Raw genomic sequence first — 122,004 nt, forward strand, 5'->3', positions numbered from 1 at the left:
TGTTAAATCTAAATGTTAAAGTTAAATCTAAATGTTAAATCAAAATGTTAAACATAAATGTAAATGTTTGATATAAATGTAAATATTAAATCTAAATGTAAATGTTAAATCTAAATGTTAAATCTAAATGTTAAATGTAGCGCTTGGCAAAACTAAATGTTTAGTTAATATGCTGCCGTTCAGTGGAAGTACCAAAATAAATGCTTCATTCTGATCAGTGTTGTGATGGGACTGTGCCTCTGTCATAGGTACAACAACTAATTTGGCCTCTGGACCTTGTTTGCTTAATTAGGCCGAATGTACTGTTGTGATTTATTTATTTTTTTAATAATAATTCACACGTTTAAATTGTTAAAGGTTTAATATGCATCACATTTTGTGACATGCTTTTTTCTTAACAGGCTGCTATGAGGACAACGGGTCTAAATGAAGCAGAATAAGAAGCCACCACAAACCTAAAAACCCGTCCCCATATGAGGACACAGGGTCTCAAGAGGTTAAACTAATTTTAAATGTCGTCTATGTAGAGTGTGTTCACATTGGTTTGCTTTAACAATAAAACAGCACTGGTCTGTGGTTACTTAGCTTTCCGAGAAACAATATCCTTTTTTACTTGTTCAGAGCTATCTGGACCTGCCTGGCCAAATAACATTATTTCTGTGAAAGGAACGCATTGTCCACGTACAAAAACTGGATGAACTGTCTGAAATTCAGGGAGATCAGGGCTCCGTAGAGGAGCAAATTGGTTTCACTCCCAGAGTGTCAGATCAAATCTGGGCGTAGAATGTGAAAAGACAGACCCTGCCCTCGTTACCGTCGCCAGGAAAGATTGTGAGCAAGTACTTGGGACCAGACTGTTGTTGTGCTTGGCCTCGTCCGCATGTGAGTATGTGGAATGAATTATACCTCGGCCCAAAAATGTTCTACGGGACTTGTGATAAGTCATACAGATAATTTAGTTTTGGATCTAGAATATGACTTTTTCCATCCTTAAATAGAGACAGCAACGGCGTTCCATGCACGCATGCTGAACTCAGTAAAGAATACAACATGTTTCAGTTTGTCTTTATTTAAAAAATACAGGCGTCGAGATGGAATTCACCCAGTGTGAGGCAGAGGTAGTAGATCCAGTCAGTCTGTCTTCTGGTTTCTTCATCAGTGCTTTTAGATGGAACGAGTAAAAAGCACAATCAACGTCCTGACTGAACCCAGAGTTTGTGTTGTCAGTCCTGTTTTATGTTGCTCACCACCAGACCTGACCTGCTAAATTGAAGAAAATGAAACAAATTTGTAGCATTTATTGTCCTAAATTGTTTGATTATTGACGCATAGACCGATCAGGCATTATATTATGACCACTAACAGGAGAAGTAACACTGTTAGTCACATCTACTGGACCTTAGGACGTGTGGATGTTAGACCAATGACAAATTCCCCTTAGAAAGCCCATGTCCATTCCCTGATGAGTCACAACTATTTTGAAGGTACAAGGGAGACCTATACAACATCAGGATGGTGGTCATAATGTTATGCCTGATCGGTGTATCGTAATAGCTGAGCTGAGTACCTCATTTGTTGTGCTTCTTGTAGATGGAAATATACTCCTGCACATCGTCAGGGGAGCCCAGGACCACAGGGACTCTCTGGTGGATGGAGGTTGGCTGGATGTCCAAAACGTTCATAGCTCCGGTGGTGGCCAGTCCTCCAGCCTGCTCCATGATGAAGGCCATGGGGTTGCATTCGTAAAGCAGCCTCAGCTAAAAAGCAAAGGGAAAGGAGAACACATGTCGTGAGTGTTTGAGGGTTTTTTCTTTCTTTTTTTTTTTTTAAATAAAATATCCATTTGTGGTAGCTCCATCAGCTCACCTTTCCCTTAGGACTCTTGACATTAGCAGGATATAAAAAGATTCCTCCGTACACCAAAGTACGATGAACATCTGCTACCATTGAACCGACATATCGACTCCCATATGGAGCGGAACCATCCTAGAAACAAGATATTATTAGATCCAGTTTCACAGAATATAACTCTCAGAAGAATAAAGATGAGGCAACTACAATTCACCTCTGGGTATTTCTTCTTTTGTAGGTACTCTGTCACATCTGGATAAAAATGCTGTGCGTATCCCTCATTCAAACTGTAGATTTTTCCCTTTTTCTTAATCTTCACGTCTTTGTCCACCAGGATGAACTCTCCGATTGACTTAAGAAAAACACACGGGGAAATGTCATTAAATTCACATTAAAAAAAATAAAAAAAAGCGCTGCAGCAAAAAAGCAACTCTTCACAATCAGTTTTTTTTTGGTGGTGAATCTCACAGGGTCGAGCATGAAGCAGTTGACTCCCTGACCAGTGGACAGGACGATCATGGTGGCGCTGCCGTACAGGGCATAACCTGCTGCCACGATGTTTCTTCCAGGCTGCAGAGCGTCCTTCTCGCATGGTTCCCCATTTGTGGTCTGTGGAGTACATGGAGAAACACATTTGGAAATTGAGGTAAATGGGGACAAGTGCAACGGTGCAAGTCTGATTAAATGTGTGTGAGGAAAAAATCCCCGCTTTAATCATTGGAAATCTTTGGAAATCTCTTAACAACAACGAACGTGTTTATCTTGGATACTTTCGGCTTGTGTCTTGAATGCCATTTCACCCAAAGAAGACATGCTATCACCAAACTAATTATGTTTCATCCTCTGAGGACCAACAACTTCAGAACGCAAACAAAAAACAGCTCTTATCTCATCCTGGACCGACTGACAGACCACGTATCAGTCCCTAAAGGTATGCTGATAAAATGACGTTATTGTAAACATCCATTGGGAAAGTTGCTCACTGGAAACTGTGCAAAAGTTCAGACGCTTTGAAAAGCAGCATTAGCATGTGATTGTCCAGTCTGATGTATAGTAGCAAGGGAGGGAGGACACAAAAGGTGTGACACTAACGGCAACAGAATGACTTTAATGAAAACTCAAAAACCAGATCTTAAGGGGTCTTTGCCCAAACACACATATCTTAAATCTAAACCATCCCTGATTATGGGTATGCACCTTTGTGGGCTAGCAGTTAAAAAAATAGTAATAGGAGCCCCCATATGGCTGAATTTTGAAATATGTTATCAACCATAAGCTTCTTAAATCAATCAGTAAGTTTACTTGCACGTGAAAAAAACTAATTATTGCCTTAATCCGACTTTAACTGGACAGCTTAAGTGCATGTAAACACTCCTAAGACACCCAGATAACGCAATTGGCAAACGATTTTCCCCGGCATGTATACCCCTTAATCAGAGTTTAACCAGACGTGCACATGCTCCACAACCACTGCACTGGCATGTGACCCCGGAACAAAAACATCCAAGAAAGCCAGAAGAAGAAGGTGAACAGAGCTGGTAGAGGAATTACCTGAGGGATGGCGCCAACTTATCTGCACCATAAGTAACATGCACATTACGTACGAGATTAAAAAAGCTGAACTATTATCCATCTGGTTGTTGTTTGAAATGCTGGTCTGACACATGAACGACTCCGTCTGTTTATTATGTAACGCAATAGGTCAACCATATTAACCCGTATTAACCCGCTGACAAGACACATATCGCCACATAGTGTGAAGGAGGAGGACATGTTCCCTTCAGTTATTTGATTTTCTCCATTGCATGAAAAACTGCAACAAGGACCACATTCAGACAGCTGAATTTTGAGCATAGCTCCATTAAGCTGTGCGTGTAAATGCACTGAACAAAGGCCCTACAATGCATCGACAATCCTCCACAACCCTGCCTAAAGGCTCATTTGAAGAACTGCGGAATGTACGTAACAGATGCGTGCATTTGACGCCAGTATGAGTAAATTTCTACTTGTGTGCTTGTCAATCTGTCTCCTCTTTCCTCTGTGTGTCAGAATTGTAGAATCAGTTTGAAAATAGCAGAAATGGAGAAAAAGTCGGAAGTAGTGAAGTGGAAATACGCTACCACCAAGCGGACCAATCACAGTTCTGTGTGGGGTCTAGGATCTGGACTAATTGACAAAGAGGTCTAAACTGAGCATTAGGGTCCCCCAGGACAGATTTTCCTAGCCTGGATCTCCCATACCCCAGAACATTGCTACTGCTAGCCACAAGCGCACACTTGAAGCCTGGAAACATGGACTCTCGTGTGAGCTTGTGATCTCACACACCCCAGAGAGACAAGGCCAGACAAAGCTGTCAGCAAGACTGGATATATGGCAAGAGGAAAATTAAAAAAAAAACGCAGCTCAAAGCGATGCGGAACAATAGGCTGATGTAACGACTTCATTGTATTTGAAATCCACACGCAATATTGGAGTCCCTGACCTTTTTGTAGATGGCGAAGATTGTTCCAATGGAGACAAGACAGTCGATGTTGGAGGAGCCGTCCAGTGGATCGAAGCACACGATGTACTTTCCCTGTGGAGGAGGAAAAACACATTTTTTTAATATATAAAATAAATAAATAAATAAACCAGACAAACGTGAACATACGCTCTTGTCTGGTTCCACAATGAGGGCGTTGTCATCTTCCTCTGAGACCAGCACGCAGGAGGTGAAGGAGGACTTGATCATGTTGATGACCAGGTCGTTGGAGAGGACGTCCAGCTTCTTCACCTGGTCCCCGGTCACGTTGGTGCTCCCAGCGATGCCATAGCTTCCCAGAGAGGAAACGGGAGGTGCATTTTAAACAAGGAAACTTGACAATACACAACAAAGACTCTCATACTTCAGTGAGAAAGTTATGAAAACCTTTTATCTTGTTGACCTCTGACCTGCCGGGATTGTGCACTACATGCATGGTTTACCTTTGGTCGAGGTGGGGGGGCTTAAGTTAAAATTGTTCACTGATTCTCTTGCAGCTACAGCAAAACACTGAACTCAAATAACTGAATCAGAATGGAAGCTAATACGTGCTAAAGAAAAATGACGCTGATATTAAACTTTATATTCAGAAATGCTATGTGCAGGATTTTGCTGCTGCTGCTGCTGCTGCTGCTGCTGCTATAATACAAAATAATAATAAAACATGCTACTCACAGGTTAGCAATCCCAGCCTTCCTGACAGCGGTGGAAATGGCTTTGACAGCGGTGCAGATGGAGTTGAGCAGGTTTGTCAGCTCCCCGGTTCCTTGGGCCTTCCTGCCCTCCTCCAGGACGAACCTGGTGAGGGTCAGCACGTTGGTATCGAAGGCTCCTCTCTCAGACATTTCGCTGTCAGGCGTGGGACTGGGACTGGGGCTGGGACCTGACGACCGTGACTGAAATACGTAAGCGTTTTCTTCTGCACAAGTTAAACGGTGGACTCTAGAACAGAGATAGGGGAAAAGAACAGGGGTGTGCAACTCTTCCGACCAATCACGGGTGTCCTTGCTAACAGCGAGGGGTTGGTTTGATCACTTCTCTGACCGCGGGTTTGAAAGAGCAAAGTTCAAAGATAGGTAGACAGCATTTTTTTTTGTTTTAAAGTAACAATAGCCTTGGCCTGATTGAATCTCGGACACAGTGACGTCTCTCGGTCTGTTTTTAAGTTGAGTTCTGGACTGAATGATCCTTTAGTCTGAGAGTACAAACAGCGTCGCATTAATAATTAATCCTGTTTCCTTAGTGCACTGTCTAAGGGCTTTGCTTTTTTTTTTTTTTTTCAGATCATATCTTAAATAGTTAACTCGACAAGCGGTTAACAAATTTTTACTGTTTAGTTTCACAACATCACACTATTTTTGGTTTTTGCCAAAGTAAAAGACTCCAGGCCAAAACATGCAGTCGCTAACATTAATACAGACTCCCATTACTCAGAAAATAAAAAACTCTGCTTGTACTGGAAATGACCACCTCAGCTCCACTCAGACTGCTGCTGCATGCCTCCCCTGCATGATCCTGAAGAAAAGCAAAGCTCAAATCATATAGATTTTATACAGTGTCACGTCGTGAGCTAGAAGTTAACCAGGTGTGATGATATCCACCACTATGAGGTCATGCATGATGGTCAGTTTTTATGTTTTCAGGTTAATTATAAATATAAAATAGAAGTTATTACGTGATTCTAAATTAACTGTAGCTGAGGATGTGAGTACCAGTTTTAAGAGTTTCATGCATGACAGAACTTATTTTATAGTCGCAAAATATTGTAAACATTCACAAAACTTTAAAATGTTTGTCTGTAGATAGTATTTTGTGAATGCCACTCGGTGTAGTTCTACACTGTGTCCACATGATGTCGCTGTGCACCTTAAAAGTGTTGAATATTAATGAAGTCTGTGACTGGATGCAATTCTAAAACGCCATAAAATGTCCCGCTCTTCACTTTCCTCAATCTGTTTGAGTGATGTAGTTTTATGCAAATTAAATCAGTCCCTTTATTTGCTCCTTAAAAATTCCGGAAGCAGCTTTGACATCTTACAACATAGTCTACACCCACCGCAGGAGCAGGACGACCAGTTATGTAGCTTTTTGGTTTATCTTTTCTGTGAAATCGAGTCAACAGAAGAAAAGACTTCATCAATATTTTACTGAAAGCCTCTTCATCACCTGACTGACTCCCAGGAGCACCTGTTGCGCACATTGACAGCTCCCCGCGCATGCGCAGCTCCTGCTCTCCTACTCTTGACGGGAAAACTTTACAGAAGCAGCGTTTATAGGTCAAAAAACAAAACAGGAAACAGGAGAAAGATAAACCTACGGTAGAAAGAAAAAAAAACATGTGCAAACTAAACTGTTTTACGTTTCTTAACTGCGTGACATTATTTTGAACGTCTACTTTCTCCTGGTGCACAGGTGAGTCCTCATCACGCTACATAGCCGCTGCTAAAGTAGGCTAACAGGTGCTTTTATTTCCGGTTTTAAAACAGAAAATTAATTAAATGCCAATTTTGTCACACGATTTTTAAAGAATGAGTTGCAAACCAGCATCATGTTCAGCTTTGTCCTGCAGCATATTTTCCTATCACGACCACAAGGCGTCAGGGTTTAGCAACATTCAGTATCATATCGCCTTTCAGCACAACAGAATGTCTTAGTTTTAAGGAATATCTGAAAATATATTGGTACAGTAAAACGAATACTATTTTCTGGAGTGTCTCAGCAGAAAATACAGCAGTCTATCGGCCCCCCAACAAAATGACTTACCTTCTAGATAAAAGCATCCCTTTCTCATTTTGCAAGATTGTAGGTGTGCTACGATTGGCCATAAGAAATACTCGCCTGTAGTAAATCCTGAAAAAAAATCTACAGTTATATTCATCTTCAGTTCATTTCAGTTCAAGTGTAAAGAAGACATTTCAAAGTTGCAGAAAACAGCATTAAAAAATTAGCCTGCTCTCCAATTTTAATGCGCTGTTGCTTTTTTAGTGTGTCTCTCCGACTTGGGGCAGTTGTTGCTGGAGGCGTAATGTTTGAAGGTAGCCTGTCCTTCAAGCACAGTCCTGTGAAAACGATACGCCAAGCAAGACTTGAGGCAATTTCTTTAGATTGAAGTCTGAATCCTTTTGCATGCAGGGATGAGCTAATTAAATAGACTTTAGGGGATCAAAGTGACTGTGACCTACCAAAATTCATATTCTAATTGTGCAGTTTCACTCAGATATCTAGTAGAATAAAAATGGTGGCATTTTATAGCCTAAAGGTCTAAATCCTTTCAAATTCTTTACTTCTTTGCCATAGACGAAGGCACATTTACTTATATTAGTGATGGGTTTTTGCTCGGCTGAGTATTTCTATAGGTGCTTCACACATGCAGAGGAATTTGCAGGCTACACTGGGCAATAATTGTTTGGCATCTTCAGCAAATAGCAGTAGTTGGCTCTATTGTATCACCGAGTCAGTACCTCCGTCTGTCCCGATAACTTCAGCATAAAATAGAGTCAGAACTGCTTTGTTCTTAAAGCATACTAATCAGATGATGTGTGCATTGAATGAGGATATCTGAGTTACATTGATGTAAGCAGTACAATGTTTTGATGTCGAACAGAAAAAGCATAAATATATAATAAAATCTTGCGTTTAAAATATTCTGCTGACCCATTCATAGTTTATAAGTTAGTCCCAGATTCGTTTTTTTTTTTTTTTTTTTTTTTTTTTCGTTTTCAACTCTGCATTCTTCAAATGAGTTTTCCCGAATCGCTCTGGAACATTCATCTGAGAGCTGGAGAAGCAGTCCTCCCGGGGTCACTGCGGCTAACGCTAAAGAGCCGTTGCTGAGCTTATTGGATTTATTGCATGAGGCCTGATGTCATGTCTGCTTGTTCAGAAGGAAAAGAAAGTGCCTCGAGGCAGCAGTGTAGAGAATTTTTGATGCAGAGTTATTCTGCGTCTCACATTTTCTGACCTGCTGGCAATTTTGCGACTAATCTTTAAATCTATGAAGAAATGAAACACAGTGATAAAAAAATCACATAGCATTTTGATAGTGTGCCGATGTCTTGACTGGTTAATTTTGGTCAGTGGCCTTTCTTCTTGGTGACATAACTCCACAAGTTTTTGGTATATTTTTCCCTTCGAGCCACTTACAAACAGTTGGTGCCGTGCGTCTAAATAAGACGATGATAGGAGCAGAGGAAGAAGCCTCCTTGAAACCTGCACATGCTGAAAACAGAAGGTGCTTACTGATGAGAAACTGATACGATGCAGCAGCGTCGCAGCGAGTCACTGTTGTGCGCTGAGGCTCTGGCTGTAGTTTTGCAGAATTATCTATAATGTGTCATGATCCGGTATTGCATTTCCTTTATGCAAGCGTTCCAAGGTTAGCTGTTCCTGACCGCCAGACCTGAGCTGAGAGGGAGTAACGGATTATACAAGGGAGGCACTAGGAATTTATATTAAAAAAAAGATAATAATCAAGATATGAAGTAAAGAAGTAAATTTGATATGTTTTTCTTTTATTTCCAGTCTTATACAAAGCTCTTACTGGATGATACTCTGAAACATATTCATGGCTCAAGGCAGTTACATCCTGAGAAATGTGTCAGGTAACTTTACTTTTCCACTAAATTAAATGTTTTAATAGTTGATACAGATTCTTTTACATTGGTGGTGCACAATATGTACCGAGCATTTTTTTTGTTAGTAGGCGTCATATTTTAGCATTTTAGCTTAACTTTGCAAAGAAGGGAAGCTCGGTGACAACTGTAATCTTTTAAAACTGAGAGATATAATGAATTCTTATTGTATTGTTTTGAGTATTTGGTTAGATTTTCTTTTGTTTATTCGCTGACTGAAGTACTTGGAGGATGTCTGCGCTTAAGATAACTTGCCAAGGGAATGGTCAGGGATTTAGAGGGAGAGTTGCAGAGTAATTATAGAGTGGGTTCAGTCTATGTAGAGACACATACCATTTGAGAGAGAAGTGGCTTCTGAAAACAGTGTCTACACGATCGGTAAGTCCTCCTCCGTCCCTCCTCCTCTGGTGGGACAAGCTCAGGGAGATTATAGACAGAAACATTTTGAGGTGAAGACTCTAGACTCGCACCACACTGAGGTAAGGAAAATAAAATTAAATTTAAAGATAGGAAGCCTTAAGAATAAAGAATTTTATTTTGTCTACAACATGGTGTTTTCTCTGTGATATATATATATATTTTAATATTTGTTGACAGCACCATGCATACAAGACTTTCTTAGCTTTTCTTTGCAAATAGTTTCTATTTTCATCTTTTTAATACTATTTTTTTTTTAGTTATAAGGAGTTATAAAATAAGACTGTTTTGCCGTTGGTCTAACAGATCAAAGCTCTGAAGAGTGTGTTCCTAACTACCTGGAGATTGACTGCAGTTTTCAGTCGGGTGTTGATCGCCTGGAGTCCGTGGACAGTTTCCAGAACGGCATCACCATTAAGCGTCTAAGCCTTAAAAGAAGGCCCAGAGTGGCCGTCGGTAATGTGGAAAAAACGCAGAGTGGCATTTCATCCGGACTGTGGCATTCTGCAGAATCCCTGTCATCGTCTGGCGGTGATGATGCAAGACTACTGGGCATGTCATCTACAGCTAGAGGTAGACCCCCTCTTCCTCCACCGCATGGTTCTTCATCGGACAACAAACCCTCCAGGATTGAAAGTCCAACAACCTCCCAGGTGCTCACAGAGTCAAAGCCTCAGCCAGCTGCAAGATCTCTTGCTGTGCAAAGACAAAACTCTGTGATGGAAAAGTCCGTTGCGGAGACCCACAAGCACTTGACTCAGGAGGTGATGAACCAGACTCCACCTCAACCCTTTCCCCGTCGACGACTTGCAAGCTTTGGAGGTGTAAGCTCCCCTGGGTCACTCTCACCCTTTACTGGCCTGGGTGCATATAATCAGAACAACAATGGAAACAAGCCTTCTGACACAGGAGCTGATATGTCTGCACACCTTGGCTCATCCCTGGGCACTAGAGGCAGCACGGGTAGCCTGAGGCTAAGCCCACAGAGCTCTGGTAGAACTACCCCGGTTTCAAGTCTTGGTCCCATGCATCTGCAGCACGTCCGTGACCAGATGGTGGTAGCTCTGCAAAGGTTGAAAGAGCTGGAGGAGCAGGTGAAAATCATCCCTATCCTCCAGGTAAAAATCTCTGTTCTTCAGGAGGAAAAGAGGCAACTGGTCTCTCAGGTCAAGAACCAGAACGACAACGAGACCGTGAATGACGTGCTGTGGAAAAGATCACATAGCTTGGAAGGGTCTGATCTTGATAGCAAGGTGAACGCTGCAGAAGAACTGAAACGCATTGGGAAAAATGATCTTGGTGAGTTCAAGCAACTCACAGAAGAGATGCAGGCATTCGAAAGAGCCTTCAAAGGTGGACAGTTTCAAACACGGCGTGGAAAATGTGAAAGCCCTCTGCACGAGAAGAGTGTCAGGTCAGTTGCAGTTGGAACTGACGAAGAAATTATCACGTCGTGTAAACCATCAAAAGAAAGCAAATACGCCTACACCGATCAAGTAAAGACAAGGTCTGTAGCAACAGAAGTGTCTGAAGTTAATCTTGGAATTTACACAGAACAGGAGGCAGAGCTTGACGCCCAACAGCTAATAAATGCGGCCTTGAAGGAGCGAATTTGTCAGTTAGAAGCCGACCTGAAAGAATCGGCCCTCCAGACGGAGTTGACCCGGCTAAAATTGGAGCTTCAGGCTGCAGGAGCAAGGAACCGAGTCGACAAGGCCTGTTTAACCAGACCATCCACTGCCAGCGCAGGCACAGAGGCGAAGCCAGACACCAAAAGCCAGGGAGTGGGTAATCACACAGAGCTCAAAGATGCCAGCACAGGGGAGCCAATAGAGGTGAAGACTGTGGGAGTATCTTGTGAGCCTAAGATGGAGGATATTTGCGCAGGGCCAGATGAACCCATGAGCCACTGGGAGGTCAGGGAGCGAGTGGCCACCAGGGAAATGGGCGTGGGGATCCAGGTTTTTACAAGAACGCAAGGGGTTGGGACAGAGGTGAAGGTATGCGATGCAGAAAGCAACACAGAGAGGCCAGTTGAGAATCTTAGGTCTAAGAAAGAAATGATTAAGAGCCATTCGGTGCCTTGTGGGAATTACTGTGTTGATGTGATCGGTTGTGAGGCAAAGGAAGTTGTTTCTCGAGGTGTGGCCACAGATCCGGTCAGAGGCGTTGATTCGGGTGTCATGGCTTCCCCTCAGACAGCTTGCCAGCGCACCAACACCATTTCCAGTTCAGTGTCTCGCTTTACCAACACCAGAAAAGCCTTCAGCTCAGACTCCAGCACAAACACCCTCCTCAGCACCCAGGACAAGCACACCAACACCGCTCACACTTCCACTCGGACGGTGTCTGTAGGGAACAGGGACAACAGATGCACCACAGACACCCGCACAATTGGCGTAGGCACTGCAAAGCTAGCAGAGAGCATCTCGAAACAAACGCAAGAGACGGTGATCAAGGTAACTCGAGACACCGGCGTCGGGTTTACAAACATTAACGAAAACTTTCTGGTTGGACTGAAAACTCGGAATATGGCCTCTGGACCGTCTCATCTGCCCGACCCCATCAAGACAAAAAGCATCGGTGTAGGGGAAGGGAGAATACGGGATTTGTCAGCTTCGCCCAGCACACCTGGGCCGAATGTCCAGCAAACCACACAGTTCCAGTGGGACCAGGAGTTAAACCATTACATAGAGAAGATGCATTTGATATTCAGGGAGCATGGGGACCTACTCACGGACGGCTGCACTGACCATAACAGCAGCCCCAAGCTGCTCCGCAGTAACAAAGCTGTGACACAAGGAGAGACGGAAGTTCATCTCTTCAATTCTCAGCCAAAAGGTAAAACCGTAGCGGCGCAGAGTTTCGTAGTTGGGTCATAGTTTGAGTGTAGTTTCACCACAAAGTATTATGTGCATCCTTTGGGACATTTACAAAGATAGATGATGCATATAACATTGATACAGCTTACATTGGCCAGATTCTTTCCATTCATTTTGCTAATGCTATGCTATATCTCCTGGTTTATCATCATCCATTTATAAAAAAAAAAAAAAGGACTTTCCAGGATACACCATAAGAACATTTAAATTATTCTTTGCTGCAATGAGTAGGAACATGTATCACACCACCTGTGCAGTTGCAAAACCTATTCATCCAAACATTCCTCCAGATTTCCACTGTCTAACACTCCATATGGTGTCACAAATGTGCTAAAAAAAGTTTACTATGTTCATTTAAAATGTTCATGTTACTATGTTCATTTAAATCTGCAGTATCGTGTTATTTTTCTGCAGCCAACTGAGACTTTCTCTCCTCATTTTCAAATTTCAGTCGATTCTTCCAAGAACAACAAAGCCAATCCGGGAATCTGTCAACGAGGCGACACCGATTCAGACGTGAAGAGAATGATCAAGATGTTAGAACAGCAGGCGTCCTCGGCTCAGGAAGGTAATCACGGCCTGTTTGTGCACAACTTTAACAGCACCTCAGTAAACAGTAGGTGGATAAGAATGTTTCTCTGCAAAAAAAAAAAAAAAAAACTTTAAAAATATTTTACTTTGAAACCGCTCCCGAGGGCCCCGGTTAAAACTTCCACTAGGTTCCAGAGGAAGTGGTTGTCTCTGTCTTTGCAAATTAACTTTCTGAGTTATACACTTGCAATGTTTGGAATGTTGACTGGTTTTGGAAGGCGCCTCGCACCACATAGTAGTTTGTGGCCGCAGGGTCTAAAATTGAACGGCTTCGTAGGAGGAACTGGTGTCAGAGGATACTGGTCTTTGCAAATGAGGCTTTCGGTTTTGTACGAATATCCTCACCATAGGCTGTATAAATATGGACAACACTACGCTACTACGTTCTGCTCTAACACCACCAGTTACACAGAAATGTTGGATTATGCACTGCACTTGTTTTTAATGTTTTTTTATGTATTTATTTTATTTTTACAACTCTCATGGTCCCACAGGCCACTTCACAACGCAGTTGGCATGGCAACTGTAACTGGTAGTCGCCATTATGTCACATCCTGTTGCTATAATGTCAAATAACTAACTAAAACTACACATTATTGAACACGCATCAGTATTATATTAAATACCATAAATGACAGAAACCATCCTTGAAAAAATAATTATTTGACATGTACTGTAGTGTTTTACTACTGTCCCATTCACTAACATGGACAAGGTGGAGCTTATGTCCTATACTGCGGCTGGCCACTAGGGGGAGCTCTACTCGCATTATACAGTCTATAATCCTCAGCTCCTGCCCAAATTGACCAGGTTGGTAGCTAGGTCTATTATCCTACATGTGTTGTGTAAGTGCTGCATAATTTTTTTCTAGAGAGGTCAGCTAACGCCGGGAAGCCACTTTCTGAAGTGAAGAAACAAAACCGGGATCAGTGCTGCAGCAGCAGGAGGAGGAGTATGAAGTTCATGAGGGTGACTACAGGGTAAGTGTCTAATGTTTAACATTTTACAGCTGGGTTTTTATATATTTAGTGTATTAAACTTGTGTGCTTTGTCCTCAGATTGGACCCTGCGTCAGATTATGAGGACACTGCAGTAGAAAGAATAGGAAATAAAACATTAAGGGAAGCGCCTCCAGATGGAGTCCAAGCAAGAAAGGGACAAGACGCCTCCAACAAAGGGTTGAAAGGGTCTGCAAGATTATATACACAACAGAGGTAAAGTAAATCCAAAACTTTGACAAGTTCACCCAAGTCTGAGTCTAGTAACCTATAATTTTTATTTTATTGTGTTTTTTGTTTTTTTTTTAAGGTGCAAGTTAAGTGAAAGGATGTTTTCTGCCTGTCAAGCCTTAAAGATGCACCTGAGTGATGAGGCTGCTTTACCCAGCAGAGAATTGGTATGTTTTGCTCCCTATCATCAGTGAGAGAGCCACTCAGGGTCGACATGTGTGTGGGCCTGTGCATGTATGTCCCGTGATCGGTGTGGAGGGATGCTTGGGCTGGAGAATTGGAGGCAAAAAGCGTACGACTGTGTTGATGGAGTAATTTTCTGCCGTTGTATTTTCTTGAACTCGAGAATAATGACTTTTCCAAGTGGAGGAGACTCCTCACTCCCGTGGTAATTTGGTAAATAGATGGAAGTACATTCAAAAGGGAAATCAAGGCAGACTTCATTATAAAACTTGAAATACTAACAAAACTATCAACACTATTGTGTTTTAAATTATTCCTCTTGCTTCATACCTTTATTTGTGAGATGTTTATAGTCAGTTGTTGCTGTCTTGCTCCGCGTTCTTTTAGTCTCATTCCTGTGAGATTATTCTAAATTGCTCTATTACTGAAAACAGCAAAGCATTTATGGCAATGCAAACATTATCTCGTCTCATATATGTTCCATTCTTTTGCCCCTTTACAGCAGGATTGTCTACACACACTAGAGCAAGAGTGGTTCTCCGTGTCCAGCCACAGGTCGGCTTCTCCTGACACCCTGAGGGACTTCATCTCTGCGTTTCGGGTCATTTCCCCCTCGGTTTTGCGACACATAGTTAATATGGCTGACGGCAATGGAAACACGGCTCTACACTACAGCGTGTCTCACTCCAACTTCGGAGTTGTCAAAACACTGCTTGATGCAGGTACATTAACACTCGAAAGAGCACGTACACTTAACTCAAATATTTAAAGGTTTACAGAAAAATGATCCTGCTCCTGCTTAAACCCTCTGCAGTTCCAAAAGGACTTCAATTGTTGCAGGTTTTCTGCAGGAATGCACAGCCAGTCAACACTCTGCTGCACACATTAATATGGATCCCATGTGGCCACTAGGGGGCAAAAGTGTTAACACAGAGTAAGACTCTCTGTGCATCGTGAGATAAAATAGAAAATATAGATGAAAAGAAATGGTTTCTTCAACGAGGGACGAACATAGGACGTCCAAAGAAGTCGAGTCTGGATGTGAAGATGTTTAAATAAAAAGGAAAAATCTGCTTGAAGCATAAATAGTGGAGAAGGACCAATTATTCTAGTATGTATATGGGGGTGCATAGAATAAAATAAAAAAAATATCACAGAAGAAAAATGCATGCACAATGTGTCTACTATACAATAATATATATATATATATATATATATATATATATACATACATACATACACACACATATATATACACATATGGGAAATAAAGATGTACTTGAGAAATCCCCCTTTAAATGCTACATAACTATGACAACCCTCTCCCATCTGTTAATTGGTTTACAAGGACCCAAATGTAATTCAGGGCCCGTCTATTCAGAGGCTTTTGTCAATATATATTGAACAGGCAAAAACAGAACTGGTGTCCCGTTTCCTTACTTTTATCTAAAATCTCTACTTCAACTTTCAGAGGTTAGACCCAGTTCTGTCTGCGGCTGGTGCAGGCTGAACAGAAATATAGATAATTGGCAAAGAGGCGTTCGCACCATGACACGTGTTTACGGTGGCGATGTTTATAGTGTGCCTGATTGCTTTAAATGGACAGTTAAATAATAACCAGACCTTAAAAGTAAAGTTTGACTACATCCTAAACGTCTGCAAAACCTGAGAAGTTTGGTTAAGGCAGTTTGATGCTTCACATTGTGCACTTAGTGTTCGTTCAGCCCTCAAATTGCATGAGTTTGAGAACTTTAAATGGCATCGCTGCAGTAAAACGTCAGATAATTAAAGTGTTGACTTTTATTTTCTGTGAATCTACACATTTACAAGAGATCGCTGGTGTTGTTATCCTTAAGTGTTGTTTTATTTCTTTATTTTTTTTGCAAAAAAAAGTTCAAAAAAATTCAACATAAAATGGAGAGAATATGAGATTAAATAATTATTATATATGATCACTTAAATATGATAATAAATCTGTCTATTTCCATTTCTATTCATAACACAAGGTAGAGCCAGCCCCTTATTCAATCCATTCCACTCATTAATATTAATTTAATTCAAGTAATTAAGTAATATCTTTCAAAACTGCAACCATTTTGGTCGCAAATGTAATCTGTGCGACTTCAAAACATTTGAGAGCAAACAGTTATTGTGTTGTGAGCAAAAGCCACATCTCTATGTTGATCAGTTACTGTTGGAATTTGTGTTTGTTGTTGCAGTTTAAAAACAGACTGAAATAATAACAATAAATACATTCTTAGTATTTGTTAACGGTGCATCTCCTGGGGGCTGAGCCTCCCCTGCCCTTAAAACCTAGTGACGCCCCTGCACGAGACTCATCATTTCTGTTTTTTAATTGCTACTACAAAGGCGCATTTTTTGGCAGATATTTTTTAAATCTATTTTGTCTTTCTACTTCCACCAACTGGCCACTGTCGCTGCAGATGTTTGCAACGTGAATCAACAGAACACGGCGGGTTACACGCCCATCATGCTGGCCGCTCTGGCCGCTGTGGAAAACCCGGAGAACGTGAGAGTGCTGGAGCGGCTCTTTGCGAAAGGAGACGTCAACGCCAAGGCCAGCCAGGTCAGTCTGCTCCCACGTAATGGGCGGGGTAACGTCCTCCAAACACATTTTTTCTTTGTTTTATTTTCAAAAATTGTGTGTCGTTTGCCGCTGTGGGTATTACAAAACAGGCTCGTGCAAATAGAAGCAGATTTTCTGTGTTGTTTTGGCTACTTCTGCAGCTGTTCGCTTATCTTACCCACTAACTGGGGGCCAGTTTGCTCATGTGTGCAGTTTAATGACAAACTAACATGCTGCAACTCACACTGTGAGTTTTAACGATTTAATACCAAAACTTCCAACTGCAGTTTATAGGTTGTGTTTTTATTCTTTTTATCATTTATGTTCAAATATTGGCAGATTTTCATGTTTTGCTGACCTGTGCACTGATAAAAAGAGAAGTCATGCAAAAAATAATAACTTGAACTGCTAAATAAATCTATTCCATAATTCAAATTAGTGTGAAATATTTTTTTGATGACTGTGATATACATCAGGGGTCTTCAACATTTTTCAGGGTTAGGACCCTCAAACTGATGGAGAGATTAAGTAGGGACCCCCTAAATATACATTATTATCATTTTGCATTATATATGAAACTATTCCTCATCCCATGTTAAGGAGTAGTTAAAGAAATTTAAATTTGTGTGGAGTGAAATAAAAGAAATATATAAAAAATGTCTAATCAACCAAAGATTTTGCGAGCCCATTGCAGTTTGAAGCCTTATGATACACATGACTCAGAATGCAGAAAGTGTTTGACTGATAGACGAGCTATAAATATATGTCTATGTCTGACTAATCGACCCCCTGCCTCCTGCTGCTCAGGCTGGTCAGACGGCCCTGATGCTCGCCGTGAGCCACGGCAGGATGGACATGGTGCAGGCGCTCCTGGCTCAGGGGGCCGAGGTCAACATCCAGGACGACGAGGGCTCCACCGCGCTGATGTGCGCCAGCGAGCACGGCCACGCCGACATCGTCAAACTTCTGCTGGCGCAACCTGAGTGCGACACCGCCCTGACTGACAGTGTATGTGAGTCATTGACTCTCCTCTGCGCCTACAACAGGCCGACAACTTGTTCAGGAGAATACTAACAAACTTCCATTTCTGTTAATTAGAAAAATAAATAAATATGTGGAAGTTGTTTTTCAGAATGAAGGGAAATTACTTTTCATTCGTTGCAGCAGCTCATACTCAAAGTGTTCCAATGTTCAGAACAAAGAGCAATGTAGGCAATAAGAATATATCAGAACAAGTAGGCAATGCACACGTCAATGTAAAAAAAAAAAAAAAGTATAAGTGCACATGTTCTAAGAGCTGTTGCTCTATAATAACATTGAATGTGGCGCATAGCACAGTGGGAAATTACTGCACATGGCGAGTCCAGTAAATATAAAGAAACATGTTCAAGTACACGAGAAGAAAGAGAACATGAGTTATTGCGTAATATCAGTGTAAATATAGGAATTTATCCAACCGGAGCGGGACACACATTTACTGTGGCGCTCCGTAGTGCCTCTCCATGTAATCATTTCTGATATTGTGTGTTACCAGGATGACAGCACGGCCCTGTCCATCGCACTGGAGGCGGGACACCACGACATCGCTGTGCTCCTCTATGCTCACGCCAACTTCTCCAAAGGACACGCGGGGGTACGTGCCGCGAACGTCTCGCGCTAAAACTCGATTCGCTGTTTAGTTTTACTAATATTAATATTTGAACATGTGTATTATTTGAGTAGCTTAATATTGAATGATGATAATAATGAATATTTATGAATAGCACTAGTTTAATATAGGACCCATATAGTAGGTAGGGGGGCTCTACTTAATCGTTGAAGACCATCTTGAAAAAGTAAAAACACAAATCACAGGACGTCTGTGTTATAAGAAATAGTAATTTTTGGTGTAAGTTTGACTAAAAGAACTACTGTCTTGGTCGATTCGCACGGGATTACGATCACAGACGACCTCCACTCTTATTACAAATTACCAGAGGTCCCCTGATAAAACTAGTCCCGTGAGAAGAGGGCTTAACACATAATTAACACTATTTTTTTTTATGTCAACAGGCTGCTGCTCGTCACAGTGGAAAGTCACTCCCTTCCTCTGGTGGAAGAAATGTCTTTTGAATGAAGGGTGGCGTCTTGTGTCTTATCTCCGAGGTGATTCCATGTGACAGTAGTGCTATTCATTCTCCAACGGCATGCATACCAGTCTGACATTATACCATAACTCAGCGAGAAATGTACTGTTTTATATTAATTTTTGCCTTTAAACGTAAAGTTTTAAAGTTTCAAAGCAGGAACTGAACCCATATTTATTTTAAACACTTTACGATTACATCAACCACAATCTCTGAGGTTACTGAGATGTGTATCTGTTGCTAAGAGTCACAGGAAATTGTTCTTGCTGAGCGTTAGATGACTATCAGCGTTATTCTTATATCTGTTTGTTTGGAGCCAGTAGAGTGTAAGTGCTTTCTCGCTACGCTGTCAAGCATGTTCACACTTTGGTCTGTGTACTGAGGAAACAAACAAGATGTAATTGGTGATGAGCTTTAGAGGAGCTGGCAGTCAGACTTTCATTTGGACCCTGCCAGGCTAGTTGCTTCCACCTGGTTTTCCAATCCATTCTAATCAGCTAACAGAAGAATATGGACCGAGTGGTTTAGTTCTCGTCTTCTCACAGCGACAACCGGAATAAGTTTATTTCCCGCAACGCTGACTGACCCCTTTAAGGCGGCCTGTGTGTTATAGTAGACGGGTTTCACTGTTTTAAAGGCTGAATGTTTTCTCTTCTGTGTCTAAAGTGACTTCTCATCATTAGTTATTGAAGGTAATTGACTGTTTAATATTCCTCTCCGTTTTCGTGTGAGTTTCACTTCCTCTTTCATATATTGCTAATTAAACAGGTTTCAGTATCAGCCCGTTTCTTGAATTTTCTCTTGTGAAGCGACTTGGCTTTGTGAAGGCTTTTTCCCGGGCCGTCTTTCTTTCACAGGGATCGTCCACTTTACATTTTGAGCACCTGCTCGGAATACAGCTTCGGCTCCACTTTCAGATCCCAGCAAATCAAAGGCAATCTTGGCTCCGCTCCTGTTTGCACTGCAGCAAATTAAAACTGGATTTCAGCTCTGAACGCTCAGTCGAACATCCACAATAACCTGTGCCATTAATATGAAGAGGGAAGAAAAAATTAGAAACACAAACCAGGCATAACATTATGACCACTGACTGGAGAATTAACCCCCTATTTGAATTACCGTAACTCACCGACGGACAAAATTCAAAGTGTTGCTGCACAGCAGGAAGTTGTGCTTTTGTCTAGAAAGACCTTCGTGACATCTCAAGGGTATAACTAACTTTGTTTTTACCAACACATTCCTCCAAACAACTCTCTCTTCCTGGGGCTCCATTGCTCTCCAACCTGCAGCCGACAGCAGCGGTGCATCATCATTACCGTAATGCACAAAATCTTTGGTTGATTAGACATTTTTTAGTATTTTTTTTAAGTTTTACCCACAGTTTTCCCCCACAAATTTAAATTTCTGCAAATACAAATGAACATGACTCCAAGACGTTGTCTTTCAGTCAGCACTTCACTCATTCAGAGATACAGGAGCTGTCTGAACAGCGCACTTTCACACAGAGCGCCACACTAGACCTGTCAATCTAAGCTTCCTGCACACAGTAGGCCCCGCCCCTATTGCTGCTGAGCCAATCACGAGGCCGCATATTTACACGCTGACTCTGTCAAGTTCCTCACAATTGGCCGAGAGCCTGTTCAGAAGTGAAAGGTGAAATCCAGAAGCACGGTACAATATTAGCAGAAGAGAAGCTAACAGCGCATCAGCTGAGGCCAAAATGTTACTGTCCCTACTTCATTTAGCTATGTTTAAAGGTAAAGATATGTATGTTTATGGTAGTTGCATGGCCACCATCCTGCTGTTGCACATGTTTGCCTGAAAAATGTTGAAGACCACTGGTTTAGAAGCAAAAAAAAAAAAACGTAAAGAACAGCACAAGGTGTTGACCTGACCTCCAAATTCACTAGATCCCAAACTGATCGAGTATCTGTGGGATGATCCATGGATACAGGGCCCCTCCCCTCAACCCAAAGATGCCGCCCAGGTGTAGCCCATAGGAAGCTTAAGACCCCCCCCCCCCCCCCCCCCCCCCCCCCATCGTCCCCCAGCGCGTCCCATTCTTTTCTGGGAGCTTGTGTGCGTGTGAGTCTCTCTGACTCTGAGTCATTTCCCAGCAACAGCGGTAAAATACAATGATGCACAGGGTCCAACACCACCATAAAAAAAAATAAAAAAATAATAAAAATAAATAAATAAATTGCTGTTGCCATGGTAACAGTCAGCAGTTTTGAGCAAGTGGTTCCTGGCGGCATATCTCTGTTTGAGGTCTGAGGTTAATTCTGTCACTTAATATAGCCCATTATTTGAGCAGAAAACCTTATTCTCCATCAGGACAGATGCGGATAAAGTCCAGATATGTTCTGTTTCTTCATTAAGCGCGATACAATGCCGAAATGAAAGGCTGTGATTTCATGCTAAATTAATACTTTTACTTACAGAGCCTGTACATCAGTGTGGCATAACATTATGACCACGTTATCTGTGTGCTGATCCACGGAGGCCCCTCCCCCCAGTTGTGTTTCCAGACACCACAGCGCACCCCCACAAGGCCCATGTCCACCCTCCCCGTGACCCACAGCCTCACAGTCGTGGGGATTTTGTAAATTTTTAACCACCTCCCTTGAGCTCGCAAGATGTTTCCGCTGCGAACTAGAAGAAGAGGAGAAAAGAAAAATGTATCCTTGAAGGTTTGGTTTGAAAAGACAGTTATGAGCTCCGTTGGTAAAACCATCGGGAGTAAAGCACACACAAAGTCTGAAGCAGATTCTAGTGTTTTGTGCGTCAGTCATAAATTAATATCCAACATTTTTTCTTTCTTTTTTCCCTCTGATTGTTGAAATTGACTTTTAGTGAGCTCCACTAAAACAAAAAGTGTGTTTGATCCAGTTTGCTGACTGCGAGATAGTCACAACTAGCTTATAGAAGTAAGAAATAGACTGTGTACGTGTTTTAGGGGTGACAAACGGCCTTGGCCGGCTCTCGAGAAGATTGACTGAACTGCGTGACTCGAGGGCGGCGCTGGAGGCCCGTTTAACTCGCGGGCTTCTTGATTTTCTCTGTTTCCACTGAATTCCATTTGCAGCAGCTCAGGTCCTGCGGCTGCCAACTTTCTACCGAACACAAAAGGACGATGCCTATCTTTACGGCCTTGTTCAAGAAGAACACGCAGGACACTTTGCTTCAGTCAGGTTTTTGTCCATTTTGTGTGTGCCTTCCTGTGGTGTGACTTCTAACATGTGTTTTTTTTTTTTTTTTTTTTTTTTTGTTCCAGCAGCGTTTTGCACAACAAGTTGGGGAAAAGAAAACCAGATGTGTTTGAACATCAGCTCCCAAAAAAACAAATATATATATATATATATAAATATATAAAATAAAATAAAAAACTCCCCTGTGTTCCTGCAATTGTTTCCAGCTCGACAGCCCAGTGTTGCAGATATGTTTGTTCCTTGCTGTCTCGGAACGGAACGGAATTAAATGTAATCCGAGTCAACATTTATGCATTAATCACCCTGCAGGAATCCCGAGGCTGCACCATGCAAACGTGCTCTCTCGCTGTGGGGCCGTGAATGTTGCTGCGACTCATGTTTCTAACGTCCCTGCTGCACATTAGGGAAAGAAAGAAAAAATAAATAATAAAATAAAAGAAAAAGGGGGGGCCCGCTCTCTCCAAAATGCAACGCAACATTTAGAGGAATAAAAATGGACCCGATAACTTTAACAGCGGGGTAGGAAGAGAAAGAGAGAGAGGAGGAGGAAAAAAAAAAAAAAAGCCTGTCTGGCAACAGTCGATATTAAAAACATGCAGAGGGAGAGAAGCTCGGGGCCTTCCAGAGTCAGGAAAAAGACTTCGGAGAGCTGCAGACAGGAGATGGGTATGGCATTTGTATTTTCCCCCAGCCCATTGATTTGTATATGAAAACATAGCGCTTTTATTCTCCCCCCTTCTGGGCTCTGCTTCTGAGTGATCAGCTGATGAAGAGACTAGCAGCTCGCCGCTATGCTGGCTTGCTAATTCTCTCCCCCACAGCTGCAGCCGATCCCGATAGCCAGCCTGCAGATTGCACTCAGGTAAATATCCTCCTCCATGTCTTTCTTCTCGGGCTCAAGGATTCAGCCGGGGGGACATCGCATGGGAAGAGAGGAAGAGATGGATGAAATGTGTGCGTGTGCGCGCCAGGGGAAGGAGACCGAGTGTGTGTGTGTGTGTGTGTGTGTGTGTGCGCGCGCGTATTATCCGTGTCTGCCTGTGCACAAGCGTGTGTGTGCGCGCGCGCGTGTGTGTGTGTGTGTGTGTGCAGAGTGTGAGCGAGAGCAAGGAGAGAGGGGGGGTGTGTAGGTGTGTGTTGTAACAGATGAGAGGGAATCTTTGCCAGATTAGTCAGGGAAGAGGCAGGCTTGTTAGGAGATAGCACGGGCATGGAGCAGCATCACATGCACACGCTGACACCCTTCCACTCGCACATGCACAGTCAATCAGGCGGCTCTCAGCTGTGTTGTACATCTTTGAGGATTACCCTCTATCCCTCCAGTATTCCGCTGGAACGATTGCAGCCCCTTAGAGAGTGGGGGGAGAGCAGCGGGGCTTTCAAAGCCTGCGTTTGAGCCGAACGATGATGAGCAGGATTTCTATTGTTGCCTCTCCAGTGTCTCCTCTTATTCAGCCCTCTGCCATGTCTTTCGGATGGAAGTGCATCACCAGTCCCATTCTGGAGCGCCTCTTATTATTTCTCTGTAATCATTCGGGTACAGTCTCTGCCCTTGAGGAACACACTGCCCGCTTACAAGTGCATGCTTTTATTCTAACATGATGTGAAATGCGACGTGTGCACTGTATGATCCTGCTGCGATTGATGCATCTGTGTTCTGTGCCGGATTGGACGGCATGTCTCCCCTATTTCCTCCCTCATCTCATCTCTCCTCCAGCTGCTGCTGCTGCTGCTGCAAGAGCCGCTCTTGCTGCATGCATACTCATGTTTCTGGCCTCTAATTGCCTTTGTGGAAAATACAGTGGTCGCTGCAGATGCTTTGAAAAGCAGCGATGAAATGGTTGCAGCAGGGACCCCTCTCCGTCAAAGCAGCGCGCACCTAAAATAATGCTCCCGCCCCAGCAGAACGCGGGATCGACGATAATCACGGCACTGTAGCGTTTTTCCACTTTCGCCTTCATCAGTTTTTATTTGCATTATTCATTTGACGTCCGCTGACATCAGAGCCTCCAGGTGAAATTATTTGCAGAGGCAGCACAGCAGCCGAGGCGCTGTCGTCCATGCAAATTCAGATGCCATTGTAACGCACAAATAAATAAATAACTCCCGTTTCATCAGCCATACTAATTCCAAATGCTTGGATTACAGCCAGCGCTGCTAATTACATGGGGAACAGGAAGTGCTTTAATTTGAGAGCTTAAGGCTGATAATCTATAGTTTGCTGTCTGGAGTGCTTCAGGTTTCTGTCTTTTAAAAAACACACCGTGCGCAGCAGCCGTAGAGAGCTGTCAGTCAAAGGAAGTGTTTTGAATGGGACTCTTCCTCCCATTCACTAGTTTTACTGTCAGCAAGTGGTACGACAACTAAAGAAAAAGGACGGCGCAGGCTTTGCGGTTTATCCAGTGTGTGAGTGTTTTTTTTCTCTCAATCATCCGCCCTTTTCCGTAGCCTTGTAAGTTTGTTTGAGACTGCTCCCCGCTCCTCCCGACAGCCTGAAGCAGGAGAGAACGGTTCCCTGGAGGACATGGAAGACGACATCAGTCTGAAGAAGCGCAAAGGTGATCACCATGGAGAGAAGGAGCTGCAGGGCACGCAAGAAACTGGCGAAAAGGTCAAGAGGAAGCGGGGACGCCCACCGGCTGAGAAACTCCCCCCGAACCCGCCTGAACTCACGAGAACGCTGAACACGCTGGTGGACATGGTCATCAACTACAAGGATGGGTGAGGGCCGTCACGTGCTGGATTAAGCTGTAGGACTGAGACGCATGCACCTAAATTTCTTCCACCAAAATCCTCAAGAAGTTAACGAAATCACAACTTATTTGCCTTTTGGGAAAAGCTCACAGTTATTTTGTGTTTACTGCGTAGCTAAAATTGAACATATACATCAAATTGTACTACGCTCCTGATTACGAATGAAAGCTGACGTCCATCATGTTATTTTTTCCAAATAAATTTAGCTAATACCAGCATTTCTCTTACAGTTCAGTAGAATTTTAAGCAAACATTTGTAACAGAGTTGGTATTTTGGCATAAAACACATCTATATCTATATAAATGTCATTAACAACCCATTCAGTGCCAACATAATCACCCTTTTACCGGATAAACTGAGATGATGTGGACCTAACGTTGTGCCTCCAGGTTGGGACGACAGATCAGTAAAGGCTTTGTACAGCTTCCCTCTAAGAAAGAGGTACCCGAGTACTACGAGCTGATCCGAAAGCCCGTGGATTTCAGGAGGATCAGGGTACGTGTCGGCCTCAGAACTCACGCGTTCACACCTTTCGTTGTTATCCTGCCTCAAATCAAGTGGAGGGAGAGGAAACTTCAGCGCGTAACATAACGTGCATGGGTGCAGACAGGGGCATTTAACATGCAGATAAATACTGTGTGCATTCTCGGGAGTTTTATGGTATCCAGAATAAAATGTTACATTTTAAACGTACAGAATGCTATTTTCTGCATGTACTGTCGGTCCAGAGGTGAGGAAAACTTGGCTTGAACTTGAGAGCTTAAAGAAGGAGATTTTATGCAAAATAATCTAAATTAAATGAGTTCCTGATTGGAAAAATTCACATTAACTGACCCTGTATAACCACACATCCCCACCCCTGCCCACCTAGTTTAGACAACCACTCTGCAAGACGCCAAACGTTTTGGATCCCAAATTATCAAGTTATTGACGTCTTGCATAAATGTGGCAGGTGCAGGTAAACCCATATAGACCCCTTCATGGCCAACGTCACTGTGACGTCACAATGTTAGCTGGAGGCAAAACAGAGGCGAACACTGTCACTTTCAACCACGAAAATCTTGTCCTGGTGTATTATTTGGTGCCGAAACCGAGTTTTATCACATACCAGCTACTGCCGGTCGTAGACAACTTTGGTTTGGCTTTGGCGATTAAAATAAAGGACTAGAGTTAGACAATCAACAACGCGCACACTTCATATCAAGTTAGATTAATATGTAAAACATCATCAGTTTCAGCCCTGATAACGTTATGGGTTAGAATAAATTGTGACTGAAATTACGTGAAGTTAATCATTATTTGTGGGATTCTTGTTACACGTTAACGCTAATGCTAACCGCTAGATAATGCAACATTAGTTACATGTTTCAGGCGCGTCCCAGCAGAAGCTGCATTTACTACGTTACCCTCCACAGTGGTTCCTCCCTTGGTCAAATCGTCCATCCAGTGAGTGAGAGTGTAGGGGTCAGTGAATATAGTCAGAGTCAGAGTCAACTTTTTAAAATAACACTCATGGTCTCAGGGAGTGAGCGTATTAGTATATTCTCTAAAATATGCGTTTCCCTTGTCCATTCTTGCCAAAACAAGAATGAAATATGCTAACCGCTGTTTACAGGGTATAGTGTTTGAGATCTTTTGCTTCCAGTTAAGCCCCGCCCCTCAAATTACATCACATCGTTTACATACCGATGCAACAGTTGGTCACCTGCAAGCAGCACGTCCAACTTTCACAAGTGCATAAAGCTTGGTTTGTTAGCTAGAGATGCTAAGCTAAGCTAAGCAGGGCCCGCCTGCATTGTGGCCGATGCAGGAGGATTATTCGCAGCTAATTTCTAGTCGCCATCCAGTCACTCAGTCTACGACTAAATGTACAAACATGCAGACACCATGCCTACTTCGTTTTTGTTCTTTTGCTCTTGGTTGTCATAAATACTGGAAACATGAAAAGCATGAACATGCCAAAGTTGGAAAAAACACTTGTGCACCGTTAGCTTAGCATAAGGACAGAGTGAAACGGCTACCCTACTTGGGAGTCCAGTTCTCACCATGAGGCTGCCAAGCTGCTAGACATGCCTCCAGGGAGTATTTGTGCCCAGCCAAGAAATAGTTCTAGCATATACTGACAAGATAATCTACAAAGAAGAACATATGGATTTGATCAAATGAGCTGTAGAGAGGATTTTGATACTTCAGCCCAGAGTCAAGCAAGATTTTCCCCCTATTTTTTCTCCAGTCTTTATCCTAAGCTAACCGGATGCTAGCTCCAGCTTTAAGCGCATTTCCCTAAACTACTCTTTAAAATTCTCTTTCTTTCGGGACCAGAATGTATTAAACGGTTTATTCTGCTTCACAGGAACGTGTGCGTAATCACAAGTACAGAAGCGTGGGGGATTTGGAAAAGGATATTTTCCTCCTGTGTCACAATGCTCAGACTTATAACCTGGAGGGATCTCAGGTGAACCCCGAGGAATTCTTTCACTTGCAAGCAACAACACTTATTTTTCACAGTTTCCATTCTGTCGTCCTGCTCGTAAATGGGTTTGGATTTTTGATGTGGTGAACAACACCCCATGCTCTGATTATCTGTGTGGGTGTGTGTGTGTGTGTGTGTGGTGTGTGTGTGTGTGTGGGCGTGTGTGTTTTTGTTAACCGCTGCAGATCTATGAGGATTCGATTGTCATTAAGTCTGTTTTTGAGAGCGCCAGACAGAGAATTGTCACAGACGAGGAACAGAAAGAGGCGGTTAGCGCCAGCCACAGCGATAATGGCGGTGGGGCTGAAGACCAATTTGTTCCATCTGCAGGTGAGGGCTGTGTTTTTACATGAGAACACGAGCGAAAGCAATAAAAAATAAAAAAAAAATTAGACAAGGAATACGCAGAACGGTCTAATTAAATCTGATTGTTCTTGCAATAACATCCTGAAAAGTTGCACGTGCCGTGTTCTGCATCACACTCATTGTGTCTTCTCTTTGTGTTACCAGTGAAACCATTACCAGTGCAGATAAAGAAGGGGGCTAAGGAGGAGCAAAGCAGAAATACCATGGCTAAGAGGCTTCACAGTGATTTAGACAGTGAAGAGGATCTAGAGGATAACACCACAAAAGATGAGGGTTGAACTGAATCTCCCTCTGTTTTATTATTATTTTTTTTTGTATTCCTGTCCACGTCTTTTCTCTGCTACATTCCTCTTCATTGATTTCTTTATTTTATAATCAAAAGAAAGGTCTTTGACCACACAGAGAGAAGCATCTATGTATAAATGCTTTTTTCTTTTTTTTCTTTTTTTTTACATAACTCAGTCTGAAACACATCTTGCTGCACATAGCGCTGTTCTTTTCACGTCGCTGGTCTTTTGCAATAATTATAATTTACGTTTTATCTGCTTTGGTCCCTGTGATTGCTTCTGCAGATACTATGTAAAATACCAGTTTTACTGACTGTTTTTAATCAGTATATTTGATTGTATGAAATGCCTTCATATGTCTTTGGAGCATGTATGTATCTCCCTCTTGAAAGCTCCAGAGGAGCACCTGCTGATGACAAAAGGCGGATGCGTTCAATCAGATCAAGAGAACTGAGGGACTTTTTAAAGAAAAACAAACCCTGTAAATGTGTTTAAAATCTCTGAATGTGACTTTTAGGGAGGTGCATTTCATAAAAGCCACAGTGGAAGAGCTTGTCTGTTTCCGATTCTTGATGGGATACGTTTGAGTCTAGCCAAGAGTACTCAAGGTGTACATTTGTATCCCTTGTTCTACAGTATATTCACATGTTGTACAGTTTGTGTGACAAGTAACAGCGTTTTCTTTTCATTTACTCTCCTAATTGCTGGGGAGGATGGAAGACTTCATTGTTAAGACAATCCCTAAAAACCTGTATCACTTAAACCCTTGCAAAATAAATTTTACCAAAAACTCCACTGGTTTATTATTATTATTATTACTATTATTGTTGTGGATGGGAACATGTGTTGTAACATTTAGTATATTGTTAAATCATAAACAGCTTTTCAAATGGTAAATTCACATTCCTCCATATTGGGCAGGGTGTGGCCATTAGAGAAAACCCCCCTTTAAATAATAACTGATAAATGTGAACTGTATTTTTATAAGTCTGCCAGTAGGTGGTGCTAGAGAGCTTTTTGTTCATGGCTATAATTGTGGCTGCGGTTTAAATGTTGGTTTAAACATGAACAGTGTCCCTCATTATTTCTGTTGCAAGTCCCAAGTCTTTTTTTCTTTTTCCTTTTTTGGACATGTCAAGTCACATTACTGCCATCTTTCCTGCAGAATTTGGTCTTAATAAAGAGAAAATATAAGATAATAGTAACTGTCAAATAATATTATTGTATCCAACCTGATTAATTACTGATATATTCAGTAAAATACATGGAATCAAATAAAATCTAAAACTATTTATTATCTGTAGATGAAAAAACAACTCCTTCCATGCTTGGTTGAATATGCTGTGAAACAGATGTGGAAAAACAAGGACCAAAAAAATAGGACCAAAACATGTTGTTTTTTTGTGGTTTAACTGTGTTTTTATCCATCAACTTACTCCTTATTAAACTACATCTACTTAATTCATCTGCTTTATAACCATATTTATTGTTTTATAATTATATTTACCTAAACTCTTGATCCATGGCACATATAAAATTCACCTTTTAAAACCATATTTAAGTTCTGAAAATGTTGCGTCCATGCTCATGTCAAGCTTCTATGTTTAAGTCATTCCAGTATTTATATTCTGTGAATATGTGTATTTTAGACAAATTATGTGTCTACTCCACCGTGAGCCAAGGTAACGAAATGTATCTTAATATCTACACCGATGGTGTGTTTCTTGAAGGACAATAAAGGAAATATAAACTAAAGTTAGCTAATTAAATTAGCTACTACTCTAACTAATAGGCTAATTTTAGCTAATTCACAAGCACTTACTCGGCAGAATGGCTCTTCAAATCCCAGACAAAGTTTGACGTTGCAGACATGCTGTCTGAAATCTTTGTTTTGCACGTTGTCCGTTCTGCAGTTTGCCGTTTCCCTTCACATGTGTAGTTTTTAAAACCAAAGGCAAAGACATTTGGCACCTTTCCGGCTCCCACCAACATAATGATGACGATGATCACCTGAAGTCTCAAGTCAAGTCCCAAGTCTTAACCTTCCAAGTCCAAGTTGAGTCTCAAGTCATCAAAATAGCGACTGGAGTCGCCATCTCTGATACACAGAAACTTTACCAATAAGACATGCTATTTAATTTATATATGCTGTTGACCGCCATTGTTTAATCACAATCACTGCTACTGAAAACAATAGCTAGTTGCTAGAGCCCGTGCCACGTCCACTTACACGCCCAAACACAGGTAAGTGGTGTTTAGAATCTTGACTTATCATCTCTCTTATAAAATCCAACCTCATTTATCCTCTAATCACATGTCGCCACCACTCTGTGCCCACCCGGCCGCCCATCACTTGACGGTTTTTCAGTTTGCGTCAATTACAAACGGTACCGCTCCCGCGTCACATATGGGAACCATAGGAGGCTTTGCCCATTCACCTGCTCTAACTTGTAAGTTAGTTAGTAAGTATGTTGGTTTCTTTACATGTTGAGTTTTCAGATGAGAAAATGAAAGGAAGAGCAAGAGAGATCCCTGCACAAAAATAAAGGAAGAAATGCAGGTGAAGGTTTAGATTTACTGATCTAAAAAAACAGAACCTAGCTGGCCGGCTCTCTCATCCACTCTTCAAAGGCCGGAGCTACCTTTGAAGAACTTCAGTCAGTTGCGTTGCATTTAATGTTTTATCCACTTACTACCTGTCCTTCAACGTAATTGACAAGAGATTGGAACTACAGACTTTATAACGGAAAAATACACTCTCTGGGGAGCGCTTCGACTTCGTCCTCTCTCGTTGGACTCTGAAGATGCTACACCCGCGTAAATGTGTTGAACTTTCACCTTTGAAGTAACTTTCTGCCAAGTGCTTTTTTTCACCACAAGGGGACAGAAAGTCTCCACAAGTAAATTTATGTAATCAATTTAAAATGACTAGTCTGCAAAACAACTAGCAGACAACACACGTGACTGAACACTTTGGTGAATAAGCCTTAAGACATAGGTCTTCAACAGGAGGTCCACGACCCGCAGGGGATCCACAGAGGTACTGGAGGAGGATTGCAAAATCTTTGATTGAATAGATGTTTCTTTATACAAATTTAAATTTCTTTACACATTAACATGAATACAACATATGTTAGTTAAGGGATAAATGGAAGCAGAACACATTATCTGTATGTTTATGTCAGGTTTGTTTATCTTAATATTTTAATGCAAATTGATAATAATAATGTATATTTATGAGGAGAAGCATATAGGGGGAAAAAAAAGACAAATTGCTGCACAGAGCAGAGCCAATTCTCTATGACGCTGTCAGTGATTCAAGTCACTGTTCATATTAAATCACTCAAAGCACTGGTTGTTTTTGTAGGGACTGAACGTACAGTGAAGTTCAGTATTAGCATGCAGAGACATCATCCCAATTAATCTGTCAATGGACAGTTGGTTTGCATTAAAATTCATGTCATGCATACGACAGATTTGTGAGTGCATGTGTCATAGCTGCAGACAAGAGCAGGCAGTTATTTACAACTAGTTACTTGAGACTAGTCTTTAGTTAAAAAAAGATTTAAAAAAAATAAAATAATAGTTTTATATTTGTGGAGATGTGTCCCGTACTAGAAACTAAACACTTCCTGTTCTGCAATTCACCCAATACGGATGCAATGACTGTATAACCTATGTCACGTTGACACAAACACACCCAATGCAGCGTTTTAGTCACCAGCTCCTGGGCTTTATAGACAAGGATGAAATGATGTCTGAGATTTCAGACAAAGTTTCTGACAACATGCCACAGCTCATTACTGCTTCTCTGCCCGACAGCCAACTCTCAAGTCTGAAGGACAAGGAGAAGGCGTGCCTGAACCGCCAGTGTCTTTCCTTCAGCTTGCAACAGCGAAACTATGTGAGAAGATTTTTAAAGCACGCTGAATTGAATTAAACTTAATGGCTGCCTCAAAGACAGGACCTAAGACAGATGGTCAGCTGTTTTCGATTGTATAAATGGGACGGATTAACATGAAAATCATCTCGGTCTAACAGATGGTCACAATTGTCATTTACAGTGGTTCACAATCAAGTAGTTTGGCTGAAACTTTGGTGCTGCCATCGAGCACAGTCGTCAGGTTATAAGTTTTATTTGACACTTATTTTTGGAGGAATGATATTTCTGTTAGCGTAATAATTAATCGGTTAGCATGCTAAGAAGCTAAGAAGTAAATGCAGCATTCATTCATATATGTACATTCATATGTACACATATATATATATGTTCTGTTGTTGCCTGTAAATGGAAATTGAAGCATGTGGTTCAATATGGGAAGTGGTTATGTAGTCATTATATGAGCCATAAGTCCTATGATGAGGCTACGTAGAATAACACAACAACTGTGTAAGTTAATGTAGGAAATGCAAAGGCATAACGAAAGGATGCAACTACTGGGAAAATCAACATTTACCTCAGACATTACCATCCACTTTGTCGTCTCTTCATGTCTGAAAACACAATCAAACACGTCAGCGGTCAACAACTCATGGACCTTTCAAAGGTTGTGAATTTACGGTGAAAAAAAGCAAATTAAGAAAACGTTTGAAACAGGTGCACTGTAAATACTCACAACACAACTTGACAACAATGGACGACTGCCTGGGACTAAGCTACCTACTTGTTGGTTAAAGCTTTATGATTTTTGGAGTTGTTCAAGTTTGCTACTGGTGACTACATTATTTCTGCTTTCTGTTAGTATTATTTTTATTTATTTATTTATATTTTCTCAATACTCACTAGAATGTCCTCTGCCTATGGTCTTGTCTTGTGAACACCTTTGAAGGCAGCAGAAATGCCCGTTGCTCAAGAGGTAACATCAGTTTTAAGTTGTGACACCCGTTCTAGCCAACAGTTAGCTAGCAGTTTGTTAAGCTAACGGGCTAACGTAATGCTAACGCAGAACGAAAGTATGAGGCCATTGGCATGTGTTCATGTCTGAAAACACCATCAAACACGTCAACGGTCAACAACTCACAGACCCGAACCTTTTTAAGGTACTGGTGAGTGGAATAACATGTTTTTTTTCTGCTTTTTATTATTATTATTTTAACAATCCAGCTGCTGACTTCCAGCTAATTAAGACAAAAAAAAGTATTTTTTCTGTGATGTTAGACTCAGTTAGCTAGCAAGTTGTTAAGCTAACGGGCTAACGTAATGCTAATGCTAAAGAAAGTATGAGGCCATTGGAAACATCAGTATTTTTCATTGTTTATTTGTTGTTGTTGTTTGTTCGTTTTACAAAACTATATTGCGGAAGGCTATATCCACGTGCAAATTAACAACACAACTCATAAATAATACCACAACAATACACATTTTAATACCAGACGGTATTTTTAGGCACCAAAACAAAGCCGGTTCCCTAATGCAAAAATGAAAATTATTTAACAGTAAAACAAAACACCTACATTAGCATGTTGACAAAGTGTTAGTTAAAAACACTACTGTGCCTATAGGCTGACAAAGCTGCTAGCATGACTGAACGCTAAATACGGTTGACTGTTATCCTCAAACGATATGTATTTTTTCATTTTAATTAATACTGTAATGGTCTATATAACAAACTAAATTGAAATCCCACGACAACAATCAGAAACGCACAGGGCAATACAGATTGTCTATCATCCTGTTCAGTCAAATCTGCTGTGTTCCCCAGGTGAAATAAGATAATAAAAAACTAAATAAATCCATTGACAGTATGGAGATGCACTGCTTAACATTTAATGAATTGCAAATTGTCCAAAGTGAAAAGCTTCTCACAGATGTTTAGAGATTAACAATGTTCTTAGCGCGGAGCAGCTAAAAGGCGTTGGCTCTTAGTAAATAGCTCTGGGAAACAAAGCGGCACGTACGTCTTCCTGATGAAAACATCACATCAAATGACACGTAGACCTAATGGAAGAGCATGGACGGAGATATTGCTGAAGCTAGAGCGTACTAATGGCTTTTGGAGATTAGTGTGTCCAGAAGGTGACTTTAATCTGTTGAGATGACAATCCATTTTCTCTTTACCCACAGGACACAGATTTAATATATAGTTAGCGTGGTGCACATTTATTATGACATTCACTAATCACTTGTAATATCAGTTCATTACTTCTGATACCATTGCGGAGTGAGTAAAAAAGAAAATATAAGAATCAATATTTATCTTATTTCTGTGCTTTAAAATTGATTATTTGGGGATAGTTTTGAATTTTTCCTAATCAGTATGTTGCATTTATATTGGAGTGACGGCAATATGTTCTGTTTTAGCAGCTTTTTCTGAAAATCACATCACCGAATTGGTCACATATTTATCTTCCCAAGCTACAGCTCAACTCTGCCAGCCTGTCTACTCCAGGTCTGTACCCCCAGACTGTCAGAAGGCTGACAAGCTGATTTATACCTGATGATTTGGGTTGAAAAAAAGTAAAATAAAATGATCCACTGTCGTGTGTCAGACAGAAACATATAGAATTTATTTGACAGACCTACTGCATCCAGAAAAAAAATTCAACATTAATGATTTCAGAAAAGGAAAACTGCCCTGAAGGTAAAAGTCGACAATTCAACTTTCCTTTAATGAAGATGACTGAATTTTTTTATGTATCAGATTGTGAAATGATTGATATTAATGTTACTTGGAATCAGCTGTAATTGGCAAAGTTTTTTTGCCATTCACCACCTTGATGTTTGATGCAGCTTATTGTGTCAAATAATGCGACAAATGAAAATGGAATGGAGAAAAACACTTCACCTAATACTCTGTTGCACAGCTTTCCGAGGAAAGCCGCTGGCTCCGCAGTCAAGTGCTTTTCTTTGAGTTCTTTGGGTGAGATTTCTACTCAGCTGGTCGTTTGCAGCCTCTTCTTCTCGGCCAAACTGCTTTAGCTTTCCCCAGATCTGACTGATGCTCGTTTCAGCTGTGATTGAATAGCGGACCAGGGCTCATCGCACCACACTTCAGAGTGGTCTTTCTTCTCTAGGGTCTTTCAGACGTTGGTTTTGAATTATCCTGCTGGCAGTGATGTGCAGATCAATACTGAAATATCGATACTTCAGATACCAGGTCTTTGCGCTCTAAAATCGATTCTCAAATCAAAATGTCGATACGTTTGTAGGAACACAGAGGTATCTAAACTATTGAGTTGTGGCAACATGCTTGTGTCCCTCTTTGGTCTTTCTGTTGTTTTATAAGCTCGACTATATAGTTTAAAATAAATAAATAAATTACTCTGTGTATTCTTTATGAAGCTGTGATTTGAAATACACTAGTTTTTTTGTTTAGTTTTTTTAGGTTTACCAGACACATTAGGGTGTATTTACACAAAGTGTCGATATCTGACCGGTATCACTCATACCAGCCTGACTTTTACTCAGGATCGGATCGGAAAGGAAATCGGTGGTATCGAACGTCACCACCCGCTGGTGAAAAACTGTGTAGGATGTTGTCCTACCCACCTAAAAAGGTGATAATATTTAGATCAGATTCTACCACGGTTCAGTTATAAATGTGAACTTTTACAAGAAATTTACTAAAAAAGTATATGGATGCAGTGTTATGTTATTCAGGTCGTGGCATTCAAGCGGCAGAGCAGATATCTCTTTGTCACAATGGTCACCTTCAACTTCTGTGACAGCACTGTGGCTGCACTACTAAGATAATGGGCTCGCTAAACAATGTTTTTCTTTCAGTCCTGCTTCAAACTGCGAGTGTTCCTGAATGCAGTTTGTTTTTATATATATATATCAGAATCATTAGAAGTTTACTTTCCTTTTAGAGTTTTCTATCACAGGCAGAATATAGTGTCTTTCTAGGGCATTTTAGAAGATATTGCATATCAGTTGCAGTTTTTTATGTAACATCAACCACGATTCTTTAAAGATGCTTTACAGAACCCATAGCCTGAACTAGTGCAGAAAATAAGTAAATTCACATCACTAGCCTACATGGTTTATAGAATTAATTACAGTGTGTATATAAGGCTAAATATAGCTATGCAATCCAGAAGAAGCTTCTAGACAGCGTCACCTGCACTGACTTAGACACGCACTTACATTTATAGTGATCAGCTCATTAATGCCATCATGCAGTAAGTCTCTTTTTGTTGGAGCCGTGGGAGGTTTTTGTGGTTTTTCACTCTGGCTAATTATCCTGGTCTCGCAGCTGAAAGGAATTAATGTTGTGTTGGATACTCGCTCGCCGTGAAAATACTAAATGTAAATCTTGAAGCGAATCCTGTGTGAGTGCACGGTGGCGGCATAATGCAAAGCACAGACGGAAGAGCGGCGTTCGTTTATTTCAGAGCCGCCGTCGCTCGTCACTCAATATATGCTGTCCACCATGGCCGGTGTGTTAATGAGATGCTGGCTGTGAAAACCTCGGCTTGTTTCTGAGATGATCACTTCTTGTTGTGATTCGTGCTTCTCAAAAGAGTTTGAAACACAACCCATCACAACTAGTTCTGCATATTACATCAGTGATTTTTCTGAAGGGTAGTCAAAGGGTGCGGATTTCCACTTGCAAAGTGTACAACAGCTAAAAGCCATTTATTTCTTATTTACCTTAAAATAAAGCGTCACGGGACAAGATGAGCATTTCAGCAAAAAACAGCAATTATGCCAGTGATGTTTGGGCAGTGCTGCCTTTCTGAACGCACAAATAAATAGCTAAAAAGTTGCAGCATACAAATAACAGTCTATATTTTTCTATATGGCTTTACTTAGCTCACAGTATACTATGCGCTAGCTGGGGAGCATGCTAGAGGTAGAGCTAGCTGGGTGGTTTTAGTAGTTAGTTGTAGGGCTAAGCTAATCTCTCGGTTGTGTGGTGGCAGCATTGAGGGACGCTGGAACTCACTGTTCAGCCTTCTTGAGGTGACGTGAGCCTAACTTAACGAAGTATCAGTGAAGGAAGGTGTCCACTTGGAAACCGCATACTGGCTAGTTAGCTGGTGTCTTCTTGTTGGTTGCTAGTTGCTAGCTGACGGTTAGCCTGCTGGTTGTTTTTCCAGTTGGACTGGGCTTTTCAATGTGTTTTGCCTGTTGGTTGTTGGTTGAAATGTAGTTATGTATCCCATACGTGGCCCTACTGCTGTTGGCTAGGCTAGTTAGCTGGTGACTTCCTGTTGGTTGCTAGTTGGTAGCCAACTGCTAGCCTGCTGGTCGTGATTTTCCTCGCGTCTTGGCACAAGGGATTTTGACATCTGATCCTGTGTAATAATAATGAATGTGTTTATGTATTGTGTGTGTGGAATAATAATACAGACTGGCTTTTTGAAATTTATTTTTTAATACCAAAGTCTGTTTGCTTTTTTGCAAGGACAACATACGAACCGGCCAGAACAACATCTATATTACATATTAACAATATAAATTCATGCGTATGAAGGCTAATCACAGGAAATGCGTGTGTGTTGTTTTACATCCTTCTTTGTGATGAGAATGTGAAATCTTCCGTGTCTAAGCTAACAACATTGACAACATAATCAAAAATTATTTAAAAATTAAAAACCAAAAAGACAAAGGATGCAAGGTTAGGGTGACCAGATCAGAGTTTGTGAAAAAGAGGACCCACAGAAAATGGAATGTAAATTCAATGTGAACATGTTTGCAGCTCTAGTACGAACAAAGTGCAATGAAATTGTTAGGTTGGAGACATTTTTAGGTCTCAAAAAGATGACGTCTGTTCACCCTGTGCAACATCCACTACTGCATACACTCCACCTGTCAATGAGGTATTTATTCTCCTTCAGTCCCTGAGGCTTTTTATTTGCCTGATCTATGGAGCGCCCATTATAGTAAAATATGCAACTGTTTAAAAATGCATTGGTGGGAGGAGAGGAGGGGGGAGAGTCATCCCCTAGACACCAGTCAGAGAAAGCATGCACAAGTACCACTGTAGCAGTCAAGACACTACCTATAACATGGCTCACACGTTAGCTATGGCACGTTTTATTTTCAACACAATACCTATTTAGTAGCACGTTGTTAAGGAGAGAACATATAACATGATGTGTCTAATTATTTAAATGCCTCGAAGCCATGCATCTCCACCTAAAGACAATCCTATATTTTAAAATACTTTAAACCATGATGATTATTATTTGACATCAATGTGTAAACAATAAAGCGTGTTCTTGTGCATGACACAAACCAAACATATATTCACTCTTAATATGCTGCTCAACAGGCTCAACCTTTAATACTCTGCATCTTACGTCAGTGAAAATTAATATCTATTAGCACTAGTATGTTGTCAACATGCAGTGTAATCTCAAGACGTAAGTTTTAGATGGAGATGTGGCCATAACCTAGAAATTAGAGAAGCACTTAAAATCCCTGGAGTGACATGCAGAAACATGTGAGGATTGAATATTTAACACTGAAGTGCCCTTTAGAAAGCAAACCGCCCAAATGTCAAAGTGCTTCCCAAACTCTGCAGGTGGCTGCCCCCTGCTCCCTGCTCCTAGCATGTGTGGATGCCTGAGCTGTGAATGGGTTAAATGCAAAAATAATTAAAGGTGATCTGTGGCAGAGAACAGGAGGCACATGGACGCTTTCCAAATGAGCCCTCGATCCGTCTCTCCAGCCACCGAGCGTCTCCGCTACCAGTCCAGCGCCAACTGCCTCGGGGCAACGGAGCGCGCACTTTGACTGGAGGTAGCTGGCAACTTCCCATCACCCTGCCCTTACACTTCAACCTTGAATAAAAGTCTATTCTAATGTCTCTTTCTAAATGTCACTTCAAGTGCCGAGGGTACGTAACAAAAAAAAAAAAAAAAAAAAAGTTCCAGGAGTGAGAGGAGAGTTTAGTGCACTTCTGAATAAAAGCCTGATAGAGCTGCACCACTGTACCATTCACTGAATCTCATAGGTGTTGCAACACTTGCAAAGAGAATTTCTAATAGGAATTCATTCAACTGGTGTTTACGGTATAATAACGAGAACAGTTGGGGCATTTTACGCAAAAATGTCGGACGATGCATTTTTTCTGCAGTGCAAAAAAGAAATCTGAATATCTTTCTTACATTAAAGGCCTTTTTAGTATTTGCATGCTACATACAGCTTTTTGGAAAAAAAAAAGGTAATTTAACACCGTCCACCTACCAAGATCTGAGCACCATAAGTTTGAACTGAATATATACATACACATACATCTACATCATATCTTCTCATCTCCTAATACCACTTATCCTGTGTCTATTTATATATATCAATATATTAATTACAAAATCTTTATCTGCCATTGATCATTTCTCAAAAATTCATCAATAAAATAACACAATTAGTTTTTTTCTTTTTAGTCAACATTTTATTACTATTTTTTGAGGAAGTAACAAAACAGTGATGAGCAGCAACACCACAGTGACCTACTGTCGTTTGTCAGCTTGCATCGCTTTTCGCTGATTATTCAGTTAAAACAGAATGATTTCTATTTTTGTTTTGGCCGTGCAGTAAACACTCTCGCCGTTCGTTCTGCTTTCATATTGTTCAGCTCAGGGAGCGTGTGCAAGGAGAGCCTGCTGTTACTATGGTTACAGATGTCACCAAATCGACCACTGTGTGATTTTAAGGACAACGACATTAACACCCAAAACTCTGCTTATTTACTCATGACTATTTAAAATTAAGACTTTAACCAAGTGTTTAAACTTTGTTTATATAATTTTTTTTTTTTTTTTTTTTTGCTATTTACACCATGAAAAAACATTCACTTTCTGTGCTCTGCTGTTGCTTTTTAAAAAATAATTGTTATAGTTTTCTTTCCCCTTTTAACCAATGTTGATAATATCTCGTATTGTTTTTATTTTATGATGCCCTTTATCACCTGGCCGGGGACTGCAGCTGGAAATTAGCTTAAGTACCTAACGCTGCGCTATTTACTGGCACTTTACTACAGTTCATAAACAAGGACCGTCCACGTCACAATAAATTAATAAAGTACATTCCTCTGCAACAAATGCACATGGATTTCAGTCTTGTGTTTTATGTTTTTCGTAGTCCAATGAATGCAACACACCATTCTCCAGAAGCCTCTGTGTTGGTGAAAGTGTCTTTAAGCACATTCTTAGTCAGTCTAAATGTGGGACACTTTCTCCAAGTCCTCCATGATCAGGTCCTGCTCTTTAACGTCGCTTTTACCGGCCGTGCAGTCTCCCTGGTGACACGAGCACCTTCCGTTTCCCACTGGCACCGACGCGACCCTGGAGGCCGACCCGTCGTGGGCGGCCGGCTGCACCGGGAGCACGGCGTTCCCCCTGATCCGGTGCGAGTAGGTCCTCTGCCGCACGATGTCGGCGGAGCACAGCTGGAATTTGAAGGCCGCCTGGAAGCCTCTGCGGAAGTTCTCGTTGAAGAACCCGTAGATGATGGGGTTGACGCTGCTGTTGAAGAAGGCCAGCCAGTGAGCCAAAGGATAGACGTAGATATTAATGACGCGGTACTGGTGCTCCGTCAGGCTGGCGTAGTCGCTCAGCATCATCAGAGCCCACAGAGGCAGCCAGGACAAGATGAAGAGCAGGGCCACGATGAGCAGCATCATGATCACGCGCTTCTTCTTCCGTGAGATCGTGTGACGGCCTTCCATGCTCAGCTTGTTGTTGCCGCTGCCTTCTCCGGGCGCACCCCCCACTGGAGGAATACTGGTCTTAAAGAGGGTGAAACCGATGCGGGCGTACATGACGACGATGAGGCTGAGAGGGGCGAGGTAGATGTTAGCGAAGAGGACGGTGGTGTAGATTTTCCTCATCTCCTGAGTGGGCCAATTTTCCCGGCACCAGTAGAAGGGCCGGGTGTCGTTGTCGCGGCCGAGCACTATCCGCACGCTCTGCTCCTTCGTGACCTGGAGCATAACCCCCGAAGGACACATGATGGATACCGCCAGCACCCATATGATGACGATAATTAGCTTTGAAGTGGTGATGGTCAGCTTCTGCTTGAAAGGGTAGACGATGCAGCGGAACCTGGCGCGAAGAAACGAAGGAGCCCTTTAGAATGAAAACCACACATCTCAACACGCACACGACAACGGGTGATTGCGTAATGACCCTTACCGGTCAACAGCTATAGCCACTAGAGTGAACACGGAGGCCGATACAGATATCCCTTGCACCATCCCGCTCAGCTTACACACCACACTACCGAATGGCCAACCTGCGCAAAAGAGAAAACACTGAAACACCCGGACCGCCTCGAGGAAATCCTATAATTCCATACGCTAACGAGAGAGCCCGCTCTACCTGTTATGATGTTGTCCACCAGCGTCGTCGGCATGCAAAAGATGCCGACCAGCAGGTCGCTGATGGCGAGGTTGAGGATGAACAGGTTGGTGACGGAGCGCATGTTCTTGCTGCGCAGCACGATGAAACACACCACCCCGTTGCCCACCATGCACACCAGGAAGATGAGCAGGTAGGAGACGGTGAAGACGGCGGCCACGGAGGGCTTGTGCAGGTAGAAGTCGACGTAGGTGATGTTCGGATGGCTCGCAGGGTTTTCCCGCGGTCTTGAGGAATTTGGAGGGTTCCCGTCCTCCCAGGTGCTGTTCACGTCTAGATTCTGGGTCATGTTGAAACCTGGGTGAGAAAGACGGGGTTAGCTGTGATGGCTGATATGTCAGTGCATGTGTTAAACGTCCTGTATCTTCAGTTAAAATAATTATGAGGCCATTGTCTTTGCACAATCTTCCCAGTGGGGAGTGCAGCCCTGCAGATCAGAAGAAGGACTTCATTGGTGATTACATAAAACAATACAGCCTCTCCAGGGATTCTCCTTGTGTCTTTTCGTCTTTGCAGGGGGCTTGATCCCGTTAAGTGCACGCTCTCACACACTCGCTGATGAAATTAAGTGGAACGAATTGGGTTCGCCTGAAAATGCAGCATTCTGGGAATGAATGATGTTACAGCTGATGGTTTTTTGAAACTCACCATCTTTTTTTTTTTCAATCTCTGCAGTTTTGGTTGATTCATTGCAATTCATGCAATGAATGGTTTCCAGACTTTTTTTTTTTTTTTTTTTTAGATACATTGCAAATACCCTTTGGTAGTTTAATTGTTGTCTAATAATTTTTTAATATTATTTTTTGTTTTTTTGTGCATTTTATCGTATTTTTATTTATTTATTTTTTTGTCTCGGTGATGCAATGTTGACTTGTGTCGACCCCCAGGAAAAGTAGTTGTTACCTTTGGTAGTGACTAATGGGGATCCGAATAAATAAAATAAGTGTGTTGTGCAGCTGTTTTTCTTGTGCAATAACAGAAAGCATTCCAAAGTAGGCCACTTTTAGTGATGAATATTTTACCATTCTTATGGCACAAATCAATAGTTGCCATCTTAATAAGTAATTACATATGAAATAATGCATATTTTACAAAAACAATAAGCACCAAGCAAACTGAACTTAAAATGAGCTGCTGGGATGTGACAGCTTGAAATGAAAGATTGATTAGACAGATTTAAACTCTTTGTTCTACTGTTATTGTGACAATAACACGGGCGTCCAAGAAGGAGCTGAAGCCCATTTCATGAATGAGACAAACTGGAAAATTGGACAAAAATCAAGTCCCTGCAGTCGCACTAAGGTTTAGTCTTTGTTATCACTCTGGGGTTTAAGAAATTAAGCCTTTGTGCCAATTATTCTTTCGAAAACTCTGCTGACATAAAAAAAAAGGACAAATTCCTTCTCCATTTAAAGATTCATTTTGCAGTAGAAAAATATCAGTGTGCAGATCAGATGTTAGTATTTCTTTCTTTTAAGTTGAGTTTTCCAAATATTTCTAATCTAGTCACTTGTTTTCTTACCTTAGTTTAGTTCCTTTCTTCTGTCCTGTTCAGTTGATATATATATATAAATATATCTAAATATATCCAGGTGACAGAAATCTGTCTCATTCACAGGAAAAAGCCAGCTGCTCTCCTCATCCTGACTTGAGATCCCGTGCGTCCGCTTGGAGTGACAGACGGAGGCTGCTGTAGCCCTTATACATGGGAGAGGGAGGAGAGGAGAGGAGATTCACTTGTTGGAGACGTGCTGGGCGGCGCAGCGGCTGTGAGCGATGCGCGTTTCAGAGGGCGTCGTGTGAACTGGATGCCTTATGTGTAGCTGACACAACATGCATGAACTGACACCTGTTTTCTTTGGCATCTTTCTTTTCCCGTTTTCTTTGGCATCAGTCCGCTGATGAATGGCATCAACCTCTCAGTCCTCCTCCTCCTCAGTGCCCTCTGTACTTCTCAGGCCTCACCTTTTGCTACCCCCTCGTCACGCCGTCAAATGAATGAAAGTGTGATCTGCGGGAGCCTGTGCAAACTCAAGTGGCATTTAAAATGGGTCTATTGCACACGTGTGAATTGCAGCAATCCCCAACAAAGTACACCCAGACTGCAAAACGTCCTTGTGAGGCAACAGCTGAGAGATGGCAGACCGAGGTGTGGCAAGTAGGACGACGCAAGGTGCAAAGTGAGATGTCACCAGAGTGAGGCGAATTGAGGAGAACATTGGAAAAACCCTTCAACCTGCTTTGGTCACGCTTAATTAACACATAGAGTGAAATGCCGTTAGCACCAATCCTGTCAAGACTGAGGCTATTCTCAGGTTAGAGAGGTGAGAGGCACAAAGCATGTGGTCAATTTTAAAGGAGTCACTTACGGCACTTTCAAGGTGGTTTGATATTAAGATGGAGTGAATGGTTTCAAATTATTGAAATTTAAGTACAAATTATCCCTTGAGGGATTCAATAATGGCTTTGCGCCGGTGACCTGTGCTCCTTTTTCTTCCACGGCCGCCCTCAGCTACACATCTGCTTCATTTACTACACTAACAGCTCCTTCGGTTAAAGCTAGCGCTAACAAAATCAGAAATCCCATGAGTCGTCAATTACCTTTCAAACTGACCGACCTCTGCAGGAGCGGTGATCGATGCCGGACCTCCTAATTTTTAAGTAAATAAATGAAGTGATTTACTGCTTTAATTGTACTGTGTTGTCGTTTGACAATGTGGATTTATTTGTGTTTGCATTTGCACTTCACTTTATGTCTGTGTTTATGAGTGTGTCATCTTTCGCATGTACCTTGTCTTTCGCTGGACTTATTTAGTTTACGCAATAGTTGAACTTCTACTCTGTTGAGTCATCTCCTGTCTGACTTCCTGCTTTGAGTCCTGCATTTAGATCCCACCGTCCTGCTACACATAACACATCATGAGTCTGAATACTACAAAAAGAGACTAAAATAGACAATTAAAAACTTGCATTTAGGATCTTATCCAAAGAAAATAATAAGTAAGCTAAGGTTTGGGTGCAGGGCCCACTAATTGGTGTCCCTTTTATTGGGCTAACAATCACCCGCAAGCCTCTGTTCACTAGAACTCCTGGATTCCTCTCATCCATTTATTTATTTATCCTCCTACTCTACTTTTATCCAGTCTCTTCCCACACCTATTGATCTTATTTTTCCTCTTTCCCCTTTCTTCTCCAGCTACACACCATCTGGCCACCTGAGACAGAACCCCCACACTGAACCTGGCCACTAACCCTAATGGTCCGTGTCATTGGATTTTCCATTCTGAAAAGGACATTAAAAAAAAATAAAGAAAAAGAAAAAAAAATTAGTGGTTATGTGATTTTCATTTTAAAACTCAAAATTTCAAGGCATTTTCTGTTTCTACAGACAAAAAACAAAATCGTTAGAAAACAGAAACAAAAAGTGCCCGTTTTTTCATATTTTGCAACCGGAAGTTGCCATTTTCAAAGTAAGAGCACGCATGGGAACGGTCCTGTTGGATGAGGATGTTAGCTAGTGGCTAACTGTCCCCTGGTTATATGTGGCTATTTTTTAAATTCTTACCTGAAATATGCGGCTTAATTTTTCTGTAGTTATGTCCTCTTCACTGAGACTCTTTCGTTGTTTGGAAAAACAACGTACTGATCAACTTATGTTACACAGCGCCTCGTATGTGCTCTTACTTTGAAAACAACAACTTCCGGTCGCACAATATGTTTCTGTCCTGTATTTTCTGTTTTTAGAAACAGAAGTTTTGTTCATCCATTCTCTACAACGATAAAGAAAAATGCCTTGAATTACAATTTTAATTTTTGAATTTTGAATTTTAAAATGCAAATCAGATAAACACCAATTTTTTGTTTTTGTTTTTAATGTTCATTTCAGGACGGAAAATCCAATGACCAAAACATACACAGACTCCTAACGCTTCTGACATTGCTAACTGTTATTGCTGCGTTGCAGTCATTTCATTGTTTTCACAGCAACATATGGGTGAATCCAGAGTTCTCCAGTCCTCTGTCGATGAAATAAAAACGGCTGCATTATCCTGTCAAAATTTCTGAGGTGAACTGTTTTACTTGTGCTTCTAAAATTCAAATTTAACATCAGACAAAACCCTGAAGCGAAACCCACAGTCATTATCTGCCCATTTAAAACCTGCACCTCTTAAAAGCCGTAGCTGTATCACAACTAAAACTAGTCTAGAACAAATGAATACTGTGCTTGTATTTTGTTTGAGTCTGTTGGATGCATACAATATTTCCATCTAGTACATGCAGATATATACAGCACAACCTATGTAACTATAGCGTCTCAGAGCATGAGAGTCGACTAGAAGCAGTCATTAAGTGTTCATATATTACCTCTGTTGGAGGTTGAAGCGCAATTCTAATTATGCCTTCATACCTACCATACTTTATTTTCTATTTTTAGTGAAATGTTCCTCACTGCCTTTTCCCCCCAGATATTACAGACAGCAACAAAAAGAGGGTAAATGAACATACTGTGAGGCAGGCCAACAAGTTTAAACTAAACTATGTGGTATCTAAAAAAAAATCACCATCATTAAATAAAGCGTAACAATAGAGAAAATACTGTGATGATCCCTTAACTTATGCCTCTACGAAACCTGCGTATGTAGTCTATGCTGGTGCGAGCCATTTATACTTCTGCACTCATCAGTCTGGTTCACTCTGTAACAACACCACCCAAACATTAGTTGGCGCTGTGTCGAGTAAATTTTTGTTTCTACTTCCTGCTTCACTTTCAACAACTAGCTAAGGCATAAGTCACGCTTTAGCTCTTAATACTGTGTGTTCCCTCCTTTAGCATCAGCTGCCACGTTTCCATTACCCCTAGAAATGCGCAAAACTGGTAACGTAAACGACTACATTTTGAAAAACCTCTCAGATATCTAAAGCTAAAACACTTTTACGCTCTCATGAGGTGGAAACACTTTTAACCCCGTCACGTGGTCACGTGACCAGTTTATTTGAAGTCCATCTTCCTTGAAGTGAAGTCTTGTGTGACGAGAAATAAGAGAGTTGTGGGATATTTCGAGACAAGACTTTACGAGTTACGTAAAAAGAACAATTGCGCTTGATCAAAATTTCAGATATATGGTTTTCATTCTGAGAAAAAGTGTAATGGAAGTGCAGCAGTGACAGCTTGTAGACTTTTATGATAGTTGTGGATGAGGCACTGTATTTTCCCAGATGGTAAAGCTGCCTGTTTTTCATGGCAAAAAGCTTCCAGGAGAGGTCAGGAGACTGCTTACCTTTTTTTCCTGCTGAAAAGACAAAGACAGGTCGCCTGGGCCTTGTGATTTGGATCACTATCATCGTGGAAAGTCCAAGTGCGTTCCAGTTTGCAGCTTCTGGGCTGACAAGTATAAATTGTCTTCCAGTATTTTCTTAAAACGTGCAACATATCATCAATTTTGACCAAATTCCCTATGCCACTGTATCTCACAAACCCTCCTGATTACTGACTCCTCTCCATCCTAACATTTATGGTTGCGACCATAAAGTTTAAACTTAGTCTCAACACTCCAGATGATTTAGTTCCAGGAGCTTTGAGGCTTGTCTGGTTTAGCATATTGCGGGCAGGCTGTTTTTGTGGCACTGCCGTGGTTATGGCTTTCTTCTAGCAAGTGTTTTTCTGTAGAGAACCCTACTTTGTGTGTATTTCTCCTGATAGTTGTGCTTCAATGTTTTATTGGTCTACCTGACTGTGGCTTGGTATCAAAAGAATCCCTTATTTTCTTCATCAGAGTGCACTACTGACTGGCCTTCTCAAATGTTTGGCTATCTTTTGAGATCCTTTGTGTGGACAGTTCTCAGACCAAAAGGGCTCAAGAAAACTTCCAATGAACGCTGACCCTGAATGAAAGAAAAGTTTTCAACATATTCACATATGGACAATATTTCACAAATTTTGCCCGGGTCGTTATGTAAGCTCATGTGCACGTAGACATGTGTCTTTGACATATTTAGATTTTTGTTTGACATTGAAAAGAAGGATTGAGGAAGGATCTGTGGATCATCCTGCAGATATTTGATCAGTTTGAGACCTAGGGAATTTGGAGGACAGGTCAGCACCTTGTGCTGCATCCTGCTGCCATCAAGGAGTGTCATTCCTATGGGGTGGGGGTGTCTGGTCTGATCTAGGTGAGTGCTACACGTCTAAGTCACATCCACACGAATGAACGTCAGGTCCAAAAGTTTACCAGTAGATACTGAATTGTCACAAGCTGTTATTTGCTTGTCCTGTCCGTGGTCGTAATGCTGTGGCTGATCGGTGTATAATGACCTCAGTTTGTTTTCTAGAGATACTACAACTGGAAAGTACTATCAACATCTGGGTGAACGACTTGCTCCATTCAGAGTTTAAATAGAACAACAATTACCGGTTTCATGTGTCAAAAAAAAAGAAAAGAAAAAGAAAATCTGTTTAAGTGATGTTTCCTGCTCCGTTTACCGTATTATTAAACTGTCGTCCAGAACTCCCACTCCACGTTTTATGAGAACTAATTGTAACATGCTTCGTTCACACGTTAGATTCCTTTACACATCGCAACCGTGACATAATTGCATGGCACTTTTGTTGTCATCAGATTAAACAACTTGAGGCCGAGCTGCAGCCGTCTGCTGCTGCAACACTTCCCCTGCTTCAGAGTTAGAAACAGAAGAATATTAATTAGCGGACACAACGTGACGTGAATAAATCCATCAATAAAATAAAAATAATTCCTGATTGTCCCTAGTGCACAAAATACATTTTGTTCAGGTGGGGGGTCCTGACAGCGCGGTCCAGCCGAACTGTGTGATGCCCGGAGGGAAAACACACTAATGGCTCCTTCTCGGCTGAGAAATGACACGGTGAGCAAAGTCTGGACAAGCAATCACAGGACATTGTCAGGAAGCTCAGAGACCGTGTCGTGGGGCGGGAGGGGGGGTGGGGGGGGGGGATGTACAGTGTGTGCCGAGAGCCAGCGGGTGTTCTGTCAGTTCACTCAGAGTGTTAAAACTGTCAGCGTGAGAAACCAGACACAGAGTCTCTGTTTGAATTCTCGTCTGAACTCCAGGTTTTAACATTTTCAAATTAAAACTTTATCAATGACTAAATAGATGAATTACGAGCAATTAATCAGAAAAAACCCTCGGATTGTAAACTCATACCCTCTATTAGCGACTAATTAGCATTTTAAACTGCAGACCTGCTTAATTAAAAATGATATATCTTTTAAAAAATACATTCCCAGCATGTATAACTTTAGATTGAGGGCCTTATTAGAACGTTGCAAGTCAATTAGTATGCAAAGAAGGCAGCACATTTTCAGTTACTTGCATGTTTCAATTTCATTTATGCATTAATGATGTGTAGATTGATACTGAAATGTCGATACTTCTGATACCAGGTCTTTATGATCTAAATCCATTCTCAAATCAAAATATCGATACTTTGGTCATTGGAGGTAATGTAGGAACACAGTGGAAAGTAACTAAACTATTGAGTTGTGGCAACGCAACAAACCTTGTGAAACACCTCAGGTTAAACCACAACACAGAATATGAGGCATTTATGATGAGGAGGACAAAAAATAAGATGCAAGTTTAAATTTTTTATAGTAGTTCTTAACAGCTAAACAATAATTTATTTTAATGGCCTTATTATTTTACTTTTTTAGTATTTGAAACATTATTTTCACATATTTTGTATGATTGTGTAGCTACTCTGTTTGTTTTTGTTTTTTCTGTTGTATGTTGTATTAGCTCGACTATACAGTAAATGATGCCACTACCTCAATATACTCCCGACTTTAAAATAAATAAATAAATTACTCTGATGTCCTATATTCTTTATGAAGCTATGATTTTAAACACACTACTTTTTTTAAGGTTTACCAGACACATTATGGTTTATTTACACAAAGTATTAGATCGGTATCGCTGATACCAGCCTGAATTTTAGTCAGTATCGGATCGGACAGGAAAATGGTGGTATCGAACATCACTATCATACATATGGCATTAATAATAAAATTAAACACAGTCAGGGATGAGAGAATAAGAAGTAAATTAATTATGCAAACAAACGTGAGGACATGACTGACTCTATATACGTACATTTAACCACAAAACAGTAATAGATATTATAGATCCTCTTAGGATCATTTCAGGTGCAGATGCACACATAGATTGTTTTTAGAAAAATGCTTAACTTAAATATGAATCATAAATGCACCAATATAAACCTAATTTAATTGTGTAATTGACTCATTGTGGAGTTGGTCTTCATCATGTTTTCCTGTTTGGGTTCGTCTTTTCTATCTCCAAGGCACTACTGCCCCCTTCAGCCACAGCATGACACCGATTTAAACACCAGTTCCTGTTTATAGTCTAGATACCTAATATGTTCATAGTACCTCAATCAATCATTGTGTATATTTTGCTCACTCACCTTCTACATATGTTTCATCTGTAAATATTGTCCATATCCTATAAAACCGACCATACCACTTATACACTATTTTTGCTACATGCACTTGTTTTTAACACTTCTAGTTAGATTTTCTTGCTCTGCACCCGTACGTGTGAAATGATAATAAAGTTGAATCTAATCTAGTATAAAGCTGATGAACACAATGCGGTGTAAGGTGTTATCGTAATGAGACAGTTGAAGCCAAGTTTCAGGAAGTTTTTTTTTTTCTTTCTTCCGGATACTGCGCTATGTCCATGTGATAATCCAGCTTTGATGATGATGATCACTCATGCTCAGATCCTCCAGTAACGTTAACCAGAGCAGAAGTCAGGGAAGAAGAAGAAGAAGAAGATAAAAAAAAAAAAATAAGAAGTTCTCTCCAGCACCAGAACAGGACTTAATTATTACACATCTTTCCTCTTGGCAGCGAAAAGAGCGGAGCAAGTCACAGTAATGAGCCAATTTGTTTCATTACAGTCTAACCCAGTCCTATGATCGCGGAAAATATGCAGCCCTTCCTGTTTTATCTGTGCTGTGAGACTGAGCACTGATGTGATGTGGTATCTGCAGCTTAGCTCTGACCCTAAACTCCTTTCAAAATTCTTGGTGCGATGCATTTAATTTGCTGTATAATGCCGTACACTTTGGAACGCCTTAATTGGCTTTTCTGTTGAACAATGTGCATATCCACATGGTTCTTATCATTACATTATAGTTCATGTCTTGTTGGTTTTTAGTCTGACTGGCAAATGTTATTAAAAACGACAAAAATTTAGGAAAATTTAAAGAAGTAGTTTGTCAAAAATTTTATTAACTTAATAGACTTTGTCAGGAATTGTCATAAAGAACTTTTAACTGGTGAGGGAGGATATAAATTTATCACACTGTGATAATCCTCATCCTTATTATTATAAGACTACAGAGCAGCAAACGGATAACGCACCAGAGTCATGATGAAAGTATTGTGGATGAAGAAAAAGTGGAGCTCTCTGGTTAGAAAATATATTATATCAAGGGAGAAGAATGGATTCTAGAAGTAAAACTTGGATGTTAGCATTTCAACAATTCTACAAACTTTAGACCCCTTAACGATTTTAAACAATGTGGTGTATTTTGAGGGGCGGGGCTTAACTGGAAGCAGAAGATGTCAAACACTGTAGCTTGTGAACAGGGGTTAGCATATTTCAAGAGACTGATTTGGCACGAATAGACGAGGGAAACGCATGTTTTAGAGAATATACTAATACACTCATTGTCTGAAACCGTGTTATTTTAAAAAGTTGACTATATTCACCGACCCCTACACTGTAACTCACTGGATGGACAATTTGACCAAAGGCGGACACAAAGAGGACAAAGTCTCTCCTACAAAGATATTACAAGAAGTAAGTGGAACCACTGTGGAGGGTAACGCAATAAATGCAACTTCTGCTTGGACACCCCCGAAACACGCAACTAATATTGTGTTACCTAGCGGTTAGCATTAGCATTCAACAAGAATCCCCTAGATAATTATTAACTTCACATAATTTCAGTCACAATTTATTCTAACTCACAACATTATCAAGACTGAAACTGATGATGTACATTAATCTAACTTGATATGAATTGGGCGTTACTTTCTTTTAATCACCAAAGCCAAACTAAGTTGTCTTCGACTGGCAGTGGCTGGTATGTGATAAAACTCTTTACTTTTTTTTATGGTTGGTATTGACGGTGTTAGCCTCAAACTTCCCTGTTTTGCCTCCAGTCACTTAGGCCATGAAGGGGGTCTGCAGAAATAAAGACAAACTCCACAAAAGAAATCATATTTAAAGAATCATTTTTGGTTTTATTGCTCTCATTTGAAACACTACTTCATAAAAAATAAACACTGACATTTTCTTCCTTCTGAGTAACCGACGGGTATTTGAGCACACAGGATGATTGTATAAAATTGGTGTCAGAGTTTAGTACATCAAAAATATTACAGTGATTGCGGAATCAGAAACCCCAGAGTCCAAAAAAAAAAAAAAAACAAAAAAAAAAGTCAAGATATACAGATGTCACAGAAGAGAGTGGAAGACGACGAGGCTCCCGAGTCGACCTCAACAGTCTTGTGCTTCACATTTCGATGGCGTTATCGGCTCGATTAAGAAAGCGTGAATTAAAGCCCATATTTGCTCTACAAGACGGCCCTTTTCTCAAGGAATACATAGATATTTCAAATGATCGAGATTCACTACACTCAGATATGCATAATATATTAGATTCAGTTACCAGTGTATAATTCAATCACCAAAAAACAAGATCATTCGACTACAGATTCTTGTCTCAAACTGTCTCTAAATGCAGTTTAGACTATAATGCATTGTGTCTCAAAAAGCGTCATTTTATTGTGAAAAGCAGTAGTTCTTCCCAGACAGGAAGTCACGATATCGTTTCTCTCACAGTGAATAAATCGTTGATTTGCATCGACAAAAATTACACGATTTAGAAATAAAAAATGAATTCAACGATTGATGATTTATCACATTTAACAGCTTTTTGAATATGATCACATTTTCAAACAAAATAACAAATCAGTCTTTCAAGACTGAGCCGATGGTCGACACCAAACTGCATTCGTGAGGTTAAAATACTTCTCACACGTCAGCATTTGAAATGCCTAAATGTTTTTCTTTAAAAAAAAAAAAAAATTAAAAATAAAATTCATCATCTCTTAAAAACCAATACCAAAATTATGGTTGTTGAAATAAAAAGCTTTTCGGATAGAGTTGCCCTTTAAAAACCATTGCAAATGATTTCGTAGCGACGAACAAACAGAGATAAAAGTGTCACCGAAACAAAAGGAAAGAAAGCAAGAGATCTCATGCAGTGCCAGTTGGAAAAAAAAATAAAAAATACAATCAGTGTTTGATCACGAATCATTGCACATGACAGATGTTATTCATATATGTATATAATGCCTGGCACCTACAGGAAATAAGAGGTAGAGCTACATACAGGTATAAAACATCTAGAACTCCTTAAAACAGAGAAAAGACAGCTGAGTGGAAACAGAACCACGGAAAGCATACCTCAGAATTTCCACAGACAGAAACGGGGTGACTTAAAATTCAACCAGCATGTTATTTTGCTGTGCATTTAAATATAATAAATATAGGAAAAAAAAAAAAAAAAAAAAGAGGGGGAGCGAACGAAGAAACCCAGACCATTTACTTCTACCAGAACAAACATAATCTTCTGGATGTGTTTGTAGACACGGATGCGTCATAAATAGCTAATATGCCCATAAATACAAAATTAAGGTCCGCTTGTGAGTGTGCATAGATGACCTTTTGTGTAGCACTTTATTTTCTTTTCACTACAAGTTAAAGGAGGACGCCCCTCTGTTCGCCTCCGAATGCAAGTACCTCCACTACGTCTGAATGTCAAGATTGCAGTAGTTAAACCTTAGAAATAAAAACTGTACTGTAGGAAATCTATGAAAACAGTGGGGAAGTCCTCCTAGTATGTGTTTAGTATAAAGCTGTATGTAAATTATTGGTGTACACACATTAACAGGATGTTGACGTCCCATAAAAACTGCATTCTGATGAGCTCGAGTAGTTTTCTGCTAGGAAATCCTGCAGGTGAACATTCACTCTGTTGTTAAAAGTCAGTACCATCCAAAAGGTTTCACTGTTAAGTACTTCCAGCAATTGGGATTTAAATCCTCACATGAGGAGCATTTATATATAATATATATATATATATATAATATAATATAATATATTACATATATATATATATATAGATATATATATATATATATATAAAAAAAAAATACCATTGTTGTGAAGTGGCGCTATAGCACAAAAGAGGATGGCTATGTTTGCATGTGTCGTGCTGCATCTTTGGACAAGTCTCTCACAGATCAGTTTCAGAGCCCTTCTTCCAGAAGAAACCGTTATCCTCAGAGCCCAGGCCTATTCGAATCTGAGGCAACCCTTTAAAGTAGGAGCCTTTGTCAAGACTGAATGGGTAAGAGACACACACACACAAAAAAAATAAAAATAAATAAAAGATCACACGGCATTAATTTCTTTTTTAGAAGAAGAAGCAGTGGTAGATGGTGAGAATGCCATGGCAACGCGTGCTACTTACTCGGCCACAGTGGGCGGCTCAAAGTAGTGCTCAGCACGGTGAATGCGGGTCAAGGAAAGTTTGCGACTGATGTCCTGGAAGAAAAGGGAAAACACTTTAAAAACTATACTTCAAAACTTTAATCATACATTTTAAAAAGGAGCAGCAAGAAAGAAAAAAAAGGTAAAAGACAGCAAGCACTTCAGACTGCGCTTTAGTGCCAAGAAATGGTCAGATGCAGATATTTTGAGGTGCATATGTTCTAAAAGGTGCATGCAAGAGGGATAGTTTAGGAGGAGAAATGTAAATGTAGAGTCTCGAAGGAAGCAGCCCTTGCAGCTACAGCAAAGCAAACCCTGGCTAGTACTCACTATCCAAAGACTTATCCCCCAACATGGGCTCCTGCTCCATCATATCCATAGAGATTTTTATAGTGGGGACATTTTCATGGTAGGGGTAGTCGGACTGTGGGAGGAGGGAGGGAGAACATTAACACGGAGAGTCTTTTTTTAGTTTATTTTGTTGAGGTGAGGACCTACTCGAGGAACAGTGGACACGTGAGAAGTTACCACGTCAAGAGTTGTCTACTTACAAAGTCGATTTCACTGTCGATGCTTCCCTTCTTCTTGTTCTTCTTCTTCTTCTCGTCCTCTTTCTTCTTCTTGTCCTTCTCTGGGATGACGTCGTCCAGGTAGCCGAGGTCGTGCTGGGAGAACACGTAGTCCATGGCCTTACGGACGGCGACCAAAGCCAAAATCTATAAAAAAAAAAAAAACGAAAAAAAAAACAAAAAAAACAGAAAAACTATTAATTTAATTTATTTATTTTAAAATAAATACCGAGTTCTGTGCTTTTTTGCGTTAAGAAACGTCAGCCATTTGTCTCACCATGACGGGGAAGATGATGGCAGCCACGGTGGACTTGAGGATCCAGAGCAGAGCCAAGCACAGGACCTGGATGAAGGTGAAGAGGTGGATGCGTCTCTGGGGGACGTGTCGCAGGTAGATCAGGTCGGGCTGGTGCTTGGCGGGCATCAGGAGCAGCTGTAGGCGGTCCATGAACTGACAAAAAAAAACAAAAAGAAACATCAAGACACTGCTGCGGCACATGCAAGATGATGCCGACATCACTTTGTGAAAGGCATGCACAGATCAGTTATGAATCACAGCAGTGTGGTTACTTTTCTCGTCAATTCACTAATTTGCAACTAATTACGTAAAAACCCAGATCTGCTCGTTTGCGGTCTCAGCATCCTATTGGAGGGTTCATTTTAGTTCAGTCTGTGCTTTCAAGGGATACAAGTTCACACAACACACCAGGCTACAAGTGTTAGCTCTACTCATGTTGTGGGGGATGTGTCACTAAAGCTAGCATCACGTACATGTATTATCTTAACTGCGAGTTATCTACTGCCAGGTTTGCTCAAATACTTTGTCATGGTCGCTGGTTAGCCACCAGTAACTTTGTGACTATGCATTTTGTACAAGCTGCTCGCTAGTTTTGATCAAATAGTCATTAGACACCGTTAGCTTTAAATGCATTTAGTGCCTTAGCTGCTAGCTACTCACCATTAGCTTTTTACATGTTGTAAAAGGTCACCAGACACGGTTGAGCTAACATTATCGATGTGTGGATTGATACTGAAATATCGATACTTCTGATACCAGATCTTTGTGCTCTAAAAGCGATTCTCAAATCAAAATATTGAATCATTCGAGGGGATGTCGGAACACAATGGAAAGTAGCTACTACCAAGAGGACAAGAGGAGAGCACAGTGTCAGAATTAAGATGCAAGTTTTCATTTTATAATAGCTCTTAATGGTTAAACAATTATTTATTTTAATGGTCTTATTTATTTCTTTTTGTGCCCTAGCTGCTAGCTAGCCACCAGTAGCTTTGTCTACATGACCAGACATAACTAGCAACATTAGCATCACACTTTCTGGCTTGTTCCAACTTAAAAACTTTAGATGAGATCCAAACAATTATAACGAGCAAAAATAAAACCTAAAATCTGTTAAAAGGCAATATGTTATTTACATTAAAGTATAAAGGATAAAATGTCTGAGATAAAATTTCCTCTTGACAAGTGTTTGCAATGTTAATCTAAATTGCATTTAATTTGTTGAAAGGTCTTACATAAATAAAGTTTAATGCATGCTAAAAAATATATATTTATATATTTCTACACATAGTTATTAGTTGTCCAGCTCTGCACTGCTCTGATAATTAGCAGAGAGGCTACACCGACTCACCTGGACACCATTCAGTGATGCTACACCCATGTAGAGGAATACACCATAGAGCACTGGCATGGGAATGAACTGGAAAATAAAGAGTACAATAAAAAAGGTGTTAATACATCATGACATTGTTATTTCCTAAATTAAAAATAAAAATTATAATGAGGACAATTAGAGACACTTAGGGAGAATTGATGTCTATGAGATCACTGCTTGGTTAAAAACAGTCCATAAGCAGCTTTTCTGAGAAGGTGTTTTTTAAGTGGACACAACTCTGCTGTTGATGCAGGTTATGCGTTTAGTTTTAGCTCCATCAGCTTTAACGTAGTGGAGAACTACTTGTGAAATACGAGAAGGCAAAGGAGGCAGGATCAGTGTTTATTCATGTTGTAGTGTAAATGTGTGGGAAATATATGGAATCCCAGATGAGCAGTATAGAAAGTGTCCACAAGAGGGAGCACCAGCTCCAACTATTTCCACTCATCCACTGGTGACTTCACGTTTTTTTTTTTTTTTTTTGGTTAGGAGCTTAATGAGGGAATGGAAACTGAAGAAGGGGCTTCGCCGCAATCAGAGCTTAAGCCCCCGATGCTTATTTCACATCGTATTACTTCGGCTAAGGGAGTTCCTAATCGGATGAATAAAAAGATTTGAAACCATTTTAAATTTTAAGAGGGCTGACAGGAGTTTGTCCTAAAAGAGGCGGACAGTAATCCACATTTCCACGGAAAAATGAATAAGTCGGAGCGCTACCTTGAGGATAGGGGCCATGAAGACGGAGAGTCCCGTGAGGAGGAACACAAAGATACCAGTGACCCTTTGTTCCCTGGATTGGCGGAGAAAAAGAAGAGATTAATTATCCATTCGACGTCGTGGCATCTGCAACCAAAATTTCTTAAAACAAGAAAGTCCCACAATCATCTATATGATGCGTGAAATAGGGCGTGAGAGGTGCAAAGGTTTATGAAAACAATGAATGTAGAACCGTGAAATGATTCACAACCGAAACATCGAGGAAGTCATTGTCACCACTTATACAAATCCACGATTCACAAGCATTTTTCCTCCACAGCGCCGACACATCCGTTTCCTTTTCATTCTCGGTTCAGTAAAGTTATCCTCTGATGCGACTGTTTTCTCTTTTTTTCCGTTCTTTCCTTCCTGATTGCCTAATTGTGGATTATCCAAGTGAGACTTCTTGTTGGAGAATAACCGTGTCAAACACTCGCTGCTTTGCCCACTGATTGTTAATCAGGGTGGAAATTAGGCTTGTCCACTCGCACATATTTTCAAACCTACTTATAATAGGGGAAAGTGCACATGGGTGCAGGTAATCTTATGGTTTTTTGGCATGTGTGACTTTGCCTTTTGTTTGCGTATAAACTTTTGGCATGCCTTCCACGCACAGGATCACGCCTGCTGGGAGATTTATTTGTAACACAAATACTAAACTTAACGCTAAAAATGGTTTAATATTCAACCGACGTGTCGCGTCAACTCACCGGACACCCAGGAATTTGGGCTGCTCCCCGGGGGCCGACGTCTTGGTCTCCATTTTCAGAGAGTCAATGTGGGCGATGGAGATGACGGTGGCCGCCACGTACCACGGCAGCCCCATGAAAGAGCAGATTATCATCAGGACGGCCACCCAGAACAGGTCCAAGTGGTAGCCTGCCCCTTTCTGCAGAAGAGCAGGGAAGTTAGTTTAAAACACGAGAGAAGAGGTATCGACACGGTAAATGCAGCTGACGAACGCATCAAAGAGATCGAAGATGATTTTTCCAGGCGTGGAAGCGATTTAAAGATGTCATCAGTTGTTGATACCACAGAGATCAGTGCAGTTATATCCTCAATATCCTTTCTAGAAATTAATTGATAACTTGAGCACAGTTGCACAAATATAAAGCAGCGTAAAGTAGTCAATTCCTCTATTTTGGACCATTGCGAATCAAGATTTAGGTTTACAATTGCAGATTTCCAGCCTTTCCTGGAAATTAAGACTTTTTTTGGGTGACTTACCAATTATTTTTCTGTCTTATTTCTAAGTTTTATCATATCCTAGAGGTTCGATAGGGACCCCCTACCTACTATGTGTTCTATATTAAACTCAGCCTAGTGCTAGTTATAAATATACATTATTATCATAATTTTGCATTCAATATTAAGCAATTAGAATTATACACAGGTCCAAACATTCATTTTTTTTACTTCGAACATGTGAAAAAGCTGCAATTTAAATGTGTGGCTGAAAAATATGTAAAAAAATGTCCAATCAACCAAAGATATTGCGACCCCCTCCCCGTTGAAGACCAACGCTATAGGAACCATGAGGTGGAGCACCAACCTTGAGTTTGTGTTCTTTCCTGTTGACGATCACCGCAGTGATCTGTTGGTCCATAAATATCAGAATGGTGACCAGCAGAGCAGGAAGTGCAGCCGCCAGGTACACCCACCAAGGGTTTCCTCCAAAAGGAGCAATAAACCAGCCCCTCAGTGGACTTGTGGGCTAGAAAGAAAATTAAAATTAGGATGAAGAAGACTGTTAAATACACACAGATGCACCATATCTGAATGCACACAGTCCAGATTTATACACAACATCTTAAATATAGAACAGAAAAAAAGAAGAAGCTAAAATAGGCCTCAATTTGAAGTGGTTACTTCAGTGCACAAGAGTCTCAAGCAGAGATGACTGGTGCACTATTACACGACCGAATCCTATGAATTCAGACTTTGTGGTCAGACAATGCTAGCTCTGTGCTTGAAAACCATAAGACCGTGCTCCCACATCACCTATAATCAAGTTGCACCAGCTCCTGCTCCACTGCCGAGGGTTGGATGTCGGGGAGCTGCCAGCTGAGGAACACTTAAGCCCAGCAATCTCCGAGAATGACTGCATCTAAGTTTCAACTAATATGTATCTCAGTGGGGCGAGTGACAAAGGAAGCATTATGCTGGGATTTTAAAGAATTACAGAGGCTTTCTAGCAGATACATGCATCATTATCGGTGTAATCGGAGGAATCCGCACCTGGCTGACCAGTGCCACCAATGAACAGAGAGGTTTTTCTTTTGTTTAGTTTCTTTTAAAAAAAACAAAAAAACAAACGTGTACCTTGAATTCACTTGGCACTATGAGCTTTGGAGTGTCCACACCGACAAAGGCGTCCACGCCGCAGAACAAAAAGATGGTCAAGATGATGGCGAAGTCGCTGATGAGCTTCCTCACCTACAAGGAAGACGCAGACGGAGCAGGTTTGACAAAAAGAACATCCTGTTAAACAGCATCTTGGTAGGAAAAAGAAACGCAAACAAAAATACAATGGAAGACGTTGTCTTGACGAGTTTGTGCTTTCACTTGTTAGTATGTAAACACAATTAGTAGAGGCACCTAACCAGTTTAAACGGAGATAAATAAAAATCACTGGATATTCATGATAACAAAGTATTGGTTCCTCATCACAACATTCAAATGAATTCTGATAAATGAGGCCGTAGCTTTTCATCTAGTGCAGGAGTAAAACGTTTTTTAGACCCCCTACCTACTATATGTGTTCTATATTAAACTCAGCCTGGAGCTGTTTATAAATATACATTATTATCATCATTTTGCATTAAATATTAAGCCATCTCTAATGTTTTCTAAAATATGTTGAATTCATGTTAATGTGTAATTAAAAAAAATTGTGGAGCAGTAGATATATAGATTTAATAATATAATATAATATATATATATATATATATATATATATATATATATATATATATATATATATATAAAATAAATAAATGTCAGTGTAAGATTTTGCGAACCTCCGTCCACCCCCCTTGAAGACCTATCATCTAGCATCTTCGCCATGTCACAATCTCTGTGCATGAGTCACTTATGTTTTTTTTGTGATGCTCTGTATATTTCTGCACCACTTTATCTACACGCACTCCCAATGTCTTTATCTTAAGCAACATCTGTTGTGTGGTCTCCGTCTGGACATTCTTCTCACACTAGCTCGCAAAAAAAAAAAAAAAAAAAGAAATCAATCATCAGTTTAAGTGTGTTTATGTTTGTTTCCTATTTGTGTTACAGGACAACCAGAGAGAGAACGTTTGCTGGACCAGAGCAGAGCAGGAAGAGCTGCAGCCAAAAGCCACAGATTTCGGCTGCAGTGTTTCAACTTTGCAAGATGTGCATGGAACAAGTAAGTAAGTAAGTATGTGACACCATATTCTTGCCTATGCTTCATGCAGACAGAAAAGGGAAAAAGCTGTAGTTTCCTAATCTGAGATTGAGCGTCATGAGTCCTTCGCTCTAACCGCACCAGAGTCACCGCAAACGTCTGGACTCACCGTGGTGGGAAAGAAGCGACTCGTCTTGAACTTCTTCAGCCCCATGGAGCAGGTGTAGGTGCCAAAGAACAAGATGAAGGACATCAGGGTGATGTCAGGCACGTAGCCGCAGTTCTCTCCGACGAGATCGCCCCCGAACTTCACGCACTGCTTCTTGGTCAGGGACGCCCATGTAGCGTTCACCGGCTGGAGAACAAACAAACAAGTGGCTTTAACATTAGCAACGGCATTTGGAGGAAGAAAAAAAAAGTAGCTCTGAATGAATGAATGAATGAACACAAGGACACTACATACCAGGTCAGTACTGTTTGTCCAGGCAGAGATATTAAGGAACTCTGACGTGTTGCCTGGCAAAGAGAAAACAATGGTATCTAATCACTCAGATGACAAAACGTCTGATACTTGCAGTATCAAAGACGCTATTTCAAATCTGTGTCAAGTCGCACCACACACACACACACAAACTAAAAGCCCTGTTGAGAAAGTAAACAGTGGTATCTGCAGGCTTACATGTAACTGTATCATTCACTATTTCCACTGCAAACACGACCCAATAATATCCCTGCAAAAAGAGGATGATCCCAAAACAACTTCGGCATCGACAAAATCTTTATTTCTCGTAATCTGCCGCGGCAGGAGTGTCACGCACCGGGCACGCAGCGGCAGTCGTAGTGGGTGACGAGGTCGGGGTTGTAGTCGGAGTTGATGGGGTTGTAGTGGGCCAGCTTGATCATCTTCTTGAACGCGTCGTAGATGAAGATGAAGCTGATGAGCGCCGAGAAGCCCTCCTCGGTGAAACGCGTGAAGTACTGCACCAGGAAGCTGGCGTCGGTGGCGACCAGCAACAGACAGAACAGGCCCGACCACAGGCCGATCCACAGCCGGAACTCGAGGTAGTCGAAGCCATTGTCTCTGGGGGTGGTGGGGAAGAGAGGGTAAATGTTGAACAAGCGGCTCCTGTCTAACCTGATTCCTGCGATTATTTTGTTCCATTTAAATGTAGGTCAACGTTAGTCATGTTCTGGGTTTGATATTGATTTTCGAGGCGTGTTCTCTGGATGTCTGGTGGTATAGTATGGGCCGTTTATGCAGCAGCCGCGTGCAGACAGTCGACGCGTGGAAACATTCACAGGGGGACGGACGCCCACACAGCATTCTTCACTCATAGTGTAAAATTAAATGAGAATGAATTGTTAATGACGGAACACAATCGGCGCGGTGTTTGGTAACGCTAGAAGACTCTGGGCGAGGGTTAGGAGGAGGACGGAGTTACCCACCGTTATCCACCGATAATGGTCAGGCATAACATTATGACCACCTTCCTAATATTACGTAGGTCTCCTTTGTGGCTCCAAAAGTGGTTATGACTCATCAGAGAATGGACATGAGATCTAGGGAATTTGGAGGCCAGGTCAACACCCATTTTTTTTTTTTTTCAGGCTGCTGCATCCTGCTGGGGATGGCTACATGTCTATGTAACATTCACATGAATGAACGCCAGGTCCAAAAGTACGTCCACTGTATTGTCACAAGACGTTACTCCTGTCCGTGGTCATAATGTTGTGGCTGATCGGTGTACATGTTTCATTTTCTAGAGCAGCATGTACGCTGCTGCTCCTGTCCCTCTTGTCAGTCGGGACAGGAAGCCAAAGGCAGAAACACGAGGGAAATTAATCAGCTGGCGACTGCACCCTGAACAAACTGTTACTGCCGAGGGATTTACAGTAAGCACAAAAAGTTCCTGTGCGGTACTGTTCAAATAAACAACTTCCTGTTCAGATTTGCCTACTTTAAATTCATCTATTTTAATTGTTTCTTAAATGTGGTGTCACTTTTTTTTGGGTGGGAGGGTGAAGAACTGTGTCTCTGTAAACACAAAAACAGCATCTGTCCTTCGGGGAAAGACGATAAACATCTCCCAGGATGCTGCTGCTGCTGCTGCTGCTGCATGAACCCATTTTCACTTTTTCCATTCATGCATCCACTTAAAAAAGGCCCACCGGCGGCAGCTACTCACCTGCTGAATGTGAAGAGGAGCCTTTCGAAGACCAGCACCGGGCCCGTGCTGCTGAGGATGGTCAGCGGCTGACCGGCCAGCAGACAGAACACCATCCCCGTCAGAGCCGTACCGAGGAAACTTTCCAGCACTCCCTGCAACCACACAAAACAATCGGCTTAACGCTAACCGCTAACAACGCAATTAAGTTGTAGAAGGCGTGTGCAGGTGCACAATAGGAAAGCGCAGCCGTGCGGTGACTCATCTCAGATATGAATCAGTTCTCGCTTTCCCCGCAACCCGTTCCCGTAACTCTTCTTCTTGCTGGGATTAAAGTATCATTTTATTCATGCTGCTACACTTCTGGACCATCAGGACAGGCAGGACAGACAGACAGACAGACCGGTTTCAAATCACGTTTACGTTTGAATAAACCAGATGAATTATGAGCTGATGACAATAGAACTGCGGTTATGACAGCGAGAAAGGTTAAGCGAGGGCAGGGAATCCCTTTGAGTGGAAAAGGGGACTGATGCAGGACTGAGAAGCACCGGTGGTGGGGGTGGGGGTTGGAGGGGGGGTGGGGTCATTGGTAACGCAGCCATGACGAAGCTACAGTGGCTGGGTAATCTGGATCTGTGGTTATTTACAGCCTTGGGCAAATCCCTGAGTCGGCCGCTCTGCAGGGCTCTTGGCTGAGGTGCCAAAGCCAGAACTACCTTCATGACTGGATGGGCCTTCTGCTCTCCAGCCAGGATGGAGGTTTCCTAGCAGTGCGGCGTATTACATCACAGCTCGCACAGCAACAGCAGGTAGAACAGATGGACGTATCATGAGCCTCCGAGCTCAAAATTAACAGGGATTATCAGATGAAGTGTGTTAGTTTACCACGAGGAGCTGTGGTGGAGGTGAAAACGACAAACATCTCGAAAACTGACGCAGCGTCCGTTAGCGCCGAGCTCGAGGGCGACAACAGAGAAGGGAAAGCGCTCTCTGTGAGAAGGCGGGATGGACGAGGCGAGCGGTAAACACACAGTTTAGCGAAGTTCATCTGCTCTTTAATCTCGTTACTTTCAGCGCGGCTCACTTGGGTCGCTTTCACGCCAGAGCCGCTTTAAACGGACCAGAGTTTGTTTCCTGGGATAGTCCACTTCGTTTGAGTAGGTGTGAAAGCGTAGGCAGCGAGAATGTTCACCGGAGTAAATTCAGTACGTATGCAGTACGCCTGGTCCTGTGTTTACCATGTGTGGCGTTAACGACTGACAGTGGTGGCATTGAAGCTACAACACGGCTTGCTAATGGCTAACCTCAGTGAAGGCTACCTGGTTGTCCCTGACCTCCACTTCCATTTTATGAAGCGCCCATGTGACTTTTGTTTGAAAAGGCGACAAACACACATGTCAGACCCTGTCATGTTGCCACTGAGCGGTAAAAAGTGACAGATGAGAATGGAGATTAGCAGCATTAGCACGAACTGTAGATATAATTTTACAGATATCTGCCACAGAAAAGAGAAGTAAATGTATTGCTGCATTAGAAGAAACAGCTAGAATCCAGGAACAGAAACCTGCTGTTGTGGTTCACATTTAGTGTCAGGTAATATTAATTTATGCTGCATTTTTTGATGAAGTCCTTAAGTTACTTCTTAGGTTCTAGAGGGCTGAATATTTGTGATCACTCTAGGTCGTCCTTTTCACGCTACAGTATCGTATGGCTAACGTTACTTCTCAGTAAAGCTCTTGGCATTAGCATCTTTTATTTAGCTACATTTATCATAACTGAAATGAGCTAAATCTAACTTAAACTAACTGAAACTGAGGCTAACCCACTTTTCCAAATCCACACTAGTTCATATGGATCACTTTTGAGTCCAATTTTCCTTAATTTGATCTGATAATCCACATTTTTACTTCCAAGGGGGAAAAGAAAAAGCATTTTTTGTAACGGTCATGTTACTCTTCAGTTGTTGGTCGATGTGCATTTAATAAGGAAAAGACACACAATCCCCAACACTTCATATGCTGCCCCATGTTTTCCATTTGTAATCAGCACCACTGACTGCAGAACCAAACCAAACAATAAATGAATAAACAAAAAAAAAAACAAAAAAAAACAAAGCCTCAAAATCGAATCAATTCGTCAGGTGTGAAAACGCGTTTACCTGCATGTTTTCTGTAGCGTCTCCGAGCAGACCTCCGAACGTGATGGCATTAGTGACCGTACCCAGGTAGATGAACATGATGGCGGACAGAGACTGGATGTGCAGCGCGTCGTAGAAGTCACTGGCGAAAAATGGCAGCTTCCTCTTGATGTCCAGGATAAGACCTCCGCAAAACCTTAAGGACAGGGGAAAAAAAAAAAAAAAAAAAAAAAAAAAAAGACAGGATCACTCAATTAAACCTCAGCACTGTTTAAAGTCGTACGTATGTAAACGACACGTGATGCGCACACAGAGTAGGGCTGGACCTTTTATCTAAACATGGTTCACCAAGGTTCAGAGAAGGGCAACGTGTTCCAAATGATGGAAAAAGATATTTGACACATAAATGTCGTCATTGTTCTTTATTTCTGCGCGGAACATTTCCTCATTGGAAACCAACTGGACAAGTAAAAGCCAAGACTTTTACTTTACAGCAAATATTTTAACTGACAGGACTCAAATGTGATTAGAGATTAGAATCAGGACGATAAGGCCCTCACCTCTTCACACAATGGCATTTTTACATTTATAATATATATATATATATATATATATTATATATATATATATATATATATATATATATAATATATATAATATATATATATATATATATATATAGTCTGTTTATCTATATATATATAAACAGACTAGACGCTTGAAACCATTTTAAAGCCCCTCATTTCTGGAGTTTGTTTTGATGATTTTGTCTTTTTTTTATTTCAGTTTCAACAATTTTTACTGTCTTACTTTCTTGTGCGTTGGAGCTCCTCTCCGACTTGGTGTCCTCCACCGCCCCCGTGCCCCGTGTCGTGGGGAGTGTCGCCGTTCATCTGAGGCGGCTCTAACCCAGCGTACATGTTCTTCCTATATTAAAATTAAAAAAAATAAACCATGAAGAGAAAATTGCCTTTTCAACATTCACCAAAATAAAACATACAAACATCTGTTGTGCGTCAATGTAAATGATTTTTGCGAGCGTGTCTTGCAGGACACCAGAGCTCGCTTGTGAGAAATTTATGTTGCGTAAAATCTGTTTAGGCTGAAAACAACAAACCATTATGCGGTCGGGACGGATCAGCCATTTCCAATTACATTCTGTACACAGGCATCAAGGACGGATTCTACAGCAGAGTGAACGTTTCTTTGCAGCCAGTGACACATCTACATCTTATATTTAGCCGTTACTCACATAAACTTTAGGTATGAGTGAAATTAAATAGAAAATAAATCCATTACGGGCGTCAGAAACCCCCTGTTCTCGTCTCGTATGACTTCTGTTAGGTAAATATTACACTGCAATACTGAGTCAGTTTGCTCTTCTTTCCTTAGTGGACTGACATTTAAGCTTTGCACTTCACAATTTAATATTTGCCAGAGACGTCTTTCTTAACATGCTGCACTGTGTGTGTGTGTGCACGTGTCACACGACATGGATTTAATAGATTCATGCGGCTTCATTAATGTGGATTAGGTGGTGCGGATTAGAGCGGACCTCTTGTCCGAGGAGGGCAGGGACTTGGGCGGCTCTATCCTGATGTCAGGGTCCCACTCGCCGGGCGGCAGGACGATGACCTCATCCAGGAACTCCTCGATACCGGCCAGCAGGTCCTGCCTGCTCTTCGCTTTGTAGGCGATATCGTGGAAAACCTGCCGGCGAAACAAGAGCGACAGTCGTTAAGGGGTCGATGACGTTGGCCTTCACAAAAAAAATAAAAAATAAATAAATTAGTCATCGGGACGAGCAAACACGCCGTCTGCTGCGGCGTCAAGCGGCGCGCGTCCTTGATGTGCAAATCACCGCTGGAATAAATTGCAGCAAAAAAACTCTCTTACACAACGTGCACAAACATTGAGGCAACGTCTGGATCCCTGGAACATGTGGAGCACTATTTGGCAGCGTGCGACTCAAAAACATCTGATGAGCCTGTCACTGGGAGACGGAGAGAGAGAGGGAGCGAGGGAGGGGGCCGGGGGAGCCAAGGGGGTAAAGTTTAACCGGTGGAAATCCTGGAAAACCACTTCCTACCACGCCATGTTGACATACAAGATACGCAGGCCTGTGGGAAACGGCGGGCCAGGTGCTCTCAGGATTATGTGTTACGAGCTATCTGTTAACACTCCTGACAAAACTGAGAGGGAGTAGAGGTGGAGATACAGAGCAGAGACACTGGGGGAAAAAAAAAAAAAAAAAGAAAAAAGTCAGCAGGAAGAAAAATTAAGGACATTCTCTTACTGTATAGATTCTGCTAAAGCCAACGAAACTAATTTGTCTCCCAGGACTTTCAACGCGCGGCTTAAGATCTAAGCTACAAATTGGCCAACAGGACTGGACAAGCCAACCGCTGAGATGATTAATGCAGGAATACCCAGGGAGCTGTGATTTGGCTCCAGCTCCAGGTGGCAAGGAGAGGGGTGAGGGGGGTGGGGGGGGGTTTAAAAGAACAGCCGTCGACTTTAATGAAGTGGACAATTTAAAACCTTAATGGGGAGCAGTTCACCGAGTGGACGGCTGGAGATGCCAGTTACCTTCTGTGACACTAATCATGGCTCCATTAGAACTTACAAAGAATTACACTGAGTGCATTATAGGTGGATTTTTAGTGTAACCCTTAAGTAGGGACCCCCTACCTACTATGTGTGTTCGATATTAAGCTATATTATAATGCACAGGTTTGAATATTTACCTTTTTATTTCAAACAAGTGCATCAGCAGTAGGGCGGCCGTGCAACTGCCCTAAACACACCTAACTGGTAGCTAAATGTAATTGACAGATTTAAATTATAACTTTAAACAAAGCTAAATGTAGTAGCAGCCACTGTGGCCTCAGCAGCTGACTGATGGAAGCGAGCTACATCGTTAGCTTCTCTTCTGCCAATACTGCAGCATGCATCTGGGATTTCATGTGGGGTCTGATAGAGTCGGCGTGTAATATGCAGTCTTGTGATTGGCTCAGCAGTGATGGGGGCGGGGCCTACTGTGTAGAGGAGGCTTAGATTGACAGGTCTCGGCTAGTGTGCGTGAAAGATCTTCATTTATCCCAAAACATGTTAGTGTGTAATTAAAGAATCGTGTGGGGGGAAAATTAAAACAAAAAAATATATATAAAAAAATGTCTAATCAACCAAAGATTTTGCATCCTCCCCTGCAGTACCTCTGCAGACCCCCTAGGGGTCGTGGACCCCCTGTTGAAGGCCTATGTTCCAACTCAAAATCCGCTAATATAGTCGAATCTTGGGCTCCTGTAACCTGTTGTCGAGATCCTGTACAAGTATTTGATTATAGCAGCAAAACCTACATTACTCATCAGGATTCAAAAGAAATTTGAATAAAGTACCTCATCGGACATCAAGGTGGCGATGGCTCTTCCAATCTCGTGATAGGACTTCGCTTTGCCTTTGGGGCCCAACAGGACGAAGAGAAATCTGCACAACAACAAAAAAAAAAAGTCAGAATCTTGACGGTTCTAGGTCTGAAAAAGCCGTAACCTTGGTGACGGTTGCGATGCCGGTTTCGAACCTACCTCGTGGGCACGGGGACCTCGGTGAGCGCCCCCAGCATGACGGCCTGCTGCAGACGCACAAACGCCACGAAGGGAGTCTCCAGGAAGTCCACCTCGCCCACCAGCACGTTGGACGCCTCGGCGTCGCGGGGCAGTTTCTTCATGAACTTATTCTTCAGCTGAGGGAAAGATAAGAGATAAAAAGGAGTGAACGAAGCAATATAACAATACACGAGATAGTACGGCTGGCTCTCGGCCACGTGATGATCAGTGATATGCGAGATAAAAAAGTAAACAAACAAATGCGTTTTTAGTGTACTTATAAGCGCATAGGAACAGGTAGTAACTGCCCTTTCCTACAATTATGTGCCAGACAGCAGCTTTACTTCACGCCATGTGATAAACACACATCACAAAGGCTACGCAGAAACGACACTCGCACAGAATATGTGAATGAAAGAGATAATGGGTGAGAAAAGCCAACCACGGCCTTGGCGTTAAAGGCCAGACCGTTTTCACATATTAACACTTGCCGGAGCGTAATCCCTCTTGTTACTCTTTAACCGCCCCTGTGATCTTTTTTTATCTGCATGCAGCGCAGCGTACCGGCTACTAAACCACGCAGCCAGTTCAGAGTCAGCCACTCCATCATGAGTCATGACAGTTCGGGGAAACCACACACACATAAGGCACACAGCAGAAACTAGCACAACAAAGACAGGGGAGCTTTTGTTGACGCGATCACACACACACACACACACATACACACACAGAGCGCCAGAGGTCTTATCTATTCGTACGAGAGGCTCACAAGCTCAAGCATGTACACACACACACACACCCAAAGGATGACCCTGCATAGTGGCGCTTTGTGAACCGAGGCCTCAAGTGCAAACCGGAAAACAACCGCTTCATTATCCGCCCGACGCATTACCTGATCCTTCTCGGGTTTGTCGGAGAAGTCGCTCAGGCTGTTGGAGGTGAGGTTTCTGTGGGATGTGGTCGGACTACCTGCGGAGATTCACACGGATATAAATATAAAAAAATAAAAAAGTTAGAGGCCGACTACTGGGGAAAGACTGCAGAGCTACTTTTAAGCTGAGGAGGAGGAGGAGGAGGAGGAAGAGGGAGAGAGCCACAAACATCAGGAGCTAGCTAAGTGTGGCTAAGCTTAAGAACTTAGGACGAAAAGCCAGATGGCCATTCATTGAGGAGGGAGAGAAGAGCCGGGATACGCGGCCGCCTCGGGCCCGCGGCTCGTACGCGTCAGCAGAAACCCTCTCAGGCGAACTCTGGCAAATGAGTGAGAATGTAAACTCTGGAAACTCAATTTGATACGGCCCATTTCCAACACGCACTCCTACCGAATGCTGATTTATGGCGCACTAAGCGAAACTTCAACAGCATTTTTTTTTTTAGCTTTGCTCATACTTGTGAATCTCGAGGCTACTACGCTAGTGCTATTTTGTTATTTTATTTTATTTTATTTTTTTCTACTAGACTATGTCCCAACAATGCTGCTTTCAGCCGGAGGGCTGCGACCTCACTTACAGAGGTATCCCATGCTGGAGCTCCTCATGACCTCACATGGTTCCTCCGAGTCTTGCGGAATTACAAAAGGCACGGGTTGCTCAGGGGGGTTGCGTGCTGCGACGCCCCAGATGCAGGAAGTCAAAGAGTGACGAAAAAAAAAAAGGAAAAAGAGAGAAAGAAAACAAGGTTGGAGAAAAGGCGAGGAGGAAAAAAGACGTGAAAAGGTTTTAATATGAAAAAGAAATACGGTGTTAGGAGAGGACATTCAGAGGAGAACTGTGTTAAGACGGATGTATTTAAAAAAAAAAAAGAAAATTTTTCCATTACCATTCTCCTGGCTGGTGAAGAGCCGACTCGCACTAGAAACGCTCTTGCCAATGTCTGCAAGAGAGCGCAAGTTGGACTTCTTGGTCTGGTGGCGATGCTTCCGCAGCAGCGTGTACATGACCTTCTCCTTCAGGTCCGCCTTCAGCTGACCGTTCTCAATCTGGCTGTCAGTGATCATCTCTAAAACGACATTAGAAACATTAGGTGGTTTAATGTAGTCATGTGCATTCTTGTTTTTTGATAAAAACTTTGCACGGAGCAAAGACCCCGGACGTTCTTCAAAAACGTTCAAAGCTGTGCGCCGAAATTTTGACCGCTTACCGACAACCTGCGGCAGCGTGGCGGCCTCCAGGTCCAGCATGATGGTGCCCTTTTCGATGCACGTCTTCAGCTCCATCAAGCTGTGCAAGGACAGCGTGGCCACGTGAGGCTTACTCCAGCGCTCGCCTCCCTTCTCCACCTTCTCCTCGAACTTGATCCACCTGCAAAAACAGGGACGCGTTTGAAAAGACGCCATGCACGCTCATCCTCCCCCCGAACGTAAAAAAAAGGTCACTGCGGAATATAAATACAAGCGAGGCTTTACGAGTTTATGAACAAACAAGCAAAAGGCGACAAGATCGATTCTCGTTTCTTTACACAACAGCCGCAGAGTGTTTTGGACCGGTCACAGTTCACGAGGACAGAGAGAGAATAGGGGACGCGCAACGGCGCCAGAGTTAAGGAAGCGGAGACAGGTACGGAGACGGCCCCTCAGACCACACAGTCGGAAAAGCGAGGTTTTGTTATAACCAAGGATAAACTCGGGACAGGGATTTTAATGATAATGCCTCACATGTCACCACTACAAAGAGCTATTCTCCCGAGGCCTGAGGATGGGGTTTCCTCCGGGGGATAGAGTGTCCCTCTGGCTGAGCTCCACACGCCTGTGACCAGGGAGAGGAGCTTGGTCACGGAGACGCCGCGGACCTTAAGGAGTTCAGTCATATTCCCTTTCGTGCGAACCTCAAACTTTCCCTTCCAGAAACGGGACAAAGAAATAAAAGCGGCCCTCTCTGCAGCTTCTCTCCTAGGAACGGACTTTGATAGGTAAAAAAAAAAGTTCAACTTCAAGATGCTTTTTAGTGAAAATTTGTTAATTTACTGTAAGTAAAACAAATAAATTTAAAAAAGGAAGTCTTATTCATTTAACATTTACAAACTGACACAGAACATTCCCAAAAAAATGCCCAAATTCAATTCATTGTCTTCAAGTAGCAACGCAAATAAGGAACTGAGATTAAGGAAACCTTGGAGAGCACAATCCTACCAAAATATAGGTCTCTGTTCAGGCATGTGATACATACAAACCTGTGTTTTGTGTACGTTTGGTGTGTTTTAGAATCGGGATTAACCCAAATCTCTCAGGACAATTTGTCTCGGTGGATTTGCATTCTAATGCAAATGAAAAGAAAAAAGAAAAAAGTTCCAGCACAAACTGTAACATTAAGTCTTGTTCTGATCATGTGGGAGTTTCTGGCTTTTCCCGGTCTCACAGAGCAGGTACTACAGATCTTAATCAAACAAGAATAGACTGGGAGTTCACCGTAGTACACCCTATTTCCCTACACATACAAAACGTGACTATTCATGAGGGATTGTTCTCCTCATGGGATTGTGTGGCAGGAAATTACAACGCCGGGGGCGTTTTTTTTTTTTTTAATGTTAAAAAAAGACGTTTGGCTCAGCCGCTCACCTGGCAGTCTCCTTCCACTCCATCTCCTGGCCGTCCACAGACAGCAGCTCATCCAGCTCGGTGAAGAGCTGAGGAGGCGGGGGGCCATCGTCCTCCTCTCCCAGCATAAACCGGATCCTCTCGGCTGGAGAAACTACAGGCGGGGGTGAAAGGAGCAAGTTAGGCTGGCTGCTAAATGTGCTAAATGTCAAACATAACGAAGTGTTAAAAATTATGCACTTAAGAGTCACTTCCTGGGTCTGTGTCACATGGTTTTCACCACCTTTAAGAAACTATTCGCAATCCTAAACGAAATTCTGAACACATTTTTCCACAAGCCCCAAATAGTCTCAGCATTCAGACATTATAATGGTGTTTTACAGACACACCGGAAGACAATAAACAAATTAAATAAAGCTCTTTCTCTTCCAAATAATAAAAGAATATATCTCCCTCAGGGGGTCTGCAGATATATTTCATAGGATTTCTTATTTTATTTTTTTCAATGCATATATTTTTTTTTATTTTTCACAAATTTAATTTTCTTTAAATACACGTTAACATGAATCCAACATATTTTAGTAAAGGGATAAATGGAGGCAGAAGACGTTATCTTACTTCACTCATTCAGCGATACAGTTTCATACAGAGCGCTGCACTACATGTGCATAGACATGTTTGAAATTAAAAACTAAATATTTGAACCTGTATTATTTGAATAGCTTAATATTGAATGCAAGATCATGGTAATAATGTATTTTTATAAATAGCACTAGACCAAATTTAATATAGAACACATATAGTGGGTAGGGGGTCTCTACTTATTCTCTCATCAGTTTGGGGGTCTGAAAAACATCCCCTGCTCTAAAACATGCATTTACATAAGGTAAATTATGTTAAAAAATTTTGCTGTGTAAATATTCAACATAGGCAAAAGACGACCTAAAGTTTCCACAAAAAAGAAGAAGAAAAAAAAAAAAATTCTCAGGAATTAAGCTGATGTAAGGAGCAACAGCTGCAGAGTCTGACCCAACGCAGAGTTCAAACAGCTGTCTGCAAAGTCACGTCGCTGGGGTTGGGCAAACTTTCCCTGATTACTTTCACCGATACGCATCTGTGAGGATCAATCAAACACAATCGGTGAGCACGCCGTGCGTCGCTGAAAGATAAATTTAAATGGATTTAACAGTCTCAAGAATGCGGCGGTCAATAGTGGTGATCTGTCTGGAGAGCAGAGGCGCGTGGACCTCGTGTTAACAATAAAATGCTCAATATACATATTAGGACTTCTAAAAACACTTAAAGGCTGTTTAGAGATCGACTGATTAGAAGTGGAGGAACCCTGATGCGGAAATACAACAGGTATGTTTATGTTTTTTCATAAAGAAAAAAAAAAAAAAGGAAAGTAAAATAGACTTTCTATTGTTTCCTGTAATGGAAGTGGAACATAACTGTGGTATTTGAGCAAGCTGGAAAGACGACCTCAACCAGGAAGAGGAAGAAGTCTTCCATCTGAGAAGGGTTCCCATGATCTGTGTCAACGATCATGTTGCTCAAATGTTTATTTCATGCTTGCTCTTCCTCTTCCTGCAACAACATTATGACCACTGACATGACAAGTAAATGACATCGAACATCTTGTGTCAATTCAGCTTGCTGCTGGGAAACTTTTGGATCTGGCGTTCATTCATGTGGACTTAGACATGTAGCACCCACCTAGACCAGACCAGACCAGACACCCCCCACCCCATAGCAATGATACTCCTAGATGGCAGCCTCCCCCAGAAGTCCCACATCCATTCTCTGATGAATCACAACCATTTTAATGGGTAGAACTACAGAATATTAGTAAAGTGGTCATAATGTTATGCCTGATTGGTGCATAAAGGGTTATCCATCATGAGGAGAACAACTTATTCCTGCCATTACTTAACTTTCCTAGAAGTGTTAAGACGCAAGAGGCTATTTAAGGCACCTTGATACACTGGACAGGTCGATACCTTGACAACGTAACAGCGCCGGTTAACTTTTAATCCCCAAGCTCACCTACGCCTAATTTAGAATAGTTGTTTTTAAAATAGTACAGCTGGAACTCCTCTACGGTTCCAATATTAAGTTCACCACGAAGGTCAAGATCGAAGGCTCGGAGGATCCCATGTCGTACACCGGTGGATTTATTTATTTTTTTTCGCCTTCAGAAACACGGGACCTTTCTGCTGCCCTTTTTCCAGTATGCCAACTCGATGGCAGGCGGTGTACACAACACCGCTCACCTATCTCAGTCTCACAAGTGGTTGTTATCAATGGAAACCACGGCTTTGTTGTGCTTGCACACACAATTTTTTGAGTGGTTTGGCCACAATCAACAGGATTACAGGGATTTGGATAGAGGGCAAAACAGCCCGAAACAAGTGGCAGGCCTCGGTGCGCGCCGTCTCCCAGTCCGTGAGCGTGCACTGCTCCGCCACCCGCCACATAATATCCCACGGTATAGCACGCAGCCTCACCTCAACTCTGACATTTTCACGCGCGGTGCCGACATAAAAGTCATCGCATGGGGACTCTGGAGTGGTTTTCTACTCAACAGGAGAAGTGTGTGTTTATCCCAACAGTGGCCCATCGTACAGTCGGCTCTGCCCTCTCGCTCAACCTTACAGGGCTGTTTACAGTTCAGATCCCCAGCAGAGATACAGAAGGATGAGAGAGAGAAGGCCTATGCGTGTGTTGGCATTTAAAGTGGACGACGGTTTAAAACCTGCGTCTGCAGTTCCGCTTCTTTACCCTGCCTTTGCCTTTAGATGGTGGCCATCAACTCTCAATCACACTCAATTAAAACACAATAGGTTGGATATCAGCAACATTGATGGCTACTAAGAAATGCGTTACTGAGCAACGAACACTCAGTTCTTATCAACTCAACCAACACTTAACCCACTTGCTTCTTACGGACAGATATAGTCCGTCCGTTTCCTTGTCTGCGAGTATAGGGGGCGGTGCTTAGCCACATTCTGCGGTCATGTAACCAGACTTTGCATGACGCGGTAATCGGGTGCAAGATCTAGATAGCATGATTATCATGAGCATAGCTCTTATCATATCATGGCACCAATGGATGACTAAGCACACAGGCATGTGTACACCCGAGCATGAGGTGCAACAGAGGATTACGGCGTCAGAGGAGAGGGGGATTAGTCAAGTGCTCGTCTGCTGCTGCTGCGAGGCCCGTGAAACCGACAGCTTGATGCAACGCCGCTAAACAAAGGCGGATGTAGCACCTAAACGAGTCAGAAAATTGCCACCCTTGGCTTTCCGCTTTATTAAAAACCCTTGATTGAATCTCTGATTCATACTACCCGATGATAAATTCCTCCTGACTCAGTGTCAGTCTGAGTGATGCATCTAATTGAGGATTTCCAAGTCCTTTTGTATCGTCTAGTGTTCTGGGAAGTATATCACCCTACTATTAAGACCTGAGTTAGCATCTTGTGTCTTTTTTTAAAAATTTTATTTAACCTTTACTATTTTTCCACCAAGATTGATGATCTCATTTTCAAGGGAGACCTGGCCAAAATAGCAGCAGCAGCAGCATAAAACGTTGCAATACATTAAAAGTAACATGAATCCAATGCAAACGCTAACATTAAAATAGCTACAGACTATGACAAGCACCAACCGATATATTTAGCAGCAGAGCGAGCAAGTGAGTGGCTGAGGAGGAAACATCTTAGCTGGGGAGCATGCTAAAGGTAAGGCTAGCCGAGTGGTTTTTAGTAGTTAGCAGTAGGGCTAATCTCCCGGTTGAAAGTCACGCGGTTGTACGGTGGCAGCATGGAGGGGGGAGGGGTGGGGGGTGACTCTGGGACGCTGGAACTCACTGTTAAGGCTTCTTGACGTGTCGTTGGCCTAACTTAACGAAACATTGGTGAAGAGGGGTGCCGGGGCTGCTGTTGGCTAGGCTAACTAGCAGGTGTCTTCTTGTGTGTTGTTAGCTGGTGGCTGACTGTTAGCCTGCTGGTCGGTTTTTCAGTTGCACTGGGCTTTTAACTGTGTTTTGCCTGGGAGCTTGGCACAAGGGAGAAGTATTGGTTGAAATGTAGTCGCATGTCCCATTACTTCTTACCGAAAACCCCCCTTATTATCGGGATGGTTGAAATGCTGGCATTTCCCACTCACACTGGGGGACGAGGTTACGTGGGCCTACTGCTGTTGGCTAGGCTAGTTAGCTGGTGTCTTCTTGTTGGTTGCTAGCTGGTTTTTAGTTGGTCTGGGCTTCCAAATGCGTTTTGCCTCAGGATTGTACCATCTTATCCTGTGTAATAATGAATCATTGACCTAATGAGAACTTTAAAACCAAACAGCGGGATAAGGGAGGACTTAAAGGCCTTTTTACCCAGTTCAGCCAACAGTACAACATCTCTGGAAGCTATGGCTACCACCAGCTTTCTGAGCAATCAAAGAGCAAATACAAGAAGGGAGTTTGCCTCGCATGATTTTGTAGATGAACAGGTACCAATGACGGAGCCTTTGCACAGTCAGTGAGGGCCAGCCAAACCTGGAAAGCAAGAGGGAGGGGGAAACTTTCACCTTGTCAGTGATTGTAGTTTTAAGGAGGCAACAAATCGGGGGAGCCCTGTAATTAAAAACCATGCTCCAATACTCTAAACTATAATTTGCCCAAAGCAAATGCTTCATTTTATTTAATCTTCCACTGTCTCTGCACTGTTGTGCAAACAATTTTGGAGAAAACAGTTTCCAGTCTTAACCAGCTTAGCTTATTTTAGGGTGTTGCTTAAAACCATACTTCCACAGCACGCTAGTCGACCACATTGCAAGAAAACACAAACATTGCTTCATTTCATTGCGAGGACGATTCGCGCCTCATCTCCACTCCAGATCACAGTGGAATTCGTCTGCGGAATTACCAGTCCACCTTGATCCGAGCAGCTTTATCTCCACCAGTAGTTAAGCACAGAGATAACGTCCTCCCCGTGTGCCAGTTTCCAGACCGGGCCGCTCTAAGGTGAATTCCACTTCTTTGAAATGGTAATTACATGTTTTGCAAATACCAGTCGCAAAGTTTGGGGGATCTTAAAAAAAATAAAAAATAAAAATAAAAATTCCAAGAGGTTTGCGTGGTGGTGGAGAGCCTTCATTAGGGCTAAGAGCAACAACACAGAGCTCTCCGCACAATTACATGGCTCGTTTATCGTACAATGCTGCCAAATCCTCATGTTGCCTCTGAGGGAATTCTTTCCCACCTGTGTATCGTCACACCGAAAACACCTCCTCTTATTAATTGAACATGGACGTCAATACTGAGATCTCCATCTTAAGAGTTTCTCGAGAAACAATCATGGGATTAATGGATCTAACACGCAACTTTCCTAAGCTCCTATAAAAAAAAGGAAGGACATGTGGTATTCTTCCATGCGGGAGGAAAATTCCTGATACCGGCAACAATGTGCACTTTGCACTTCGCAGACGAACGTTTACTCAGCGTTATTGGATCATCTCTGTTTAGAAACCGTTTGAGACTTGGCGTTCGCGCTTCTGTTTTACCACTTCTCCCTCCACATCTAACGTCTAACTGCAGCAGCTTCTGAGAATCCTTTCTCACAAATCCCACAGAGCGCTGCGTTAATCACGGAATTGGAAGGTAATACCCCTCTTTGTGTTTCTTTACACACTTAAAGCCAATCCAGTGTCATTTTCAGATTAGTTTTCAGCATGTTCTCATTCCCTTCCTCCCTTAATTCAACTGAGTGTAGGTTTTGGCTTGATTTTTTTTTCTCTTCTTCTTTTCCCTGGCTTTCCTGGCTGCCGCTCCACCCAGCCTTCCCTGCTCTGCCTCATTCCACAGAAACACTGATATCCTGTATGCTCCAATTTACAAAGTGCTGCTGGAGGCCACCCAAAAAGACTTTACCGGCATCTGAGAAATGATTTACCCGTCAATTGCGTCTTCTGTGAGTTGTACCCTGCGCAGTGGATGGTTTAACTCGTTAGTTTTTCGGCAAAACTCACTGAGAGGTTTGAGGATGTTGGCAGCGGGGTCATCTACGCAGTCCCCGTCGGACTTGTACCCTTCTGTGCTGTGCTCGGTTCGCTCCCGCTTCTCCTTGTGGCCGGACTTGCGTCTGTGGCGTCTCCTCCGGTGGTAGCTCTTGGGAACGTGCACGCCAATGTACACAGTGTGGTGACCTGTCGGGGTAACAACGCGGAGAAAGTAGATTACATTCACAGTGAAAAAAGGAAATGCATGCATTAATCCTGAACGCTGCTAATCCATATCTTCCCCTGGCAGAACGAAAACAGTGGAAACTGGGTGATCTGGTTTGAGGTGCACGTTGCTTTTAAAGCCACGCCGATGCACCGTGCAGAAACTGGTCAGTGAGGATTTGTGCTTTGTTGCACGGGAAGAGGCAAAGCAAAATTAAATAAATGCCAACTACTTCCTCCAGAGCAGCTCATGCAGGAAATGATGACTCAATGTCTCCAGGAAGTAATTAGAGGAAAAAAAAAAACTGACCAAGCTTAAGCAACTCTGCATTTTTTCCAATTCAAACCGTGCATTTCGTAAACACGCCTTGTAAATCACGGCGCTCACATGTCAGGTTGGAGGTCAAGCCTGACTTTGTTCGCTGTAGAAACCTCACCACACCTGAGGTTCCTTCCCCCTGACTAACGCGCAGGGAAGCAAAGCGTAGGAGCAACATACATCTTGACCCAACGCCAAGAAGAGTGACGCGGCTCTCTTTGTGTGGAAGCCTAAGTGGTTTGCGAAATATGCGAACGTCTCAGCAAACTCACGTGGGTGTCTCCAGATAAGTTCTTTTGTGACGCTGGCTGAGCGCTAAAGGCACTGAACAGGATTAGAACACTTGCAGAAACGCCTTCCTGAGCAGAAACATTAGCTGAAGTGGACGTTATACATCATGTGTGGCTAATTCTGCACACGGCTTTAAAAAGCGGTACGGACTGGGAGGCGGGGACGGGTTAAAGATAGCGGCCCACGGCTCAGCGGCTTACCTTCCACCTCCTCTTCATCGCAGACGTGTTTGACAAAGGACGCACCTCTGTCCAGGACTGCTTCATCCTCCACTCTATGAGGTAGAAGAGAAAAAAGTTTTAGAGATCACAACATGTGTGCTTTCTAACCTGAAATGTGAGCAAATGATACAATCAAATCTCGAGATAAATTCATATTTTACTTCCTCGGGTTACTAACCGAAGCGATATACACTGATCAGCCACAACATTATGACCACAACAACGTTTAACATCTTGTGACAATTCAATGTTCTGCTGGGAAACGTTTGGACCTGGCGTTCATTCATGAGGATGTTACTTAGACGTGGATGGAGGATGCAGTCTGACACAAGTGCACAAACAGTTTAGGGAACAGCTGCAAAAAAAACATGAACAGCACAAGGCCTCCAAATTCACTAGATCCAGTAGGCCCCCCCACTGAAAACACATCCCCCATATTCATCACAATGTTATGGCTGATCAGTGTAATGACTCGCATTATGTTGCAAGATATTAGAAATATATGGTCGCCTTTAATATTTCTGTTCCCACTGCAATTTCCCACATGACGACCACAAGGTCATCCGCCCACGCAGCATTTTGAGAAACAGCTATTGTGTAAAATGCACACAACAGTTATCGGGGCAAGATGGATCGGCATAAAAAGTCATTTCATAAAGCCACAGCAGATCCACATCTACTGCTCGCGGAGGACGTTAGGTTTACTTCCAAGTCACAAGCATTAGCTGCCTTCATGCAATCATCTCCAGAGCTCGGCGGGAGTGCGGTTCCCAGTCTCGTAATGCGTGGCCTAATTCGGCTTGTGAAACTCCAATCTGAAAGTGGACTATAGACTTTCATAGTTTTTTATTTCTGCCAATAAAAAATAAAAGAACATCCAGTTGCGTCCGTCTGATTCCTGCAGCCCGGAGAAGCGTGTCAGCATCAAATTAGGAGCCCCTCCAATGCTAAATCCGACCGGCCGCTTTATCGGAATAATTTTGCTCGACGGCAAAACTAAATATTTGATTTAGGATGCGTATCAAGAATGTCAATAAACACATGTACAGTTTCCACTTGGCGCGGGAGCGCGCTCCTCGGCCGAGGATAACACGGCTCAGAAAATGAGGGGATGGGAGCAGCGTACAAAACCGCTAAATAAACAAAGTCAGGAAGGATACAAGTTGTTCCTCCGATAACACAGGGAGCTCGTCTGGATCTCCCCAGTGGATATATCTGGCCTTGAGCATGACAGAGGTGCACGGCAGATAGCGGGCATTAAGCGGAGGCCACCAGCTCCGAGATCAAACAAGAGATGAGGAGTGGCACAGTTCGGTGCCAAGTTTACATGTAATGCTAACACCCTGATTAGCCTCTCTACCCTTCTTTTGTTGCCCATTGTTGGGCCAAAAAAACGGGGAGATTGAGTTCCCACACAGTGCAGGGCGGAGAGGGTCAGCGCAGTCGTTGAGCTGCAGATTTCTTTCCATTCTGCCCTGACTGTAGTTTATCTTCCTCCTCTCCAGGACAGAGAGTACAGAAAATATTATTTTTCTTCCGCGAAGAAACTGTCACTCAAGTGCCATCGAGAACATGTTGACACAGTCATAAAACAGAACAAAAAACAAAAGGGGGTGGGGCCGTTTGTAACTTATTCTTGCATAAAGTTATTGCAGGAAGAACACGGCTCGGCCTTTGGCTCCACGGTGGGCATCAAAGCGCCGGCGGTGAGCCCGTGTGCGGAGGCGGGGTCGTATGACACAGAGAAAAGGCCTTCAGAAAAAAAACAAAAAATACAAAACACAGACAAGAGAGAGGGGAAAGCTCAAGTTTCAGGAGCCACGCTAATCACTCCACGCTGCAGCCTCAGACCTTAACGATGAGAAGCACACCACAGGTGGTGCACAGACATCCGGGATGCAGGAGAAGAGTCCAGCATTCCTGCCCTGAGTGGGGTTTCTCTGAATGAAAGGGTTTGACTGGTGTGTAGCGTAGAGTCAAACTTTTGGCATTACTCTGCAAACTGAAACAGGCGAAATAAAACGCACACATGAGAACGAAAGCCAGATAATCCTTATCGCATATCTCCCCGTTAACGTCATTGTAAAGGAAAATCTTCTTGATCTCTCTTTATTTTTTTCTATTTCCTGCCACGACTTCCTCTGATTAATGAGAAAAAAACAAACGAAGAAAAAAAAACACACACACACAAGCAGGTTGCAGGTTAGAGCAGCCAGCTGTGTGCATCTCATGCTGGTGAACCTTGTTTCTTTGCGCCGGTTCTCGGTGACCTTACGAAGCTGGATAAAGCCGCCGGTGCGTGAGGAGCCAGGGGATCAGCTGCTCAGGATCAGGGATCATCCCCATCTCTTTACAGAGTGACGCACCCGCTCTCACCGAGACAGGTGCCCCCAGCACTGTCAGCGCGAAACAGGCAGCACACGTTGAGCTTTAAAACACCCCCCGGGGTCATCGGATTCAGATTGTCGCCATCAGTTTTTGATGCTGCAGAGTTCATTTGTGATGTGGAAAGCACTTTTGGGGAGAGAAATAAAAAGGGGGGAAATCTGTAGTTTGCACACTGGATAGGATTGATTTATTTATTTTAACGCAGGCATTAGTTTATAGTAGTATGTGCACATCTGTGCACTCAGGTGGTCATGCAACTTTTTTGTACAGCTTGTTCCTAACCTACACTTCACCCCGGGTCTGCCTCGACTTCTGGAATTTCCTCTAAGAGACATGAATGGACAAGGAAGCGAACAGATATCTAGCTGCACACAACTTCACTCAGCGCTGCACAAAAGAGGCTCTAAAGGAAGAGCCACGAAACTCAATGGAAGGCACAAAAGCGAAAACACTTCCCTGTTCCAAACAAGATGTGCAACGCGGAGGGAAGAATGTCACTGTGCCAAGTATCACCCCTGGTTTCACTACTGGTTCTGCTGAAACTGAGCCTGCCTGTTTGGGGGGGTCGAGGTCAATCAAGCTGGTACTGCAGCCCAGATACCTACACACTCACACTGGCTGCAGACGAGCAACCATATGCTAAATTTCAAGGCGCAGAACTGGAAACTGAAGCCTGACTTGTTGCGGTTTCGGGCATCTGCGTTATTGCGCAATGCAGACGCACACGACGGCCCACGCTGAATGTGGAATTTTAAGGGGGGTGTCAGCTCCTCGACCACATGGTCTATGAGACATGCACACGCAGATTATTCATAAAATAAACTGGAGACGATATCTCCACTACTTGCCCTGCGCATGCACACACACGCACACACACACACTCTCCCTCTAATTGATAGTGACAAGCTCCTGGAAAATAGATTACCTTCCGTTCACAGCCACAGTGGCGCGGCAGCAGTGGCTTATACAGTCAAGGTTGCATGAAAACTTGTTGAAAAAAAACAAAAACACAAACCCAAGTGGCGTAACAAACAGCCTGCACACGCATCTGTGTTTTATTAAAGTGTGGCAACAGTCAGAAACTAACCCCGACTAGATTTACGCACAGAAAGGCCTCGTAATTATGCGTCTGTGTCCAATTTCTTATCAGTATAGCACGTTAACGCGGTGTCCAATTAACCTGGCCGAGATACGGCCTAAAGCCACAGAGCGTGCACCGCAAAGTTAAGTTTCCACTATAACCAGCTCGCGGTTTGACAGGCGAACAGGAGCGGCCACGAACTTACTTGGTCTTGTCGGAGCTCATGGTGACAAACCGCCGTCAGTCAGGTGTGCTGCAGCCGTCCCCGTCGCTTCCAAGCGGCGGAAAGTGTCTGAAAGTGTTCACCTAGGCTACTCTAGACGACACGCTTCCCAGGTAAGCCAAAACAAAACAAAAATACTAAAGAAGCCCTAAAGAAGCCTCAGAGCCTCGGGTTATCTGGCCGGGACGATCTCTTCGACTCTACTGATCAAACTCAACGCGAAGCGGACAATCCTCATATCTGGCTGGACTCCTTCAGCTGCTCGTGCGTCGGGAACATCTTGGAGAAAAAGGCCTCCGCTTTGTGTGTCGCTGGAAGCGTGTGGGGAGAGCGTCTGAGCGCAGCGTGTCTCTTTCCCATATTTAAAGTGCCATCCCTCCTCCTGCGTGACGCCACCGGGGGGGGTGGAGGTCAGAAAGTTAGTGCTGGGTGGCGCAACGCGGCCGCTAAAACTTGACAAATGGGTTCTCTATTGTTCGGGGAAAACAGACGTGAGCGGGGTTATTAGTTATTGGGTTAATTTCACATCCAGCCAATTAGAATTGGCCCATTAGAGGTCTCAGTAAAGCTTTGGTTTTGGACATATTAAGTATTAACTGAAACTGAGTTTCATTCAGCTCTGCAAACACACTAAATAGTCTGGGGATTGCACCTTGCGTTTATTCTGATCTCTAATTATAAGGCAAAATCGCGGCTATTTCAGGTAGCTTTACTCAAATCCTATTGGAGATACCTGGTAAAGACAAGCTCAAAAACAGCTGAGGGGGTTGTTGATGTGGGGAGTGGCGACATCTGCTGGTAGAGTTGTAGAAAATCGGTGCGGCATATTTATTTGGAATAAAAATAAATAAATACCCACAAGACACCAAAACGCTCATTTCACGTTCAAGTTTATTGTCTTTATTCAGTAAACACATAGAACAATTTCACAAAGCATAAAAGATAAATATACAACATGGATTAAAAAAGAAAAGAAAAAAAAAACAAAAAAAAACAACAACTTGTAGTTTTAAGGGCTGATAATTTTCAGTCACTGTTTAAAAAGCATTTCATGGTCAAATGAAAGTAAACTGCTCCGTCTCGGCGGGAGTTTACAACGTGCTCACGAACTCCTTCACCTGAAACGGGACCACAACAGATATCAGCAACACACGTCAGCACACAGGTCAATTCTTTTACTCACTTCCTCTTTTTTTTTTTAATTTATTATTTATTTTAATTCTTCCCTTTTTAAGACTCTAACCGGAGGACACGTTATGCAAAAAGCTCGGCGCGCAGGACCGGTTCCATCGCCTCCTCATTGAGAGATAAAGCTCGTAAAAGGCCCCGTGTTTACCATCAACATGAAACCCGCTCCATAAGCAGCTCCCGGGGGCCATGTTTTGCATGTGTGAGCAGCGGGTGTGTGAATGTGCGTGTCCCTGCGTCGGTGTTGTCTCCTAACTTAGTGTTCAGTGTCCCGCAGTCACAAAGTATTTTCCTAAAACAAGTGAAAACATCTGGAATTAACTGGTTTTTAAGAACATGCTGCAGAATCGGGCCTCGGCAAACAACTGCGATGCGTTTGCAGGTCTCGAAACTGCCTCTGTGCATCTCAAGTATTTCACGCAGCTGTTTTTTTGTGTGTGTTGGGGCACAACAAGACCCCAGACATGAGAATCACTTAAATTGTGGGATTTTTCACATTTTATACATCATATAATGTCACGTGGTTTTGCCAGTGGTTTAACTTTATGAAGCAATTTAAATTTAAATGACTGGGTTTGTATTTACAGTACATTTTATATCATTTTCAGGTCATTTACAAGTAACAAGCCGTAAATAAAGAGTTAAAATTAAAAAGAAGTGTGTTACTGTGATACTGGAGTGTCCCTGAATGCATCAGTGGTAGGGATTCAATGTTTTTCTGTTTTCTATTAGACTTATGATTATTATTCTGTGAAGTAAATACTGAAATTATGAAAAATCAGTGTCTTAGATTTTTTATTTTATTTATTTTATTTTTTTATTTTAAATAAAAGCATTAATCCAGATGTTTTTTTGCCCCCCTCCATTTACTGAGATAAATTGTGTTTATGGAGAGGATAATTAATTCCAGTAAATTTCAGCACAGTCATCTTTTAGAAATTTGGACAAGAACTAACTTTAAAATATCCTTTACCTTTTCAATCATGTCAGCGCTCTTGTTACTACTTTGATTAAAGTCTTCGTTCACGTCTAAGGTCAGCACCGGCACGTCTCTGAGGTACTGGAAGTCCATGCTGTGGGCAGAGAGGACGACGGTGTGTGAATCACTTAACAGTCCACGTGCATGAACCACTTTCATTTATAAATAAATAAATAAATAAATAAAATAAAATAAATAAATTGTGAACCAGTCAAACTTCTGCTCTGGGGACGGCCAAGACGTAAACAGTTTGATCACATGCATCAAACTATTCCAGTCTTTGTTGCCCCCGGGCTGCAGCATGAATAGGGTCTTTTTTTTTCCCCTCTTCCCCCTCAAACACAAATATATCTGTTGTTTTCACATAAATGGATAAAGTTTATGGTGCAAACATGCCATATTGTGTGTGTGTGTGTGTGTGTGTGTGCGTGCGCTCACGTCATGGTCTTGTGCTGCAGCCAGCTCTCGTGCTTAAAGTGGAGCTTTTCCAAGTACTCCAGGGGGATGTCCTGCTCCTCCTCTCTGCCTCTCGAGTGTAATCTCTCCATGCATTTCTGCTCACAAACACACCCGGGAAAAAGAAAAAAAGGAGGAAATTATCGATCAGTTTGTGCACATTTCCCAGTTTTCTGTGACACGGCGCTTCCATTCAGATGCGTGTGAATGATGGAGCGTGTGGAGGGGGCAGTCTGTGGAGGGGTGGGGGGGCTGGGGATGTACCTCAGGCGAGGCTCTGAGGTAGACGATACCGTCCAGCTTGATGTGCTTGCCAAACTGGTCGTGCAGCCAGCCGTGCCAGTCCTGGTAGATGGACCATTCAGTCTCATTCAGGCATTCGCTCTCGTACAGGTTGGCAGTGAAGATGTACCTGATGGATACACAAAACGCGTGTATTTAGTTAATAACAATAATACTTAAAGTGCTTTACATCATTCTTCATTCCTAAACCTTGTGAAAAGCATCTATTTATATCTTTTCCCAAACTGTAACATTTTTACTTTCTGATTTCTTCACTAAGTGTATTCCACAAAACCACTCCACAAACATATGCACATACTGTTTATTTTATTTTTTATTTTTCTAAATTGTGCGAAAACAGCGCTGTTTAAAGTTGAAATTCCCTCTGAGATTCTAACCCTCCTCTCTGTCCACTAACATGTTTTGTATATTGTCAGGAAGTAGATCATTTTCTTACTTTGAATGTGATTTGTGCAGTTTTGAATTCAACCAAATTTAAGTGCATGTGACTTTAAAAACAGTCTGTTGGCGAGTTATTTATGATCCTGATGGCTCTTTTTTTTTTTTTTTTTTTAACAGTGTGCACATTGTTTGTAGTTTGCTTTTGTATGCGTTTCCCCAGACTTCCACACATATATATATAAATAATGTTTTATGGTCCAGTAAATTCCCAGTATTCCAATGATCTTTGCTAATTTATTATGTACATGTTATATGAGGCTTCCAGCGAATTTTATTGTCAATGATGCCACCCAGATATTTAGTTTCATTCACAGTCTCTGTTTGCATTAACAATCAGGATCTGAGCCATTGATTTATTGTTTCCAAATAACATAATCTTCAAATTTAAAGTTAATTTATTTGAGTCAACCTTGTGACCATCTCCAATAGCTTCTGTACGTTATTTCCAGAACAAAGGATATTTGTATTACATATTTTTAAATGTTATTTAAACTATTTGATTGTCTTTAAATTTTATTTATGACCTACAGATCCTTTTATTGGTTTATGAAGCTCTTAATGGGGGACACATCTGTGGACGCAAAATTGGAAAACGAGTCAATCTTCCCATCATCATCATCCCCACCACCACCACACACTCTCCCCGATACCTGTCGCTGTAGATGGAGCGCTCGAAGAACTGCACGGGATTCTCGGCCTCGCGCAGCTTCCCGTTGGCCGAGCGGATCTGGGCCCTGATCCGGCTCAGGCAGGCGTAGCTCTGGAAGGTGAACCCCCACCTCTCGGGCTTCTCGTACATCATCTGCAGCACGTTGCCCCCGCTGCTCTGTGAGGTGGTCAGCTCCTGTGATGTCAGATTTAAAACGAGTTTAATTTCACCCCCACTTCACCCTTTTTTTTTTTTATTTTTATTTTTTAAGGATGACCGAATCTGATAAATCGCAGGTGTCTTGGCGTCGACGTGCACAACAAACAAAGCACTTCAGGCTCTTGTTTTGAGTTCAACACTTACACACAGAATGGCGTGACTACCACAATAAAAGTGTTTTGAAACTCTCTCTTTTTAAAAACCATTAGCTGACATTTCAAGCAGTTGTCTGGATCGATTTCTTGCAAACGTGTTTCTTCACTGTTCAGATTAAAGAATTTGAACAATCTGCTTGTGGTGTCATCTGGGGGGGCCTTCATGTGTTTAGAGTTGTTCCTAAAGCGTTTTTTATGTGTGCGCCTGTGTCAGGCTGCAGCCTGTCCAGGTTCCCAGCAGAACATTGAACTGTGACAAGATGGTCGATGTTATTTACTTCACCTGACACTAACTTCACTGGTTTTAATGTTGTGGCTGGTTTAGCATTTTTGTCAGCATTTCTGAGTTGTAGTTAAGAGGTTCTGTACTGTAGCTACTGGAGCCAATGGTGTGGATTGAAACAATTATAAAAAATGCCCAATTAACAGTCTAATTTCTTCGTTAGGGATTTTTCAAGAATTTTCAAATTTCAAGAAGTTTCACTTTATTTTTAAGCTTTGATTTAAGCTCTAAGGCGACACTCATACCATTTTATTGCCTTGTAGCTGTAGTTTTTCTACCTAATCATTAACTGTTTGCAATTCTGTATATATGCTAGTACTTGTATATTGTTTATTCTATTCTGTTTTTTTTTAATATTATTTATCTTTTACACAGTCCTCTCTTTATTCTTGTTACTTTCCTGACCCTGTGTAGCTGTTGCAAACTGCAGTTTCCCCACTGCGGGACAAATAGAGGTTTTCTATTCTAATTAAAGTCTTATCTTTAAGTCAAATTAATCAATTGAAGCAAACTTTTCCAAAAACCGTTTCTAGCGTTTGAGTGTACGATGGCCGGGAGAGCTCAACGCACTAAACAGTGATAAACCTGGTGTCTTTTGCTACTCGTCAGTTTGGTTGGAAAGTTTGGAAGTTTTGCTCGTTTGCTTTAGTCACAATACATTTGCAGACTAATGCCATTAATAATATAAAATCACTTATTTCAAGCTTCACTTTTTGAGGTTTCTGGAAACATCACTGTTGTCATCAGTCGCCATATTTACATGGCACGTGCTCCTCATCAAACTGATGAGGAAATTTTATTCCCGTACTTCCTTCCATTTTGCGTATTTGCGTGGGTTGCGGTGTGTGCACACATGCGACTCCTCCTTTCGCCCACGGCTCTGTTCACCGACCGACCGACCGACAGAGGGCGCCCCGCCGGCTGCAGCGGGGGGAGGACTTCCTGAGGGGCTCAGCTGCAGCCGTGCATTCAAGTGATGCCTCTGCACGATCGCTTTACACCACACCAGCACAATTTGGAACAATTTACAGCTCCACTAGAGAAGAAGCAGATGATTTGTGTCTTATATGGTTCCATAAAGGAACCAATCATTCCTGCTATGATTGAACACACAGGCTGCTGTTTTCTTTCCCTCTTAAAGGTAAATAAATGCAATCCAATATAACGGTCCTGCACTAAACCCCACCCGGTTTATGCGGAACTCATTTTTACAGGATGCATATGGTAAACGTATCATTCAGCCTAAGCCCACTGACTAAAATGAGTTTAATAGACTCAGCAATACACGGCTCACGGTTGCACAAAAAAAAAAAAAAAAACAACTTCATGGAGCCAAAATTTGCAGGAGGGCTGTAATATCAGCATGCATCCACTGTCATTAGTGCACCTCATGAACTTGGCTGTGTGTTTCTGTGCCAATGGGGCCGCGGGCAGCTGTGAGCGAGGCCGGAGCAGAGACGTCTGCCCCCGATGATGACATGTTCATCTGTCCGGGGTGGCACCATCTGTTGCTCTGGGTGTGTGTGCTGCCGATGGTGTAAACCGTAACCAGTGCAGATACATGAACAGATGGCAGCTGCACTCTAAATACAGATGAAGACTGGTTGTCTTAACATGTCCCTCTACTCTGAAGAGAGAGAGAGAGCGCGCCTTCCCCCTGAAGGAGCAGTTTATTTTTATGCCCTAATTTGGATTTTACGCGTCTTTTTTAAAAAAAATAAATAAATAAAATAAAAAAATATCATACACAGGTTCCCACTATGAAATTACAAGAATAGTGTGTCTTAATACCTCGAAGTCGCTGCCTTTTGTTTGGACATTGCACCACCTGGCGATCGGCTCTGGCACCACCTCCCAGTCTGCGCTCTCCTGTTCCAAAAGGCGCACAAATGTGGATTTACCCGCGGCTGCGCGCACAAGAAAGAGAGAAGAAGTTAAACTCCTGCCATGTCCCGATGCCCCGATAACAACAAGTGCGTGTCTGTTAATAAATGCGTGGATTCTCCTTTTGTTTACAGGAAGCACTAAAGGTAAACATTGGCGGCAAAAGCGGATCGATTATCATTAAACCCGCGCGCGGAGCCGCCTGCAGGCACGGGTGCTTTAAACAGACACCTGGCACACACACACACACACACCAGCTGATAAACCTTCCAACGTGACTACTTGTGTGGGAAATTTAAGCCGCGCTCACCGATGTTGCCCTCGAACGAAATGCGCTTTATCCTCTTCTCCATGGAGTCGTTCATGGAGTCGTTCAGGGAGTTGCTCGGGGAGTCGTCCGGGGAGTAGTTCATCGGGTCCGGGCAGGGTCTCTTCGGAGTGATAGGCATTTTCGGCTAATTAAAAAAAGAAGAAGAGGGGTTTCCTAATTGAGGGATTAATCAGAGCGGGCTCTGCTGCAGCTGCTGCCGGCGAAGATGGTGATGTCCGGTTTGAAGCTTGGCGGCAACGAAGTCAGCTCCGCCCAGGAACTAGATTCTGGTTCCCACGCCTATTTACAGTCACTGCCCGCCATCCGTTCTTTCATCCATCCAAACAAACCATGCATCCATCCAGGCATCCATCCATTCATCTACGAACACAACTTAAACTTAACTCCGTCCTTGCACGCGTCTCAGGAGCATCTAACAAAGCAATACATTTCACTCGAGTTTATTTTTATTTGAATTATAATTAATTACATTTAAATTAACCACGTTTCCTTCTGAATTCCTGGACATTTCAAAACATATAAAGTGAGAAGTGAGTGGCTTTCAATTTTTTATTTTTTTATTTAAGCAAATTTGACAGCCTTTCAGAATAAATAAGGTGAGATCATACACCGTATTAGTCATAAGATTGTGACCACCTTCCTAGTATTGTGTAGGTCTCCCTTGTGTCTCCAAAACAGCTGTGACCTTCTGAGGGTGTCCTGTGGGTCCTATGGGCGGAGGAGAGAGGCCTCTGTGGATCATCCCACAGATACTGGGTCAGTTTTTTTTTTTTTTTTGCATCCTGCTGGGGACGGTTCCTGCCGTCGAGAAGTGTCATTGCTACATGACTGAGTAACATCCATATGAATGAATTCCCGGTTCAGGAGTTCCCCTGCAGAGCACTGAGTCGTCACAAGACGGTTGGTGTTATTTTTCAGTGGTTGTAATATTGTGGCTGATCTTCGACATAGACAGACTTTAGTGAACCACAGCAGAAATTGCACGGTCGTGGTAGATTAGTGGTTAGAAAAAGATTAAGTGTAAATTCACTGTGGGAGCGGAACTGAATCAATCAACGTCACGTGTAAATAAATCTGAAAAGTAAAGTGTAATATGATGTAACATCAGAGAGAAAGTTCCTCACGCTGTGTTGGAGCTCATGTACCTGCTCTGAGCTCATGGGACGCAGTGAACAGACAAGTCAGTCAAAGAGTCAAGACCACCTTTATTCGTCTTGTAAACAGCATAAATCAATTCAGTAGCATTGAAAACCCCCTACCAAGCCATTATTTACACGTGTTTCATCGTTTCTTACAGTCGAGGAGGAAAGAAAACTGTAGGCGAAAGGCTGCGTCGTTACGGGCTTTTCATGAGGAGGAGACGCTTTCAGGACTCTCTAGTACATTTGCAGACACCTGGTGAGCAGTAACATTCATAACAGCTAAGGGAGGGGGAAAAAATAACGATTCAAATGTTTTAATATTCAAACCAAAGGAGAGTGTGGGGTTGGGGCAGCCTCTAAAAAGCCTCGATGCATTCGTCAAACCAAAAAGCTACCACTCCATGCTCGCTGCGAAATTCATTTTCTTGGTATTTACACGTGAAGCGTTAAACCTCTCGGACTAATTTCAGATAGAAAATGTTTTTTTTTTTAATGTTTTTTTTCTTTTTTTAACACCCGAATTTAAGCATTTTTATAAAGCAAAGGTTAATGTCGGATATAAAGTAGGAGGGGTAATTAGTGTCGTGTCAATTATTGCATAGTAACACTACACTTTGAGATTAGGGGACGGGTACACATGCACCTAGTGTTTGTATAAAAGCATTAGGAAGTCTCACTTGTGCCTTACAGCTGATCTCAAAGGAGGTTAAGCCATTCAACATTCATTTGGGAGGAGGGGGAAATATGAAAGAGTAGGGCTGGGTTTAAAGACGAAAAAAAGTCAAACTGATCTCGATTCGAAAGATCCGATAATCGATTCGTATTTCGGATCCCGCCGCGGCCTCTAAACGAGCGGCGGCACCCAGCCCCACGAGGGGAGGATCAGTCACGTGGCTTCTCCACAAACAACGGTCCACGCAGAGTAAAACATTCAGGCAAGAGAGGTCAGGAAAATTGTTCAAAGTGCTTTATGGCCAGCGGGAACACAAGGGATGTAGCGTCATCCGAGTCAAAAGGGTGGAGTTTAAGCTTTACCTTCTACGCCTGTTTGCAGGTATTTATATACAATTTCAGGTTGCAGGCGTTTCCTAAAATCCGCTTCTACTATTTAAAGTTGTTTTCAGGAAAAAAACAAAAAACAAACAAACAAAAAAAAAAAAAACATGTCACTAGAAAAATGCTAAAAGTCTGACATTTATATCCTAGCCTCGCTTCTTCTACGTCCTTTCGACACATTCATTTTTATCGTAACCTGTGCGGAAAAACACTTGGCGAAGAGACTTTCTAGCTAAATAAAGTCGATGCGATTATTAAGAGAAAATCCTATTTTAACCAAGTTACAGTACAAAGAGAGGAGAGAGGGGGATTTGGATGCATGTACGACGAAAGAAAAGAAAATTTTTTTTAGTGTCGAGCGTCAATTATGTGTTTATATGGCCTTTATCTTCGTACAGTCCTCGCTGTTGACATAGGGCAAATAGGAGCCATGCTAGGCACTTAGGATTCCTTTGTATTGACAGATATCCACTATTAGATATGTGAACATTAGCAAACCAAGACCCAAATCCTTCAGCTGTGGATTAATTAATAATAAAATAACTACCTGGCTTAAATGCTGTCTTATATTTTTGCCACCGACCCCCTATGATAGAGCAACTCTGTATTACACACTAGACTCCCCCCTGTGAGTGAGCTGGAAATAGACGTGAACGTGAATCCGAGTGAAAAATATCTAATAGAAAACTAAATGGAAGCCGTGACTGAATACTTTTTCTTCTCTTTCCATACAGCTAAAACCCATTTCCTCTAATGTTAATCTGTGGTTTTGTTCAATTAAGTGTGTAATCCCTGATAGCGTTAGTCCTGGTGCCTTTAAACCTATCAAGACCCTTCCTTCTTCCTGGCCTCTTTAAAAACATTTCCCCAAATGGAAATATAGTATATACTGCATACATACAGCCAGGGTGGGGTGGGTATCTGTGCAAAAACTAGAAGAACAATAAAATAAGGGTTACATTGCTGTTTATCTATCCTTGGTTGTCAGTTTTTCAATCAGCTCCTGTAGTGGGACGAGCTCTTTCCTGTCAATGAGGTTGAACTCCTGCGAAATGAAAAAAAAAAAAGGTCAGCCGATTCATTATTATTGTTAATAACGGAGTGAAAGTTCAGAGACGACTTTACCTGAACAAAAAAGATGAAGTGTTTGAACGACGTGTTGAGGTGGGCCTCCTCCTGCAGCTGCATGACGGAGTCAAAGTGCTGGTGGTAGATGTGGGCGTAGACCCTGAACAGGCGCTTCAGGATGGTCTTCGCCACCGACATAAAGTTACGCTTGAAGGGGACGCCTTGGGACGAAAGGGGGCAAGAAGGAAGCAGACGATATAAAAAAAACACATAAGAAAAGATACAGAATAAAAAAAACATTCTCCAAACACCAACAAATATTTTATTTACTGGGTTTGGTTTTCTCAGCTCCTGTTCAGGTAGAGCATTGCATCCTGGGTAATCTGAATAATTAGCTTCAGGGTGGGTGACAGAGACTTTATAGCTCAATATGTTCCACATTTCATGTCATATTACCATGTACATGACATGAAAAAAATGTCGATGTGTTTTTCTTCCGATTCAATCGTGAACGACTTTCACCTCCACCACCACTTTTTCTGTACAAGTGCAATAAATTGGAAATGGATCATTTGGATTAATATTGTTTTTTTTGACACATATACCACGTGTACTTTAAGCTGCATTTAAAATTTGTCAGTGAACTTATCGCAATATCTTAATATCGCAATAATGTATCGTATCGTGACTTAAGTATCGCGATACGTATCATATCTTGAAGTCCTTGCAAAAACTCACCCCTACACATGACAAGGGTTTTGAAATGATATCAACCTATTGTTTGGAGACAACAGCTGTTTATATAATCTTTTACTGCGCCCCAGTATTTGCTGATAAGGATTGCAGAACTGTGATCCAATCAGCCGACACTGAACGAAGTGAGAGCGTGATCATGACCTCCATCGTGCTGTTGCTTTAATACAATCATTTCATCGTGAGGACTGAAACAAATACAGCACACATTAAAAAAAATAAATTATCATTTATTTCCTTTTCAGAGCGAACAAGCAGCAGCTCCACGGCACTTTGCATGTTCTCCTGGGCCTCAAACGTCTACACAGGCAGGCCACGGCACGATTTAAAGGGAAGTGCAAACAATCATGACAGCAACGGCGAACAAAGAATTCATGCGCAGGAAGGAGGTTGTTTAAACAGCTCTGCTCTTTAAACGTTGATTCAGCGAACAGCTGTGCAGCACATAACCAAGGTGGAGAGCACTTGGCCCGAAGCTCAAAGGGAGCTGAGCGGAGGGAGCCGCCGACGGGACGACTTTATTATTTAAAAGAAGGCAGCGACCAACGGGGGACAAGGAGACCCTGACTAAAGCCACCAGTGCATGTGTGTGGACATCTAAATGCTTAACCTGGGGGACACTGAACATTTATATGTTAGATGCTCCTGACGGGGTTAAAAGTTTAAGCATGTGCGACAAGTATTTTTTGTTGCTTTGCATGCGAATCAAAGAGAGCATCTGTTGATCATGAGCCATGAAGTAGATCCTGTCATTCCAGGTGAGAACATGTAGTCCTTCCGCTGATATATACTTGTTCCATCAGATATTTATTTCTGCTGGCCGCCATCCAGCAGAAATAAAGGAGGGCTCCACCTCAGGCAGCACAAGCCTCAGCAGGTTGTGAGGCCGAGACTGCGTTGGCATGTTTGTCAACTCTTTGTCTAGTCGATGATCCCGCACGTCCGTAACCGCAGCTATATCTTAAAGCGTTGTTTTTGAAATTGTTGATTTAAGTGGGAGCTCTGAATCACAATGGACTGCTATTATCTTCTGCAACATGAGCAATAATGTCAGACGTTAAAGCCAGAGGCCTTTACCAATAACTCATTCATTAAAACCTCTTCCATGTCACACAACTTCCAAGGAAAATCTACTTGTCTAGACTTTCAAGCAAAACTACAAGTTAAAAATAAAACCTCTGGCACACGATAAACCAGCAGGACGGGTCATATCTCCGTGGATCGAGTCATTCATTTTGCATGGCAGATGAAATTCCAACAATCCTGAAAATGTAATCCCACTGATCAAGTGCATTAAATCCTACTTTTCCACAGAGGTGGGCACTCGTAGAAGCCAGAGACCAAATCCTACCGATCTTTGAAGGAAAGAGCGTCTCGTCGTCGAGCTGGTCCTGCACCCAAGTCATGAGGTAATCGATATACTTGGGAGCGGAGCATTTGATGGGCTTCTTGATGTTGGTCCCGTCGGCCCAATGGTACTCATACCTACATGAAATAGAGATGAGTATGATTATGGTTTCCAGCTGATTCAACAATAGACGTTTTTGTTTAAAGCAGCATGTGAAACATTCACTGACAATCTTCTGGGCTTAGAGGGAGGAGGCCAGACAGTGAGATATTGTAAGCGTTCTTATTTGGTTTTCTATTCTTGATAGCATCAATTTTTGAGGATTGTGCTGGTCAGCATCGAGCGGAAACCTCCAGGTCTGAGTGATGAAGCCCATATGGAAGTGCAAAAAAACTGCAGTTCAGCGAGTGGCCACTTGAGGCTCCAAAAGGAAACAATTCCCCCGTAGACCCCCATGTTAAAAAGCCCAAATTTAAAGCACTATTAAACGTGTTTTGGTCTCAGTAGTTTATTTCACCGGTGACCGGTGCTAGCCTGAGCTAACAGGTAGCAGAGAGTTGGGTGGGTGGATCTCAATGTCCGACGCCACGTTTATATTTGGAATATCTGAGTGTGGGCGGAATAAAGCTCATCCCACTTTGGGCTTCAGAATCCAATGGGTGACGTCATGATGGTTTGTTCATAGTATATACAGTCAACATTTAGCATTAGTTGACATGAAAACAGTGCAGACTACTGAACAGTCGGAGAGAACTCATGGTCACATAAGTTGTGATTTGGGACTTTAAACTCGCTGATTTCTAAATAGTCGCTCTACCAGCAAGACTGCAGTTCTTTTATCCACATAACAATCTGCAGAACCACACTTTGTATTCATCAACCGACAAATACAGGTGCTCGTGTTTGGTTGCAGACGAAAGCACAGTGTTGTGTTGCACTTTCCAGACGTAACTGCCGTTTTACTTTATGTTGCGGTAACAAACAGCTAAAATCATGACCATATCAAGGGGGCGAAAGATAGAGTGAAAAAAAAGTGAAGTCTAAGCCAGGTGAGCTGTAACATGCAGAGCAAATAACACACACATGTGTGTACATGTGTGAGCGCATGTGGTGGCGCGTTTAAGATTGCAGTGACGACAGAGGTGCTGCCTTTCGCAAACCTAACCCCCGGTCGATCCCAACCCCTGTTCAACCTCGTCAAACAGCGAAGAATGAAGAAAAAGGAGGAGCAGTTTTACGGCTCCGTCTATGTTCTGCTTACTTAGGACCAGCAGACATGACCGGGCAACTTTCCTCCGTGCAGAAGTCCGTGATGGTGCCATACAGCATGTTGATCTGGTTGAAGAAGTCCACAGCTGGAAAAAAGAAAAAACATAATATTAATTCAAGCACATACAAGATAGATCCAGTGTGCCAGCAAAAAAATAGTTGGCATCTAGCCCCCCCCCCCTCCCACAGCCACTTGACTGCCCCAATCCAAACTGTGCACCAGTGTACACTCCAGCCAACTATCTGGCACACGCTGTGTTACCACACATTCCCAGAGGCACACGGCCAACTCTGCCTTCCCACCAGTTGGAGAGATCCATTTTAAGTACTGGCAGCGTTGGAGTTGGTGCTCCGCTTGCTGCTCGGGCTGAAAAAAAATACACATTGAACAGCTGATCCGCATATGCGTTGCGTGCGCATCTCATCGGTCTGTTTCAAAAGACCAAAACGTTTGCGTTCGTAACCGAGGCTCCATCTGAACGTTCACACGGTGATGACGGATGAAAACTCAGGTTATTAATCACGAGCGTCTCTGTTGTCGCAGTCTGAAATGAGGTGGTGCCTGCTGATGAGCAGACTGATAAAAGGAGAAGTCAAGGTACATTCCAGAGTGTGGCCCGATGCATATTTTAAAACAATACCCTGCAGATGTTCTTAAACTAACATTGCAACAAGTAACAGCAAAATGTCAGGTGATTCATAATATGACACATTACCTCTGGGTGGGAAAATGGAAAAATAAAAAAACAACACACACCTAGTGCTTCAGATATATCATTACTTAGCCTCTACAAAAATGTTCATGTGGTATAAAGCGAACAGAGCATAGGTGAGCTTGGTAAAGACCAAAGAACTTCCCCTGATTAATTCTGTCCGTTACATCTTATAAACATATAAAAAAAAATCTAAAATAATGAAGTGAAGTGATTCTCGTGAACGGAGATCATGTGAAAAGTCATCTCTGCTTGGCGGTAGGAGAAGTCACCGCTCGCAGCACTTTTATTCCGACTTCCCGTTATTGTGCAAGTTAAAACAGCTTGTGCAACTCTGACCAAATCTCCTCCAAACCTCCTACGAAAGCTGCCGAGCACAATTATCGTGGCGCGGCGATGGCAGCACAGAGGCGCAGTTCACAAAGTAGAAAAACCCCTCTCTGTTAATGGCGCGTAAAAATAGGAGGACAAATAATCATTTGTTAGGCCGCGGAACAACTTAAACCTTAAAGGCAGCAGGAAATCAAGCTTCTGCTGACCCGCCATTTGTCTCAATTTAGAGGAAAGCAAACAGGGCTCTCACAGTACAGACAATAAAGTCTATTTAACATTCACGGTGGTTTGTCTGGCGTGAATGCGCGTGGCCTTTAGAGCGAATGCCTGGATCTTACACTGCGATAGCTCGCTCTCAAATGATTCACGATGTGGACTAATTGAGATTTCAAGTCTAATGAAAAGCACAACCACAAATGTAAAGACCAAGAGGAGATTGATGTGAAGGCGCAAAAAAAGGTCGCAAAAAAAAAGATAAACGTAGTGCTTACTGTTGACTGCGACCCACTCGTTTAAGTCTTCGCCCTCGGGCAACATGACTGCCATGCGCAGGTTTCCACTTCCAAGCGTGGCCTCCGCATGTTTCAACAGCTCGTACTGATGAGAACCCTCGGGGATATTCTTCTTGGGCTTGAATGTTTTGGACGAACGGTTTCCACTGTGAGTCACATTTCAAAAGAGGAAAAACAAAACGTGTGAGGAATGAGGAGGTAGACTGGTATGGATGAGGAATCGTGAACTCGGATAACCCTCAAGACAACACAATATATATATTTTTTAATTAAAGCTGGCTATAGTCTTCTGGGGTTTAGCAGGTTTGGACCAGAACAGTATGTCTCTCTGTGTATAATGAGGCCATTTTGAGGTATTCAATTCATCTCACTGCCCCATTAAACAAGAATTTCACAGCGTGGTGGGTTGGACGCAAAACAGATTTCCGTTTAATTAGAGCATCTGTTTTTATAAAAATGTCCTGTTTCATTTGTATAATGTTTCAATTGGACAAAACGTGCTATTATTACAAGTAACAGTGACTGAATGCAACACACCAGTCTTTATTTTTACAACTCGTTCTTTCAGGGGGAAATGTATTTTTGATTAAAGAGATCAGCTGAGTCTTTTGTCATTCCTGTCAAATGGAAATGGGCTCAGGTTTTTAAAACCGCAGGGCTTTGTGAGGGCAATTATGTTAGAAGTCATCCTTAAGTAGTAGTTTAAAAACTGGTGACTTATAGGGCGTTTGTTTGTTGGCTTTTCCGGTAGATTTGTAACACTCCTTCCAGTGACTAACAGCCTCACCTCAGGGAGCATTTAATGTTTGTGCAGCCACCTTAAATATCGACGGCAGACGGCGGCGTTACTTTTATAGATCAGAGATTGATCGGTGCCTTTTTTTAGTCACATCGGCAAAAGGATTAGCCGTGACATTTGTAGTGCTTTCCCCAGCAAATATCCGGCCCAGATTGTGAAACCCTCTCCGGCTAATAGGCTACTTAGATAAAAGTTGTATCAGCGTATATAGTATCGGATGCACCGAAGATTTATTTAATTAAAAACCACTGCCGATATCATTTTAACTGAAAAAATTGCAGAGAAATAAAGCGAAACATATGAAACACTCAAAGGCGAGCCCAGGAAGTAGCCGAAGCCCATGCTAGGCTACGGCTAGCTAGCTTTTTTAGTGGTGCAGCACATATGACATATCAAATTCAGCGTTAAAAACGGCTAAACAAAACAAGCATTCGTCTCATAGTGATAACTTACAAAAGGAAGCTCATGTTTCCACCGGCTGAAGAAATATCCTCTCTCTCTCTTGGCAAATGGCTAACAAGCAAAGTGGAAGCTGACCAGAAGGATTCTTTAAAAAAAAAAAAAGTCCTCTCACGTCCTGGGTCCTTCTCGGGCTTTCTCTGGAAATATCCGAAATAATTATTAGTGTGACGGAGACAAACTCGAGCTAGTAATAAAGAAAACTGGCGTATTATGTACACACTGGTCAACTATCTGCTGCTCTCTGTACGCTGTGAGGCAGCAGCGTACTGAACGCAACGCTAACTTCTTCATCTGACGTTCAAAGCAGACCACGGGCCCTTCTGACCTATGCCGCCACCTAGTGGAACAAAACGATCACAGCTTGTGGCAGCCACGCTGATTGCGTGGTTTTACCCATAGAGATAGATACCTTTATCTATGTCTATGGTTTTACCTACCCGCAGACTGTACTTAAATGTATCTGTACAGTACAGCATTGTTCTTCCTCCTTTGTTGCTGTTTTCTTTCTTGTAATTTCTTTATAAAATTGAATACGTGGACGTTATCTTTGCAGAAGGACAACATTAAAATTGGTAGGAACAGGAAGAAATCAGCGATCACTTAAAGGCTTGGTGAAATCAGATCATAAGTAAGACAACAGTTGAACTCAGGGCCATGTTTAATAGGGAAAGTTAGAGCATTTCCATATGTACAGTGCAAAAGGAAACTCAAGAGATTGGGACTGAACAGCTGCGTCTTTTTAAGAAAACTACTAATCAGTGAGGTTAACCGGGAAAGGGAGCTTCAATTTGCTAGGGAGCACAAAGATTAGACTCTGGAGCATCATGTGGCCAGATGAGTCTAAATCTACCCTGTTCCAGAGTCATGGGCACATCAGGGTAAGACGAGGGGCAGATGAAGTGATGCACCCATGATGTCTAGTGTCTGCTATACAAGCCTGTGGGAGCAGTGCCATGATCTGGGATTGCTGCAGTTGCTGAGGTCTATATTCAACAACAGTATGCCCAAAGAATGACCATGTTATTCCATCAAAGATTTTTTTCTTCCTATATGTTTAAGAAAACGATTTTATGGTTGAGCATGTTGATTAAAGTAAAGCCTCAAGATGAGGATGTTTTTACAAATTTTAAATTAAGACCTTCGAATGCAACACGGACGTCACCAGGCCTCTGAGCCCCTTTTTAAACGTCGACCCCCTGCTGCCTTCATGTATTCCCGGAAATACTGGCTTTTTAGCTGTTTTCTAACGTTTCGTTAATGTGAGTTTTCCTAATTTCTCCAGAAGCTACACCTTCTCTTAAATAATGATAAAAAAAATATTTATAGATATATGTGTTAAATAATAGAAATGAATATATACAGATATCTTAGCGGTTTAAGTGAGTATGTTTGGCGAGGATCCGTTGCGCACTAGGACCCGTCCGACGCTTGTGCGTCAGATGACGAAGCAGTCAGTTAAATGCGTCGCGAGACCGTCCGGCCCGAAGCCTTTTCAGCTCGACGCCAAAACGGATGTCCCTGCTGGAAGAGAGAGAGGCCCATGTCTGAAAACCCAGACAGACCAGGTCACATTTCCACAGAAAGTCAACCACACGCGAGTACGTCGGTCGAGCTAGAACAGGTAATATATGTATTTATATTTTCGGCGTCTTAAAAATGCCCTTTCCTCTCCGGGAGAAGCACGGCAGCGAGCCGTTTGAAGACAAACGTGGGCTTATGTTATTTCTTTATCCGCAGCAGCAGCAGCAGCAGCAAGATGGAGTGTGAGTGGAAGCCAGACGAGCAAGGACTTCAACAAATTTTACAGCTGCTCAAAGAGTCTCAGTCGCCAGATACGTCCACGCAGAGATCCGTCCAGCAAGTATCCTTTTTTTAAAAAAAAAAAAAAAAAAAGAAAAAACAGACATGGATCCTAAAATGTCTTATTAACAATAAGACAAAAACACAGAAAGCGGACTCAACAGGCTAGCGGTGGCTAATGCTAACTGGGGTGGTTACCGTTACAAGAAGGTAAAGCTCACGCTGGTGCTGATCAGTTGGCGTTTTTTTTTGTCTCCAATAAACACAACACACTGCCATCAAATCAGGTTAGGATTCTTGGAATTGCTTGATATTGATGGTTTATATCATCATGAATGTACATTTTAATGCAAGGCTAGTAGGACTGCTAGCTGTCTTTCAAGCCCACGCCACACGTAGGTTTGATCCAGCAATTAACCGCCGCCCTGTGTGTGTGTACCTTTTGCGTTGTGCTCCAGTGAAGGGAAAAAAACAGGTCAACCAATTTAGAGCCGACTAATTCCTGCACACACTCATACAAACCCGTATCTGCAAGCGGGTGATTAATAGAAATTAGCCTTTGCAAAACGTGACATTCGTTTGGGGCTGATGTTTCCAAAACAAACGGAGCTCAACTGAAATCCAGACAGGAGGGTGCCACCATGCATCAATTAGTGTCATGTAGATCTAATTCTATACCATAAACATAAGGACGATCCGCCAATAACTGCCATGGTGCTACAATCATATTTTACACTAAGGAAATAGGTCGCCATGTTAAATAAAGACATTAAATTGAATGAGGATGACAGCGTGTACATAAAATGTAGAATTCTTTTGTGAAACAGACAGAAATAAATGGATTAAATCTATGCCATGTGTGCTGCTCTTCGTACACTTGCAGGGATTACAAATAGATGCCACAAATTCAAACAATTTAAAAAAAAAAAATCAAACTCCACTCACTTTAACGACCCCGTAGCCAGATTAAAAGGCTTGCAGCAACATACTTAAATGCTTTATTAGCATGACATGCGCCTTTTTGCATCGTCATTGTCAAACACTAACGTGTCACAGAACTTCGCCACCGTTTGCATCCATCATCCGATGTCATGTGTGCTTTTGTTTCTGGTTGCATTCTGATCCTAAATGATGTGCTTATGTAACACTTCATATACACTGCGCCGTTAGCTCGTAGATGGGCTGCTCTTAAAGACCCCATCTGGCTCGGTACGTACAGTATTCAGTCATGCACAATGACACGTTTATGACTCCCCTCACACATGCGCACACACGTGCACACAAACACACACACATTACGGTTAAATTACACCACTGCACGAGCATCATTCTACCTTCCTTTCCTCTGATGCCTTTTTTGCATTATTCCCTTGTTACAAATCTTTTTAACATGCCGCGTGCACAGTTGTTGTCCTCCTCAACCGTTTTCCCCAGAGACTCGAGCAGCTCAACCAGTATCCAGACTTCAACAACTATTTGATATTTGTTTTGACGAAGTTAAAATCGGAAGGTAAGTTTGCCTGCCTGTTCCTGCGAGTCTGCACCGTGTCCCGCTGTCATCTCAACAGTCCTGGACACTGTTAAACGTCCGACCCGTCTTTTTATGTAACTGCTCAGTAACAGGTCGGTCTGGCTGTGATTCGGGTGACCCGGTGGCATCTTTACCACAGTTGATGTGGCAGTCAGAATATGGGTCACTCTAATTTTAAACCTAATTCCTGGCACCGCTCAACTTTTGGCTTGACTGTCTGCGCAGTAGATGACCCAAATGTTAAGTGGTGTTAAGACTTTTGAGGATGATGCTGCATTACTGCTCTGCGCTCGGATGCAACGAGCAGCGAATATTTAAAGATTCTTTATTTCTGTCGCAAAATCCGTTGAGATATTAGTAGCTTGTTTATAACAAGACTGTTATGTGTCGTATTATTCATGTTTATAGTGTTAGCGTCTCACTGGACACATCACCAGATTGTGCTGATGTCATGCAGCTCGTGTGCATGGCGCTGTGTTGATTTAAAAGGAATGTAATGGCAGTAAAGATAATTGAATGACTGAGTCACCATCCTTTCCGAACGCAGCAGCCTTCAGCCTGAATTCTACCGACGTATCTGCCTCACAGCCAGCGCGCTATTTCACATTTCATTCCTTTTGTCTCCCAAGACGAACCAACTCGGTCCCTAAGTGGCCTGATACTGAAGAACAATGTGAAAGCTCACTATCAGAACTTCCCTAACGGCGTGTCTGATTTCATCAAGAGCGAGTGCCTCCAAAACATCGGAGACTCTTCTCCTCTCATTCGAGCCACTGTGGGTAAGTCTGCAGAATATAAAGCCTTGCTTGTTAAGATGCTGCAGGAGGTTATTACTCATTATAGATGTGATGTCCATGCATATTAAGCTCGCTAACCTTTTTATATCAGGACAATGTCCGCCATGGTCCTATATTGTCTTGCTATTAAGCTGCACAGATTTCAGGATGTGTCTTAAATGTTTGACGAAAATGATTTTTTTAACAATATTGGTGTATATGGATATAATACTTGTCCAAGCCAGGATCGTTTCCATGTCGATCTCTCCTCATTATAGCAGATTTGTGTAAATGGCACTTGCCCAGAGCACCCAAACTCTGTCAACCATTTATTTATTTATTTATTATTCATAAATGCTCGTATCTCACTTTCTTGAAGAACGTATGTTTCTTTTTCCATCCCGTTATTATTTCAGAATTCAACTTTACATGTGATATAAAAAATAATAATATTGTGATTTCTATTTACTTATTACTTTACTTATCTACTTATAGCTGAACAGTCATTCAAGCATCTTCAGGCTTATTTGCTCAAGTAAATAAATTAAAATGTGTGTTTTGCTTTTGTTTTTTTAAACGATGCTGCTTACTGAAGGCATATACGTGAACCTAAGCATTTTATTAATTTCCGCTCACCTGCCTGAACAGGTATCCTCATCACTACAATCGCCTCCAAGGGAGAGCTGCAGAACTGGCCCGAGCTCCTGCCTAAACTCTGCCTGCTGCTGGACTCTGAGGACTACAACACATGTGAGGTGAGGATAAACAATTTAGATGTTGGAGCTTGCGCAGTGTTGGGGTTCGGTTGCGTACTTAAGACATTGCGTAATCCTACCCATGAAAAATGTTTTGCAGTAATCCCAAATGTTAATTTTCAATCTGAGTAAACCAACTAAGATTAATTTGATTAACCTGAAACAAGGACGAAACATTAGGTGTGAATTATTTTCAGTAAAATCAATCTGTATGGTCTCTGACTGCCTTAAATGACCAGCATTAAACATAATATGTGGCAGTAGCACAGCACAATGAATTTACCTCTTGGGGACTAATAAAGTAATCTGAATAGATTTGAACAATTCCACTTTGCTTTGTGTGGACATGATGCTACATCTTGTATTGCTGTGATTTGGCAGGGACTCTGTTTTAGTTGGCACGTCTACAGCCCTTCCCTTGATTTATTGAGCACTTTGAGCTCATCAGATGTTTCACAAAATGTATTGTTTTGTTTTTTTGCGACAGCCTTTTGCTGTTCGATCAAGAAAGGGAATGTCAGAGATTAAAGCCTCACACATTTGTGACCGTATGTTACAGGCGAGTGCGTTTTCCCCCGTCTGAGCGCACAGCGCGTGTGTCTGTTTTTAATTTATTTATTTAGGAACAGGGAAGAAGAGCTAGGTCAGCTATAAAGCAGCATCTGGATCACATCCTGCTGGCTGGATGAGCTCACAGCTGGAGCAGCAGCCACGGATTACGGATAATTCGACTCAAAATCGTTTACTCTCTTTCCATCTCTTTTTTTTTTTAACCAGAAAAACATATGACCCCATTTTCTGACATGTCGCGCATCATAACCCAGAATAGCTTTTATAATGTGCACATCAGCAGAAGTACTGCAAGTTCTTATTTTCTCTCCTCATCAGAAAAAAAACTTTATCTTCCCTGATTGATCTGCGATATAATATCACCAGTTCTTGGTGGTATCAGCCCGTTTATATTGAAATGAGGGCTAAACGCTCCCTTGCAGCGCCCACTGAAATTTCATCATAGCACGGTGTGGCTGTCGGCTGCACCTATACTTGTGCCGAACCCCCACCCACCCCCCCAACGAACGTTAATATACTGTCAGCTGAGCTACTATAGGGAAGGTGGATGCACGACACTGGAGATCACGCACAAACGAGCTTGTTGAACCGTTCAGCTGTATGAAAGGGCAAATGAAATGTATCCTGTCAGGATTACTCATCAGCGCTCCGAGTAGGAATGTCCATTTGAATTTCAGTGGGCTGCTTGAAACCTAAGGAAGAGGTGTGACTGGAGAGAGGAGAGGAGAGGAGAGGGGGGGGGGGAAAAAACCAATCTCTTTGTAGGACCACTACCAGCCTCTCTTTCAAAGCTCATTCAGAAGCAGAGATTTAGGTCAGCTATTTACTGCAGAGGATCTTATAGTTATGTGTGTGTGTGTGTGTGTGTGTGTGTGAGGCTTAACTCAGCCAACCAAATGTAGCAACCCCTCATAAGACTCGGTATGTTTTTGGAAAGCAGCCATGGAGCCTGGAAAGCTTCTTAATGTGTGAGGTTGAAGATGGTTACGTTGGTGGTAGATGACGGGAAAAAAAACACGTCTACTAATTCTGTAGCTGAAGGTGCATAACATTTATTTTTAAATGCTATTATAAAATGTATAAATAGTGTGCAGGATGTTTATGTGGAGTGTGTTTGACATTGGACCCTGGTAAAGGTTTTTTTTTTTTTTTTTTTTTTTTAATTCTTGTAATAGCCGGTCAATGGCACCAGTGTGGCTGTATTGAGAGCGCAGACAATTATCCCAGTAATGTTTATGCTCCCATGATATGGATTTTCTGCTAAGAGACAGACAAATTACAGCTGTGGGTTTAACCGATTTGCAGCTGAAGTTCCTGCTTACGTGCAAGTGTTGTGATAAATGTGAACAGGTGCTATGTTGCATAATAATCTGCATTCTTTCACGCTGCCAAAAACCAATACAAATTAATGAGCTGTGTTTTAACCAATGCAGGGAGGGGGAAAACACACTTGGGTAGTCTTACAGCTACGCATGTTTCTCGACAAATGCCTAAATTCTTGTTAAATGTTCATCCTTCAAAGTTATTTCTGCTATTTTTTTCTCGTAAATAATAAAATTGACTGTGGTCAGACGCCGTATAGGGACTGTGTTGCTGCTACTCTTCTTTCCGTCACTGCACAAAGCCTGAACAAATGATTTGATCTGGTCATAATGAACTCCAAACAGAGCGACTCCAGATCACAAATCCACTATTGAAAATTTGTCAACAACATTTTTTAATAGACTCAAACGATATATGTATATTCTAAAGGGTTTAATGTGTCCTGGTCTCCACAGATGTGTTTAAATCACCGTGTGTGCCGCTGGCTCTGCGTTGACTGTCCCCTCGATAGTACACGGGGACATTGATGTCTATTTTGGGGGTATATTTGTCGAAGGCCAGTGTACAGTTTCTGGACTGTATGCGCTGTGCAATGTAAGCAATGAGAAACTTGTGAATGCATGTTGGCCTTAAGCCATTCGATCACTATACATGTCCTCCGTGTTGTCCGGCCTGTAACCATCATTACACCGTTAGTGATTCATCCTCTCCAGGGGAACTCAGCGGTCGCATACTGAACAGTAATGGCTGCTGATGCAGGGCGTGTGCTGCTGTAATGTGTTCAGTGAAGTCGCTGCCTTTCTTTTCTTTTTTTTTTTTCCATGTAAACATAATTTAGAAAGGAAAAACAATTTGTCACTCCGGTAATACGTTCGCGGTTTGTACCGTGAAACGCTGCCCTTCTCTGCGTACTCTATAAAAAGAAACAAGCAGGTGTTGGTGGATGGCTTTATATAGGTTTCTCTTGAGAGCAGTTTTACTATTTCGATTCCTGGTGGTAGCGGCGGCGGCGCAGCGCAGAGGGCAAGCGATCGCGTATGGTAATGCTTCGTCACCTCGGCCGCTCGTTCGTCCCGGCGCGTGACTCAAATTTCCACGGCATCGGTCTGTAGGAGCTGCTCGGTTGACTAAATGCATATTTCCTTTTTGCCCTGGCATGCAGTCATCAGCGTGACTTACATACTTGCGCTGAATGACCTTCAGTGGCAGGACTTGAAAAGGAGGATTACACTTCAGACACTTGGGCATCGCTGGAACGCTCGCGGGGCCACTCCCAGTCCTCCGGTCTTCTCTCTCTCTGTTGACACACTGATATGCAAATGCCTATATTATGTTTTGATGTCAGTGGGAGCCACCTTGTGTCTTGCTGGTCACGTTTTTCCAAGTTATTAGTTGTAATGGAGTAAGAGTTGAGCATACACTCTACCTAGAGTGCAAAAAAAAAATATATATATATAGCAGAATTGAAGATTGACGTTATTATTTTTGACAAAATGAGGCTCAATATGAAAGGCTAATCAGATTATATACTTTTTAAAATATCCCCAAAAGTCATATCCTGTTTTGCCCAAGAAATGACAACTCATAAAACTAAAAACATATAACTATAAATGAATTATCCTTATAAGATGACCAAAGGCAATGACTCCTCATGAGACTTTTGAAAAGCAGCTTGGAGGCTGGAAAGCTTCTTAATGTCCGAGCTTGAAGATGGTTAAGTTGGTGCTGGATGAAAAAGCGTCTTTTTGTTTAGTTTCTTTAAGCCAACTGATGGTAATTTGACAATTTAAATGGAGCCATTTTGCTTGTTTTTTTTTTTTTTTTTATGTCTTTCCCCCGTCTGTGCCATTCGGTTTCTAATTCCGTCCTGAAACATCCCGTTCCGTCTCCGAAAGCCGTTTTCTCGCAGCCTGCCGGTCGGAATCCTTACGAGACAAACGCATTATTCTCCATAATTGCCCTTCGCCTCCTCCCGTCTGCGACCTTCACGCCGCCTCTACCTCCACCAGCCTCGTCTCATTTCATAGCGCGGCCTTTTTTTTTTTTTTTTTTTCTTTCTTCTCGTACCCTTTTCTTCTGAGACCGCTGTATATCTGCTGTCATCTGAAAGGAATGCCGACATGGGAGCGGTTTCCATGGCAACACATTTCAGACGGCGTCGGTGCTGCGCTGTGCCGTTTCTTGTATCTGCTTCTCGGGCTGCATTTTTCTTTTTTTTTTTTTTGAGAGAGAGAGAGACACTGAAGTCTGCAGCAAACCGTGAGCATGCATACTAACCACCTGTCAAGCAGCTAATATCTGGAAGGAGGTGTGTGTGTGTGTGTGTGCGTGTGTGACCGCCTGCACGCACTTTGAAGGTTATTGGAGCAGAAATAAATTAATCCCATTGAAGCTCATGGATGAGTCGAATGTGCAAAAATTGGGATCGTTTCTTCCATGTCGAGTGTAGACACTATGCGTCCGTATGGAACAACGTTTGTTTGCTGGAGGGAATATTAAATGGGTCTTAGAACATACTAAGAATTTTTAGCCAACGCAAATCTAAAATATATTCCGTGTTAAGAAGCATTTTGCTATAAGCTGCAGTCTAACCCTGTGTTGAGGTTGCATATTGGAAAAAAGCTTTAGGGCTATACATTGGTGAACTTCCCTGTATAATTGGTACACTGAGGAATTCTCACTGCTTCTGTTTTTCCCCTTTGTCTCCAGGGAGCGTTCGGAGCCCTGCAGAAGATCTGCGAGGACTCCGCCGAGATCCTGGACAGCGACATGCTGGATCGTCCTCTCAACATCATGATCCCCAAGTTCCTGCAGTTTTTCAAGCACAACAGTCCTAAGATCAGGTATCAGTTCATTTTTATGAAGCGTAATGGAGAGTTCAGTCTGGATTTACTCATGTTATTGATGCGTTCTTTGGAAGATGCGTGGCGTTGCTTTTAAAATGTTTGAGTCATTGTTATAAATATATCCACAATTAGGTGCTACTATATTTATTGTTGTAAGTGATGTTGCTTCAGAGTTTCTACTTGTGGTGCAAATGTGAACACAAGCTAGTGAGGTATGCGGTTCTTCTGGTGGAGATCACCTGTGTGTTTTTACCCTCAGGGAGTCAGAACCGGTCCAAAAGTGGCTTTTTATGTTTATGTTTTCAGCGTCTTTCCTAGAGACAAGACAAACTAATCGCTCTATAATTCCTTCGTGCTACTGTCTCCTTCATGTTTGCTTTGGGATTCTCAGCCTCGAGACAATTTGCATTGTTATTGACGCCGTGTAATTAAAATCGAATTAACTATATACATTTCGAGTCCCAGTCCGTCGCCTCGCAACATGTTCGACAGAAGAAAAGAGCCGCTCGTATTCTGTGCTTAAATTAGCTAAGGCGGGTCAAACGAAAGTACAGAGGCCGCATTCATAGCGCGCGACATGTGAGGGGAAACATGTTGTTGTGCCTCCTAAGTGGTGTTTTTGTGTTGCAGGTCTCATGCCATCGCCTGCGTCAATCAGTTCATCATCAGCAGGACTCAGGCTCTCATGCTTCACATCGACCCATTCATCGAGGCAAGTCTCCACTGTGATGCATTGACACGGTTCGGGATCTTTTTGTGCCTACGTGCGGATCGACCCAAGTCATCATCATGTAATATGGTGTGAGGGACAAAATGATAACTGATGCAGTCACTGTTTCGCGTCGCCGCCTCTCACTTCTCTAAATGGTTGCAAGTGCACTGACAGGTTGTGGTTTACCTCTGTTTGTACCCACACAACAGTTCTCTCCCTTAGGCAAGTTCTTGCTTGCTACTACTGTGACTTCTTTTGAATCCCCCTTTAAAATGTTATTTATAAACACCCATGTGAGAAGGCAGTGTATGTTTTTACATAGCCCTTAACTTTTCAACTAATTTACTGAATATTAGAATGGAAAATGCATTGCTAATAAGCAACTTGTAAATGCACTGTGAATTCACAAGGGACTGAAGTGTTGAGTAAAAACACGGAGTCTTATGTGGCAACTTGGGTTCGAAACTCTTCGTAACAAACATGTTATTATGAGCTTATTGAATTGGGACAATGCACATTAATCAACACTGATGCGTTAGTCATCAGTGTAAATGCGCCGGACTCAGGACAAACGCTGATTTTCAGCCGTAGTCCCAACGTAGACACAGAGGACTTTAAAACAACAATCACACAATAGACAATTATAAAACCAGACACAGATAAATAATGACAAAACAAAAAAAAAAAAGCAGACAGACATTATGACAAAACATTTGACCCACAATTATATATTTAAAAAAACTTTAATTGACCAAGAACCCATCAGATTAAGAAAACTGTTTAGGCTAGAATACATGTCTGATTTGTTTTAAACTAGCGTTTGAGGTTTTTTATGAAAAAGGAAGTTGGAGTTGTGGTAACTTGTTCCAGGGAGACTTTAGTTCTCCGCCTCGGCACATCACAGTCACCTAGTTAGAGCTTCTTCGTCCTTGCATGAATTCATTCAGACAGGCGTCCATAAAGATTTGATAGCCGTCTAGATCAAGAATGTTATACTTTGTCAGGACATTACAATAATGGAAGTGAAGAGGTTTCCTGTGTTTTCCTGGGGCTGTGATAAGTAGGGGTAGTACTTGTAACTTGTGTCTTCCTAATGTCCCGTAGAACCTGTTTGCCCTGGCGACGGACGAGGAGCCAGAAGTGAGGAAGAACGTCTGCAGGGCTCTCGTCATGCTGCTGGAGGTTCGCCTGGATCGTCTCCTGCCGCACATGCATAACATCATAGAGGTGAGGAACTCCACGCAGGAGCGGACCATAAGTGCATACTGATGGTCTACCAAAGACACAAGAATAAATGCATTTATTTAAAGGAATAAACAGTTCCATAAAGGTCCCAATTAATTTAGATCTGTTTAAGAAATGATTCATTATTTCTGATCAATGAAACAATAACAACAAGTTTCACAAGCAAATGGTTTTGGGAATTAAAGTCTGGAAGTCAAAGTGATTCAGTGAAGATCACAAGTGCAAAAAATTAGATTTTTTTGGCAAGAACAAAAAATTTATGGAATGAAATGTTCAGGATTGTGAATGGTAGATGTAATTAAAGTTATTTCCTTTCCTTTTGTCTCAGTACATGCTGCAGAGGACTCAGGACCACGACGAGAATGTCGCCTTGGAGGCCTGCGAGTTCTGGTTGACGCTGGCGGAGCAGCCGGTGTGCAAGGAAGTGCTGTGTGGTCACCTCTCCCAGTAAGAACGCACACACACGCCTGTAATATACACACTCTACTCTAGCCTCAATTTAAAAAAGCAGTTGATTCATAGCAACCTTGGCAGGAAGTTGGTGAAGACCTTGTACCGAGATGATTTTTTTTTTTTCCTGGCCTCCCGATGGCTGATTAAGAACCCCACTGGCTGTTGACCTCAGCTGTAACATCTGTCACCACACTGTCACATTAAACTGTGCCCCCAGCGGGAACCAGGTGTGAGTGATTGCTCGTGAGCCCCGACCTACCCTTGCCCCGTGTTCTCATCATTTTTCCTCCGGCTTCTCTCCGCTGCAGGCTCACTCCGGTGCTCGTCAACGGAATGAAGTACTCCGAGATTGACATTATCCTGCTCAAGGTCAGTTTATACAGCCCTTATATGTGAACTTGGAGGTAGAGTGATGAATTGACTCCACCACTCAGGATGACGTGCGGTTTCAGTTGAGTCGTCTCAGATTCAAGTTTTTTCTGATTCTTCTCAGATTGAGTTTTTATGGTAAACTCATTCCAGTTGCGTTAAATGTAATGTTGTTTGAGATGAGTTTATTTAATGCATGTACCATCAGGGAGACATCGAGGAGGACGAAGCCATTCCAGACAACGAGCAAGACATCCGGCCGCGCTTCCACCGCTCCCGCACGGTGGCCCAGCAGCACGAAGGGGACGGGATCGAGGACGAAGACGACGACGATGACGAACTGGACGACGACGACACCATCTCCGATTGGAACCTGCGTGAGTTTAGCGCCGGTGTAAACAATGCTGCCCTCCCCCGTCACTTTCCGTTAAGCCTGCACTCTGAACGTGTATTGATTATTTGTGCTTGTTGTTGTGTCCGCGTCTCCGAACATCAGGCAAGTGTTCAGCAGCGGCATTGGACGTGTTGGCCAACGTGTTCAGAGACGATCTGCTGCTGCACATCCTTCCGCTCCTTAAAGAGCTGCTCTTCCACCCGGAGTGGGTGGTTAAGGAGTCGGGCATCTTGGTGCTGGGGGCGATAGCAGAAGGTAAGTGGTGTGGTCAGGAAGAAGGAACGGAACAAACGGTGAGAATATAAAGCAAGTCTGTTTGAAATGAAACCCCTCGCCTCCGTCTCCAGGCTGCATGCAGGGCATGATCCCATACCTGCCCGAGCTCATCCCCCACCTCATCCAGTGTTTATCTGACAAGAAGGCCCTGGTGCGATCCATCACCTGCTGGACGCTGAGCCGCTATGCACACTGGGTTGTCAGCCAGCCCCCAGACGTTTACCTGAAGCCTTTAATGACCGAGCTGCTCAAGCGTATTCTGGACAGCAACAAGCGTGTGCAGGAGGCTGCTTGCAGGTGAGAAAGAACTGATAAAATCATGTAATTTTACAGCACATTTGGAACCTTGCTGTGCGTCAGGATTGGCCGAGCCGCCCGTTACTTCAGGGATCCAGATTTCTCAGAATGCGCTTGAGAATTTTCTGTTACATGTTGGTTGAAGTTTTCTACCTCTTAACTTTTTAATTTTCTCCCCTCCCATCAGTGCCTTTGCCACCTTGGAGGAGGAGGCTTGTACAGAGCTGGTGCCCTACTTGGCATTCATCCTGGACACACTGGTGTTCGCTTTCAGCAAGTACCAGCACAAAAATCTCCTCATTCTTTATGACGCCATCGGAACGCTGGCAGACTCAGTGGGCCACCATCTCAATAAACCGGTACGCAGGACAGAAATACGCTCCCACTTTCACTTCTCATTTCTCTGTTAGTGCAACATTGGCACATATCATATACTCCCCCTTCCTCATTTTACTTTTATTGTGCCATTACTAGTAAATGCAGTTCTGGATATTAAAGTAAAGCAAGCCATACTTTAAAGCTGTATGTACTTGGAATGAGAATGAATTAAGCTGACGTATCTAATCTTAACAGGAGTACATCCAGATGTTGATGCCACCTTTGATTCAGAAATGGAATCAGCTGAAAGATGAAGACAAAGATCTCTTCCCTTTGTTAGAAGTAAGTATTTATGTCGTGCACAAAAATCAGTGGTAGTGTTTTCCAGATTGGCCGCTCGGTGTATTTGACCGTGTGTTTGTTCTTCTCAGTGTTTGTCGTCTGTAGCCACTGCCCTTCAGAGCGGCTTCCTGCCATATTGTGAGCCCGTGTACCAGCGCTGTGTCAACCTGGTCCAGAAGACCCTCGCTCAGGCCATGGTGAGTGTGAGTGTTTCTGTGCACATTCTTGTTCTTACTGTTTGCTGGCTTTCTGTAATTTATTCATATGAAATAGCAATATTTGAACTCCATAGATATTCGCTAAAGCTGAAGCTAAACTCTGCAAAATCTGTTTTTTCTTTTAGATGACAATAGGTGTGTTACATTTTCAATCTGCTGGCTGCTCTCAAGTGGTAAAAGCTTAAATACAGCAGGTTTAATGTGCATGTACACCAGTCAGCCACAACATTATGACCACTGACAGGAGATGTAAATGACATTAACCATCTTGTGACAATTCATAGAATGTGTTCTGCTGGAAAACCTTTGGACCTGGAATCATGTGGATGTTACTTGGACGTGTAGCCCCCACTTAGACCCCATAGCAATGACACAGCAGCTATCTCCAGCAGGATGCAGCCTGACACACACACAAAAACACTTTAGAAACAACTGATCTCCAAATTCAGTAGATCCCCAATTGATCAAGTATCTGTAAGATGATCCACAGAGGCCCCTCCCCTCAGACCAAAGGACTCAAAGACTCCCCACTATTAACATCCTGTTTCCAGACACCACAGGACACTCTAAAAAGGCCCATGTCTTTTTTCTGATGAGTCACAACTGTTTAGGAGGCACGAGGGTGACCTACACAACATTAGGACGGTGGTCACAATGTTATGCCTGATCTGAGTATAAATCTAAACCACAGATTTAAATGTGAGGATTTGTACCTGTAGAATTAAATATGGAAATGCTGCCACAAATTTTCAAACTATTCATTAGTTATTCACGTTAGTTAAATCTGATGGTGCCTTTTTTTTTTTCTTCCTCCTTATCTTTAGCTTCACCAGTCACAGCCCGACCAGTACGAGGCCCCGGACAAAGACTTCATGATCGTGGCTCTGGATCTCCTGAGTGGACTCGCCGAGGGTTTGGGAGGCACCATCGAGCAGCTGGTTGCCCGTAGCAACATCCTCACCCTCATGTACCAGTGCATGCAGGTGAGGAGCCGCCAGAGCGCGCGACGCTGTGAAGTGGGACACCGACGTCCGTTCCTAAACCATGTGTTTGTTCTCTCCACCTGCTCAGGACAAAATGCCCGAAGTGCGTCAGAGTTCGTTCGCTCTTCTCGGGGATCTGACCAAGGCTTGTTTCCAGCACGTCAAACCGTGCATCGGTACGTTCTGTGCAGCTCTGCTCTGAAGCACGAATTCCCACTAAGGTCTTGACAAGTCGCCAAGTGATTCCCTTTCCTTCTTTTCAGCTGATTTTATGCCTATACTGGGTACGAATTTAAACCCAGAGTTAATATCAGTGTGCAACAACGCAACGTGGGCAATCGGAGAAATAGCTATACAAATGGGTGAGTTTTTTTTTTCCCCACAACATGTCACTGTTTACACGGTCATTTATTTTGTTAAACCTCAACATAATCATCTTTCCTTCCTCATTAGGGCCTGAAATGCAGCCATACATTGCCATGGTGCTGCACCAGCTGGTGGAAATCATTAACAGGCCCAACACCCCAAAGACTCTACTGGAGAACACAGGTACCACTCGGTGGTAGTGCTGAGCCAGCCAGCCAGGTCGCCACTCACACACACACACACACACACACACACACAGACACACAGACACCAGCACAGATGACGGAGGAGCTCGTACAACTCAGGTCCAGCCAGCCAGAATTAACCAACACTGTGTAGGGTTGCTTGTCTTGCCCTGTTAATCTTTTTCAAACAGCCGCTCCCTGGGAATGAGCCTTACAGGTTTTGCTCGTTTCACGAAAGTATTTTCCAAATATTCGGGTGTTGATTTGCATCCGGGCAGAGTGGCCTGTAAGTTTGAGCTAAAAAGAAAAAAAAAAAAAACAAAAACCCTGGAGTGAAATTCTTGACACTGCTGAACTGAGCGAACCATGTAAGAGCCCAGTCTTTGGACTAATGTTGGACTGAGTGTGTGCACAATCAGGCGTAGAATATTGTGACAGAGCACAGACAGGCAGAAGACTTCATAGCCTCACATATTTACTGAACAGCTAAACGATAGCTAATCCCTAAAGGATTGAGAGAACAGACTAAATTTCTCCTAAATTCTCTAGGAGGTTACACTCTGCTCTTGTTTCTACCAACTGTAACGTATCTTTTGATGAGTCAGAGCGACGCATCCAAACAGAACGCGCATGCAAGGGTGAAGTGTGACCTGGTCAGACTAGAAGAAGAGAAACTAGGGACTCTGTAGACGTGTTCCTGTTTGTTTGCTGTCAGTTTATTCGTTGCTTTTATTTACTGTTCTTTAAATGTGGATGCATATCTGCCAATAGATGTTAAATGTTGTTAAGAATGGCCAATGTTTGATGCAGGATACGTGATAATTACCACTCTGGTCAAATCTCTCATTAAAAATCTGTTAACGTTTGAAATCTCCGACCAGGGAACCTGTTCAGAATTTGTTGAAAACGATTAACCAAAGAATGAATAAAAGCTGTTTGTTTTGTTTTTTTAGCTGTGTTTAAATTTGCCAAAGAGATTTCTAAAGAAAACTAAATTTTCCGTGCGGCCACCTAACGCCACAGTCCGAAGTGGGCGTGGCCGTGACATCCTGGAGCGCGTTCTCCGTTTAGCCTCCGATCATCTGATCCTGCACTGAACTTTTTTATTCTAATGAGCATACCATCTGCTTTCTGCATGTGTCATTGGACTGTTCATAAATGCCTGTTTGTTAATGAGAATGTTGCATAGTTTTGTGTCTTTTAAACTTAGGTCCTCCCTCCTTCTGCCTCATAAGAACCTGCTGTGCTGGATACTAGTCTCCCTCCATGTAGTTGGCTTGGAGTAATCTTGTCATTTCTTTTTCGAATAGAAAAAAAAAAAAACAACATTTCTGTTTCTTATGAAAATTAACATTTGTGAGTTTAAGGGAGAAATCTCATTTAAAAAAAAAAAAAAACAAATCCAAGTGATCTGCTCTTGTTTAGAACAGTCACTTGCACACGCTACACCTTTGCTAGCCTGTGTCTCGAAAGAACCTTTTCGATTCCATACGATTATACCGAAAGCAGATGCCATCGTTTGCCTTTTTTCTATGAATGTCGTGTCAAAGTTGTCAATGTGTTCTCCCTTAAACGTTGTTGTATGTCTTTTTTTAGAGTGTCATATTTTACATTCCTCCCCGCGCCTGAGCGGGGCAGCAATAATCGACGCTAGTGAAATCTTCTGTTTATTATCATACACAGATTCTGTTGATTTATGTCTCTGAGTTGTTTGTTTTTTCTTTATTTTTTCTCCTCCCCCTCCTCATTGCTCATGTCTTGGTTGGCGTTTGGTGGTGTGTAACCGTGATTGCGTTACCTTAGCAATAACAATTGGTCGTCTTGGTTACGTTTGTCCTCAAGAGGTGGCACCCATGCTACAGCAGTTTATAAGACCCTGGTGTGTATTATTCAATATTTTATTTAATTCATCTTCTCTGCTTTCTTCTTATCTTCTGTCACCTGTTGCTCTCCTCCTTCTCCTCCTCCTCCTCCTCTTCCTCACTCTTCTTCTCAAAAGAAGTCTTTTCAGTTGTTTTTTTTTTTCCTTTATCAGTTTGTAATCATTGCCAACCGTGTGACTAACCCTGTCCTCTTTTAGGTCCTACCTGTGATTTGTTTTTGCCTCAGTAGCACCTTCATGTTATTATACATTAAGTTGTTTAATTTCTAGTTTTTTGTCATTGTTAACTGTCGCTAACAACCTTTTTTTATATATAAAAAAAAAAAAAAAAAAAATATGCATGGGATCAGATTTGTCACATGCCTGCTGGTTCAACGACAGAGAAAGGAAGCGGTTCTTTTTGTCCCTTTCTCGTTTAGTTGGTAGTCACCCAGCTGCATGTGCCTGTCCCAAAAAAAAAAGAAATGAGCCCAGACCTTCTCTAGTCAATCTTTCAAAAAGTAATGTTATACTCAAGGTGCTATGATGAGGTTTAGCTGAACACGCTGCTCGTAGGCGACGGTTATTAGACGTCGACGAAGCCGTGTTAAATGTTAAAACTCGTTTTACTTTAAGCTGTTTTTGTGTGCATGCTTCTTGTGTCGTGTTAATCTCAAGTCATGTTAGACGCAGTCGTCATGCGGATGTATGCGTAGAGATGTTTTTACGATTTAAGGAAGCCGAGAGTTGAAAAGAAAAAAAAAACACATTTGAGTCGAGGGAGGCAATAATAATAATAGGCTGTATTTAATTTTTCTCAAAAAATTGTGTTAGCGTCAGCTGAAACTGCTGCTGGACGATTCCTTCCTGTGTGCGTGGTGTTAAATCGGACCTGTTCCTTGTTGTCAGGTGCACTTCTCTACGAAATATAAGAGACAACGAGGAGAAAGACTCGGCGTTCAGAGGCATTTGCACTATGATCAGTGTGAATCCAGGAGGTGTAGTGCAGGTGAGGTGGTCATGATGTTTATTAACGGCTCTGGAAGTCGAAACGTTTGCCTCACCTCTCCTCTCCGGAACAGGATTTTATATTCTTCTGCGACGCGGTGGCCTCCTGGGTAAACCCAAAGGACGATCTCAGAGACATGTTCTACAAGGTAAAAGCTCAAAAACATCCAGACACTAAACTGGTTGTCATGCTTTTTTCCCCCCCTAGTGGTCAGATGGAGGAGTGGCAGCTCCAGTTATTAATAACAGTGCTTGGTTATAACTCGATATAAACGTTTCCTGGTGTTCAATTTTTAGATCCTTCACGGCTTTAAGAACCAGGTGGGAGAGGAGAACTGGAGGCGCTTCTCAGATCAGTTCCCGATGCCGCTGAAGGAACGGCTGGCAACCTTTTACGGGGTGTAACTGTTTCCACAGCACTGTGCCTCATCACTGGGGTGAGTTAAGACGACGAGCGAAACGCGGTGAAATGTAAAGACACGTCGTGTTCTAACGAGGCCTCTCTCTTTTCTCTGCGCAGGTCATTCACTACGGGAGACAATATAGGAAACCATCCCAGGGAACATGTTACCCTTAACTGGGGGGAAGGGTCAGCCTGCTGAGGGAAGGGAAGGGGTGGCGACCCCTTACCCGACCTGGTGGACGGGGTGGGAGGGAAGCTGGTAGCTGCAGTTCTCAGTGCCCCTACGGCTACAGGCTAGTGGGGGAAAGGGACGGGCAGATCCACCTTTTTATCATGGGAGGAAAAATTCATTTAATCACATCTCAATCACAATGGAAATTATTCCCCCTTTTTTTTTTGTCTCGATTTATTCCCCAAATATCTTATTTTGTGGACTGCTAAAAAAGAAACGTAAGGAAAAGATGGAACTCATTGGGGGAGGGCGGGAGGGGGTTGGTTAAAGGATGAAAAATGTTTTTAGGCAGAAAAGCGGTCGTCAGGGCTGAGGTGCATTTATTAAGAAGGTTGTTCTTAAATTAAAATTATTAGTTGAAGGTTTGTCAAGATTTTTTATTTTCTCCAAAGAGAGAGGTTAGCTTAAAGCTAAGGAATAGCAGATAAGAATGCATTTTATTGGATCCCAGAACTATTATTATTATTATTATTATTATTTTGTTTGTTTTAAACGCTGCATATCACAGAATAAGTCATCACCAGTTTAGTTCCCGTAGCCGGACGGAGGCTGTAAATTTACGGCCTCGGAGAGCACAAGGATTTCTTTTAAGAGCAGCTTTTTTTCTGGGAATAGGTAGCATGCTTATATCATTGTGGAAAGCTGTTGAACATTAGTGATGTGTGTTGACGGCTGTCATTGCCCCTTGTTTTTTTTTTTTTTTTTTTTTTTTTTCCCGATAAGATTCTACTTTTTGGTCTCGTAATTTGTATTTACAGTACTTTTTTTTTTTTTTTCTACCGGAGGAGGATGACGTCGCTGTCGGCTGTGATGTAGCATGACGGGGTTTACACGCTCGCTTTAGGAGACGTGCTGTAACTTTTGGAGTGACTCTCTTTCGGTCTTGTGGTGTGGATGTGACGCGGACATTCATGGGCAAGCATATCGAAGCTTTAGAGGCTTACGGTCCTTTTGTACCGAAGGATTAAGTGAAGGAGAAGCATGCGGGTTAGCGTCCTGTGTGTGTGTCATCGTTATCTTTTTTGTTTTTTTTTTATGGAATTAACCCCACTATGACACAAATGGCGTCTCGCCGATCGTCGTGACTTTGGCTGTCGGAAAACATACAAACCATCAAACCAATGTTCAATATGTTTTATTTCTCAATGTGCTGAAGTTTCCTTATTGGTCGTTTAGCTTCTTCTTGTGCGAACAGCATGATCTAGAGGGTGACTGTGTCATGTTTCGGGTGGTTGTCACTGTGGGGTACTTGGATGCTTTCATCTCTTGCATGTTGGTGGCCCCTCACAGCCCAACATATAGCGGGGAAGGAGGGGAGGGAGGGAGGGAGGGGGAGAGGGACGGGGAGCTTCAATTTAAGATATTAAAAAAAGAAAAAGTAAAAACAAGTACATAGTTAACCATTTATGTATTGCAACACTGGGACTTTTATAGCTTCACGTGACTCTTGCTGGAGTGTTCTCCCTAAACTACGACCCCCCCATAGCTGGATGTATAGTTTTTAAATACTGTGAAAGAATGTTAATGTCTCTGCTCGTTTTGCGCTGTTATATTTTTTAAAAAGTGTCTAAGTGTAAGTTACAGCTAGCCTGAATGTATTCCATGATGGGTAGGAGTGATAGGAAGAGTTTTTTTTTTTTAATTATTATTATTATTATTTTATTTTACGCCCAGCCAGTCGTTTTTCCTCTGCTGGTCGGAGTAATAACTGCAGTATTTGATGATTTTTTTTTTTTTTTTGCACATGACATGCACTCGAAAAATTTTAATTGCAAGTGCTTGAAATGACCGATGTAGCCAAACCCTTCAGAATATGACCTTAGTGTTAACACACAATATTGAGTAAGGATTGCTGCTAAAAAAAATAAAATAAATAAATAAAAATAAAAAATGTATTTACCCTAATGCAATAAGTGTCTCGATGCAGTTGGGTTATTAGATCATATAGGAGTAGTTTAACGTGTTAGGTGAACTCTGACAATATGAAACTTAGGTTTGATCGTTTAACACAGGATAGGCGCTAACTACGAGCTAATAATTCATCATGGAATACAAAGGCAAATCCCTGTATGTGTCACATCATTTTGTGTTTCGAAGTGATTTTTGTCTGTCACATTCCAGCTGTTAGGCATGCGAATAATGGAGTAACCACGGCTTGATGGGGCGTGTGTGTTCTTTCATCGGAAGGTTCTACAAAACACATGAAAACAACCCCCCCGTTATTACTGTGCTGTATTTCTGACTGGACTGCTGCTAAACATTGTAGTTGTTTTTTCACCACTTGAATATGTGTTTTCTATGTGTTAACCTCAGGTTGTTTGTGTCCAGTGTAATTATTATTATTATTTTTTGTTTCTATCATTTCCCCCCAATGTGTACGCCTTTATGCATCTTCTCCTCAGCAACTCAAGATTAGTTTAAAAAAAACGAAATAAAATTAAAAAAAAAGCTCACCCTTCATATTAGACGTGGATGAAACGTGGGTGTTAGTTAGTTAGCGTTAACGCGCGCAACACTGCTAGCCGTCAAAATGGGTGCAAAGCAGAGGGTAAGAACAATTCAGAAATGGTAACTTGCACATACTTTATGTACTTTTTGTCAAAAGCGATTGTGGCGATGACTACGGTAAATAGTGTAAACTACACAATGCCTTGAGGGGTCTTGTTGGTGTTTTGCGATAGATATACAGTATGCTGTATCTAAAAAGAAGCAAGAGACGCCTCGCTTAAAAGCGAAGGAATAGCCTGACGACTCGATGATGTGAACGTACCGTTTGCAGACATAAGTTTGACTTTCTACGAAGCTTTATCGAAATTTGTATTTTATAAAGCACCCACCAATATTAAGGAATGTCTAGTCAACGAGCTCCTGGATTCTGTAATTCAATTAGCCTTTAAAACTTGATTAGATTATCTGCCTTCATCTTTTTTGCTAATAAAAGCAAAAACATCATTTTGATAGATATGGTTTGATTTTTTTTTATTATTATTTTTATTTTAATAAGCTGCTGAATTTAAAAAAAGAAAAAGAAAAAAAACTTTTTTGGGGCCACCAAATATTTTGGATCATGCAAAGACTCTATATTGTACTGTAGTAATTTTGTAATATTTGTAAGACGATATAGTGGGTGTGACTGGTTACCATTGCTTGAATCTGTACATTGTTCCAATAAATTGTTTACATTATTTCTGGGTCTTCGTATTTTCTCAAGTCGCCGCAGTAGCACATCAACATTCAGGAAGATGTCGAATGGGTATCGAGGTTTCTTGCATTTTTGTGTTGCAGTTGACTTTACTTACATTTTACGGCCATTAAACTCAAATGTTTGGGTATTTAAAAAGCTTGTAGCAAGGTGACAAATGGACAGATTGTTGTGCACTACAGGAATTAAATCTAGTCCACCTTAAAGCAGGGTTAATGTGGTTTTATTCAAATAACATAATTTGTGTTTAACAGAATGGTCATTATATAGACATTTATGCTCCAATTAAATTATTTCACACTGTAGGTCTCTTTTAACCTTTATTTAAACTGGAAGATCCCACTGAGTTTAAGAACGTCTTTCAAGGAGCTAATACAAACATGTCTTTCCAAACAACTATACAGTGTAGATAGTCCTGTAATAGAGACCGTGCAAATATGCTACAGGTTGCATGATTACAACTTTGTCCATTTAACACTTGACTTGTTGTGCATTATGCATGCACCAAGATCTAAATGTCTAGATGGACATGCCCATGTGTACACAGACAGGGTTACAATATAGTCACGCTTGACTTGGCACTATT

The 122,004-nt window shown here is 42.2% G+C and overlaps 8 protein-coding genes across 21 annotated transcripts; 3 read left to right on the forward strand and 5 right to left on the reverse strand.

Moving 5' to 3' along the window:
* Positions 1 to 1,053: 1,053 nt before the first annotated feature.
* Positions 1,054 to 6,811, reverse strand: fbp1b (fructose-1,6-bisphosphatase 1b). Of its 2 annotated transcripts, none has more exons than XM_047570395.1 (9): positions 6,768 to 6,811; positions 5,048 to 5,314; positions 4,502 to 4,664; positions 4,334 to 4,426; positions 2,320 to 2,460; positions 2,066 to 2,203; positions 1,867 to 1,986; positions 1,568 to 1,757; positions 1,054 to 1,260 (listed from the first exon to the last, which is right to left on the reverse strand). In XM_047570395.1, exons 1-8 carry the CDS (start codon positions 6,794 to 6,796, stop codon positions 1,569 to 1,571), a joined length of 1,140 nt encoding a protein of 379 aa, XP_047426351.1. In that variant the 5' UTR covers positions 6,797 to 6,811; the 3' UTR covers positions 1,054 to 1,260; position 1,568. The 2 variants fall into 2 exon arrangements, with proteins under 2 accessions (XP_047426351.1, XP_047426350.1); XM_047570394.1 differs by having other exon boundaries at positions 1,054 to 1,263.
* On the forward strand, positions 6,585 to 19,798 carry LOC124996956 (KN motif and ankyrin repeat domain-containing protein 1-like). Of its 3 annotated transcripts, none has more exons than XR_007110906.1 (12): positions 6,585 to 6,784; positions 8,894 to 8,973; positions 9,727 to 12,261; positions 12,754 to 12,870; positions 13,765 to 13,873; positions 13,952 to 14,107; positions 14,202 to 14,289; positions 14,808 to 15,027; positions 16,750 to 16,892; positions 17,700 to 17,904; positions 18,427 to 18,525; positions 18,945 to 18,979. XR_007110906.1 is itself a non-coding variant. In XM_047570392.1 (12 exons), the coding sequence occupies exons 2-12, from the start codon at positions 8,937 to 8,939 to the stop codon at positions 19,002 to 19,004; spliced, it is 3,765 nt and encodes a 1,254-aa protein (XP_047426348.1). In that variant the 5' UTR covers positions 6,587 to 6,784; positions 8,894 to 8,936; the 3' UTR covers positions 19,005 to 19,798. The 3 variants fall into 3 exon arrangements, 2 of the variants coding, with proteins under 2 accessions (XP_047426348.1, XP_047426349.1); XM_047570392.1 differs by having other exon boundaries at positions 6,587 to 6,784; positions 17,700 to 17,900; positions 18,945 to 19,798; XM_047570393.1 differs by lacking the exons at positions 6,585 to 6,784; positions 8,894 to 8,973 and adding an exon at positions 9,385 to 9,482 and having other exon boundaries at positions 17,700 to 17,900; positions 18,945 to 19,798.
* Positions 19,799 to 22,629: 2,831 nt separating this feature from the next.
* On the forward strand, positions 22,630 to 28,903 carry LOC124996195 (probable global transcription activator SNF2L2). Of its 4 annotated transcripts, XM_047568981.1 has the most exons (7): positions 23,029 to 23,089; positions 24,564 to 24,633; positions 24,719 to 24,948; positions 25,372 to 25,477; positions 27,336 to 27,437; positions 27,641 to 27,785; positions 27,966 to 28,903. In XM_047568981.1, exons 3-7 carry the CDS (start codon positions 24,752 to 24,754, stop codon positions 28,097 to 28,099), a joined length of 684 nt encoding a protein of 227 aa, XP_047424937.1. In that variant the 5' UTR covers positions 23,029 to 23,089; positions 24,564 to 24,633; positions 24,719 to 24,751; the 3' UTR covers positions 28,100 to 28,903. The 4 variants fall into 4 exon arrangements, with proteins under 4 accessions (XP_047424935.1, XP_047424936.1, XP_047424939.1 ...); XM_047568979.1 differs by lacking the exon at positions 24,564 to 24,633 and having other exon boundaries at positions 22,630 to 23,089; XM_047568980.1 differs by lacking the exons at positions 23,029 to 23,089; positions 24,564 to 24,633 and adding an exon at positions 22,642 to 22,893.
* Positions 28,904 to 39,535: 10,632 nt separating this feature from the next.
* Positions 39,536 to 43,078, reverse strand: LOC124996801 (neuropeptide FF receptor 2). Of its 2 annotated transcripts, XM_047570120.1 has the most exons (4): positions 42,939 to 43,078; positions 41,378 to 41,713; positions 41,192 to 41,291; positions 39,536 to 41,101 (listed from the first exon to the last, which is right to left on the reverse strand). In XM_047570120.1, the coding sequence occupies exons 2-4, from the start codon at positions 41,703 to 41,705 to the stop codon at positions 40,216 to 40,218; spliced, it is 1,314 nt and encodes a 437-aa protein (XP_047426076.1). In that variant the 5' UTR covers positions 41,706 to 41,713; positions 42,939 to 43,078; the 3' UTR covers positions 39,536 to 40,215. The 2 variants fall into 2 exon arrangements, with proteins under 2 accessions (XP_047426076.1, XP_047426077.1); XM_047570121.1 differs by lacking the exon at positions 42,939 to 43,078 and having other exon boundaries at positions 41,378 to 42,133.
* Positions 43,079 to 51,706: 8,628 nt separating this feature from the next.
* LOC124996640 (electrogenic sodium bicarbonate cotransporter 1-like) lies at positions 51,707 to 82,983 on the reverse strand. 3 transcript variants are annotated; one of them, XM_047569859.1, is made up of 27 exons: positions 82,593 to 82,983; positions 78,898 to 78,971; positions 77,893 to 78,069; positions 71,890 to 72,022; positions 70,476 to 70,636; positions 70,155 to 70,334; positions 69,846 to 69,941; positions 69,229 to 69,305; positions 68,316 to 68,473; positions 68,130 to 68,217; positions 66,287 to 66,441; positions 65,542 to 65,658; positions 64,753 to 64,927; positions 62,613 to 62,746; positions 61,245 to 61,507; positions 60,890 to 60,942; positions 60,596 to 60,781; positions 59,367 to 59,480; positions 58,597 to 58,758; positions 57,755 to 57,933; positions 57,006 to 57,078; positions 56,265 to 56,333; positions 54,896 to 55,069; positions 54,601 to 54,765; positions 54,030 to 54,103; positions 53,698 to 53,898; positions 51,707 to 53,639 (listed from the first exon to the last, which is right to left on the reverse strand). In XM_047569859.1, exons 1-26 carry the CDS (start codon positions 82,610 to 82,612, stop codon positions 53,793 to 53,795), a joined length of 3,363 nt encoding a protein of 1,120 aa, XP_047425815.1. In that variant the 5' UTR covers positions 82,613 to 82,983; the 3' UTR covers positions 51,707 to 53,639; positions 53,698 to 53,792. The 3 variants fall into 3 exon arrangements, with proteins under 3 accessions (XP_047425815.1, XP_047425816.1, XP_047425817.1); XM_047569860.1 differs by lacking the exon at positions 51,707 to 53,639 and adding an exon at positions 54,380 to 54,473 and having other exon boundaries at positions 53,747 to 53,898; positions 82,593 to 82,980; XM_047569861.1 differs by lacking the exons at positions 51,707 to 53,639; positions 69,846 to 69,941 and adding an exon at positions 54,380 to 54,473 and having other exon boundaries at positions 53,747 to 53,898; positions 82,593 to 82,978.
* Positions 82,984 to 83,483: 500 nt separating this feature from the next.
* dck (deoxycytidine kinase) lies at positions 83,484 to 89,916 on the reverse strand. The gene is made up of 7 exons (XM_047569599.1): positions 89,478 to 89,916; positions 89,075 to 89,190; positions 86,628 to 86,821; positions 85,498 to 85,645; positions 85,216 to 85,331; positions 84,772 to 84,871; positions 83,484 to 83,728 (listed from the first exon to the last, which is right to left on the reverse strand). Exons 1-7 carry the CDS (start codon positions 89,614 to 89,616, stop codon positions 83,702 to 83,704), a joined length of 840 nt encoding a protein of 279 aa, XP_047425555.1. The 5' UTR covers positions 89,617 to 89,916; the 3' UTR covers positions 83,484 to 83,701.
* Positions 89,917 to 90,683: 767 nt separating this feature from the next.
* On the reverse strand, positions 90,684 to 99,238 carry LOC124996506 (MOB kinase activator 1B). Its single transcript, XM_047569600.1, has 6 exons — positions 98,945 to 99,238; positions 97,672 to 97,838; positions 96,127 to 96,220; positions 94,869 to 95,002; positions 92,822 to 92,985; positions 90,684 to 92,741 (listed from the first exon to the last, which is right to left on the reverse strand). The coding sequence occupies exons 1-6, from the start codon at positions 98,956 to 98,958 to the stop codon at positions 92,664 to 92,666; spliced, it is 651 nt and encodes a 216-aa protein (XP_047425556.1). The 5' UTR covers positions 98,959 to 99,238; the 3' UTR covers positions 90,684 to 92,663.
* A 1,169-nt stretch (positions 99,239 to 100,407) lies between these two features.
* Positions 100,408 to 121,401, forward strand: tnpo1 (transportin 1). Of its 5 annotated transcripts, none has more exons than XM_047569531.1 (25): positions 100,408 to 100,574; positions 100,691 to 100,814; positions 102,188 to 102,263; positions 102,914 to 103,063; positions 103,709 to 103,815; positions 108,418 to 108,551; positions 109,185 to 109,266; positions 110,371 to 110,493; positions 110,840 to 110,958; positions 111,273 to 111,333; positions 111,542 to 111,710; positions 111,830 to 111,982; positions 112,075 to 112,300; positions 112,488 to 112,659; positions 112,874 to 112,960; positions 113,050 to 113,163; positions 114,003 to 114,161; positions 114,250 to 114,337; positions 114,425 to 114,523; positions 114,615 to 114,710; positions 116,516 to 116,591; positions 117,483 to 117,582; positions 117,656 to 117,730; positions 117,879 to 118,018; positions 118,102 to 121,401. In XM_047569531.1, the coding sequence occupies exons 2-24, from the start codon at positions 100,710 to 100,712 to the stop codon at positions 117,984 to 117,986; spliced, it is 2,679 nt and encodes an 892-aa protein (XP_047425487.1). In that variant the 5' UTR covers positions 100,408 to 100,574; positions 100,691 to 100,709; the 3' UTR covers positions 117,987 to 118,018; positions 118,102 to 121,401. The 5 variants fall into 5 exon arrangements, 4 of the variants coding, with proteins under 4 accessions (XP_047425487.1, XP_047425489.1, XP_047425490.1 ...); XM_047569533.1 differs by having other exon boundaries at positions 113,050 to 113,157; XM_047569532.1 differs by having other exon boundaries at positions 100,431 to 100,574; positions 100,694 to 100,814.
* The last annotated feature ends 603 nt before the right edge of the window (positions 121,402 to 122,004 follow it).

This window comes from Mugil cephalus, chromosome 19, assembly GCF_022458985.1.
Source record: "Mugil cephalus isolate CIBA_MC_2020 chromosome 19, CIBA_Mcephalus_1.1, whole genome shotgun sequence".
NCBI classification, from domain to species: Eukaryota; Metazoa; Chordata; class Actinopteri; order Mugiliformes; family Mugilidae; genus Mugil; species Mugil cephalus.

What these genes read in the sequence shown, in the direction of transcription:
- fbp1b (XM_047570395.1), bottom strand. Translation starts at nt 6,796, where the DNA reads ATGAGGACTCACCTGTGCACCAGGAGAAA. An exon ending in TTGTGGAACCAGACAAGAGC is followed by an intron (nt 4,427 to 4,501) that starts GTATGTTCACGT and finishes CCTCCTCCACAG; the next exon opens with GGAAAGTACATCGTGTGCTT. An exon ending in TCTTCGCCATCTACAAAAAG is followed by an intron (nt 2,461 to 4,333) that starts GTCAGGGACTCC and finishes TGTACTCCACAG; the next exon opens with ACCACAAATGGGGAACCATG.
- LOC124996956 (XM_047570392.1), top strand. Translation starts at nt 8,937, where the DNA reads ATGGCTCAAGGCAGTTACATCCTGAGAAATGTGTCAG. An exon ending in CTTCAATTCTCAGCCAAAAG is followed by an intron (nt 12,262 to 12,753) that starts GTAAAACCGTAG and finishes TTCAAATTTCAG; the next exon opens with TCGATTCTTCCAAGAACAAC. An exon ending in CTTTACCCAGCAGAGAATTG is followed by an intron (nt 14,290 to 14,807) that starts GTATGTTTTGCT and finishes GCCCCTTTACAG; the next exon opens with CAGGATTGTCTACACACACT.
- LOC124996195 (XM_047568979.1), top strand. Translation starts at nt 22,994, where the DNA reads ATGAAGAGACTAGCAGCTCGCCGCTATGCTGGCTTGCTAATTCTCTCC. An exon ending in AGCCTGCAGATTGCACTCAG is followed by an intron (nt 23,090 to 24,718) that starts GTAAATATCCTC and finishes TCCTCCCGACAG; the next exon opens with CCTGAAGCAGGAGAGAACGG. An exon ending in CCAATTTGTTCCATCTGCAG is followed by an intron (nt 27,786 to 27,965) that starts GTGAGGGCTGTG and finishes TTGTGTTACCAG; the next exon opens with TGAAACCATTACCAGTGCAG.
- LOC124996801 (XM_047570120.1), bottom strand. Translation starts at nt 41,705, where the DNA reads ATGACCCAGAATCTAGACGTGAACAGCACCTGGGAGGACGGGAACCCT. An exon ending in GGTGGACAACATCATAACAG is followed by an intron (nt 41,292 to 41,377) that starts GTAGAGCGGGCT and finishes TCTTTTGCGCAG; the next exon opens with GTTGGCCATTCGGTAGTGTG. An exon ending in GTGGCTATAGCTGTTGACCG is followed by an intron (nt 41,102 to 41,191) that starts GTAAGGGTCATT and finishes TCTTCGCGCCAG; the next exon opens with GTTCCGCTGCATCGTCTACC.
- LOC124996640 (XM_047569859.1), bottom strand. Translation starts at nt 82,612, where the DNA reads ATGAGCTCCGACAAGACCAA. An exon ending in CGATGAAGAGGAGGTGGAAG is followed by an intron (nt 78,070 to 78,897) that starts GTAAGCCGCTGA and finishes TTACCCCGACAG; the next exon opens with GTCACCACACTGTGTACATT. An exon ending in CAACATCCTCAAACCTCTCA is followed by an intron (nt 72,023 to 77,892) that starts GTGAGTTTTGCC and finishes CCCCGCCTGTAG; the next exon opens with TTTCTCCAGCCGAGAGGATC.
- dck (XM_047569599.1), bottom strand. Translation starts at nt 89,616, where the DNA reads ATGCCTATCACTCCGAAGAGACCCTGCCCGGACCCGATGAACTACTCC. An exon ending in ACCTCAGAGCCTCGCCTGAG is followed by an intron (nt 85,332 to 85,497) that starts GTACATCCCCAG and finishes GTTTGTGAGCAG; the next exon opens with AAATGCATGGAGAGATTACA. An exon ending in GCGCTGACATGATTGAAAAG is followed by an intron (nt 83,729 to 84,771) that starts GTAAAGGATATT and finishes GTCCCGTTTCAG; the next exon opens with GTGAAGGAGTTCGTGAGCAC.
- LOC124996506 (XM_047569600.1), bottom strand. An exon ending in CGAGTGGGTCGCAGTCAACA is followed by an intron (nt 96,221 to 97,671) that starts GTAAGCACTACG and finishes TCTTTTTTCCAG; the next exon opens with CTGTGGACTTCTTCAACCAG. An exon ending in GCTCTTTCCTTCAAAGATCG is followed by an intron (nt 92,986 to 94,868) that starts GTAGGATTTGGT and finishes TTTCGTCCCAAG; the next exon opens with GCGTCCCCTTCAAGCGTAAC.
- tnpo1 (XM_047569531.1), top strand. Translation starts at nt 100,710, where the DNA reads ATGGAGTGTGAGTGGAAGCCAGACGAGCAAGGACTTCAACAAATTTTA. An exon ending in CGCAGAGATCCGTCCAGCAA is followed by an intron (nt 100,815 to 102,187) that starts GTATCCTTTTTT and finishes CGTTTTCCCCAG; the next exon opens with AGACTCGAGCAGCTCAACCA. An exon ending in TTGACATTATCCTGCTCAAG is followed by an intron (nt 111,334 to 111,541) that starts GTCAGTTTATAC and finishes ATGTACCATCAG; the next exon opens with GGAGACATCGAGGAGGACGA.